The sequence below is a fragment of the Corvus kubaryi genome, unplaced genomic scaffold, assembly GCF_017639235.1.
Source record: "Corvus kubaryi isolate FWS band 111438036 unplaced genomic scaffold, C.kubaryi_AGA036_p1.0 split2-37374, whole genome shotgun sequence".
NCBI lineage: Eukaryota > Metazoa > Chordata > Aves > Passeriformes > Corvidae > Corvus > Corvus kubaryi.
Window position 1 is genome coordinate 1,512,801 of NW_024582082.1, and position 139,076 is coordinate 1,651,876.

A 139,076-nucleotide genomic window follows, 5' to 3' on the forward strand; every position below is an offset into this window, starting at 1 on the left:
CTGGAGCTGCCCTGAAAATCTTAGAGACAAAATGAATTAAAAATCCCATGTGGATCCACACAGAGGGGAAGGTGGGAGGTTGGGATACCAGGACATGGTCCCACCACAGGGAAGCATGGACAGGATGCTGTTCCCTGGCTCTGGTTGCTCCGCAGTGCCAGCACATCACACTGAGCCTGTGACACAGCAGAGCTCTGTTAAAAGCATCCCAACCTATTTCAGTGGTCTGAACCACTGTCAGCAGCCTTTTCCCACCACAAAGCCATTTACCTTCAATGTCACACAGACGCGGTGCGGAACAGGAGCTCACCCACCGAGCCATGTCAGTCTCTGTGCCAACGTGTCTCTGTAGCAATGGGACAGGAGGGAAGCCCCTCTTTCAAGGAATGTGGGATGCTGGTGTAAGCAGGGACCAGGGAAATCCCTCATGCACATGGGGCATCGTGGTACCTGGAGTTGGAAGGAGTGTGAAGAGAAGTCCCCACAGTGGCAGCACCAGGATGAGATGGAGAGCAGGGGGACAGGGAGAAAGACACATCTCATGTCATGACCCACCTCCCTTTCCCCACCAGCACACAGGAGATGACCCAAACCTGCACTCATGTCTGACCAAGGGAAAAGTTGGAAGCAGCGAGTCCACCTCTGCCCATCCAGACCCAGCAGTTCGTCTCCAGCTATGCCCCAAACCAGATGCTTTTGACGAAGACGCCAGGAGCTGCCTTAATAAGCGCTTATGCAATCCTTCTCAGCAGAGGAAATGTCTTTCCCAATCCCCAGCCATTAGCAGTTGGCTGATGCCCTGGAGCAGGACATTTTAGAGCCCTTGTAAATTTGTTTCAGGAGTGGAAAGTGGTTTGAGGAGGGAAAGGCACTGGTTTTTGTCAGGGACCTGAATCATCTGGGAGCTCTTCTCCACAACTTCCCACGAGTGGAGAGCTGCCACCACGTGTCAGCAGCCAAACCCTGCCCTGAGCCAGGTGATCAAGGATGGGAGAATGACAGTGGCAGCTTCTACTCCAGGGTCAGCAGCCAGCCTCAAGGCTTTGGGGAACAGTGTTTGTCTCAGCAGGGAATCTGAGTGGGGAAATAAGAGGTTTTAAGGTAGGAGCATCACTCCTGATCCTGTGCAAAATTTCCTCTAAGAAGAGAGGTCAACCAGGGAGCAACTGGACGGGCTCTCCAAGCACATGGCTCACCTGGGCTGCCAGTCAGAGCTCATGGGCTGGGTTTTTCTGTCATCTCCAATTACGTGCCTATGACAGATAATGTAATATAAAGAGAAATTCCCCTTATGGCAGGTGGAGCCTCCTTCCACTGATTTCCAGAGCAATCAGATGAGGGAACAGCTCTGTTTTAAGTGAGATTCAGAGCACCCATGCCAGCCTAGAGGAATGATTCTGGGGCTGGTTCCAGCAGTTAGGCTGCTGTTACCTTCCCTTTACCTATTGTTTGCATCCAAACTTAATTGCAAATTGACATGAGCCGTCTTTGGGGAGCTGCTGTTCTATCAGCACAATGAGCCATTGTTGAAATGGCCGCAGCAATTTTCCAGGTTAATTTATGGCCGCCACACCCCATTAGCAGCAATAAATGTGGAGCCCAGTTTTGCCGAAATTGTGAGTTACGATTTTTCAAATAAATACATTTTCCTATAAACCAGCTCTCTGTTTAGTTTGAATGTTCCTCACAGACACATCCATCTACATAAAATACACAGGAGAGGAAGCTGAGCTGTGACTTTGCTCTGATGACATAAAAACTTTTGTAAACACAGTGTCACTTACAGTACTAGCAAAGAGAGAGCCCAAAAAATAAACAGCGAGTGCCTGGCCCATCCCTGCAGGAGCACATGGAAAATTTAATACTTTTTTCCGTAAAGCTTTGTTTTCTTCTTGATTTATCCACGCAAGACAGTGGCTGTTTGGCCATAAATAGATGGTATTTCTTGAGGGGCAATGGTTGCAGTCACCCTTTGTGTCGCCATAGGGGCGGCATGGGAGGGGTGTGGACAGAGGAGATGCTGTGGGCTGCTGCTGAGAACAGGAACATCCAGGCACAGCACCGTGCTCACCCCCAGTTCCTCCTGCTCCTTCTGTGGGGCTTTAACAGACTGAACCCCACTTGGAGTCGCTCCTGTGATGCTGATGTAGGATCAAGCAGCCCAGTGAGGTAGTCTGGGGCTCTCAGGCAGTGTGTGGGTGCAAGAGAGCATGGGCACCAGCAAGCATGAGCTCTGCTGCACTCCAGCACCTCCCACCCCTATAAAACCCATCCTGGCACAGCAGGACACGTGGCAAACCCTGCTGGGGTAGAGGGATGCCCTGAGTGGGCTTTTGCAGCCCAGCCTTAGCTGTGACCCCAGGGCTGAGTTCATTGCTGATCAAACTGACTTGATTTCATTCACTTCTGCAGGTTCTCTCGCTCCTCACATTGCCAGGAGGAAAATAATCCCCCAGAGCAGCTCTCTGCAGCTCTACTTGAAGTAGACTCTGCTCATGCCTCAGTTTCCCAAGGGTTTTTGCCACCATCCCCTGAGGCCTCTGAGAGCAGAACTGTTAGGAAGGTGCTGAGTGATTATTATTGCATTATTTCAGGCAAGTGCTATAAATACCCAGGGGCACCTTTAGACACAACCCAGCTGCCCAGGGGAGCTGGCTCAGCCCTGCTCTGCGCCTGCAGTGGTTGAGGAGGGGATCGAAGGCCGTGGCCGAGTGAGGAGGTACCCTGGGCATAACCTGATGGGGGACGTGGTGTGGGGCTGTGGGGTGACAGGGCTGGGACCCTCCTGGCCGCACCCTGGGGCTGCAGTGGAGCTTGGGGTGGGGGGATGTGGGTGCAAGAGGGTGCCGGGATGCTGCAGGGAGATGCTAACAAGGAAGACAAGGGGAATATTTTACGGGGCTGCAATGTAAACAGAGCTGGAGCAGAGCCCCTTTTTATGGAGTCCCTGTCCTGCCAGGGCATCTGCCAAGGCCCTGATTTACGCTCCTATTTAGATAAGGGAGCCAGAGGGGGGGAGCAGAGCTGGCGTCAAAGTCACAGGACACCCGGGGCTGCCGCTCACTGGGCGCTGATAAGGAGGTGGCTGAGGGGCCAGGGCCAAAACCTCAGCTCCCGTCCCAGAAATGGGGATGGATGCAGAGCATGGTGGCTCCCCCTGGGTTTGGGGTGCTGGGGTTTACAGAGACCTGGGATAACCTCACTCCCAACATGCAGCATTGGCCCTCTCACCATTGCCTGGCCATGAGGGCAGAAAATCTTTCTCTGGGAAGGATTTGAAGGAAAACAGGTGGAGAGAAACGTGGTTCCGCCTGCCATGCCAGCCATAAATCGCCTAATCCAAACTGCCCGGCGTTTTCTCCCCCATGTGAGTGGGGAGATGTGAAATTAAAGAAACTCACCAAAAGTTTGAGAAGTGCTAAATTTGGACGCCATGACAAAGGCAGTCTGGTTTGATTTAGAAGGTGTCGGCATGAAAAGGGCTCTGGTTTTATTATTTTATTAAAACATGAAAGATTAGAATGATTTTCCAAAGGAAAATCAACCCTCTGGTCCCACTATTTGCTCAGCTGAGCACTTCCAAACTCTGCAGAGTCCAGGGACCTCCATCAGGGGGTGGATTAAGCAAGAGAATGCCCAGGCTTGGGCTGGACTTACCTGGCTCAGCAGCTGGAGGCTGGAGGTGACTCTGTTGCACAGCTCAAGGTGACAGCTCCCAGCAGGATGTGGCTGTAAGTGGCCTGTGCAATGCATAAAGGGATACAGGGATGAAAAGGGTACTTTTGAGGAGTGTTTCTAGAGATGGGGTTTGGTGGCACAGACTCTAATCTGGAAGTTTGCAGGGTTGGAGAGAAGCTCAGTGAGGAGCCTGGGGTTTCTAAGAAGAGCAGGGCTCCACAGGTGATGCTCTGCCAGCATGGAGGGGGTGAGGCGTGAATTGGGACCCCTGAACTTCTCCCAGATGGGCACTGGCTCCCACCGGCGGTCAGCCGGGCTCGGGGATCCCACCCAACCACGGCTGTTTTGAAGGAAATCGGGGACACGATGCCCTACCCAAGGCCTGGCTCTAACGGGAGAATAATCACTAGCAAATGTTTGCAGGGCGCTTGTTTTAAAGGGGGTGGGGAAGGGGGGTCTTTGCAGCAGCTGAGAACAAAGCAGGGGGGAACAAAGCTGGGCAGATCCGGCACGGCCGCTCCCCCCCAGCCGCCGGGGCCCGGCAGAACCGGAGACCTGCTTGCACCCTGCCCCGGCCCCCCCAGCCTCCTGCCTTTGCAACTCGCCTTGTAACAACTAACGATGGAAAATCCGAGGCATTTAAGTGGCTCCCGAATCCGCCCGGGAACCGTGATTGAGAGAAGTCAAATAAAATTTGTCATCTTTAAAATGCAGGAGGACGTTAATGGTGTGTTAGCCCGGATGATTAATACAAGCGCCTGCAAACAACCCTCCAACGTTTCCACCCTCCGCTGCAAGATGAATCGCTGGAAAGCGCCGTTAATCGCTAACATACCTTGGGCCCAAAGCCCCTTCCTGCCCCGCCGCGCTGTGATCACCACTGCCGTGCCCAGCCTGTCCTCACTGGGAGTCACTGCAGCAAGAGCAGGGGTCGGCCCCAATGCCACCAGGCAGGGCTGGGGGTGAAGCCCGAGCTCTGGGACGCATCCTCCTGGGGATCTGTCTCCCATGGGTGCAGAGAAGAGCAGGACGTGCTGTCCTCTTTAGGGCCCCACCCTGGGCTTGAGTTTGGGGCTGCAGTGAAGTACAAGATCCCGACCTCAGCAGGTCCCCCCAGCCCTTCTGTGGCCAGGCTGGGACAGGGAAACACAGGGCAGGTCCCCACCTCCCTGTTGTAAATCGGTCAGTGTGCATGGACAATATCATTTTTATATATCTATGCATCTATGCAGTGTCTGTGCACGGGTGAGCAGCACACAGACGTGTGTTTATAAGCCACGTGTGTGATAGGTGTGCGTGTGCCATACGTGTGTGTGTGTAACATACTTACGTGTGTGTAGCACATCCGTGCTGCTGGTGTATGTAACACCTATGGGTGCACGTGTGTGATGCGTTTGTGGAGTGTGTGGTGTGTGCAGCATCTTTGTGGTGCATGTGGGCAACGTGTCCAGTGTATTGGTGTGAGCAGCAGTGCGTGGTGTAACCAACACAAGTGCAGCGTGGATTTGTGCAGCGTGCATTGCACAGCGTGGGCGTGTGCTGTACGGGCATGCAGTGCACATCCCTGTGCAGTTGTGCAACGCACGGAGCAGGCATGGGCCAGGAACGCCATGCACAGGGAGGGAGCCCCCCAACCCCAGGGGGGCCCAGCCCGGCCTCACTTCGCCCCCTTGTCTCCCCATCCCCCGGCTCCGGGTGCGGCCCCGAGCACCCCGCGCTGCCCACCCGGCCCCGCCACCTCCCCGCGCTCCGCTCCCGCGAGGTCGGGCCTGTCCCGCGTGGGGACTCGGTGTGTAGGAAGCAGACTGTCCCCGGGCCGCTGCGGCCCCGGAGCACGCACACGGTCCGCTCCGGCCCGGCCCGGCCCGGCCGGGGCTCCCCCGCGCCGCTGCCGCCTCTCGTCCCCGGGCCGGGCGCGGCGGCTCTCGGGGGGCTCGGACACCCCCGCCCCGGCAGCGGGGATCGAAGCGCTCCGGGACAGGGGCTGGGGTGGCCCTCTGGTCTTCCTCACCCCCTTCTCCCTGAAAGCAAGGAGCAGGCGGGACCGAGGGCAAGCGGCGGAGGTGTGAGCCCAAACCCCCGAGCCCGGAGCGCGGCGCACGCCCCCTCCGCCGCCCCGCTCCCCCCGGGGCCCCCGCGCATCCTCCCCTGCCCATTGGCTCCACGGCGGGGGGGCCGCGGCCCTATATAAAGGCCGGGTCGGGAGGCTCCAGAAGGGGTTAAAAAAACCCCAAACAACAAATCCAAAACCCCAAACCCCGACCGCCCCACCCCAAACCCCACAGCCGCCTCCGCCACAGCAGCCCCGCGCCGGAGCCGCGCTCCCCGCAGCCCGCCGCGCCCGCCCGGCGGGGAGCGCCTCCCGCCCGGCCATGGAGCGCTGCTGAGCGGCCCCCGGGGCCAGCGGAGCGGATCATGAACCTGGTGGGGGGCTACCAGCATCACCACCACCACCACCATCACCACCACATGCTGCACGACCCTTTCCTCTTCGGGCCGGCGGCTCGGTGCCACCAGGAGCGCGCCTACTTCCCCGGCTGGGTGCTCAACCCGGCCGAGGGGACCCCCGAGCTCGCCGGGCAGAGCCCTAACTACGGCCCCGCCGAGTACGGCCCGGCCGGCCCGGGGCGGCTGGAGGCTCTCAGCGGCCGCCTGGGACGGCGAAAAGGTGTCGGGGGACCCAAGAAGGAGCGGCGGAGGACGGAGAGCATCAACAGCGCCTTCGCCGAGCTCCGCGAGTGCATCCCCAACGTGCCCGCCGACACCAAGCTCTCCAAGATCAAGACCCTGCGCCTGGCCACCAGCTACATCGCCTACCTGATGGAGGTGCTGGCCAAGGACAGCCAGCCCGGGGACACCGAGGGGTTCAAAGCAGAACTCAAGAAGACGGACGGCAGGGAGAACAAGAGGAAAAGGGAGACGGTAAGAAGCGGATCGGGACCCGCGTCCCTGCTCTCCGTGGGCCAGGAGCGGGAGGGAAAAACCGCCGGGCTTGGGGGAAAAAAACCTCTAAACTCTCCCGGCCTCGCGGGAGCCTTTTCCCCCAGCGTAATAATAATAATAATAATAATAATAATGATAATAAATCGTTGGAGGGTAACTCGTCGGAGAATAGCCCGCCCGACGGGCCGGGTGGGCTTCCGAGCACTTTCCGCGAGGGATCAGCCCCCGGGGCCGGGACTGGCCGCGGCGGAGCCTCCCCCGGTGTGTCCTTCACCTCTCCCGGGAGCTCTCCCAGGACGAGCGGGCGCAGGAGCGATTCGGAGCAAGGGCGGCCGCTTCTCCCCGTGCTGCAGCGGGCGGGTGGCGGGGTGGGGACCCCTAAAGCCCCTCTTTGTCCTCGGGCTGGCAAAGCCGCTCGCTTGCAGCCCTGCGGCAGGCGCAAGGGGCGGGCGGGCGGCCCGGGACCCCGCTCCGTTCCTGACCGCTCCTTTCTCCCTCCTTTCCCCGTCTCCTCTCCCGCAGCAGCCCGAGGTCTATTCGCAGCCTCTGGGTCACGGCGAGAAGAAGCTGAAGGGCCGGACTGGTTGGCCCCAGCAGGTCTGGGCTCTGGAACTGAATCCCTGAGAGCTGCCCCGCCGCCCTGACGGCGCTCCCCGCCCGCCCCTCCATGTGCAATGACGGAGAGAACCCAGCCCGGCCCCGGAGCCCATCCAGGCTCAGGACACGGGGAGCCGGCCCGGCTGCCCCCCGCCCGGACGGATGCTCCGCGGGAGAGAGGCGAGAGCGCTTTGCGGGCTCGGGTCCTGCCCGCTCCGTCGGCAGCGGGGACCAGCCGGGCCCTTTCCCCGTGTCCCCTTCCCGCATTTGCAGTAATCGTTGCTCCTTCCCGCTGCCAGCAGCGATCGGCGGCTCCTGCCGTGCCGGGCCGGACTGGAACGGTTCGATTCGTTTGCTATTGTAAATACGAGCCCCCGATCCCCTCTCCCCGTCCGCTGCCTGACCGACGTGTGGCTGCGGTGAAACTACCTAGAGGTGCATTTGGGAACACTCCTGTGCCGGGTTTTCTACCTCAGATCTGCATGACCACTTCCCGAGGGACCGAGCGCGCCACACCACGTATTTAAAACTGAATAGCTAAAAAAAAACTTTTAATAAAATAAAATTTAAACTTTATGCAAACGGCCTCGGGTCCAAGCCCTCTGCTTTCCCCTGCTCCGGCAATCGCGCTGCTCTGGCCAGGTCCCCTGCGCTGCCCACAGAGATGCTGCGGGATTAAGGACATCCCTGAAGTCAGTACCCTGCTGTGGGGCCGATCCATGTGAGGGAATTCCTACTTGGGGAGCTCGGGATCCTTTGAGACTTGTTTATGCCATGCTTGCTCACCTCAGGAGCTGGTGGAGCTCTGCAAACGTGTACCCGCAGCCTCCCCCAGGGCACGAACTCTGCCCCTGCCCTACATGTAACCCCTTCCCTCCCTACCCAGGAGACCTTCTAGAGGGACTGGACTCGTATTTGGCTTGAGGAAGGATGGCAGGATCAGGCCTTTACAGCGTCTGGATGGTACCGTAGAGCTGTGGAGCCCCGGGTTTTATTGCTGCCACGCAGAGAGCCAGGGCTCGGCTCCCGTGTCCTGCCGGGGCAGCTCGCCCGGCTCTGGCACCGGCAGCACTTTCTCACAGGGATCCTCTGTTAGGCGCTGCCTTGGCCACATTTCGAAGGAGCAGCGTCCCCTCCTCGCCATCTGAACACGATGGATGTCACCAGCCTCAGACACAGCAACGCTCATGCAGCCCAAATTCACCTCTGTCACCACTCAGGCATAAATCCTTAATAATCCTTAATAATTAAAGCCAAATCCTCATTCCTTCACACTGTGCAGACACGGTGCTCTTACCAAAGAGTTCCAAGACGTGCGTGCATGGGCTCAGAGCCTTCCCAGCCTGGCCACGCTGTCGTTCCCAGCGACACCGGGATAAACCCGGACACTCGGGCGGCTGCCTGGGGCAAAGAAAAACAGCACAGGTAAATCTGGACATTATTCTAGGGCTAATCTGAGGGCGCACAGCAGGGACGTTTACATTTTGTGTTTGAAACCAAGCTTTTGATTGCGACTAAAGGAATAGAAATAATGATGCTACATCTGTAAAATACCGACACATCGATCAATCTGTGCTTGTGCGGCCGCACACACCAAGAATATCCCAGCTCAGCCGTGGGGAAGCAGCTTGGGTTTTATAATCACTTTGTGCATGTGTGCAAATACAGACGGAGGGACACACAAACACTGGGGGGTACAGCCAGAGTAATTAACTCCCATGGAGAAGGATCCGGCTGCTTGAATCAGCCTTCCCTCACCCCGGAGCCACTGCACGGCTGCCTTCTCTGCCCCGATCCATTTTCTGATCTCTTTGAGGGAGGCTGAGATGAAAATGGACTGCCTGAGAAGAGCAGTGCCCGCCCGCAGTGGTAAGTTTTTGTTTGAGCTATAACAAGTTTAGCATGCTACCACTTCCATGAGTGGAGTAGGGCACTCCCAAACCCAAACACATTCAAGGGAGAAAAAAACAAAACAAACCAAAAAACCAACAACAACAAAAAAAAACCCGTACAGAAAGTCAGTTCCAAGGATCCAATTTTATGTGCAAGTTTCAGTCTCCTAAAGGGCTGGGTTCTTATGGGAAAGCTCCCAAGCTGTCACTGAAACTATAATCCAGCGCCCCATAAATGTGTCCAGCTCCCGTCCTGTTCAGATGTGCCAGCCGGTATCCCTGTATCCATACAGGACAAATCGGTGCTGCCCTTCGGCAGCAGATGAGGGAAAGGGTTAAACGGGGATTTGGGACTTGCTCTGCTGTGAGGCAAAGGTGACTCTGCACGGGAACCGTGTCCTCGGTGCCGTCACACCAGGCTCTATCTGGTACATCGCTCGCAGCCTGCGGACCTTTCACCGCACCTAAAACCTCCGCTGGTTTTTACCTTACGTGTTTCCAATTTTGCTTCTGGGAAGGGGCACCCTGCACAGCCAGGGCGATGTTCTGCCTGCATCCGCAGGATTTTTGCTTTTCTTACCACAAGTTTCTGGTTGTGGTACCTGCTGGCTGCAAACTTCTGGGGAAGGTGTCCTCTGTGCCAGCCTCCGCTGTTCCTTCGGGATTTTGCAAGTGAAAGCGCTCTCCGTTTCCACGGCTGCAGAGGATTTCCCTGCCCAGCAAGGGGGTTTCCCTTTGAGATAGTGGCTCAGCATTTGGGGGGAGAGTGGGTAAAAAAAGGCACTAAACATTTCCTGTAGTCTCGGGCTTCCCCGCTCCCCACAACGCTTTGGAAGGGCTGCATTTGCAAGCAGCGAGCTCTGTCCCCAGCTCGGCACCGCTCAGGCGGCTCCGCCACTCCGGGGCCGGGGAGTCGAGGGTCCAGCTCAGCGCCTGTGCCAGCCTAGGATGGGGTCGCCCCTTTCACCCCCAAAGGAAGAGGAGCTTCAGGGGAATGGGAGCCCTGCACAGGGACAGTGTCCCTTCCTCCGGCAGCGAACCACGGCTGGGAGCGGCGTCCCGGCAGCCTCCGGCAGGCAGCGGCAGAGCTCCCGGTGCTGCCGGCACCAGAACTGTCTGCAAGAACGGTTTGGCCACCAGCTTTCAGTTTTTGGCTACCGAAGGGCCTAGCTCATCGGTCAGGGGAGAGGGCCCTGCACATACCTTCGGCTCGACCCTGCCGTGAACTTGTTGCGGTTGGGAAGCAGCTGGCTCGGGGCACGCAGGCTGCGGCCGGCAGTTGCCCGGGCAGAGGAACACGCACGCAGGGATCGCTTGGCCCCGGGGCAGCACCTTACGTGCCAGGCTCCCTGCCGCTGGAATCCAGCCACGAGGGACACTGCCGGGGACCCTGCTGCCAGCCCTGCTTGGCCCCTGGCTGCCTGTCTGGCCAAGGGGGCGAGTGCTGTGGGCAAGGAGGCTGTCGGGCGCTTCCCACCCCTCGCTCTGCACCCCCGCTTTAGCGTGCAAAGGAATGGCTCTTTTTTTGCCTTTTTCCCCCCCCTCCTTTCCTGCCAAGCCGAGACTCTGTTTCTTGTTGTTGTAGGTATTTATGGGCCTGTTTATCTGATCTCGGGGGAGCCTATTCTTATCTCAGAAGCAGCAAGGGAAGGGTTACACTGGACAGCTCGGTAGACAGGATGGAGCCAAATAAAATACCAATCTGACAAAAAAAAAGGGGGGGGGCGGGGGGGCGCAAAGAAACACCCAGACCCGATCACCCATGAGCACTGTCCAGGCTGCAGGCTGGATTTGCCAGCTCCCAAAACAGCTGCTGGGTTCAGGCAGAGAGCACAACCCTGGGCAAGGAATGCCCAGGGACAGAGCAGAGAAGAGGGCGGTGTAATGACACGGAAAGATGGGAAGAAAAAGAAATTTTAGAAGTTTCAGGTCGGTTGTTACGGCAGTTCAGCCGTGATGCTGCTGTTCCGTGTTTCTCGGGGTGAACATGGAAATGTCCCAGTTTGGAATGAGAGGCACAGCCAGTCCCCAGCCCTGGCAGGGACTCACTCGAGGTCGTCCCGAAGGTCACGGCCAGGGCCAGGGCTGCTGCCTCCCGTCACGGGGCCCCTCTGGGTTGGCCCCAGCCGGTGACACAGGGCTGGGGGAGGCAGGGGGCAGGGCAGCCCCCAGCCCGGACACCGCGGTGGCAGCGAGCCCCACCTCAGCTTGGCCTCTGCGGAGCCCAAGGGGGCAGCAGGGCTGGGCCAGTGAGTAGGACGGGATGGAATGGGATAGGATGGGAAGGGCTGGATGGGATGTCCCCTCCTGCCATAGCAAACAGGGGAGCAAGGGCAGCCTCATGCCAGGGGTACCCCCAGTCCTTGCCCCCTCCCCATCCCACGCCCCACTAATTACCGCTCTTAAGGAAGCGCCTGGTAGTTGTGGCCATTTAAGGTAGCCCCAGCCCCTCTGAGTAAGGGTAATTGGGCCATAATTTGTTTTCAGTGTCAAGATGGCGTCAAAGATAAGACAAAAATCTCCAGGTTTGGGGGCTAAAGAGACAGGAGAAATCCTGACCCGGGGCCGACCTCGGAGGAATGGCCACAAGCCCCAGTGAGTCACATGGCAGGTAAAAGATTTACTGCCAGGGGAGCTTTTTGATCCTCTCCCAACACTTGGAGCCTCTCTGCCCAGTTGCTGGCTCCTGAGTCAGACCGTCTCCTGGGAGCACTGCTCAGGTGGGAAGGTTTTCTGCCCAACCGAGGCCCCGCCCAGGCGCAAAGTTCATGACATGAGATAGCTCTTCCTCAAATCTCCATGCTCCTGGCGTCACGTGGTTCTGAGACCCATTTAAAGAGAAGATGCATTTCTAATCCATAGCTGTAGAAATGATGTCCAAGCACGGGAAGACTCTGCAGCTACAAGGTAGATGCAGACTGACTTTTTTTACTTTCTTGCTTCTATTTTATTTTCTAAACCAAACCCGAAGTCTCTGGGTTTTCACCCTTATGGCAGTCCCTGCTTAGGTCTGCTGGCACTGAGTTCTACCCAGGGTATATTCTTCCATGCAGCTGCCTGTGTTGGGAATAGACCAAGAACCCTGCACCTTGGGCCAGCCTTCCCAAGACCATCCTTCAAAAAATGGACAAACTCATCATCCATCCCACATCCTTACCTCTCCAAAGCCAACCTGCATTGCTCCTTTATTCCATGAAGGATTTCTGCAGTGCAGAGGATTGGGAGAACCACAGCTTTCTGCAGAATGACCTGTTCTTGTCCTGCTCAGTGGTGGAGCGATGCCCATAGCAAACACCTTCTCTGGCAGTGCTAACACTTTGCTGCTAATTTCCCACTGATCTCCCACAACATCTCAGCATAGCCCTCAGCTGAGGGTGGGTGGTGTGGGGTGGCTTATCAGCCCACTTGTGTCTCATACAGCAGCTGGATTTAAGGCCCAGCATGGAAGGACTGGTGGAGGACCAGTGCTGTACAGCTCAGGGCAGGGGGTGAAGCCAGCTGGGCACTTTGCTCAGCAGCACTAAATGCCATCCCCACAGCTCTGTGATGCTGGATGAGCTCTGTCTCTCCTGGTTACTCCAAACCTGGAGATGTTGCAGCTCCAGGAGCCTGCAGATCAGAGGGGCCAAGGAGCCAGATGTGGGAAGTGCAGGCTAGGAGGAGGGTGTGCACTGGTGAGAGGGGAGTGAGAGGCAGTTACCTAAGACCAGAGGGATTGCAGAGCAGGAGCACACACTTGGAGCCTCACCGTGACAGATCCCCAAGGCAGGGAAGGCCCTTTTTGCTGTTTCCTTTCCCCCAGCTTCTTTTGTGTGAGGAATTCAGGTCCTGACCACCCTGACTGACTTTACAGTAACCAGAGAAGTAGGGGAATTTATGGCATCACCAGCAGCTGAAAGCTGAGGAATTGAGAGGAAAAGGGTTTTTTTTTTCCTCAAACTGCAGCTACCTTGACAAAATTCTCATGGCCTGTGAGTGACCTGCAGGAGCAGCAGAGGGGAAAGCAGGGGCCAGAGCAGGCTGGTTTAATCGCCTTGGCCAGGAGCTCCTGGCGTGGGAAGGAGTTATGAGTTTGAGTTAGTGCACAAAGCTTGCAGGAACCCTGGAACACCCTCCTCTGCTCACCTGGGCTTCCTCTCAGGCCATGGCTGCTGGGCTGGGTGCAGGAGCTGCTGAGAACCCAGACACCAAAGTGAGGTGCAAATGAGCTGGATACAACAGGCTTTGCCCCTGCAGGTGTCAAGGCCAGGGAGGGACACAGGGTTATGGAGTGCCCATCACTGTGCTCTGGTCCCTGGCAGTCCATATCTGCAGTAGGAGAAGCAGCAGAGCCACCTCAGCTACCTGACAGTTCCCTCTTCCCCACAGCACCATAGTGTTCCTGCTGAAGGTGCTGGGCTGACCATGGAGTACTTCCTGCAACATAGAAAGGGAAGAGATCCTGGAGAAAGCTCCAAAAGCCATTAACTAAAAGCACACTGGGGGGTTTTCAGGTTCTTAGGGAAGAACCCAGCACTACCTGCAAGGATAAAAGATGTGAAACAGACTCCAGCTCCTGGCAAAGTGAGACTGAGTGCTGGTGGAACTGTGTAGTTATCCCTTGTTGGATAGAGAAGAAATTTAAAAAAAAAAAAAAGGAAAGGAAAGGAAAGAAAGCAAACCCTGAGTCTCACTCCCACACTCCTCCTGCACAGCCACCTCTCTAAGACACAAAACCATTAAATCCACATTCACATTTTTCCCTGGTCCTCTGTGCTGCCCTTTCTGCTGGGGAGCGGGGAAGCAACGCCTGGTTTCCATCAAGGCTGCAAGGACGGCTCACGCAGAGGATCGGACGTGTTCAATTTCAATGTCCAACCACGAAAAAAAACCCTCAAAACCCAAACAAACCGTTTTTATGATCTCCACATCCCAGCACAGCATAATCCTGCTTCCGGTCTCTGACAAGCACAGGCAGCTCCTGCCAAGGAAGCATCTTCGGGATGGGGACACGGCCCCGGTGCCCCCGGCAGCTGCCCTGGGCTCGGAGGGGCAGCGATCCCCCCCTCCGGGTTCCTGAGCTAACACTGCCCTCGCACGGCAGCCGGGAGTGCAGAGAGGGACGTGCAGTTCTCAGCCCTCAGATCAATCTGCTGTTTCTCAGTGTAAGTTAAAAAGACTGAGCAGATTCCACCTCGGTTTCGAGTTTGAAATCTTCTGTGGGTTTCTTGGCAGGGAGCAAACATGAGATTAAGTAGCGTTATTCATTACTATAGAGTAATGAACAACAGATTAACTGGCAGGGTGTATTCCTATCAGAAGTTTCCATTATACCCTCTCATACTAAAGTTAACACCTGCACAACAGGTTGCTGCTTACAGCTGTCCTCCTTTAGCCCTCCTCTCCTTCTCACTGTGCTGGCAGAAGAGGCCCCCACTCATCAATTTGGGAATGCAAATGACAAGAGTTTTCCCCTTCCACTGGGGTATGCTGCCCTTGTCCTCACCTGAAGACTTTCTCCTGACACCTCCTAAAACCCCTTGGCAGCACACAGGTTGTGAGACATGATCCACCCTTGCTCCTTGTTCCACAGTGCCCACCTGTGTCACTCTGGTCTTGCCTTTCTCAGCTGAAAGCTCCCTGAGGCAGGGACCTCATGTGGCATGGCAGCAGATTCCAAAATTATCCTGGTTCATTAAGGCCTCCAGACACATCCACAAAGGCAGGCACTAGGGACACTGGGCTCTGTTTTGGGTGTAAAGCTTTCAACATCTGATCATCCTCCCCTGTGAGAATCCAAGTGTGTGAAAACCTACACTACAACCTCTTTCCAGGCAAAAAATCAAGGCTAAAAGCATGACTCAGCCAGTGCCAGCAGAGCCTTTGGAAACACTATGACAGAGTTCAGATGAACAAGTACTCAAGTCCCAGCTTTTTTCACTTGCTTCCTCAGTGCTGCAAAAAAGTGAGACACCTTTGCCTGTAAGACTGATGGTCAGGAGGAAGAGGAATATCAGGAAAAAAAAATTGAACTGAATTAAATTTCACTTAATGGGAAAGAATCTTGAATGTTGGGATGCTCCATGTCAGCATTGCTCTGGAGCAGCGCCCACCTTGTCAGCTGGGCATGCAGGTTTGACTCTGGACAACAGGAGCTATAAATCATGCATGAAATGAAGCCAAGGATGTTCTTGAGAAGGGAACAGAAGCACAGGGTTGAACTAGACATAAAGAAGATTCATTAGGAAACATAAATCAAATGAGAAGCTGCACTTGATAGACTGTTCATGATACAGGAGGGGAGGAATTCCCATCACAGACAAGCCCAATACTCCCCAAAATGCAAGGGCACGTAGCTCTTCAACAACTTCCATCCTTCTTGTGAATTGTCTTTTTGTTGCATTCAAAAGACTCCATGAATTGCACCTGTGCAACCCACATGGGTTTGTCACAAAACATCCCATCACCTGAGATTTTACTCCAGGCTTGGCATTCCCACTCGGCAGTGCCATTCTCTGCTCCAGGTCTGCAGTGTTTTCAGCCCTGGGGAGGTGGCCGGGAAAAGACAGCGAATCTCAGAAGCCTGGCACGAAACATTCACACAAAGCAGAACTCCATTGGCTCTGGAACCATCCGTGCCGAGGGCAGGAAGGCAAACAAGGGAATGTGGGCCTAGTTGCTAGATAGATCATTTATTAAAGTGAAATTCAGAATTTATCTTTGTCAGACAGTACAGAGTTAAAGTCTCATACACAGTGGAAGCAGGACATTTCCTACACCTCAGAGAAATGAGTTCTACAGTTTTTGCTATAAGTTACTAAGTTGCTTTAACAATACACAGCTATATTACACAGTTAAAAATACAAGGTGTCCAAAACATTTGGCATAAGATCAGCACAACACATGGAGGCCAGAAACAGAAGAGGGAACACAGTTTTCTCTCCCAGTAAGCCTGCCAAAAGACTCCAAACCATTCTGCAAGTTACCTGCTACCCACCTCCCCTGCAGTAGCTGTGGAGCAGAGGTGTGGGTAGGACAGGAGTAAACCCAGCCCTGGTAAGGCTCAGGTAAGCCAGAGGCTCCTGGAGCCTGCTGATGTAGAGGATGGCCTGCAGAGCTGCTTGCAAGGGAAGTTCAGGTTTAAGGCAGGAGCCTCCCCCTCTCCCCACACTTTCTTCAAGCATTTAGTTCATCCCAAACAGATGTGTTCACAAGCAAGTCCAAAACGCAAGACCAGGGATAGCTGTGAAAAGTGCAAGGAGTATCTTACATCCTAACAGTTCATTTGCACTTCAAAAGTGGAAAATGAGAACTCCCTAACTTAGTAAGCTAGAGGTGGTTAAAGGGCATCAGTGACACGAGGAGTGAGGCATCAAATAACATTCCTTCACCTTTAGGACTCTTCAGTCCTTACTCTGGGCAGCACAAGGACTCCTTTTGGAAGGGAGGCCACCTTGTATTACCCACGTTTCTAAACTGTAGAGACAAAGTGACTCTAGTGCTCCAGGGAAGTTCAGAGATCTGCGAACTTAAACAAACAGTCCCTCAGCAGACCCCTCCTCACCACTCCAACTGCAGTTCCTGCTGAAGATCTCCCATTGGTATTTACATTTGGCTCAACCAAAAGATGTAAAGTGCACAGCTTGCCCTCCTCCCCCTCTCATAAAACATCCATCACAAGAGCTGATGCAGAACAAATCTCCCTCCATGCTGCTGCTGCTGCTGTGGAAGCGAGTTTTGTTCAGTCTCTCTGTGGGCCATGTCCTGCTTCATCCTCCCTGTGCCATCATGACCCACATGAAAACTCCCATTTACTGCAGATTATTTAGGCTCTTGTGTTCAAAGCCTCTCTGAACCCAGCTTGCACTTTAGACTAACTTGAAATGTCAGGCTTGACATGTTCCGGTTAAGCCTTGCACACAGGGGTATATAGTGGTTTACAGCCACATTTCTAAGGAAAACTGGGACACCAGAATACTGGAGGAAAGTGGTACAAACCTCTGCTTTTCTCAGGCTGAGCATCTAAAGTGCCTGGCAAAAGAAACATTACTTTTAAATGCAACTGTTTACTTCAGGTTGAGATATAATAATCTTTCAGATTCAGAAATTTTGAAAACTGCATTCTAACAGAGCCTCCTTGGATGTATTTGCACTTTTCAGCCATCAGGTTGCTACCGACTCGAGTCTTTGCATGCTTCCAACTCCCCTGAGTTGAGCTCAAGCCAGTAACTACCAGCAATGATTTCTTCTTCTTCCCTTGAAGTGAGCAGAGGGTCAGCATACAGGATGAAATTAACCCCAGAAGAGATGTTTCTGCATTATTTGGATTGCATACTAATGGCTTTGGATCTATTCAAAACTCTAATTAAGTTAATGGAAGTCTGCAATGAGAATTGAGCTAGGCTATGGAATTGCATTAGGCTATATAATGGCCGGAGACGTTCAGAGACAATTCCTCTGCCCCAGGGTGAATGTCACCTATGCAGGCTTGTAAGAAATAAGCTTCCACTATTATAAATAGAATATGACATCTGGTCATCCTCCATGCCCCCAAGGCTTGTGCTCCATGGTTCAAAGCTAGACAGAATTTAAGGCCCATCTGTGAAAAGCAAAATGCAAAAAAAAAATCTCTTATCATACCAGCCAAAGCAATTTGGGTCTTACACCTTTCCAACAAGTCCCATCTAAAAGTGCTGAGAAAATGTCCCACCTCATGGCTTTACAAGTGTGAGGTTCAAACACATTTACTTTGACGTTTAAAATAAAAAGTTGGAAAGTCTTCCTTTTGTTTTTTCACTTGGCATGCAGCATAAGGAATCGAACACACAGCACGGTATCGTACACAACGACAATTGCATTGTTGCGTTTTCTGGTTATTAGACACTAAATGCTTTTCAAGAATCACAGGCACCCTGAACATGGATATTGCTACTGAATTGACGTGTGGTTTCAGTTCATAGCACGGGAGCCAGCAAGTGGCTGACCCTCCCAACAAGACCATCAGCTTTCTGTTGCTCAAGGTGTTTTGCTTTAGCTAAGTTGAGAACAAGGTAATAAGGCATTTGCAAGGGGTTTATAAGGCCATGGGGTCTGACAGCCAAAGATTCTTCCGTTTCTTTGGTGTCTTGCCTCCAAGCTTTCCACCTTATAAACAACTGCTAATGGCTGGTAAACATCTCTTCATCATCACATTTCACTAAGAATTTTTTTCAAAAAAGTGTAATTGCTTTAGAAGTGAAACCAACAAGGATCACATTTAACATCAATTGACTATTTCAGGAAAAAAAGAAAAGTTTCCTGGATACCACCTCGGCACAAAAGCATTCCAGTGAATACACCTGAACAGATGGAACCTGCCACCGTATTTCCTTGAAAAGAATAAGTTTGCTGCTGGCTACTAAAACACCCCAACAGATTTATTTACTCTTAAAAATAAAGCAAAATAAAATACAACCACAAAGAAAGTAAATCCCAAACAAACTACGTTTTTACAGTTTTGGTCTAGAATCACAGAATCACAGAATCAATTAGGTTGGAAAAGACCTCTGAGATCATCGAGTCCAACCTATGACCAAACACCACCGTGTCAATTAGACCATGGCACCAAGTGCCACATCCAGTCTTTTCTTGAACACCTCCAGGGACAGTGACTCCACCACCTCCCTGGGAAGCCCATTCCCATCTTCAATCACCCCTTCTGTGAAGAAATTCCTCCAAATGTCCAACCTAAACCTTCCTGGTGCAGCTTGAGGCCATTTCCCCTTGTCCTGTTGCTGGTTGCCTGGGAGAAGAGGCCAACCCCCACCTGGCTCCACCCTCCTCTCAAGGGAGCTACAGAGAGTGAGAAGGTGCCCCTGAACCTCCTCTTCTCTAGCCTGAACAACCCCAGCTCCCTCAGCCATTCCTCCCAGGACCTGTGCTCCAGATCCTTCACCAGCTTTGTTTCCCTTCTCTGGAGCTGCTGGTCCTTCCTGAATTGAGGGGACCAGAACTGAACACAGCACTCGAGGTGTGGCCTCACCACTGCCCAGTACAGGGGAAGAATCACTATGAGGCATAACCTTCTCAACTCAGAAACTCATTTTCCCTTGGTAACATCCTCTGACTACATGAGCACTTTGGAGATTAACATGCAGTCAGAGAACATACCCTTCTAACCATCTGTCCTGAATGAGAGAAGCCAGATCATGTTGACTGATGTGGGAGTTACTCCACCCTTTCAATAAGGAAAGGACCAGCACAATTAGGAAATTTTTAAACATTCGTGAAATACCGACATAAGACATCCTCTCCTCATTCCTTGAACCTCTCTCTGGTCTGATGTTCTGAAAATCCATCAAACAAGGAACAGAACAAGGAATGCTGAAACAATCACACTCCCCAGACGTCACAAATGGGACGTGTACCATAATGGAGTATTTCTGCCTATGACACAGGACTTAAGACATGTTGAAGTTTGTTGAACATGTTTTTGGAGTATTAGCAAACAATTCAGAGTGATGTGAACAACTTGCTTTAAATTGTGACTTGAATTTTAAAGAGACCCTGGGAGAGCTTCAACAAGAGCTTCACTAAGTGAACCCTTCATGCCTTACAAAACACGATGCAGTACTAAGCTGGGACCATGACCAGTGTGTTTAGCTCTTCAACAAAGCTTCATCCAGTTTTGAAATAATAAAACCTGCCATTTACAAAATGCTAGCCAAAGTTTTCTACTGTTCATTTCGTTGCTTAAGGCTTGTTGAGAATATCCTCTCTATGTGGAGTCTTGGCATCTTGTAGCAGAATGGAGACACTGGTCAGGACAGCGAAGAAACAGAGCAGTGCTTTACATCATGAGATCCCCTGAAGAGAATTTGAGGTCACTGGAGAACAGTCAGTCACAACCAACACTTTTATAAGCTCCTTTTGCCAAAAAACCCACTGTATTATCTGTAAGGACACCTTGGCTTTAAATAAAATCAGGGTGATCTCCTCCTACAGTGCCCAAGTAGGGAGCAACCAGTGTGCCACCCTCACTCACACAGCTCTCATGAAAGTACATGTAATGTTCATGAAAGGCAAATGCTTTGATGCTTCTTGCCCATTGCAAAGGGAGATGAAATGTATCATGAAATGCTCCAGTCAGATCACTGCCCTGGTTACGGTGTCTCACCCATAAATCTGCTTTATACTAAACAGAGCCCCTGAATGCACACAGCAGTTTCATGACATCTGCTAAAGCTTCAGCGTAAAATTCACATCACTTGTGACCGATACTGACCTGACACAGAAATTAAGAGACTGATGTCTCAAGCCATTGTTTCACCTGCCATCACTGAAATATACATAAATCTATTAAATAAGCACTTCTACCAACATGATCAGACCCAGCAAATAGGTTGTGTTGGCCTTAATACCACATTCAGAGAAATGCAGAAGTTTTTAAATGCTTACATAAAATTTAATTAGTGAGTTCTTAAATAAAAGAGATTAGAAAAAGAGACTGCAGAGAGTTGGTTGGCATCTGTGTTGGATGGGGTCAGGAGGTAAAAATGGCAAAAAAAATACATCAATTTCATATTGGTCAAGTAGCGTTCACTGGAGTAGATCTGGTGAGCTGGAGCATTTGTAGAAGTTTGGGACTTGAAGCACTGACTCAAGGCAAGACAGAGCATGTGTAGGTGAGCAGCAAGCTTCAGACAAACTTCTGACCCATGCACCTCGATAATGAATTTTATCTCTGCTGCTCTTCCGGTCCTGTACCAAGACAAACTGCATGGTGGTTTGTGATGCAGCCTGAACTCAGTGAAAAAAATTCCATCTGGGATCTGAATTGCACTGAGATGTAGATTTCCAGAAATGGTTTAAAACACCAAGTTGACAAACTCCACAGTTCTACAGGTTTATTTGGTTTCCCCATTATCCTCATTTCTTTATTCCAATATGACTTTGAAATGAGGGGAAGAAGTCTTCGGAAACATGCTGGGCACATGTTTTCAAATACTCCTCATAAGAATGTCTATATTTTTTTATGTCATCCAGACACTGCATTTAAAAAAAAAATTTACAATATACTTTAACAGTTTTTATATACCTAAAATGCACAATACCACATGTTCTTTCAAGATCCCTCTTATTCCAAGCCTTGTTAATCTTCAATCTAGTTGCTTGCTGCCTTCTGATTTCTGGTCCAGCCTGCTCTTGTTGTTCTTCACCATGTAGATGAAATATGCAAGTGTCTCCTTCTCATTCACTGGAATATTCCTGAAATGACGACTGACAGTCTAGAAGAACAAAAAGTAAAGAGACAGAAATGCTGGAATTAAAAACTATAAATGATCAGAACAGGGTTTCTCTTCACTTTCCAAAAGCAATTTTATGGCCACTGAGTGCATTATCCTTTGAGTGAAACATGCACCAATTCCAACTGTCAGTCCTCATTTACCTCCCTCTCTCTTTACAGCTGGAATGTGTGTATGAACATAGCAGAGCCTTGCTATGTCAGCAGGATTTGCAGCCAACCTACAAGAGGAATTTGGAAGCCAGAGTGTCCTCCTGCCAAAGCAGCACAGCTTCTCCTCAGCGACATTTTGTGCTGAGATTATTTGGCAAGCAAGTTTTCCCTGCACCTCTGTGTTTTAAAGGACAGTGTCAGAAACACTGCAGCACTTTGCTGTGTGAACCAGGTGTAGCCAAGTTTTATCCAGAATGATTTCCTTTAGACTCTTAAGTTTTCACTGAGAGGAACGTCAGGTAATTTGAAATGGGAGGGTTAGGGTTTGGATAGGGCTATCCCTCTCTGACAATAGCATAAGGCCTGAAACGTTAGCTACTTTTTCCTCAGAAAGTGAATACAGAAAACATGTTGGAGCTGGACAAGATCTGCTTCTCACATGGAAGAAGCTCTTTTTTGATACCCAACACAGATCCAGAATGGGATTTTGATGCAGGTTGAGCAATAAGTAACTCCAAGGAGATTTATGGATGCTTGAGTTTTCCTTATAGTGGGATAGTATGAGGAGTGTAAGAGCCTCAGCCAGCAGTGATCCAAGCATGGGAGCTGGATGAGGATCCAGCATAGAGTCAAAGCTGCTAAGGCTTCACAGGAAATCTGGGAAGTGTGTGACAACTTTAAATTAGGCTCCCTTTATTTTCCACCTGCACAGTAATTGATCTTTTCTTTCCTCTTGGGTACCTTCATGGTAAATTCCTTAAGCAGGCAGTCCTTCATGGCAGGAGGCAGCTGACAGACTACGAACTGATTAGTTAGAATATGACAAATCACGACTGCTAATGAGGAACAACCCCATCCTGCTTTGTTTAACTTACTCCTACATGCCCTACACTGCACATTCTCTATATTCTGTACATTCATTCCTTGGTTGACTTTGAAAGAAAGACAGACAGTGTCTTGCTGACTTTTTTGGTCTGTCAGGTTTTTGTTCTTCAAAGCAAAAGTAAAAGCAAACCAGGCAGTTCTAGGCAGACAGTTGTAAAAGCCACAACTTAAAAAAATCAACCTCACTACTAATCAGTAACTACTACAGTTTTTTCAAGTTTAGAGAAGATTTTTCCCACAGTATGCCTTTCAGATCAAGTCAGGAAAGAGAGCAGAGCAGAAGCACAGCAAGCACAACTCGCCCAAATAACAGAGAGATACGGAGAGTTCTTTCTGAACAAGGAGCCCATATGGTCAGAAAGCAGCAGAGGCCCTTACGAAAAAATCCTTTTAAAATACAGAATCATCAGGACAAAGGAGGGAAATAAAGAATCTGAATCGATGGACAGTGATGCCGCCTTTAATAATAAGCAATTCCAATGAGTTCAAGTGCCTGTTAGAAAGAAGAACTAACAGGAGCACTTAAAGACACTATTTGTGGGTTAAATCTGAGTTTCAGCTGAGCAGCCACCCCCAGATAACCTCCAGGCCACAGAAAACTGGGTCCTGTTTCTGCTCCCTAAAGGGCACCGATTTTGACTACGAAAAGGGTAGGAAAGGAAGGAGAGACAAACAAGTTACTAAAACAGGCTTTCAAGAGCCAGTGTCCATGCCTTCCAAGCCTGTCCCAGGTGAAAGCAAGCAGGAAGCTTTCTGCTGCCATCATTCCCTGAAACCTTTCAGAGAGTACTTGGTCTGTACCAGTGAGTCACACAGGTGTGAGTGTCCACGAAACGTGCACTTGAACAGGGGAGATAAGAAGTTTTCTCGTAACAGAGGTAACACCCACCGCTGTCGTCACTTACTTCTGCAAGCTGAGCCTTGTTGAGTCCAGGCCTAGTCTGCAACTTATAATGTCTCTTGTAACGTCGCAGGGTGTTCACCTGGAGCTGGAACAAGTCAACCTGGAAGTGAGGAAGAGAAGAGGGCATGAGCACTACCTTTAGCTTCTATGAGTAGTTATTTTATCTAAAAATATCTAAAAATAACTACTTCTTCCTCAACAGGACTTCTCCTTGCTTGCATTCAGAACCACACCGGCTTGTCTTACTGACAAACCTAAGTATATTTTGTATTTGTTAATGCTAAAGGACCAAAATAGCCTCAGGGAAATAGAAAATTTTGTTCTGGTTCACATGCTGTCAACAGAATTGCTGGCCAATTTCTGCTCTCAATTACACCTCTGCAACCGCCAAGCAAAGGGGAACCTTTTGTTCCCACAAGGTTTAAAAAGCTCACACATGAAATAACAATTTAGCAGGCACTGAACAAATGGCTTGTGACATAAAACAGAGTAGAGAGATGAAATGAAATTCAAATACTTAAATAGGAAGTGCACAGTTTAAAAGCAAAGGGGGTGGTGGCAAGGTTACAGCAGGGAAGATGAAGATCACGTGGGAAATGCCAAATTTCAAAGACAAAAGGAATCTCTGCTGAAAAGAGAGAGGGAAGTGACATTAAAACTGACACAGTGCAGAGTTCCCTGTTCAGCTGGGTGACGTGCATCCCTCAGATTTCAGCCACCAAATATTCTGTGTGCTCTACAGCACCAACATTTTTAGATGCCAACTGGGTCTTCAGCAATCACCCTGGCAACTACTGCAAAGCTTGAACAGGAAAGTTTTGAGGAAGAACCTTGCAGAACGGAAACATGAACAGTGATAACAAAAGGTCAGGTTATCTTAAAAAAAACTCAATACCAAAAACTTGCTACTCTTTCAACACCTCCACACAGGAGGTGTGTGCACAAGCTTTGCACCAAGGCACAGCTTTGCTGGCAAATGACTCTTGGTGGTTTTTTTTTTTTCCTTTCAGAAATTAAAGGCTTTTTGCCAATAGGGTTGGCATTTCCAGCAGAGGGCTCTGCTGACGTGGCCATGCTCTGCTTCTCCCAACACCACCTCTGCACAACTTTTGCCATGTCAACACTACCAGAAACATCACTGAAGCAAGTGCAGCCCGCAACGGCACAGAGAAAGGATTATTCTAGAGTTCTCTATCACAGAAAACTTCCCCCAGGCCTATCTCCTGAAAATAAAAATGTGTTACAAACTATTTAAAGGTAGTTTTAAATAGTGCTAAAAAAATACCATATATGCAAATATCTGGAGCAGCTCAATATCCCTGGATATCAAACACCCAATCAAAGAGAGTGACCTATTGAATTCTGTAGTGTATTTGCAAAATGATGCATGTTAGGTAACAAAGAATTATGATGGGGCATCAGACACCACCAAAAATAACTTATTTTTGTCCTTAAAAAAATTAGTATCAAATACAGTTTTAACTGTACATACACAAAGCTGTGCAGTTACCTTATCACACCTCTTTTTATAGAAAACTTTACAGGGGCAAACAACTCATACAGGAATGAGGAAGAGAATCAGGACACCACACGTTAAAAAAACTCTTCCTGGAAAGTGAAAGTAACTCCACAGCAGCTTCGGTGGCCTTGCAATTTAAGATATAAATATTTTCTGATATATGAGAGCATCCAAGTAAAACTTCAACATGCTAAGAACTGGCAAAGCAGCCCACAAACCTCCGGAACATCCGTGTCGTGCTCGGGAGAGTCACCTCCATCATCGCTCGTCTTCCTCTTCCTTTTGTTCCGAACACTTTGAATGAAGTTCTTGTGAAAATCACAAATATACAGATGTCTCACCTAAGAACCAGAAGTGGTGGAAAAAGCAATCAAAAAAAGATACTGTGGAACAGCAACCACTTAGACACCAGTGTCAAGTGCATCCCTCAAGACTGGTGTGACTGACTGACATCGAGGAATTTCTAATCTTAAACCCCAGGTCTGATATCACTCTCTTTATTTAGAAATAACTTATCTTACAAAGACTAAAGGCAAAGAAAACAAAGAACTCAAGCTCCAGCTGAACTTGAACCTCTGCAGATAATATATTTCTTTTTTATGGCTGCAATCATATGTCAGGAAAAAAATGGGTGCTTGTCTGGAGGAAATGCATTTATTTCAGGACTTACTAGCAGGTAACTACCAAAAAAAAAAATTATTCTATTCCACTATTGTGAATTTTCTGGCTTGAATAGCACGGAGGATTACTAATGCAAGTGTTTCAAAACGTTGACCAAATAAAAGTTGGGCTGCTCACCTCAATTAAAACAAATAAACCAAACGCAGAATAGCCTCTTTCCTATTTGCTTGTTCAGCCACGGAACCTCCCTTTTAACAAATATTATCTCACTAGAATTAGCAAAACAAAGGACCTCAAAAGATCAAAATTATTTGGTATCTGTAAGGCAAAAATATCTTCAGAGAACACAGGCACCCTACATCCAAAATCACTCCACGCAGCCGGCTTTACACTTTCCCTTTGTTCTGACTTCATTAGTCTGATCTCCCTTTTTTGTTTCTAAAGCCTGGCATCTGTCAACAAAGACTCATTTCGAAAATGCAAGAAATTACTACGCCACTAGACAAATCTGCTGAGGACTACAACCGGGAGAAATACTCTATTTTTTAAGAATATGTTTCAAATTGAGTCACTCTCTTCCCGTGACACGATGCATTTCGGCTGTGCAAAAGGGACCCAACCAACTGGGGGAGCTGCCAAACAGACTGACTCAAAACTTCACCTTTTTTTTTTTTTTTTTTTGCTTTGTTTTTAGTGATTCTGATCTTTAAAGATCAGGTAAGAAAAGCGTGCAGAGCTGAATTCCGTTAACTGAATCACTTCTGAGAAATTCCTTCTGTGATCTTGACGGTCTACTCTGCTCTGCCTATTTCTCTGCTGGGCAAATAACCCGTCTCTATCTCGAGCTGACAGCTGTCACTTAGTGTCATTAAGCAGCAAACCGGGCTGCTCTGTGTGCGAATAAGCCCCGCTGAAGATGCAGCACATCTCACTACCAGCTCGGCTTTTAACCTGCTTCACTACAACACCAATTCCTACCAATTAAAGAAGTAACGTCAGAGCCGTCTGACTGAAGCAGCAACCACAGCGCTGTTTTCACCTGACAGCACCAGCCTTTCCAACCCGAAACCGCAATGGGAACAGCACTCCTGCCTCGGAAGCACTGACAGCTCGCTCCTTTGCTTCCCTGCACACCTCCTGCCTCCCAAACACAGGGTTTAGTGCTTTAGCTTCGTTATGCCCCAGCACACGGTCAGTGCCATAGGGAAAAGCCGGCTACGCACCCGGGGAACAGCCGCGTCCACCCAGGCACGTCCTTCCCTTGCCGAGAGCTGTAACGCTGGGGATGGGGAAAGGCGGTCCGGAGGCACCGTGTGTGCCGCACACAGCCCCGCAGCCCGCACGGCCAACGCCAACCCCCCCGGCCGCCCGGGAGCTCAACTCGCCGGGCGGATCCGCGTCTCCCCGGAGGCACCGCAGTGCGGTGGCGGCTGGGGCCGGCCCGGCCGCCCCTCCGGAGAGCTCGGCAGCGCCCGGCAGCCCAGGCCGAGGCCGCACTCACACTTTTGTCGATGTCCAGCTTCAGCTTCTTCTGCGAGATGCTCTTCTGGATCCTCTTGCTGAAGGACGCGTTGCCGGCGGGGCGCACGCAGCGGTCCCCGTCGTCGATGAGGCAGCAGCTCTGGCCGTAAAAGGGGGCGGCGGGCGGCCCATCCCGGCTGTCCTCCTCGGTGCTGAACCCATTCATCGCCCACCTGCCCGCCCCTCACCCCGCGCGGGGAGCCGACAACCGGGGGACCAACCGGGGGACGAGCCGCCGTCACTACCGCGCCCTCGGGGGGACCCCGCCGCCCCCGCGGGGGCCCCCCACTACGGCAGGAGAGGGGACCCCCCTCCGCCGCCGCCGTTCAGCGCTGCCCGCGGGGTCGGGCCGGGCCGGGCCCCCCAAGCGCCGCCGCCCGCGGGGAGCCGGGACCGCGCAGCGCTCGCACACACAAAACCGCCTCCCCGGCCGCGGAAGTCCCGCCCCCCGGCCCGAAGACGCGGCTCTGATTGGGCCGCGCGGCTGAAGGGGCGGGGCGCCCCGCGCCGCTCCGAGCGCCGATTGGCCGGAGGAGCTGCCCGTCCGCCGCCGCCGCCCGGCCCCCGCAGCCGGAAGGTCGCCGTGAGGGGCGCGCGGAGGGAGCGGCGGCTCGGCCCCCCCGTCCGCCCGGACCCTGAGGGCACCCGGCCTCTCCCTGCGCTGCTCTGCTGGGGCTGGGCTGGTATCTCCCGGAGGAAGCGGGACGCGTCCCTGCCCCGCCGGCCTTCGGGCTACCTCTGCTCCCGAGACGCGCACGGGACACCCGCATGCAGCCGCGGGACCGCGGGTTCCTCCAGCCGCCCGCAGCCGCACCGGCACCGCTCCTGTGACAGACCTGAACCCGTAACAGACCTGAAGCTGCGGCTCCCACCCGGCCCTCGTACAAAACTCGGCTCGGCACAGCCACAAATGCCTGTTCTTGGGTCGTCACCTAGGCAGGAGTTCTGGCTGAAATGTAATTGTTTTTATGGTATAAGAAATAACAAGATTTCCTTTTGATTATTTTTTTCCTCCCCCTCTAATCACAAGGCACGGATAGTGAAAAGATGGGACCTGGAGAACTGTTTCTCAAAGCAATGAGAGTTTAAGCTTCGCATTTCTTTCATCTCAGGGAAAAAATAAAACTCCAAAGGAACCCCCCAAAACAACAAAAAAACCCCAACCCCAACCCCCAAACCTCCCCAAAAAATAAAAAAAGGGGAGAAAAAAGGAGGAGGCAAAGTAGGGGGTGGGGTAAGAATGAAATTCCTACTGATCTGTGAAGAAAAGATGTAACTTCTGGAAATGCTGTGACTTCTGTACTACCAGATAGCAAATGCTGTTGTGAGAGGTCCCTGAGCAGCTCTAAGAGGAAAAGGATTTCATCTTCCTGAAGAAAAGACTTTCTGCACAGAGGAGAAAGGTTCTATAGACTAAAATGACTTCAAAGCCTGAAATCCTGCACATGGAACAATGTGCGTGAGCAATGGGTGAACTGTGCTGAATCACACGAAATACCTTCGCAAGAAAGAGACTCCGTAAAGCCCTTGGTCATCAGCTCAGGCTGCTCCACAGTAACACTGACAACCAATTCTGCCTGGTCTGCACAAGACGACTGAGAAAAGCAAAAATCTGTATCTTCCAAGCATTCCTTACAATACCAAACAAGCCTCAGAATAAATCTGCAGGGCAGAGACTTAACACTCCTCAACAGTTCTGCCTCTTGCCTTGGCTTTTACCGCGGGTGCCCTCAGGCAATTAGTAATTTCTGTTTGTGCATGTGACCGGCGGAGAACCACAGTGCACTCTCCTGGGGACACGCTCCCTGGAGCCGGCCGTTCTCACGGGAAGCTGGTGGAAACAAACGACTTTAGCCACAGACCAAACAAGCAGTGAGCAAAGAGCAAAGAGATTTAAAAAAAGCAAAACACTACGAGTTATAAAAGCCCCAGGCCAAACTGATTGGGATCTGCCTGCCTGAAGTAATACCCTCCTGGCAAAGCCATACAGATATTCCCTTGTTTTGGGGAAAGGGAAAACACCAAGAGGCTGACAGAGATCTCAAAGCTGCTGATAGCAAGCTTTCTGGCTTTATCTTAACATTACCAATAAAAATCAAATGGCTGGCTGAGGAAATCTTGCAGAAGGATTATCTTGACACTCAGGAAGCCAAAACCACAGACTGTAGGGACAAATGATAATAACAGCAAGCAAGGAGATAAAAGGGAACATGACCCTAACAAGCAGAACTTCTTCCTGTCCCCTTGAGGAGGTGATTGTGCAGGTGCTCCCTGGCTATATTTTGGGAAGAAACAGGCACCGTAAGTGCCAGAACAGGTTGGTACTGACCATCAGATTGTATTTCATCTTGGGCTGCGACCTCTCATCCCTGCAGATAAAAACGTTTTAAGTCCTTCTGCAAAGCTCACTAGAAGGAAAAACCCAGCTTTTGTCACTGTCTATTTGCTAATTCAATGTTAATTACCTCCTGCTCAGGCTAACATGATGACACCTTTTTTTCAGTCTTTCTAAATAAAAAAAAAGTGCATGGAGGTGTTTTTATAATTGCAGTTTATTTCAGCATATTTATCCTCATGGGAACCTCCAGATTTCACAGTCTGCTAGCCGGGAACAAGCTTGCTGCAAAATAAACTGCCTCATAGAGACACTCTTTATTAGGTATCTATCACTAACGTGATCCAATAATTCTTTGTGGGAGCTGCAATGAAGTGAGAAACAATGTTTCATAAACCCATCAGTAGCCAGGCAGCTTTAGTGCCTCTGAAGCAGTAATAGCCTGGCCATCCCAGTCAGCCTCTAATCAAATTAGGGGAACCTGTGCAGGCCTGTAAATCTCACCCACAACAACTACCCTCTAAAGGTAAGTCTGTGGTGTGGCTGTCATCTGGAACTTACTGTTTTAATGGAGCCATTCGGGGGGCTTGGGCCAGAAATACTTCTCTCCCAATGGTCTGTGCTGCTGGAGATGTCCTGGGAAGAAGGTTTTTTTACACTTTTCATAATCAGAAATCAGACCATTTCTTTTCTCAGTACCTTTGGGGGGGCCAATGAAAACACAGCTCTGGCACCTTCCCCCAGACTCCCACTCTCATCAGCACTTTTCTAGGGTGGCACACATTGAACCTGCTAAAATGCTTAAACTGTCACAACTTTTGGCACATACTTACCCTGGGCAATGTTCCTGTGGCCAGGAATCACAGCACAGTCTTCCCTGGGGATCATGCCTTGCTTGTCCCCCAGAAAGGCTTGTTTTCCCACACACAGGTTTTCACACATTTCATTGTTTGTCTCCCATCCATTTTTTTTCCCCACTGCTTTTCATCCAATGGAGCTAAGTAAAAAGGAGTATTGAGAAGGCCACTGAAGAAATGAAGTGGTGACAGCAGGAAGCACTGAGGGTCCTAGTGGGAACATGAGCAATGCTGATACACTTCTGTTGTCTTGGGCTGAGCCTGCTCTCCCCACATGGAGATCAGAACACAAACAAGGCCATGAGCTGTTGAAGGCCTCCCCTGCAAACCAAGGTGTGGGATGCATCTCCCAGCAGCTGCTTCCAAGGCAAGTAGAGAAAGAAGAGTCACATCTGGGTTTTCTCTGTTCCTCTGTGCTTCCCAGTGTGGCCTACCAAGGACAGTCCATGGCTGCTGTCCCCCAGGGATGTCCTACCTGGGCACAAATCGTCCACTACAGCTGTGGTTCTTTCAGGATTGCACCACTGGGCATGGAGTGACAGGAAACCTGTGCTGGGGAAACACTACACCAGGGCAGCTGAGCTTATTCTCATAAGTAGAAGAGAAATCAATCACGGGAGCAAAACAGGTAGGGACAGTCATGTCTGCGTACACAGTTTTCAGAAAACACATTAAAAATTTATTTTAAATATATTATAAAAGGAAGTCCATTCAACTTTAAAAACACTAGGCATTCTATCAATGATTCCCAATTTATGAAAGCTACTACATTAAAGTGCTACAAGTCCTTTACCACCCCCAGATATTAGGCTGTTGGTCCTAATACGCACAAAATAAATACACACTGATTCAAGAGGCACCATCCAGTTTTACAGAGAAAATGCATGCAGTACAAGGTACAGACAAACTTAGACCTAATCACCGAGATCCTAGAGAATGCATTTTGAAACCAATTCCCTTCTCCACCCTAGAGGCTAAAGCTATTTGTTGCTGTTATCATAAGGGCTAAGGTTTCACGCTGTTAGCTCGATCAGTTTTTATCTTGTTTTGTGGTTGAAGTTCACATTTGTTTGCTCACTACCTGGGATTAAGACTTTTTTCCTCGAGTTGAACTAGTATATTTAAGACCACATAGATCCAGTGGCTTTATATAAAGCTCCCAAATCACTCACAACTGCTGGAACCACTGAAGCCTTTTGGGTCATACAGAAGCATCAAGAAAGCTCAAATGCACTCAATTAAGCAGTATACTCAGCTAGCAGAGGCAGAGTCAAAAACGGACACAGGCTTTTTATTAGGGTTTCCATGACCTATCATTGCCTAGTTCCATACAGATTCTCCAAGGTAAAGCATGGCACTCCAAAGTAGCAATCAGAGCAGGAGGTGAGCTTATTTTGGTTACACTTCAAATTTATAATGTGAATAAATCAATCTGACTGGTTAATGAGGAATATGAAATGAATTGACAAGTCTGTGTTGAATGCTGATGGCAATTTCAGATCTCATTTCCCATTCTCCACCCACTGCATCTCTCTCCACTCGAACCAGGTGAGGATTTGCAGCTTGTTTTAAAATCTGGACTCAACACTCACCAGGTCAGAAAATAAAGCACTTAAAGGTAAATCCTACACAAGCTGGGAAATTGCAGCACACAGACTTTCTTTGCTTAAGGTCAAGTAACAGGCCATGGTAGCCTGGGAGCAGGACCCAGAGCTCCTGACTCACAAGCCAGCTGCCCTTTGCTGTGTATCCTGTGAAACCACCCAGTGTATCCATGAGCCCCAGCTGCTGGGAGTGGATGTGGGATGCAAGGTACTCATGCATCACTTGGGCTGTTTCACACATGGCTTTACCAGGGCTCTTTCGACTGCAAGTGTGACAGGCTGACTGCCAGAGGCTGGCTGTTCTCTCCAATCAATTCAACTCCCTGTCTGTATCTTGAAAGACAATTTAAAATAAAAATCTTCTCCCTTTTCACCTGGCAGTTCCATGACTGCCCAATATGACTATTAGGAGATCTCTCCCGTGGGTGACGCGAGGCAGCAGAGCTGCTGTCACAGCCCTGCAGCAGCCCCAGAGCGCTGTGCTCCTGAAATGCTGGTGGTGCCTGTTTGACTCTCAGGTCACTGATCTCAGTGCAGCAGGGAAAAGGAAAGTTTGCTGAGTGGAACACTCCAGTAAAGGAAAGCAAAGCCTTGTGCACAGCCTGCTGTAAAACCAACCACGAGGAAAGTTAGGCTGAGAAATTGCTTTCTTGCTACTTCTGTATTAGAGATATTAACACACTCTTGAAAAGTCCCAGTGATGGAAGGCATCAACTTCTTCTGAAAGACACTTCTGCTAGAGTTTATATGCTTTTGGGACTAATTGTGATTTGCATACTTAGAAAATAAAATGCAGGATCCCGCATGCCAGTGAAATCATGAGCCTTCCCATGAGGTGAAACATCCAGCAGCTAACCAAGACATCCTCCAGCACAGCTTCAGCTGTTACAGTGCACCAGGAGGAAGCTGCCAACCTTTCCAAGTCTTCCTATTAGGAGTGACAAACCTCTGCAGAGTCATTAACGATATCGATTTAACAGAGGTGGAACCCAAGAGCTTCTGAATTACTGTCGTTCACACATATTTTTAAATCAGACATTTAAAAAAAACCCCACACACAAACATTGCAGGAGCCAAGCTTTCTCTTATATCCTTATCCCCCAACCCCAACCCCTTCCCCTCTCCTCTCTTGCCCAGCAAGGCACTAGGAAATGGTTCAAGTTTAAGCATTTGCTGTACATTTACATTTAAAAAGGCACATCTTTATTTTAATGATGCTGTATTCCCCTTTCAGGAAGGCTCATACGTTCTGTTGTGGTTTGAAAAAGGAAGTTAATTTCCTAGGTACGAGAAAAGACACCTTGCACACGAGAGCCCCAAACCTATTTGCTGTCTGTAGGCCTTAGAGATTAGCACCAGTATAGATCAACAACAGCTTCAAGAGCAAATCAAAGTATTGTCAGGCAACATAAAACACACCCTGCTGTCTGGGATTCTGATACTTAAAAGCAGCAAAACTTACGCAGCCATGAAGAGAGGGGTGTTTCAATACTTCTGGGGGAAAAATATGAAAACATGTATTTGGCATTAGATAATCACCGGTATTTAATCTGCAGTCTTGACTTGCATGCAGATGTGAAGATTTGATTATGTATTTATGCTTTAGCAATTTTGCTTACAAATAACCAAAAGTAATTGGAATAATTAACCAGATTGCCCAGCAAAGGCTCAGTTAAAGATGCAGATGATGAAATACAGCTTATATTTCTCAATCAGTGGATGGTTTGCTATATTAAGTCTTTGCCTTAGTCAACAAAGCCTCTATACTGAAAAGTATAACTGATGCAAATAATTAATAGCTCAAAGCCCAGTGAGCTACTTGGAAGTGTGCACAATTTGTGAGGCTCTTAACCACACTCAGATGCCAAACTTTCAGAAAACAGATCAACCACACTGAGATGGACCCGCTACAACCACTTACACTAAAGCTCCAGTTTCTGTGTACTGGTGGTGGGTTGTCAAACAGGAATTGCCTCAACTATTGCCTAATCTTTTGGTGCAAGCTGGTAAGAGCTGACCTTTCTCTCCAAATTAAGATCACCAAGGAGTAAAAGACCTGTTCATTACTGCAGCTCTCTCTGAAGCAAGAATCCAGCCAGCCAAGCAAGGGCTCCCTTCACAAGGTGAGCCCAAGTACAAAGCAAGCCATGCATTTTAGAAACAGAAGCTAATCCTCTCATTAGAAAACTAAGACACACAAAGCTGCAACCTGCAAGCAGAACAACCTACAGTCCATTTATAGAATATGCTGATTGTGTCCCAGTTATAAAAATCTAGCATTGTTCATGAACAAACAGCTTCTTGTTCCACAGGCATTAAAACATTCATAAAGACATCTAGTCAGGCCATCTAGTGGCTCCACAGTCAGCACTACTCGGCTAATGAGAGCATTAATAACTTAAGGAAAGCAGCAGTCACACACAAAGCACTGGAAGGTGACTCTGTCTCCCACAGAAATGAGGAGGGATCCTAATGACAGACTTATTGTAGTAACTGAGAACGTAAGATGTCAACTCTGTTTGATGCTGGTCTCATTCCATTCAATACTGCTGCAGAACTGTCACAAGGGAAGTTTAGGGCTTTTTTTTCTTTCTTCACTCCCAAAATATTAGACACCAACATATTTTGGAAACCTGGTCCCAGCTGCAATGCAGTGTCCATGTTTCCTGTTCTCCATGACTGCATGGACCAGCTAAGTTGGCAGAAAAGGTAAGACATGGACTCAGCTGTGTGGACGAGAGAGGTGAATTCTGAGCCTCCTACTCAATACATCAGACTGGAGAGTTTGAGGGGCAGACAGCTGTGTTCTTGTTTGCTCCCAGCTACCAGGTACAGCTCTGCATGGCCTTGAACACATCTGAAACATGGGACACGACCCTACAACTGGCAACAAAAGGGGTTCTTGCTTCTGGAGATCTGCAGAGGGAGCCATCCTGCTTGTTTTGGGACACCAGGGAAGCATCTCCTTGCCTTCACATGAAAGACATCCCAGAGCAGAGCTTCCCTGCCCCTCTGAGGTGGGGCAGTCTACTAACCATGCTCATCAAGCATCCCAGAGGGGTCCTATCCCCTTCACCCCAGAGCTGGCTGCATGCTACTCTTGCAACACCCCTCCACAGGCAGTCAGACAAACCAAGGAGCTGGGCAATTCCTGGCAAAGGAATCCTGTTTACTAATGTACACAGCATCTGTGCACGAGATTCACTGCATCATCATTCACAGCTTTTACCAGAAAATGCCACTGCTGCCTTCAGTACAAGACTAAGTCAGGGGAACTAGTAAATCTGTTTTTGCAATAACTTCGTTTTAAACCAGATTTTAAAAAAATACTTGCTTCAGATGGACTTGAACCAATGGTCCTCCATTCATTCTTTAGTGTTAGTACATTCCAGCTCCTGGGATGAGACAATCCCGGTTCACTGTCTGGCAGATCTGACTGCCAAACCAGAAGGGTAACACCTTGCACTGCTTACTGACTGCACAAGGGAGAGGGTACCAGTAAAATGGGTCCATCAGTCCCACATCTCTGCTAAAGCAAACAGATTTCCAGTCACAGTAAACTGTACAGTGCTGTGGGTGCTGGGAAATGAGGAGAGATTAACAGCACATTTCCACAAGGCTAGAACACTACTGACCACAGGACTCAAGAAACTACAGACTGATGAACAAATGGATAAAGACCAATCGCTAATCTCAGCCCTGACTTAATTATCCTGAATTAATCTGCTCACACCAACTGTAAATTAACTTAGCCATCAAACCTCTAAAGGAAGAATGGAAATTGTCTTCACGCAGTAGATTTAACAGGAGAAATCCTGGAGGTGTCTGTGCTAAAAAGGTTATAAGAGGCAAATTTGGAAACTGATATCCAAAGGCTCTTAGCATAAAGTCTTCACCAGTAAGAACTGTGATAATTTAAAAACCCTCTGCTAATCTTTCACCTTGAAGATTCAACAGTGAGTGACAAACTGACTGCAAAGTGAACGGACCAGAAACTCAGATTCCTCATGGCTAATAACAACAGCCATATTCCCAACACTTGGCTGCACTTCCACTAGAGCTCATTCCTTCATCAGAGCTATGATTTGGAAAGTAATAATATTCAACCTGTTTGAAATATATTTGGTTCAGGGCAAAAAAAATACGCATTTCATTTTACAATAATAGGTTTTTTTTTTTTTTTTTTTGATTGGAAGCTTAAATCTTGTCTTCAAGATTTTACTTATATGGAGTTTGGAAGATAAAGCACCTATGGGGGAATGCTTCTATGCATGGTATAGCAGCTACAAAAAGTCCTGAAGGGTCCTGGATAACAAAATCATTTAACACCAGACCCCAGTGGGAAATAAAACAAAAAAGGCAGAAAAAAAAGCCATTTGAAACACATTCAGACTCCTCTAAAAACAGAGTTTCTGTTCAGTCTCAGCACAGAAGTGGCTCTGGCAAAGTCTTTAAAATTCCACCATCCCCAGAAGAGAAGGATGCAGCATCTTCACAATAAAGATTGGCCTGCTAGTTAACCTTCTCCTGAGATTCTCCCTTTTACCTTCATTAAGTGTTTAAAAAAAAGTATTAAAAAAATTTTTTTTGTAACCCTCCCCAGTAAAAACTATAATTGTAAAATATATATATATATTTTCTCAGTCTTTTAAAGATCAAGATTTCTGTTAAATTTTTCCAAGATGGTTGAGTTTGTGTGTTCAAATATCCACTGCTGTGTTGAAGATGAAGGATTGCAGCTATTCATAAAGATCTTTCGATCACTCTCACTGCAGTCCATACAGCTGCTGCTGACTGGGTGGTAGAGGGTCTTGTCCTGGAGGAGAGAAATTTGGTGTGAGGTTGTTTAAGTGGAGAAGAAAAGTTGTTTTAAAACCATCAGAAAGAAGCCTTAAAAACCAAGGCAAGCTATTGTGTCACTTGGGTGTATCTGTTCCACACTTAACTGATTGACAGGTGTCTGGGTCTATTCCCACCCCTTTCGACAGAATCCAGCCCAATCCTCACACCTGCACCAGGAAGCTCTGAAGGCACCCAGAAGCCATGGGCTCTCCAGGCTGGAATTCTGCTGCATCCCTCCGGGGCACTGTGCCAGCAGATTGGAAGGACTAGGACAGGGCACTTAGACAAGAATGTACTTACCTGTGGCTCAGAACAGCATTGATTAGTAGGAGGATGAATAAATCCTTATCTACCTTTGGCAGGACATTGCAGTGCTCAGAACAAACCAACTCTCACAATACCTCTTTGCACATCACCTCTCTGCCAGCTGTGGGGACACTGCACAGAGAGCGTCCTGCTCAGGAGCCCTGGGGTCATCACCTTATTCTAACCAGTGGAACAGGGGAGTCACCTCTTTTTAATCAATGGTACAGTAACAAGCAGCTGTCTGCAGATTCTCTTATTGCAGCTACATGAAAAGAAGGAATAAAACACGAGTGGTGACACTTTCAGGAAACGTAAGTGCCTCAGGCAATTTGACACCTTAGATGAGAATACGCCCACACACACAGACTCACTTTTCGGTATCTCCAAAGCTGGTTCCCCTTCATTCCATGACAGTCATAGAGGGTCACAGGGCTGCTGTGGGAAATGGCATCAAAACAAAACTTCTTGGTATGCTGAGGATCGCCGGGACGGATGTCCTCTCTCCAGCTGAAGGTGAATACCTGTCAGGACAAACAGCACCCTCAGGATGGCTGGTACCCAGGCATGATACTTTCACCCACAGAATGCTGTTCCCTGTGCCCACAGGGTAGGGATAGCTTCAGGGAAAGGAGAGTATCTTCTAGAGGAAAAACTCCTCCCACCCCTAAGGACAGGGACTGCTGACCAGGGGACTCTGTACCAGCTGTCACACAGCATGTGAAATGAGACTGTGCTGCTGCAGCCAGCCATGCTGGTCAGCCTGGGTACTAGAACAGCCCTGGATGTCTCTGCAATGCAGACATACATCAAGGATTAAGTGAACAGCTGACCAATTACAGCCCTTCCCAGCCAGCAAAAAAGCCAGAGAGCTCCAGGAGCTCTGAGTTAACGCTGGCAGTGGACACCCGAGTCTGCACAGGCAGCCTGCAGTCACCTTGAGAAATTGTCCCACACTTCTGGGACAAGAGACCAGGAGCCACAGCTTCCTACCCTGGCCACAGGAGTGCTGGGAGTGCAAACACTTGGGCATTGCTTCGTGATGCTCCCTTCTACTGATCCTGCAATGAACTCAGCACTCTCAGGTGAAATGAAGGAGGGACTCTACAGAGCAGAGGAAGAGTTTTAACTTCAGTAACTGGGCACAGCCCATGCCTGGCAACGCAGTGCCTCAACGAAAGTGTCCTCCGTGGCCAGCACTAGCCCATGTGGTTCTGCAGGACTGCCAGCCAGCACACCTCCCTTTCAGTCCCTGAGGAAAAGGCTGTTCTGGAGGCTCCTTTGGAGTCAGCTGGAGGAATGGTTCTCCTCAGAGATCTCTCATGGGGCAGTGAGAAAGGCAAGTAATGATCACGGTGCTGCTCTTTGAAGCAGTGTGGCCAAAAACTTTTGCACAAAGAAACTACTTTGTTCTTGGCTGTCTTTTAAATCCCTCTTGAGAGAGAAATTACCACAATAATTTAGGCTCAACGCTACTCAGAAGTTCAAACCGCATTCTCTTCCTAAACATAAGCCAAAACTAATTTTCAAGATCCTCCTGACACAACAGAGGCTTAGTTTTGGACTGTGCCCGAGTAAATTGGTTTTGTTTCTATTTTTCACGCATCAAATTGATATGCAACAACCCTCTGTCTCCTACTACTGAAGCCATTCCCTGAAGAGTTATGCATGGCTCTGTAATAGAGGCATTGTTTTCTTGATCCTTTCTCAGCTCAGCTGCTACAGTTTAGACAAACTAATATTTTCCTCCCTTCTGTTACAATAAAGCTGTCGTTTCTGGCACCTCATATGTTGAGAGGGTGAATCTATAACCTGGCTGGTTTCATCACTCCAGCAATGGTTGGGTGTTTATAATGCATTTGCCTCCTGTCAGGAGGATGATAGTGAACAGTTATTGAATGCTCCTGCAGGTTCATTAATATGCATGATGCTCTTCTATCACTTCTTTCAGCACAACCTTTGAAGTTAATATTCACTTTGTTACATATTACAGCTGCCTTGTTACTGGTTTATTGTTTTGGCACACTGTTTTCTTGTCATTTCTTTTGTTCTCTCTGAGAACTTCAAAGCAGAGGTAAAAGCTCCGCACAGTCTGCCAGGCTCCAGACCCCCCTGTGGCACAAGCACAAGCCACATCCTGTACCTAAGTACAATGAGCACGTGAGCCTTGGGGTGGACATGACAGCTCTAAATGGCCTTCCTTAAACATTGGTCCTTGGAACCTCTCCCTCCCCAGATTTAGGGGCCGATGATTTATCAGACTGTTACCTGCACGTTGTTCCATGCTGCCTCTCCTCTGTCCTTCACGCAGTTTTCCAGCCTCAGTGGGGATCCCAGGGCTCCATGCTTAGTATCCACACACAGGCCAGTTCCCACATTGCGTATCTGAAATAGTAAATTAGTCACTGAATCTCCTGCTCCTAGCAGAAAGAAGGCTCAAATTGTCTCAAATTGCAGCAGTGTTTGTATGAAGTTAGTTTTAAGATTCCTCACTTAACTGTGAGTCTGAGCTGGCTGGTTAGAGCTGGAAGAAAGTACAGAACTCAAAATGGGGCCCACTGCCAGCTGTACCTCCAGCACATAGCAAAACCCACCAGTGACAGGATTGCAGAGCCCACTGTGGGCTGGGTTGTCTGATGGTGCCATTTTTCACAGGTCTATACCTTGTTCATCCTCCCATAGGTCTGTGCCAGTGTGAATATGCTACAGCAAATGTACAATGAATGTTAGTCTCCTTGATTCTTAAGTACTTTAGATTTCTGAGTTACTGTTGTGCTATAGTAAATCCTACATGAATCTTTTGCTAAATTGTTAAGTTATCCATTAAGTGCTGTTAAGTTTAAGCGCTGTTAAACCATTAGGCTTAAACTATTTGAGTTCAGAGCTAAGTTTAGTAAGGAGGTCCACTCTGAACCTTGTAACTCCATGAGAGGTTCTCCCTTATTCTCTTTTGTCCTTACCCTTTTCCATCCCGTCTTCACACAGGTAATTTTTGGTTGGTTTCAATTTTAGATTGATTGATTTTAGATTTTAGCTTGCTTTTTCTCCGTGTGCTTTAACTCTCTAGAAAGTAGTAGAGTGAACCTTACCAATAAACTTTGTCATGCTTTCACTTTTATATTACACCTGCTTTTGCTGACGCCTTTGCCAGTGATTCTTTAAGTGACCCAAAACACTCAGCCACGAGAGACGTGTGTAACAATTCACAGCCTCACTCCTGGGGTGATTCTATTCCCAGAACACAGCTGACTTTCAAAAATACGGATGGTTTTCCTGCCTTTCACATGGGAAAGATAAGGACAAGAGTAGCTCAACACAGTTGTGAAGCCCTTTGGAAATACAAGATTTCACTATTGCTCAGCTGCTGCCTCTCCCTAGTCCTCCCTCTGGCACATTCTGCTTTCTGCTAAATACACAACATGCAGAACAAGCCAAGTCTCTATTCTTGTTGGAGCTGTGCACTAATAGAAGCAGCTGCCTGCCCAACTGCCTGCTTTGATCAGGCCAGTGCAATGGTAGAGGAGTTCTGGGTTTTGAAACATCAACAGATCTTTAAACACTTGCTCGCACCTTACCCACAGCAACTGAGGCACGTGGGCAACCTTAAAAAACCAAACTGCAGCCTGCCTGCCCACTGCAGATGTCAGAGCACAAACTTGCCTCTCCCCAGGCAGCTGCTGGAGGCTCCACTGGTGGGTAGAACTTTGGCAAGTCCCAGGCAACCTCATTCATGAACCACTTGAAGCTTTTGCAGTTGAGGTTGTTGCGAAGCTCCTTCTGAGCGGCGACGTCGCCCGCGGAGAGGTGCCGGTACTCGGGTCTGCGCTGGTAAATGTACTCTGCATATTCATCCATCCACACCTCAGCCACCCGCTTCAGGTTCTGGGGGGAGAACGAGAGGGGAAACCACCTAAGAGTGCTGCACAAACCACCATTAGCATTCAGAGCAGCTCGCATGTTTTTGCTCAGAAAGGATTTTCATTCACATCCACTCTTTCTCTCCAGCTTCAGGACACAGATTATTTTTATTACTCTCTAGTTCCAAGGGACTTTTAGAAAGATATTTTCAGTTGAGGTCAAAACAGAATCCTGGCACTTGGCCATTATATCTAGTTCCTTGTGGCTAAGAAAAACAATATTAATCAAAAGTTGTTTTTCTTCCCTTTTTTTCTGTAAGGAAACTAGTCAGAACATGATGCTGGTAAATACCACTGGACATTCAAAGGTCTCTGACAAAAAGCTGCTTTCTTAAATCCTTCTTATTGCATCTTTTATATCCATCTAGAAATGGGATTTGCAGTACTCCCTTCTGAAAAGCTTCAGTTCACAATACTCTTTCTTAGCACTTTTTTTCCATTTTCTTGGGTAAAACTCTGAGATACCTCAGGAATAGGGAGCTTTCAGATGATGACCCTTTGGAACAGAAGCAAAGGGTTTTACCTCGTGGCAGCAGCACATTTCATGTATTACTGTAGAACTTAATCCCCTGTGCAACTCCAAGACAGCAACAAACACCACCCTCCCAAGACGACCTGCTTGTCACAGCACCCTTGAGAGTGCTGAACCTTGGGTTATTCTCTGGCAACATCAGGCACATTCTTGGTGACCGTCAGTAATGTGCCATGTGCAGCTGTGACTCCTTGCATGAAGCTGCTCAGTCCAGCAGTGATCATTTACTACCAAAAAAATGAGGAAGCTAAGAGTAAGCAGTTGGCTGATCCTGCCCCAAATGCAGCCTCCACACAACAGGAGCAGGTGTTTACCTCAAAGTGTCGGTTAGATGCCAAGAAACAGCCTTTCCTACCTCTCTGCTGTTTCCTTCCAGCACTGGGGAGTACACAAGAGCCAAATACTGAATCAAAGGAAATACAGCTCCCTCCTGAGGAGATGGCACAGACAGGAGAGTGCTCTGTCGCTCTGACAGGTCATTGCTGGGCTGAGGAATAAATCCAAATCTATAACTGGGGCGATGCTATTAAACTGGGAAGCACTGTAACACTGAGCAAGCTGTAAGACTTCAGAAAAGCAGGGCATCTCTCTGAGGTTTTTACTTTTGCAGCCTTCCTGCTACTATGATTTTTTTCTCCCACCAGAGGGCAATGCAATCCCTCCTCAATTTGAAAATTAGCTGGAGAAACCCAGCGCAGGACAGGTGAAAGCTCTTTCTTTTTTGGGCTACACTAGATTAAGAAATAAGATGGCACCGAACATTCCATTGTGGAAAATTACAGCTTGCCCATTCAGTGGTCTGTAATGCTTGAAGTTGAGAGGTCTTTCAATCACCAAAACCAATCACCACGCTGAAGCCTGCTGCTCTTGGAGAGCACAGCTATAAAATGACTGAAGTATTATACAAATAAAGCCATATCTTGTTTTTATAGCCAGCGCCTGATCACAAAGTCTGTGTCCAGCACCCAGCAGTGGCTGATATCGGGAGCATGGCAGCTGTTCACACACTCATCTGCAGCTCCCCGGGCTCTCTTCCCTTTGTGCTACACATCCACCACTGTAACACTGTGCAAGTGCAAATTACAGACAAAACCCCCTACATCTGCCTCTCATTGTGGGGTGAGAGTAGACAACAGCATGGTCACGTTGCAGTCAGACTACTGTTGTGGGGAATGCCACTGCCACTTACTCTTGCCAGGCTGACTCCTGTGGGAACCTTGTATGGAACGTATTTCCTGTAGATATGACCAACTCTAGAGCAAGGGATGTCCTCCATGCGACCTCCACACATCCATACCTGTGGAACAGCAGAGAAACACATTCAGTCTTGGCTTTATGAAGGAAAATGAAAAGGAAAAGACTTTCAAGTAATAAAAAAACTTAACCCAGATTTTGACATTAAAGTACACTCTTCCCAAATCCCCTCCCCTCCTTGCCTTAGTCCCAAATCCTATAACTACCTGCTTAGAGCCATGCAGCAAGCCTTGATTTAGCACAAGTGCTCTGAAGCCTTCTATACAGAAAAGAACAGGGAAAAAAATCTCAGCACTGAGAAAACAGCACACTCCTCGCTTTAAACTGATACATGTTATTACAGCAGTAGTAACCACAATAGTTAAACTGGGCTGCCATAAAAAACCCGGGGTGTAGGTTGTGTAACGAGGCTGTAAAAGGGAGGCCATCTCCCTAGTACAGGTGGTCATGTGTTATGCACAAGGCTCCAGGGAATTCATGAGCCTGTTCAAGTGCCAGAAATCAGAAGAAACTGCTACTTTTCCCTGTGGTTATCACTGCTCTTTTATGGTTTCATTGCTGACATTCATTCATTGCGTTTGCAGCCTTACAATTAAGTGGAAATCTCTGCCTGGTGAACACATAAATAGCTTTAAAAAGCCCTCAGGAAGTCACTAGAACACACTCCTAGTTGGAGAGGACTACCTTGATGCTTGGTTAATGTCTAGATTGGGCCCAAAAGCTTCCTTCCCCATCTGGGAAGATTTCACTTTGTGCCAGCGCTCTGCAACAATTTTCTTTTATTCTTTATTTATAGCATGGATGTAGTAATTTTGTCGAAGTGAAACAAAAGGAGACATTTTCTAAACCAGCCAATCTACTTCATTAAGTTTAAGAAATATTTGTGTGCTTCACAGAAATATTCAATCAATACTTAAAAGAAAAAGCACCCTTTAGAATGCCAAACAAATGACTTTCTGAATTCCTGAAGCGAGGCACTGCCTTTGCCTTTCCATTTGTCCCCAGATCCCACGGGAGTGCCCTGAAGGCCATGGATTTCGGGCAGGCTGGTGCAGAGCTCTTGATCTCCCCGTTCACTGGGGCTAATTTGAGCCACCACAGTTCACTGTACAATGAGCTTAGTCAACAGCTTCACACATAGCAGGCAATTCCATTAATATTCTACAGCGACAATATTAAATACTTAGCTTGGAAGAGAAATATTTGGCCAAGGCTGCTGCATAATTATTAGCCCTGACACTAAAGTCCTCTGGAGTTTCAGCTGTCTGCTGGCCCTAATAATTACAGGCATTTGCTGACTGCGTATAACTTAATGGAGGTTGGTTGCTCTCAGTTAGAGAAATATTTTTCGCAGGCAACTTCTAAAGTTCAAGGTACTTAATTACATGTCGTTATGATGAGAGAGACAAGAAGAAAGCTGACAAACTCTCCTTCTACAGAATTTCAATCCTTTTGTCCCTGCTGTGTCCTGAGAGGCTGGTGCAGAAGAGATGAAAAAGAAACTAGCACTCAGCTTCTATGAAGTTTCTTATGGAATTAGAAATGCTTCTTGTTCTGCAGCGATTGTGCTTTTGGCTGCAGAGGGCCAGAGCATGATTTCACTGCTAGGAAATTAACAGATACGCTGAGAAAACAAGGATCTGGCCATGGTTTGTGTTTCTACGACAGAAAAGGTTTGTGTAAGGCTCCAAGAGCCGCAACAGTTCTGGGAACCATAAAAACCTGCAGGAGCAGCAGCAGAAGCCCAGAGCCCCGTTGCACAGACACACACTCCTCAACAACCTGCACAACCCTGCACTGCACCCTGCAGCAAGAAGCCTGAGGGGTTCACACCAGCTGCATTTTAGTGTAACACAAGCCTGGCTGCAAACACCAGCCTGTTTTCTTTGCTGCCTGCCCTGAGGATGCCTCACCTGCCCCATCTCTAAGGAAAGGCTTTCAGGCAGACCACCATGAATACACTTCTCTGGAACAGGATGTCCCTGTGTAAGCTGAGCAGCAGAGCCCTGCAGTCAGTACAGCTGGAGAGGAGAGAGCTGTCCTTGTGCTGCAGAGCTGGTGAAGTGGTACCAGACAGCAATGATCCATAGAGCCCTACGCTGGAGAGGCAGCAGGAGGGGGAGGCTGGACCCAACTGATGGGCCAGGAGCTCCAGCCTGGTACAAGACTCCAGGCATAAAAGACAACATTACATGAACACATGCAATGATGTGATCAGAAAAGCTACTTAACTCAGTTGCTTAATGAGTAAAACCTAACATCAGTTTGACTTGCTCTTTTCCTGATTGTGCTTTAAAATATTTATTTCCAAAAGATGCTGCAATGGAGGCAATGGAAAGCTTCCTAATCCCTACTAGCAGAACTCAGTGACCCTTTCAAGGTACTTTGCCACCTCTGTGCCTTTTTAATGTTGCCTCACGCTGCAAGTGACAGTGTGGCACCCACAGTACAAATCTAATTTTAAAGGCATGCTTTCCATTCATTCGTTGCTGCTTTGATTTATTTTATTAGTGAGCTGCTTTGTGTGGTGACAGAACTCATTACCACCTCCATAAAGACAATTACCAGTCCTTATCTATACAACTGGAAGAAGGGGGAGAGGGAAAGAGCGTGATATGCATTGGTAAAACACAGCTAACAAAAGCATTCGAAAGCCAGAGCTAAAGGTCAGGGAATTGCATCCAAGGGTCTGTCAAGGAGTAACTGCAAGGGAAGCAAACCCAAAATAGCTGTGTGCTAGCTGAGGGAACACTTCCACTCAGTTACTGATATTTGGTTGTTTTTAAAGCAGAGTACAGTTCCCAGGCATGACACACCAGAACGTACACTGCTAAAAATACCGCGCTGTCAGACAGCTGAAACGGCCACAACCTTGTGCCTTCCCCACAACAATGACTGCCACTTACTGCCTTCTCCTTAGGCCACAGGAGCCAGTTTCTTCTGGGTGTTTTACAGATCATGCCTCACTCCCTGGCTGACATGACAGAAAACGTCAGAGCCTGAACTTGCACCTGATTTCAAACAGCCATTTATGCCGTAAGAACAAGAATTAAAGCTCGTCAGGAAGACAGTGCTTCTTACAATAATCTAATCAGATCTCATCAAGAGAGAACAGGAAATTTCTCTTCCTCCTCAGGCACAATTTCGCCAATCTTCATTTTGGGCTTGGAATCCAGCAGCTGACAGATCTGCTAGAATTAAGAGAAAACCTGGCTATGCTGAGGTCAACGGGCACACTGAGCAGATTTAGCTAAGGCCACAATCTCACCCTAATAATAAAAACTACACAAGGGAAATAAAATAACACTGGTGATATTGCTTCCCTCTTCCCAGAGGCCTGGAGAGCTGTAACTCCATATTCATAAAGCAACTCCAGAGCCTTCGATTCAGTCAGTATGCTATGAAAGCAGCAGATAATATGCCACCTATTCTCTACATGGGAATGTTATGCTGATCCAATTCCCTTTCTGCAATTTCAGAAAACAATGTCAGGTAAGACAGCTGAACCTCTCCTCTCAAACACACAATACAATGCTGCAGTTGGTGTGTGAACACAAATTACCTGAGTATACAAGGTTTATGGTTTCCAATGACTGCACCATAGTGAGCCAATGCTTCCCAAGAGAGGGAAAAAACACAAAGGATAGTTAAGCCTTGAAAATAAAGCTGCTTCTGCAAGACACAACAGAATTGAAGACCATGGGATGGACCAACAGAGAGCAGCTGGCTGGTTGTGTGAGCACACACTGAAAGGTGGGAAGAAAAGGACGCAGAGGATAAGTCAAGGGGGTTCTCTGCATAACAAAGTAGCTGAGAGGATGAAAGCAAGGGCAATAATTCAGGAAAATTGTAATCCTCTATAGTGGAAGTATCAGCTGCTTCTACTGCTGGGACTTGGAGCTCTCTGAGAGATTAAGGTAGCTCGTGAGGCACTGGGATCCGTGTGTTTGCACAGCACATCTCACACACCACACACCAGTACAGCCCCTCCTCGCCGTCTGGAGCATTTGAGAGTAATGACAGCACTTTCTAATAATCACATTTCAGGGACTGGAGGGGAGCACTTCCCTGCTGCTGCTTGGTGGGAGGCTGCTCAGGAACCTGAACCAAGCAGAGGGTGAACAAAGGCAAAAAATTCAAGTCAATGGCCTGAAACTGATCTGTGCATCACCAGATAGGGAGAGAGAAGCCACCCTGTACTGCAGCTGAGAGCCTTAGAATTAAGCAGCATGTGCTGGCTAAAAAAAAAAGCCCACAAAAAAAGCAGCAGAATGCCCGGCCTGTTCCAGTGTGGGCAAACGTGAGCTGCTGGAAAGTGGCGTGAGTATGTGCCCGGAATAAGCAGTGCAGGCTCACAATCAGCACTAACTTCAGCAACACAAGTAGAAATGCTGTCAGAGGGGATCCCTTGGCAGCTGCACCCGAACTATGCACCTGCCAGAGCCCAGTGGCAAAATGGGAATCAGAAACGTGCTGCTGGCGTGGGGCAAAGGAGATGCAGCCATTAGACATGTGAAGAGGAGCTATGCAGCACTTGGATTTGTTGGAAAACATGTAACATGTTTTGTGCTGTGGAAATCAGAAGCAATCCATGCTGATGGTTTGGGAAAAGGATCCGGAAAAATGCAATGACCTACAATCACCAGAGTAAGTGCAATGGCTCTTTTCCTATTGCTGAAGCAAGAAGTGAAGATCACAAGTACTGACCAGCTCTTTTGTCTCCCCTTTAAGTGCTCTTTCCAGGGCAACTGCCAATCTGGCTTGTTTGCACCGAGTCCTTCGCATTTTATGAAGGCTTTCCAACCTTCAAATTACAAGACAAATGTTTCTAAAACTGAAATGATTTATCACCTAGCGAGGGACATTCTGGATTCTCATTCTTTGCTCTTCAAGTACAGTGTGGACTGGGAACCACACCACTCAGATCTGAGATACAAAGTACATCTATAATTATGCCCATACAAGTCAAGAGACATCCCTTTTTACTCTTCTGTTTCCCCATAACCAAAAAAATCAGAGACTATGTATTTATGGAAGAGAGGTGTGAAGCAGTTTAGTGACGATTACGTAAGCCAAACAGAATAGAAACCACAAAAATACTGGAAAAGAGGCAACAGCATCTCAAATAAAACTGAGCGTAGATAAGTGCTGTACAAAGTAGCACTTGCAGGAAGGAACAGTTTAAATGCTTCACACATACTGCTCGAAATTAAATGCATTTATGTAAAAAAAAAAAGAAGTGGTTACGTAGGCAGCTATTAAATTGTTTTTAGAAGAGGAAAGGCCCACTGTAACTTTGGGTAAAGCATTTAGTTTTGTTCACACAATCAGAAAGATAAGGAAGACCAGGAAAAACTTTAAGAGAGGAGAGATAAGGAAGTAACTCCAAAAGAGCAAAAAACCCCACCTCAATGAAGTCTGCTGAGCAGAGGAACCACGAGGCACCAGAAAGGAAAGGTGACAAACGCCCCACAGAGACAGCTACGAATGCTTGTTCACTCTTTTCCCAAAATACAAGAACACACTCCAAGGTCAGCAGCTGGGAATTCACCTGCAACTACCACTGGAGATTGTGATCGGCCTGCTGTGTCTGGAGTGACCTGAAACAGGCAGACCCTGACCTGCAGCAGTGCTGCCTTAGAGGCACTGAGCTGCTCTGGATATACACAGGTCAAGAGAAGGAAGCAGCGCCTGTTTTCTGCTTGAATACGGAATGGATAGATCAACTCCTTCATTTCTGAACTAGAAATTTCTGTTTTAAGGGATTGGTAAGACCCAGAAAACTACAAACCAGCAGTTAAGCTTAGAAAGTTCACCTAAATTTTTTTGTTCCTCCTACATGCAATGTTTCCTAGTGATGTTTGATGTACACGTTTCATACAAGGTGCAAGGCTTCTAGAGTTTGATCCACCCTCTAGTTAAATCTTTTTCTGAGGTGTTAAACACTGATGCTTTCTCTGTTGGCTTGCTTGAAAATTTGTGCTCAGAAGGAAGCAGAGACAGCTGATAACAGAAATATGTATGATTTCCAAATAGAAAGGGAAGAGGCTCCTAAATAAACTTGTTTATTTCCAGTCTCTCAGCAACAGAGCCCTGGATTTTAAAATAAAGGCAAAACCAGCAAAGTACAGTCCATGAATGGCCAAAAAAAGAATATGCTCAAGGAAAAAAAAAAACCCCAAACACAAAATAACCCTCCAAAAATCCCTGTACTCCTGGTAAGTCTCAAGAAGGCAAGATCCAATGCAATGGATCACAGACCAGCAGTACAGAAGAGCACCTGCACCCACAACACCCAGGGACAGGAACGGATTCTTTGTTAAAGCTGGGCTGTAAATCTGGCATGCTTAGAATCTGAATTCCCATGAGATAATAAATAATATGAAAGCGGGTACCCCATGCCTAAAGCCAGAGCTTTAAATTATTTGACAGTGCACCTTTAACTACAAAATCTCAGTCTGCTTCTAAAGGTAAAAACGTAGCTCTAAGCTCGCCAGGAAATGTCATAGCTTCATAAATTCTATGAACAAACCTTCTATTCTTGCAATTCCAGCAGAATTATTAAATCTATCAGCCACAGATGAATGTATCAATTTATCTTAATTTCTGAAAATACACTGAGTCTCTTTCAGTGAAAACTTCATTTTTCTGTTGCACAATGAAAGGAAAAAGGTGGTCTTTGCAGAGATTAATTAAAGCAAATTTATCCCTCCATAAATTACCATCTCTGGACTGAAATAAAACACAGCGTGTTTCAGAGGGGATAAGCAAACAGATGAATGAGGCAGTCTTATTTCCTGCAGATCAAGCAGTGTGACTGTCTGCTGTGGCACTGGAGACAAAGGGCTTGCCCAGCCACTGTCATCACTCTTGGAAATCAGCATTTTCAGAGAGGAAGAGGCTGAATGCTGCCCCTGCCCTTCCCACAGAGAATGAGCGCCTTACACAATTTCATTACATGCAACACCAAGATGAAATGGCTCTAACCACACTGACACCCCCAAAGAGGGTGCCCTCACCCCTCCCTTCCTGCCACCATTACAGAGGACAAGGGACATCCAAGGTGACTTAGAGGTTCTTGTGAGAAAATGATGGAAGAAAAGAAAAAAGTCTTTTCTCCCTCTGTTTGCTGCCCAGTAGCACACGGGGTGTGTGTATGGCAACAGGGCTTGCTGAGGATTGATATCCTTTGAATTGCACAGAGGCGTGGAGATTCAGGAATCTGTTTTGTAAGAGATCAGCCATGACTTGTCAGGGGAGATGTGCAGAGTTTTAGCTGCTGAAACCAAACTGTGCACTACAGTAGCACCCCTGCCATCTTTTAGCCCCGTGCTGAGGTCAGTGGCATCCAGACACCTGTAAAATTAAATATTCAACCTCTGAAAGAAACCTCAAACAGAGTTTAACATAGAAATCTTCACTCAGTTTGGTCCAGGCTATGGGAAGGATTCCCCCTACTGAAGAGAAGGCCACTTGCCTTCAGGGGTTTGGGACATTCTGCTGGGTTTCCCAAGTTGGATTTCAGAGTGCCATATTCCAACAGAACACAGGTACCAGCAGTCTTGGTGGGTTACAGTGGCTTGTTACTCTTAGTATGCATTTTTGGTCAGCTGGCTAACTCTTAAAGCCCTCACTGACCAGCTCAGCCAATCAGTCAGTAGCAGAACTGTTCCCAAGCCAGGCAGATAATGATCCAAAGTCATTGCCAGCAACAGTTATGACTCCAGTTGTTGAAGACTTCTTCCCAGGTAAGTATTAGCCTGGGTTCCTCACAGCCAGGAGTCAGCTGGATTGATTACAGACAAAGTTGTTCTCCTCTCTGGGCACTCAAACTGAGCTCCTGGAACTGGAATCCTTCCCTCAAGGAGAAGAGTATTTCACCATCTTTCCAGGGTGAGCCTAAGAGTCAAAGAGCTCCACACAAGCTGACTTACCCTTGCTGCCAAGGGTGCATGCATCAGGAGCTGTGGCCACAGAACAGGGACACCCCAGCTAACCCTGCTCCAAAACTGACCCTCAGAGCTGACTGCTCACATCAGCACTGTTTCTTCTGTGCACTACCTTACTACTCCCAGCTCTTTCACCTTTAGTCACACGCAAAAGCAAGGACAAGATAGATCATTCACATTCTGTGCCTCAGAACAAATTCTTACTTTTCAAAACAAAAGTAATTTCCAGAGAACATGGCTCACCTTAAAGGATATTTCATACTGCTCTCCTCCCCATATCTCCAGACCTGCATCATACCCTCCCAGCTCCCAGAACCACTTTCTATCGACTGCAAACAGTCCTCCAGCCATTACAGGAGACCTTAAGGAAAAACCAGACTCCATATTACAAAACATTCAAAGACACAGATCTCTAGCTAAACATTTAAAAAACAAAGCAAGATTTGACAAATATTCTTTTCACCACCCAGTATTCCTGGTGCCTTTACAGCCCTGTCAAAGTTCGTTTTGGTTGTTTTGGTGTTATCTACTGATTTCCCACTTGCAAACGAGGAGGACCAGACCTGGCTCCCTTCAGAACCAGCCAATGCCTCTCCTCCAAACAGGCAGGAGTTGACCATTAAGTGACAGGACACAGGACACCACCTCTCCCCACGGGACCTGTATGCTGCACACATGATGCTCTGCCTCAGTTGTAGGATTAAGTCTTTGAGTTTGACCTCAAAAAGGGGTTTGTTTGGGTTATTTTTGTTTTGTTGGTTTTTTTAAAACACTGCAGAAGTATAAAAGCAGAACTGTCTCAGTGTTGACAAGCACAGCAACAGCAGAGGACAACTTGATCACAGATTTACTTCTGCAGTGCACTGTAATCATCAAAATTGCTGTAATTATTCTACTAGGTTTTCTTCTTCCCCCACCTGGAAATGACACATAACCCACCTTTGGTTTGTTGTTTTTGGCAGAGCATTAGGGATACTAAGTTATGTTTGAAAGATCTCAGTAATAAATGACCACGTTAATTGTTACACATTAGAGTTTTCAATGAAATGAAATGTTAACTTCTGCGGGATTAACGTGGCAAAAAACAGCAATGAGAGTGTTCACAGCTACTATACAATGCATTTCTTTTAAACCAACAAAGCAAACAGCTGCCAAAAAAAGCAAGTAGCTTAACACCAGCTTCTGGCTTTTGCTATGCTGAGGTGTAAACCAAGTCTGCAGCGGGTGTTATTTCATTAGCTGGCTCTTAGCACGCTGTGTTTCAGTAACTTACTCAAAGGGATCACTGGGATCAGGTTTCTGCAACTCAGGAGGAATAGGGATCCTCTTGTAATACATCTCCCAGTCAAATGCCCCTCGCATTGCGTCTCCAGCCTGAGTCTCATATCCAAAGTGGTCATGATCAATAACATCAATCATAGGACAAACGATAGTCTTGCGGTTTCGGGCAATGCGATCTGAAGATTGGAGAAACATGTTAGAAAATCTGCACCAGTTGGTTCTCTTGACCATGAAATTACAAAAAAAGAGCATCAAAATGTGAAGTTGTCCAAGAACGACACAGCTTTCTTCCTCGTTGCTTCTCTCCTGAGCAGATGCTCCAATTTATATCAATTTATCTGCTACTTCTGCAATCATTGAGAGAAAAACATCAGGCACCCATCACCCAGAAGCAGAATGGGAAGACACAGCCACACTACCACAGAGAGCTGACTGCCAGGCTGAAACCAGACTTCTTGTACTCAGTCAGCAATCGCCATTCCGCAACTGACTAGGATGTGAACCCTTCTGTGCAGATCCAAATCCAGGGAATAACCCACGGCACCACCCAGCCCTAACTGTCATGCCAGAATCTGGCAGGAAACGTTTCAGACTAATGGCATAAGTACTCTCAGCAGGCTGAAGAAATGCAAGTGCTACCTCCTCCCCTCCAACCTTTTCTTCCAAATAATACAACACAGGATTAATTCCTGCATAAACATCTGGAATTTAAAAAATATTTTATTACTGAGACGGTCTCTTGTTGGAAGTTAGCTCTCAGAGCAAAGGCGATAAAATGATGTTTCAGCTTCCAAAACACATCTCACAGAAATCCTTTCTGTGCTTTAAAAATCAAAGCATCCTCTTTGTGTTCTCATTTAAATGGTGTTGGAGCTAGTTCTGTCCTCCCTCCCTGGGGCTCATAAAGCTGCAAATGTTTCAAACTATTGCCAGATATAAACTGTAGTGAAAGCAACAGGATAACAATCCATCAATCCTGAGGGAAAATCTGACTCTTTCTTAAATGTCCACTTGATGATTGTTGCCACAGCCTATTTGAGGAAGTCACACCTCAGAGAGCTCTGACAGGTCACTCACAGTAGGGCTGTGAAGGAGTTTGGTACCAGCCAGAGGCAGACAAGGTACCAGAAACAGACGGCACTGTCCCTTCTATTAGGCATCCTTAAAAAGAACTGACACCTCCTCAAAGATGAAGTGCTGCCTTGGAAAAGAGTGCTCATGTTCTGCAAATACACACCAGCAGCTCTCATTCACAAGAAGTATTTTTCACAGGCTCACAGGCTATGAAGTTAAATATAGTTATAAAGCTACTCAAAAACTGTATGCAAAGATCTTTTCTGTATCATAAAGCCATTCCTCTCTGCAAGCTGTTGAATGACCATGTGATAGTTTACTCTTCTACCAAGCTGTAAATTATTTAAGATTTCATTTAACGAGGAAACAGAAGAATATGATTTCTGCTCTTTAATTAACAAAAGCATATGGCAGGGTTACTGCACAGTGCAGGACTCCAGAACAGAAAAAATCTTCTGTTAAACACTACAAGTTGCCAACAATTCACTTGAGTCTTGTGGTTGGTTTGTTCTCCCTTTTATGACATCCCATGTCTCTTTTATCCACTTACAGCATGAGGGGAAAACAACAGGTGGGAATAATTTCAACAACTCCCCACTCACCTAAGAGAGGTGGCAGCCAGTTGACGTTGGCCTCGCAGTGGGAATCCAGGAAGGTGATGACGTCCCCGATGGCCACGGAGGCCCCCAGCATGCGAGTCCTGATCAGCCCTTCCCTCTTCTTGGTCCGCAGGATCCGCACGTTCGGGAACTGGGCCATGTAATCTTCCAGGCGTTTCTTCAGGTGTTCTGTATGAAAAGGAGAGATTGGGACACTGTAACAACCCATTTCTTAAAAATGCAGTTCTGTCTTTACCAGAAGGAGATGTCTTTAGAAGTATGGCCTCAACAGGTAACAGATGCAGTAACAGGAAAAAAGAAGTAAAAATTACTTCTTTTAAAGGTCTAAAAATAACTGCCTAAGCAAGACTTTTTGAAGATGTTCCAAAATCTCAGAAGCAATTAAACAGAGGAGAAAAAAAAAAGGAACAAAGACTATAGGATGAGAAAGAAAGCAGCAGAGGAAGAGGAAAAGAAATAACAAGACAGCTAGCAGACCCTGAGCCAGGATTCTTGGACATTTGTGGAAAACCACTGTAACTTAGAAGAGACACAGGGGAATTTATTTTCAGAAGTAAACCACACTCAGGGCATTTAAGTTATGTTTGGTTTCTTCAAAACACACAACATAACCATCCACTCATGCATAAATAAAAACCAGGAAAAAGCCTAGTCAGACACCCCTCCAAGCTGCAAGACAGGCACAGCCACAATGTGTAGGGGGATGGCTTCGTTAAATGCTTATCAGAGGAGATTAGCATTTAAATACGGAAATATTTACACTACTGAACATGGACTGGAGCCACATCTGAATTAACACAGACACTGGCAGTCACCATGATTAACAAGAATTCAAACAAGAGAGCTGCAGAGAAAGATCACTGAGTGATCAAAACAATGGACAGCTTGTTCCAAAGTGGAGATAGAAAGTTTGGTCTGCATCAAGAGAGAGGGGAACACAGCTGTCTTTACATCAAAGAGTGAAGCAGCAAAAAAACCCTAAAAATAGGCTGAGCTGATGCTGGCCTCATCACTAATGGGTTGATCTTTTAGGCATCTGAAGTTTTGACAGCAAACCCCATTCAGAGGGTGCCAGGAATTGTTCATTAATGCCCCACACCACCCAATGCCATCAGCAACCGATGCAGGAAAGAAGCCTCACTAGCCAAAACTTAGTATGTTACATCCAAGCAAGTAACTTCTTAAAATCTCACACAACAAAACTTGACTAGAGGCAATCACTGAAATACAAATAACCTCACAGGGTTATTTGCCTTCTGTAGCGTACACATCCTCTCCACTCTGTACAGCACATCTTCCTCAGCTTCCAAAGGAGGCATGAAAGGCAGGGGCTGGAAAGGCCAACAGCAGGAAAGTGTCCCTGAACAGGGCACCAGGGAGGCTGGGCATTGGAACAGCTCACTGAAAAGAGCAAAGGAGCAAATAAACTTAAGCTAGTTATGAGCTCTCCCCCTTGTGCTGACCTGGCAACTGTGAAAATGGTCAGAAGCCCTGTCATAACACATTCTGTGCCTGCTCTTTGAAGCAGCCATCGTGTGCTTTCCTTCAGATATCAGCCAAATACACCTCCTTGCTTTTGAGGTATTCCCAGCAAGCTCTTTGCCCTGTTCAAAGCTTTGTTTAACATTCCCCAGGAATTTTTTTTCACAGATCCTTTTTCGTGTTTTGCCTGACAAGTGTAATTGTCCCACAATATCTACATAGGTTTCCCTGCTCAATAGAGCCCTTAGGACTTCTTGATGTCTAGTGTGCTTTTCCGTCATCCTTTTCAGGTCTCCTCTGAATAGATTCTCTCAAGCAACCAGAAATTTTGTCCACTCAATTACAGATTTTTCAAATAAGGGCCTTCCACAGAGACTAGGCATATTATTAGTGCAGCTGCCTTCCTCCTGAGGCAGTGGGTAGACTTAAAACGAGAAGAGAAGGAAAAAAAAAAAGAAAGGAAAGAAAAGCTACCACTGTTTAACATCAGAGCTCATCCCTTGCCATTGTTAGTCTGTCACAAAAGATTGTTTCATTGCAGAGAACAAACAATCCTCACTTCAAGCATAAATCAGCTAAACCCAAACCAGGATGCAGACCTCACTTAGTGTGCCCAAGACAAGATAAACACGGGAGTGGTTGCTGGTGCTCGTTATAATAAAGGAGGGAACCATCACACAGACACTCTCAGTCTGATTTTCCTAACAATAGCCAGAGATTGGTAATAGCAGAAGACACTTTGAAGATCAGACCCCACAATACTTACATTATCCAAGCCAAACCTAAAAAGCAGTGGGAAGTCTTAAAAAATCCAAAGCTCCAAACCGATGGAAAATATAGTGAGACTTTCTTCAGCTCTTTGATTAAAATGAGAAAATGAGACTCTGAAAGATCCCAGAGGTTTGTCTTCCACGTGTGCGCTCATTATTTCCATTTTAGCATCACCTGCCTTTCTGAACCGTTCTGGTCTGTGGTGCCATTTCATTTGTTGTGAGACCTGAAGGCAGCTGAAGTGACTCCTCCAGGGGTAAGAGCATGGCACACTCAGCCTGCTACCAAACACGAGATTGTCCTGGGATCTGCTCTCACACACACCCCAGAAGGTGAAGACAGAGTCACTGAACTTGACCATATCAGTTGTGATGATGATGGCTGCTCTGCTACACTGACTGAGGACAGGGTGATTTGGATGTATGGATGAACAAGCAGCTAAAACCTGAGATTTCCCCATTTTTATTGTGCAACAGGGGAAAGGATGGTATTGGAGCCATGAAGTTTTCTCAGGCAAGTACTCTGCAAAGAGACAGCAGAGAGCCCAATCCACTGACTTCTCACTGCATTCCCTAAAGCTGGGTTTGGTTCTTCAGCACTTCTTTACTACACTTCCATAGTAGGAAAATACCAAAGCATTCCATGCTTGCAGTGAGGAGCCTGCTGCTCACTGCACTGGTAAGAAGTGCCTCACACATCAGGAATCATGTCCCTCATGGCTGGGAGAACAAGGAAAAGCTGCAAGTGCTCCCTCAGCACTGCTGCAGGGGACACACCTGCTGAGGGCTGTCCTGCAGCCAGAGGGATGATGCTCAGGTAAGCTGCTCCTCCCAACTGCTGCAGAAAAATCCATGTTTGATCTCTGCATTTTGTAAGATTAAGACTTCCCTATTGTGAACTGTAAGTGGGCAGAGTTTATTGCATCTGCTTTCCCTAACTGAAGAATCTCAGATTTCTGAGCAACCTCACAAGACACAAAAGTCAGTAAAATGTGCTTTTCAAGGAGATTTCTTATTTCCTTATCCTTGTGCTATTCCTGCCACACAGCCTGGCTTCTATGCACCCAGACAGAAAATAGTTATTTAATTCTATTTCAAATATTGTCCCAATTAAGCCAAATTTTTTTCTTTTAAAAGAAAATTAAAAAAACCCCAAACAAGTGGCATTAACCGCTACAAAATTTTATGAAGCTTTAAAAAAATACATTATAGAATCTTGTCACACTGAGTAATTTTTATTACAAGGGCTATTTTCTTTAATGAAAGTTGTTAGGTGAACTGGATGGATTCCAATGGCAGTGCCTATGCTGGGCAAAGAAAGTAACACAGCCCAAAAATATAAATGAGAGTAAGATTATCTGCAGATTAAGAACTAGGCTGGTAGTTTGCTAACACACTTTGCAATAAACGTGATGTACAGTGTATACATTAACAGTCCCAGTCAAGAACTGCCACTTCCTTTACTTTGAGCTGTAAATAAAGCTGTGTGAAGAGCAGAAAAGCTTCAACAGGCAGCCTGCTTTACAGAAACAGCCCAAAACTTTCCAAAATAAGGCATTTTTTTCCCCTAGGTTAAATTTCCGTGGTGGTCTTACTGTATTTCTTCCTACTGGCCTCATCCAAGCAGAGCTGCCCTCAGATGCCACTAGTCTGGTGGCAGCGTGGCAAGGACTTTCCAAGACTGCAATTCCTCATATCCAGCTGACTTTTCATTCCAACATTGCACTCTGCCACCTGAACAGGCATATAAGAAATTCAAAACCAAGCATATACAGAACCCAGAGGAAGACAGAAGAGTCCAAGGACCTCTTTTTTTTTTTTCTTTTAGTGGCTTATAATCCCTGTAACAGCTCTGCAGTATTTGGCAGGGAAGAAAGTACCAATATTTGCCATATAAAAAAAAAAAACCAACTAATTTTAAGTACCAGCCATGACTTGAAACTATTATTATAGAGATTTATGTCCTGAGAAAGAACTATGAGTGAAATACTTCCCCTGTCCCGCCAGTGCAACATTTCATGGTTCATATGATACCATCAGCTTTGGTTTCCGAATTTTACCCTGTACAGCACATCTGCAGCTCCAGTGCCCCTGCCATATGTGTATCATCAACCCAATCCAGAAGGAACAGCGCAGCAGAAATCAGAAACATTCCCAGACACCTTCCAAAGGTCCCTCTGCCCTACAGGATTGTGGCACTTGCTGAGGTGCTTTGCTTTAGTTTACACTCAGAAGCTTAGAGATATGAAGATGGGAGAGCCACTGCACTCTGAAAATCCAGGGAACTTCCCCCTCCCACTGAAGGGCATGGGAGGACAGGACTGGAGGATCTGCAGAATTCCATTTTAGGCAGAAAAGGACCATTTCCCTTCTCTGCAGGTTATTTTGGCTACTTTCCAACACCAAAGCCTGAAGTGCTACTGTGTATCTGGCATTTGTTTACAGGTTACCCCAGCCTGCCATCCCTACCCTCCCACACGCAGACACGCTTGTTTAAGACACGCTTGTTTAGGATTACAAATGAATCCATTCATTTTTACTTGGATACTTGGCCCTAACGTGCTGTTTAACAATTTAAGAACGAATTATACTTCTTCCTGAATCCATCACAATGTGCAAGCCAGGCCTCCCTGAAATAGAAGATTCTAAATCATTGAAATTAACTTTGGTGCAGATGAGTAATCCTTTGAAACAGCAAAATGTGCTGTTATCCAAACAGGCAGCACTTCCACTAGTTTTAATTTTCTTTCAATGTTTTCACGCTCTGATCACTGAAGTTGGTTGGGAGGATAATAAATTGATTTAACAAATGGTACTATGAGCACCAGTCTCAGTAATAGAAAATTGATTAGGCTGATCATAGCTTTCCAAGCTGAATCTATCTTACAAAGAGGAAAAGGTCTGGGAAGGGAGAGAATTAATATTTGTTGCTTCACTGATTACAGTTCTGGGGTGGACTCCAAAAGGGAAGGGGGCCCAGTTTCCACTGCCCATTCTGCATCAGTGCTGGGTCTCAGCACAACTTTACAAACAAAATCTCAGGGGGGAAAGGGTTTCTGTGCATGGGACAATAGCTGAATCAACCCAACTTGATAATACAGCATTGTTTGGACTTCAACAAAGATTAAAAGGGTTTGCTGAAAACCTTACTGGTTTTGTCCTCTTTCTAAATGGTTTAAACCCAAGCTTCTGTTTGAGGTACAATAAAGTGCACAGAAGTGGAAGTGTGGAGCCCAAGAAATAAGCCAGATTGTGAGTCAGTGGGGCAAAGACCACTGGTGTGAGCCTGTGCTGTGATAAACACAGGTGCATGAACTGCTGTCCTGCTTGTACCATCCTACTTCTTCAGCTTGCAAAGGGAACTTTCTCATCCCAACCCTGCTCAGGTATCCTTCAGGAGATACTAGTACTGAATGCAGAGACAAAGGTCTGATTTTAAAATGGAAGAATTCACACTTATTGGCATTAGCATCTAAATACACCCAGACCCCAAGGAAAGTTTAGTAGGTTGCATTTCCAAGCAGGGAAATACACTGGGAGTAATCATCTTAGTTACAGCACAACCTCTCAATCTCTCAGGAAGGTTTGATTTGTAAAGGAGTCTATTCCAACTGCTTCTTTCTGAGGGAATCCAGAAAAATCCATTTACTTATCTTTCCTTCATGCTGTAAAGGTTTAAACACTTTTTGTTCCTCAGGAGCAGTGCAGCCAACCTGTGGAGTACAGATCATCCCGCACACTGATCTCCTGGCCAACCCACAAGATCAGTTTTTCCCCCTCTGCCAGAACCCATCTCTCCCAGGGGAAACAGTCAAGTCATTCTCATTAGCTTACTCTTCTCCCTTTCCATTTCATTAAATATGTATCAAGATTAAAGCACCCACTTAGGTTTTTCCCTCTTCTGTTGACTACATCTCATCTAAAGAGGGTATTTTGTGACTCTCAGTCATTTCCTGTTGATTGCTTTTAACCTCAGAGCTGCTGTGCTGGCACGCACACACTGGAGAGCTGCAGGTTTTGGCCTACGCAGCCTTTGTAGCTGCAAAACAGGGGTGAATTCCTTGCAGTACACTTAATATTCAGCTCAAGTTTGATGTAGCCATGGTGACTGGCAAGGAAGGGCATTACTGTCCCAAATACTGCCTTCAGCCCAAGGAATCTCTGCGCTCATCTTAAGGCCACACCAGTAGCTTTGACTATCCAGCTATTTAACCAAGGGAATGCCCACACTCCAAAAATCTTTAATTGCCTTGAACCTACACCATCAACTGCTTTCTGGGAACTGGAGAGACAAGCAGGGGTGCACAAGCATCTCAGAAGTTTGTTCCAAAGCCTACTCGGTGCCCAGGGATCTCTGTGTCAGGATACAGCCACTGCTGCCAGCGACGCTCTGCACGGTGTATCGTGACATGAACCTAAAGCCTACGACCAACAGCAAGGCAGAACTTGCCATCATTTGAAGAGATGTGGGAAAATGAAGTGTTAAGGCAGTTCTTACTGAAACATTTTGGATCATATCAAAGCTGCAAGATTAAAGCCTTAAAAGTCACTGAGTTTTGCTGGGGAAAAAAAGAAAAGAAGATGCCAAAACAAACCAGTCCTCAGAGAGTTATCTTTGTACATGAATAGTGCTGATAGAGGCAAAGAACTTCCTGGCCTAAAAGTATTTGCTCTGTGCAAACCATCAAAAAACGAAATACTCCAGAAAGAGCACAAGGATTGACAGAGAAATCTGCTCCAGACTTTTGTCTTGTTAGAGAACAGTCTGTTAGGCCCAAGATGTAACCCACTTGAAAATGGCTTTGATTTGGTAGGAATGCACCCCTTCAGATCCCACAGGCTCTGATCTCAAGTGTCTAAGTGTGGAAGAACAACTATGAAGCCTAAAATTAATAACAGGGAACTACAAAGTTTTTGCTTTGGCATTGCAGCCAAATTGGAATATTGGAAAATTAACTGATAATCCTTCAATCCTACAATGATGCTCAAACATTAATATCCATGAATGACAAAGCAGAAGGAGTTTTGTCTTGTAGTCTGTGTCAGAGAACAGAAAACAATGTATCTGGCAAATGAAAAAGTTACCAATACATCTGCAGGGAGAACACACACGATTGCCTTGCAGTAACAAAATCTGCTACGCCAGAAGTAGATTTTATAAGCTCACACTTTACTCTTCTTCTAGACCTCTTCACCATCAGTTCCCAACACTGGTTTACTTTTCTCATGAGAAATGCAGCTATCACAGTAAGTCAGTGACATCTGCTAGAAAGGTCAAAAGAATCTATTAAATCCTGAAGCACAAATCCAGGCCTGTTCACAGCTGTACTGATACCAAAACTAAGCCATCTTGTGGGCAATACCATTCTCAAGTAACACATTCAATTTATCTGGATGACAGGGCAGGACTGACAGCTGAAGGTACCTGCATTTAAATCTGGAGCTTTGGCTTCCCCATGCTCAGCACAGTTAATCTACTGTGTTCACGAGTGCATCCCTGTTGTGGGTAACAGGCAACAGAGGTCCTCAGGAACTGATGCTACACTGAGAGAATGGTGTGCATCTCTCTACTAAGAAAATATCACTACAATTAAAACTAGAAAAGGAATGTGGTTTGGTTTATCCACTTTTATTTTTCAGTTGAAGCAGCATTTAGCTTCCAATTTTCTCAAAATGAAGAAGTTTCCACCTTTATCAAAGTCCCTGTGTGGAACAGCTCCTTTGTTAACACCACCCCAAATGCAGGTTTAAATAGCAGAAACTATGATTACCAGTAATAGGTATCATATATGGGCAGAGGGTGCTTGAATCACATTTCAAATTAACTTCTACAGAGAAGCAGCTGAAAGCATTAAAATGCTGATTTGCACTGCAGCTGGCAGATATCTAGATTTTTGACTCCTAGCAGATGAGGACATGTATTTCAAGGTGAGTAGAATAAAATTAAAACTGTTTTCCCGCAAAGTTCCTCTAACAGAAGCTGCATGTGTAGGGTTTCTTAGTAGCAAGCAATGCACTGAGATTTACTTAATGAGCTGTAATGGAAACTCTGCTTCTGAATTATTTATTTATTTTTAAACTTTAGACTGCCAGACATCCTTCACTACACAATAATTAGCTGAGAAAGAGGTCACAGTAAACTCGACCTTTTAAAGCCACCTCCTCTCCCTTCTAGAATAATCTTTCACCCGCAGCAACCAATCTTAGACAAAAAAATACAAGATGATGAAAAGTAAACTGGTTAGTTAATTTAGGCTGTCACAAACAAACCTGTAGTAAACAACTACAACAGGCGCTCATGCCTCTTAAAACACCAGAGAATAAGCTTTTAATGCTCCCCAGCCATTGCCTAATGAACAGTGCAGGTTTTAGACATCCTTTTAGGAAGGCAATACATGAGTACAGACATTAAAGACACATTAAAAATGAATACTCAAAAAAGGGAAAACATAAAACTGAATCTCATCCACATCTCACTCTGATCCAAAGCAGACTCTGTCACTGTTATCTAAAGTATCCCACACCCACAAGACACTGCCAGAAAGGGAGAATAACAAATTATTCTCTTCTCATAAACTAAAATGGGACATCTGCACCAGCTTTTATTTTATTGCTCCCCTTGGTGCCCACTATGGAAAAGACTGTTGGTGAGTTCACAAATTCACTCCTACACCCACATCCCTGCTCTGCTGGGCTACCTGGGAGTCACGCTGCAGTCTGGAGAAGAAACTTCACATCTCTCCACCTAGAAGAACCAACCTTCTCCCACTTACCCAAAGGGAGATCTGTCTCACTGACTATTACTTCAAAGAAATTATTCATGAGTCTCAACAGACCTGAGATGGCCTCCAATGAATTCTGAAGACAAGGAAATACCCTCTTTATTCTGACTTAATTTACAAAAATAATCTTTTTATTAGTTGTTTGGGACAACAGTTACCACAACTTCTACAAGAGAGCTTGAAAGCAACACTTACAAAAAGGTTGTGGAAAAGCAGTTGGCCCAAAAGCAGCTTTTTCTTCTTTTCTCCATACTTTACTGTAAAAAGGTTTAAGATAAATGTATTGATAATTCAGCAAGAAAGGCTGTCATCACTTTGTCCTAAGCACAGTCACTCCATATTCTGAGATGTACTAACCAGATGCACTTTAGTGCATTTAAGAGGAAAAAAAAATTACTTTTACAGTGCATGTGCCTAAAGATGAAAAGATAATCTCTTTAGCTGCATAAATCCGTTACTGTTCCATTTAAAGATCCAAAAGAATTCCAGTAGTAAACCTTTTTCTATTTCACATACTAAGAACATGATTTCTTTCAATTAAGGCCTGGCAGATGTGGTTAATGGAACAGAGCTGATTTTGTTGTATACGTGCTGCTGCACCAAATGACCATGAATCACCCCTTGCCTTCTCCCTCACTACACTACTTAGTGACTTCTGCCCTCCAGACCAAATCATGCTGCTCAGGGTTCAGCCAAGTTGCCTCACTCACATTTGGTTTTCCATTCAGATTATCCTGTACCTCCAGAATCACTTGTACTTGTACTGCAATATAAAGAGAGGTTTAAAATGTCACAGGGATTTATCTGTCAAGGGAAAAAACGGGATTTGATTGTCTCCTCTCGGATTTGGGAAAGGATGGGCTCCAAGAATGTGTAAATATCCAGGGCAACTCCAGGGCAGTGCGATGGCACAACGGCGCGTGAGGGGAGAGGGCAAACGATGCTGGTCAAAACCCAGGGCTGAGATGACACTGCCTGGGGAAAACACTCCTTGGACTCCTCTATTGCAAGGCCTGAAAGCCCCTTGCTGCCTTTCAAAGATGAGCAGTGGCCACACACCACACTCCAGGCTCACGGTGCTTCGCTGCCTCCCAAACACCAAAGAGCAGCTCCAAGTCTGAGTGCACAAATCCTGCTGAGCACACACAGCTACGGAAAAAGGGAGTGAAAATGGGGAAGGAGTAAGAAAAAATTTTAAATGGTTGAACAAATAAATAGAACAGAATCCTAAAAAAAGTTTTCACAAATTAAGATGAGGTTCAAGGCAACTGGGTAGTCTTGGAAGATGAAACTGAAATCCATAACCTCCCTAACAACCACCCATGGGAAAATGAGTTCCCATACACATTCCTCGGAACAAAATTGTCTCCTTGAAATGCACAGCAGCCAAGGATGCATTTACACAGCCTTCTGGATAACCACTCCCTAAACCAGACCGTGCTGAATGTAAAAGCCAGAAGGTTCACTTTGCAAATGTTATTGTCATATTGGGTTAAATATATTCAAATACCTGGGCTGAAAGCTGTTGTTGCCTCCCAGTGACAGGTGCAGATTTTGACTGGTTACTCTGACAAGGATGCTCAGTTTTTGCATCTTGCCACCATACAAACATGCAACACTGTAAGGCAGAGGGCCAAGGTGGGTTAAGACTTCCAGAACAACCCTGATGTTTGGAGACTGCAGCATTTTCAGTGCTGCCACATCCAGCTTTATTATTGTACCAACACAGTGCTTTGCATGTAACTCATGCTTTGGAGATGACTGATGCTGCAGTTCTCTTCTTCAACAAGGGACAACATTTGTTCTAAAACACTGTCATTTATACCAAAGTAATCTTAAAAACAAGTAAGAACAGGCTGTCACTCAATATGCAAATAATTGAATGCTGAAACGTGAGTTTTATGTGAAATCTAAGCACTTAGCCACAATCACTGATTTCTGTCAAGCTCAGACATAAAATAAGATAAACCCCTTGTGGTGTGTACCCTTTCCTGTGTGCATACAGCCAGCCCCAAGTACACCACAAGATGTTTCTTTTAAATGACATTCAGCAGTTTCAAATGTCTTGAAGAATTTTTAAATTTCCATTGCTGCAAAGGGTGAAAAGGTAAAAATCCTACCATGTCTGACATTAAGGGAAAGGCTGAAAAATCCATGATATCAGTTTGCTCCAGAAGCACATAAATGCAAACAATTAGTTTGTTTTAGAGGTATTCTTTTACAGGTGTTTCCTAGATAAGTTATAGGAGCTCTGCAGAAAAGGACCTGGGAGTCCTTGAGCATAAACTGAAGCACGGGAAATGCTGTTTAAGCGTAAGGTAATTTTTTAATTACTTTTTTTTTAAACTAGGTCACTGACAGTGTGACTGAACAGCAGAACAGGTTCCCCAGAGACATTATGGAGTCTCCATCCTTGGAGATTTTCCAATTTTGAGTGAATAAATAAGATCTGGAGAAAGCTGCTGTAGCTGAGCAGAGGGGCTGAGTTAGATGATCTCCAGATGTACTTTCCAAACTCAACTATTTGTAATTCTGCACCTGTAAGAGACCTCTCCTCCAAAACGAAGAGTTAGCCTTCTGCTTTTCACCAGGAGTATTTGATGTTACACTGCTGGGCTACCAAGTATGTGCCAGGTGAAAAGCAAAGAACATTCTGACAAGCATCCTGCAAAGGGATGTGCCATCCTTTGTTCCTCCAGCTTAAGGCTGATCATTTATTAGGGAGAGACAGAGGACAGCTTTACATCTGTTCATGTGGACACAGAGACAGCTTTTACAGCAGAGGTGCCCACAAGCTACAAGAATTAGGTGGAGACCAACAATTCATTTCGTACAAGACAGACACTAGAGCTGAACAGCTCCATTTCTCATCACAGCAATTCAGGCTGCAGGCCCAGGGACTGAAGCAGACCCTGAAGAACCATGAACTGCCTGCCTGTTACTCGTTGCCTGCTATCAATAATAAAATGCCATCAGAGCTGACAGAAAAACCTGCAGTGTTACAAACTGGCCTGCAATTCCACTTGTCTTCTCCTCCTCCCATTTCTGTGATAGAGTAGAACCAAACTCCCACTCAGCAGCATGGTAATTAGATATTCAAAAAGCAAACAAATTTCACATGACAGTACCCAGGAGAAAACTGATAAACATGAAAAAACATTTTAGTTTACTTGGGGCCATTCTGGTAACACAAGCTCAGAGGGATGTAATTAGTACCCTGCAAGCCAGCATATGAAAAGGCTTAATTTAACTGAGATCAGACCTAAAGAATAGCTATAGAAATTAAAAGTGAAGCCACTAATCCACACAGGACTGCCACAGCTAGGAGTTTTTATGGTCAGGAATTCTAGAGTGGTAATTCACATGGGTTGCATTCCAATTTCTGCTTATCCAGAAGCGCAGGCATTATTTTGGAGCACCCTGCAATAGCTGAGGTTCATCAAACCCATGGAGGTCAGTCTGTGGCTCTCTAGCAGCTCTCTGTACCATGCAGGAAGAAGCAGCCAGGGCTAGGCAGGTTAATTCTTATTCTCCAACAACAGTTTGCTGAATTGGTGTCTCCCTCTCCAATATAACCTATATTCTTCTGTACAGAAAATCTCTGCAAGTGTTTTGAACTGGGAAGAAAGTTCTTACATCAGATATCTCAAGCAAGTTTGTGGGGAAAAAAGCATTACAGCAGTCTTAATGCAATGCTACACTGATAACAGAGACTATTGATAGAGAAAGTAAAAAACAGCCCTGCAGTATTTACTCCTGTGACTAATGGCACGTGATGGAAAGGAGCTCCTTTTAAGCCAACCCAACCTACCAAGGGAATCCCCACAGAGGAAGATTCAGGAAGGTGACAACATGGTCTGCACCTCAAGGCAAAGGGGATGGAACCACCACACCGACTGACCCCTCTGACAGGCAGCCTTTCCCACAGCAATCTGGCTGACATGGCATCCAGCACACAATCTGGGTGAGGTAAGGCTCTAGCCTTTTTTTAGATTTGGACCATTTGCATTATACTGCAGGCATACAAAAAAACCCCCCAAATCCAGACAGCAAGTTGTTCCAGCACATTTTGACTTTCCAAGTACGAAGCAAAGGAAACATTTAAAAAACATGACTCGTAAAGCTTTTGCTGCTCCCTGTTAAGATTTGCTGTCATCAGGACAGCATTTTTTGGATGAAAAATGTTTATTGCTAAAGGTCACAGAGTTGTCTCTTTCAAACAAATTAAGCAATAAATGGCTGCTGACACTTCCAGATGATGATTCATCTGTCCAGGAGCTCCAGTAACACACAGCCACAGCTGCCCCTCAGGTTTGCTGCAGACCACAGCAGCCACCAGCTAACCCAGAAATCTGTCTTCACTCTCCTGTCACTCTGTTAGCCAACTTCTCAGCCCTCTTCGTAGACACACCAAAAATTCCTTACTCTCAAGCTTGAAACCAGATGAAAAACATATGAAAATAACATCTGTCAGGAAAAACACTGTTTGCAGTAGCCAGGTTTCCACACTTACTATTTCTATTATTACCAAAGTCCTCTTTACTTCATGAGCAGCAAAGATTCTCCATGTGTGAGACACAGGGATGAAAGAGACTGATGGATCAGCACCAATATCCCCATTGTCAGAAACCAGTGAAACAGCAGAACAAGAAAGAAACCCTAGCAGCACCTCAAGGGCAGCTGGCAAACCGCAGCACATTTAACCCCAGCACAGGTCAGCACACAAGAAATACTGGCAAGAGAGACAGTCTCCTTGCCAGGGAAGGTCAAGGTACTGAAGATTATGCTTTAAAGAGTTATTAAAATTCTACAGGTCTGTTTAGACAACCCTCGAGTGAAAAGCCAGCATGAGGTACAGCAGAGATATCCTATGTTTTATCCTGTCACAGTAACCTCTCGATAAAAAAAATGAATAATAGATTTTTTATTGAGTGATTATCCTTTCCATCTTTGGCTTTTCACTGGAAAAGGTTTATGGCAACTATTTACTGATCTCTTCAGGGAAGGAGATGACATTTACTGTTCATACAATGCCCCTCTGATCTCAAACGTGGCCTCTACTGTCACTATATCCAATAGTGATTCTATAACTTTAAAAGAAAGATGCTGCTACAAATTTGGGGAACTATTATTTCAAACAGAAGCACAGAATTCTTGCAGACAATACAGAATACTTTGCAGACAATGCAGAGGACCAATCATTTATGATTTGCAGAAAAAAATCAAGACATTTCTTCTCATTCTTTTTACTGCTCTCCAGTTCTGTGGCACAGCTGTGATGATCATCAGCTTGGACACAGAGTTCTTATTACCTGCCCAATTTAATCATAAGAAACAGAAAATAATGCAGCAGTTGCCCTAACAGTCCAAACCCAAGAATGTGCCCTTTTCAAACATACAACACGTCAAGTAGAAGTTTTCCTGGAACTTCCACTCCTTCCTGCATTTCAATTTGATGCATTAAACTATCAATTCTCAGTTACTGGGTTGAAGTGTTTGTTGTTTAGGTTTTAGGCTTTTTGGTTTGTTTATTTTTGTTTTTTTAAGCAATGGATAAGTTACAACCAGAAATTTGTAACCATCAGCTTTTCAAATCAAGATCATGTGATCAGCACTTAAGAGCCTCCTAAGAGTAAGGATCTATTTAAGCCCATTGAGGGATGTGGAAGCCAACCCCAGTGTGGTTAAGGAAGAAAAGTGCAGATACAGAACTGACAGCACTGAAGGAAAGATGTTTCATCCTAACCAGTAATTGTCCCAGTGTGCAGAAATCAGCTGTGCTGGCAGGAAAATTCTGGTTTAAAAAAAACCCAACCAAGAAAAATCCCCCCCCCCAAACAAAGAGAACCCCCACACCAGTTTTTATTAACACACTCTCTTTGCATGAGTGCTATTCTCTTCCCTTGACAATTCAGCTCACTGTCCAGCATCTGGAGTCTTTTATATCTATTTATAAATAGATGCTGCACACAAATGAATCTCAGCTACATCTTGCAACCTTTTTATGGAAGATGGATGACCAAGGGAGAAGAGTTTGTGTCTTATCAGAGGCAGGTGGAACAGAGAAGAGCAAGCTGGACAAACAGCACAGGTACAGACTGAGGAGCAGGGGAGGAGCCAGGAGGGCTCTCTTTCACTTGGTCAGGGCACATCTAAAGAACAAGGAAAACAGATCCACAGGAAACCAGAATTCATGACTTTACTTCTCTGAAAAGGAACCCATTTGCACAATTCACTTGTGCTTGCAGCATGAGCTTGTCTAATTTGCTTCTAGACTTCTAGAGTAGCAATAAAAAGACCTTGTCAGGAGGGTGGGTTTTCCTTCTCCTCGCCTTAGCCTGAAAATCCTCTAAAGAAATACTTATTTCATGTAACATTGATTTCTCCAAAGTAGCATGCCTTGCTTGCAAACTAATGAGAGAAGAACTTTAGAGCAAGTACTACAGCTGTTGGTAGTGCCTATTTGGAAGCCAGTATAGGTCAGAACACTAAATATTCACAAGCTTGTTTCCAAGCTCATTTAGGGGCTTCCTATATGTCAGGTTTCTGGAGATGTATCCTTTAGTATCTGTATAGAAACTCTTTTGCCTCACTTGAGTAGTATCAGTGGCTTGAACTCCACAGCTCATAAAGCTAAATAGTCTTAATAACTTTAAAGGAGAAAATACAGCTGCTACATCTGACCATAACCCCTCAAAGTCACTGTGCCCTCTTCAACCCCAGTCAGAGGATTTTCCATGGGATCTCTCCAGCTATGCAACGTCCACACGATGGGGCATTCATTCCTCCTTCACTTGCCTTTTCTACCACAGCAAGGGTGCAAAACACAAGACAAAGCCCAGCTAAATTTGCATCAGGCACCATTTAAATGGTTCAGAGAAAAAGATCTCAGCAACTACGTGCACACATTGCTGCTGCAACGACAAGTGGTTGTTCCATTAGTGGTGATGGGAGGTGCCAGTGACTCCACACCTCTGCATAGAGCACTTCAACCCAGCCCAAAGGGACTACTCTGGGCAGTGCAGAACAAAATAAGGAGGGAAGTTCCCCGCAAGAGAGAGCAAGGGTTTGTATGCTGCACATTTACTTTCCAGGAGCAAAAAAATTCATGAGAAAGGCAAGCCAAATCATAGACAGACCCATGTGGAAACCTTTTATCAAGGATTCTTTTATATGTCCTGTGTCCAGGGGGGGAAAAAAAAAAAAGCAAGCAGAATGTAAGGAGTGAGCTATTCCTCTCTCTTGGCTTTTTTTGGTTATTTCAAGAGTCAACATTTAACATTTTATGTTAAGGGCTACTCAGCCCCTTATCTGAATATTAAAACCAGCTTCCCTGGCTTTTCACATTGCCCAGAAGGCAGGACAGTCCATGTCAGCAGCAGCTAAACCAGCACACCCTGAATATGGAACACGAGGTTTTTTGCTTTCCGATGTACTAAAACAAGATTCCCCTGAGCTCTGCTGCTGGCAAGCAAAAAACCTCATGCAAATACATGTATTTGCAAGTGTATTGATCCCTTAGGTAGGGAGATACGGTGGGGATGTCACACACAAACCATCCTACCTCTGTCACTGAAGTCATCCACCAGCACGATCTCTGCCACCAGCTCGGGAGGGGAGCGGTTCAGGACGCTGTGCACTGTCCGGAGCAGGGAGGACCATCCTTCGTTGTGGAAGGGAATTATCACACTGGTGTTTGGGAGCTTCTCCAGGTACAGCTTGTTCTTGCAGCTGGACACAGACAGAGCAAGTCAAAAGGTGCTGCCAGAACACACCAGCGCTTCAATATTAATTACCAGCAAGCAACTTAGTTCATTCTTTACTCCTCAAAATGATGCAAAGTGCATTAATTTTCTTAATTTTGAAATAGGGGTAACGACTTCTTGCCTTGTAGGGTTGGTTTCAAAGTAGTTTAAAAAAGAAAATTCTGTAGTATGAAGTGCAGTGTTTACTTTCCTGCAGGTGTGGCCATAAGTGGATTTCAAAGCTTGTTAAACAGGTAACCTCTAAGACCACACAGTGACCCAATGCAGTTAAAAAACACCCAGTAGCTCTTCAGAAGGGATCAAAAATCTCTTCGATTCCTGGAGGCCCCTGTGTCCAGAGCAAACCAGTGGTGGCTGTGTGAATGGAGGTGTGTGGAGGGTACAACGACAGTGCCAGCGGGACAAGCTGCCCTGTGCCCAGGAGCAGGGGAGGGAGGTCCCACGCTGCTCCCTGCCCCTTGCACAGCCCCCAGGCTGCTGTGCAGGCTGCGCTCTGCCAGGCCCCCAGGAGGCAGTCACTCCGTGCACAGTTCCATGCACACAGGCAGTAATTCCTTCCCCTGGCTCCTGAAAGGGCAGACGGGAATGAAAGCGGCTCCGGCAGCGGCAGCTTTGTTCTGGACCTTTCCCAGGGCATGGAGAAGGACACACCTATGTTATACAAGCTCAATACATCTGTGCCTACAGGAAGTTACTCTGGTGCCTGTGTGAGAGGACAGTAACTTATTCTGGGTGTAATGAATTGTCCTGGGGTGCTGCCAAGAGCCTGCAGGCTGTGGCTGCAATGCACAGATGCAAGATGCAAACTGAAGCTGCAGGGACTGCTTTCATCCGGCCCTTGGCATTGCCATCCTAACCTTCTTCCAACAGCTACTAGCTACAGTCCTGTTCCAGTATGAACCAAGAGCTCTTGAATCTTTTCTAACTCTTCTTAAACTGGAATTCTCATTTTCTGACTAACTTTAACAAGTGGGAAACTTTAGCTATTAAGTTTAACCATTAAGTGTGGAGAGAAATTGCTTCCCTCCAGCTACTGTATCTACAATTGCTTTACAAGACCTGCAAAATTAGTGTTTAATATTAAAAGCCCTAGAGGCACTTAAAGAAAAATGTTACCAGGGGAAGACATGACTGTTGAAACAAACAATTGTATGTGTGCACCAGGCAGATCCAGTACATGCTGTGCCCCAGCTCCTCGAGTCCCACAATTAACAGAAAGCAGAGGTGACACACTATTTGTATATTAAAGTCCACACATCAGCTCACACATCAGCTGCTTCTTTGTCCTTCTCCACCCAGGGCAGCTGTTGGGGAGAAGCCCAGCTGTGGCTCCAAAGCTTAGGGCAAGGCAGATGATGCATTTTTGCCCAGTACACCTTCTCCTCACGCTCCCTGCTGTCTGCGGGCACTTCTCCAAAGCCTCTATTACCTCACTGGATGTAAGAGGCTCTAAACCACAGCTCCCTTCCTTCTGGAATACTCTTTATGGACTTGTGACTTTATGACTAGGTCTCAGCCTAACGTTGTTATAAACTGCCCTCATCAACCTCTCAAGTAACACAAACCATACCATTTCATGTATAGCTTTTTTACTGGGCCCAGCGAATGCACAGCAGACCTTTCCAGTGGTGAATTCCTTTAGTGCACACCCCCACTATGGGTAACCCTGCTCCCTGCCCAGCTAATCCCAGCACCCATGAGGCACATGGTGTTTATCCTCTCCTCGAGGCCCCCACAATTACAGCTTGCTATGCTGGGGGAAAGGATGTGTCAAGCAACAAGCAAACCACTGCAGCAGCACCATTAATCACAGCTTAAGTTGTTGGTGTCCCAGACACTTCACTTACTAGTTTTAACTGGGGCTGGAGTTAGAAGTTTCACTTTTTAAAGAAGTTTAAATAGCAGAATTAACACTGAGTTGGCAATTTCAGGAAATACTGAGGCATGTGAGGTAACACATTAAATCCTCAGATAACGAAATACTGACATTGTCTGATGTTTAAGTTCTCAGAGCCCAAGACAGCCCCTGTAAATGGAGGACAGGTGGAATTTAGATTAGTAAACTCAAACTGTATTTCCTAGAACTTGAGCATGGGCTGATCCACAAACATCTTCAGTTACCTGATTTATCTCTATGTTTAAACATTTCAGCTGCATGCCTAAAATATTTATGGAGCTACACTCACTACTTTGTTTTATGTGTATATATTGAGAAAGGGTGTCAAGCCAGTGTATTTGATTAGTTTGCTGTGACAGCTGAAGAGGTAATATCTCAATTGTGCAGTTAACAAATTATAAAACCTGACTTCTGGAACTTGTATCTCATGAATAAAGCAGATGTTGAATTCAGATTTACTAAATTGTAATAAACACAGCTTTACACAAAAGAAGCTTGGATTCAAATGTCTAGCAATGCTTTCAGATTAAGAACCACACAAACAGTATTTAAAAACCTCCCAGTTTTGTATAAACAAGGGTTAAGTCCTAACTGAAGCACTTTTGCTAGTGAAAAACTTCTGGCTTTACCAAAATCCAGTTCAATGCCATCCTACATCATAATGTCCAAAACCAGATGAACTCTAAAATCAGCATTCAGTTGGAACTCATTTCTACTTGTAAGCCCTGTTGAGGCTGTTTTTATGAGGAAGATGTCCACAAAAATAATCCATAAACCTGATAAAGCTCTTCATACATAGCTGAGTGAAACTACTCGCATCTTCTGCTCCTGAGCATTCCATTGTCATTTCCAGCTAGTGGCCAACATAAGAACTGGAACCTCTGGGTTACTTTCAAGGTCTTTTCTAAGCAGGGTTGCAAGTCTGTGGTAATTTTAAGTCTTTTGAAATCAAAAAATGATTTTTTTCCCCAGATTCGATCTCTTCTATTTCCCACTGAATTTACTAGACACCATCCTTTATTAAGGAAATACCAGGACCCAGCAGTGCAAGGATTGTATCTGATGAGCAAAGGTACAAGAGTCCAGAATAAAAAAGAACACATTCCTGTTGATGTGGTAATTTAGGGCTTGCAAACCTTCACTCGTAGAAATGCAACTGTATACTCACTTTGGATGCCTGATGTCTGGAAGGGAACGATTCAGAGAAATTTTATCACTCACAAAGATATTAAAGCCATTTTCCCTGTATGCCTGGTCCACTCGCTCTGCATCAGTCATTGGGTAAGGTTTTCCCTGTTCTCCATTTCCTGTGCATAGACAGAAAGTAAATACAGATCATTACTGCTAATTAGTGCTTAACGGCCAGAAACTAATCCATATAGCAAAAAAAGAGCATCTTATAGTCCTTTGAACATTACTTTATTAGTTTTGTGCTCTGTGTCATATTTAGCACCGAGTCAACCACGCCAATATAACAATTTTATCTGATAAGCAGTTTTGCTACAAACCACTCAGCTGTGCAAATCAAAGGTAAAAGTCTTCCTTCTAACATCAGAAACAGATGAAGGGGTTTTGGCAATGCTATGGAGGACCTACAGAATGCCTTTTGTTTCACAGTGGGAAGAATCCATACGGTTTGAATATCTGAGCACTGTTGGAATTCTCAGCACAGATGGATTTGTGCATTTACAACCTCAGCTCTCGCACTGAAGGGCAGAGCCCTTGCAAACATGCCAGCGTAAAGCTGTGATATTCAAAATGGGCCCTTATTTGCAATGCAAGACAAACCCCAGAACTACAGAATGGACTTTCATGAATGTTATAGTCCAGAATGGTTTTCTCATTCTTCCTTTCTGGATCTCCCATTTTTGGGAGAGGTACACATGCACTTTCTGGGGGGGATTTTTTTAAAAAAATCAATTTTCCACCTGTCATGAAAGCACCGAGATTTAACTGATACATTTTCACCTCAAAATGGTTATTGTGCAGTTGGGGAAAAAGGAATTAAATTGGGATTAACACAGGTAAAAGATTAACAGATAAATTGGCATTAATGCTGCATCATGCCAAGAACATCACCTTGACTCTGAAGTTAAACACGCTGTTCTACACTCAGCCTACCAAATAAAATCAAACTAAGTTACAATCTGTATTAAAACATTTTTATAGCAATCTCACATACCCACACGCTCAGAGTCCCTCCTTATGGCTTCTTTGTTATGCCAGTCCTTTTTCCTTTGTCCATCAGCAAAGTAATGGTCTTTCTTTTGCCTCACGTATGATGCCTTTTAAACAAAAAATTGGATATATAATAAATACACAACAAATGAAACCTTTCCTAAGCAGCCTCCCCTTCCTGTAAGAGGAAATTAAACATCTCCCTTAAGGCAAAATCATCACAAGCAAGTCGCTTTTAGCCTGAAAGCGGTGAGGGAGGAAGTGAGTTTTGCTTGTCTCAGAACAGTACTTTAGCTATAGCTGTTAAGTGATATTTTTCCAGGGCACCATCATGTATGCAGAACAGTATTTCTTGATCAGGGAATCTATTAAAAACTCCCATTTTCATCTTGAAAACATCCAATACATCTTAGAGCCTTTTTGTTAATTAAATAGGATGTAATGGGAGACCTATTGCAGGATCATTATTAATGAGACGCTACCACACCTGAATAAAATCAAAACAAGATTTAAGTCATTTATTAAGACTCTTGCTGCTGAACCCAATTAGAGCTTCTATTTCATTATGTTGTTCCTGAAATTCAAAAGCCAGGGGTGCTTTGAAAACAAGTCAGCAAATGAAGATCCCCAGTAATCCAACTTCTCCAGCTCACCTCTGACTGCACAGGCTGGAGACTCAGACTTGCTGAAGGGAAGAGGATTAATGAGAGGCACTGCAAAAGCCTTATTGATTCACATCATGCAGGAGAAGGCAAGTGCAGCCCCAGAGCAGCAGAGCTGGTGAAAAACCACACACTCCTGTCATGGAAGGGCTCACCTGAACTCACCAAACACAGATATCAAATTAATTTGCTTAACCTGCCCTGTGGTTTTCCAGCTGTCCCATTAAACACCACTCTTCTCCTGTGAATTCCTAGCTGCTGATAATGCCATCCTTCTAATCATTCCCACTAAATAACCCACGCTAGAGCACACTACCGTCCTGTGAAATTGTTGCCTCTGTTTTGCAAGAAGAATTCTTTGCCAGGCCAGCTCACTGACCAGTCTCCTCTGCAGGGTACTCCTCTGCCAAGAAAAGTCCTGGAAAGCTCTCGCAGACCAGAGCACATCCTTGCCAGGAGAGTTTTGCCAACTTTCTGAGCACTAGGCTTGTGCACAAGTATCATACTGGGCACAGGAACAACTGGCAAGTCTGAAATCTCAATATTTTAGGTCTCTTTTGTCTCTTTGTTTATAGCACTCTGGACGGAATGCACACACCAGGAGAATCGCTGGCAATGCCACTGTCCCTCCTGCCACTTGCTGTGAGTCAGCACGTGAAAATCCCTTAAAAGCAGCTGCTCTGGAAACCCCACCCACCACTGCAGACGAGAGCATGGCCAGAGTGTCCAGGGACTAGATCCAAAAGGGGGAATACACAGCACAACTCTGAACCTCACAACACCAACTGCGCACGTGGGAACCAGCACCCCGTGTCAAACCTGTGCAAAGTGAGCAGGGAATTCAGGCACCCTGAAGAAAAGAGGAAAACTGACACCAACCAGCAAAAAGACATCCAAGTCTGTGTAACAGGGCATTGTTAAGAGTGCTTTAAATCCCACCTCTTTTTGGGACTCGGGCAACCTAAACTAGAATTGCAGAGGCACCTCCCTTCCCTCTGAACTCTGAAAACATCCCTTGGAAATTTTCCACTGCTGCAGGTACCCATGGGGATTGCCCTCTGTGCAGGTTTTGGCTGGGGTAGAGTTAATTCTCTTCACAGGAGGTGGTGTGGGGCTGTGTCTTGGGGTGACTTTATGATGTGTATCCCATATCGCTGTTCTATGCCTTTAAAATGAGAGGGGGGAGAAAAAAAACCCAACAAAACTCTTTAAAACATTTTGTTTTCAAGGACACAAAGATAGAGATGCTCTCTGTGTTCAGCAGACGCGGGAGCAGGAGGAAGCACCCGGCTTGCTTTCTTTCCAGCCAGCTTTCGGCCAGGTTTTTCAGCTCCTTTTCCTCTAGAGAGTTGAACTTTGTTTTCCTGGGACTCCGATTTTTCCCTTCTTCTCTGCTGGACGATTTCAACATCAGAATACATTGGGAGGACTTTCCACCAAGGCCTTGGCCCTGGAGGGGGGCCCACCACCCCAACCCAGCTCCAAGGAAGGGGAGAGAGAGATCTACGGCAGGACTCTGAAATTTTCCCAGGTTTCTCTCAGCAGAGCAAGAGGTTTTATTATTATTTAGCATTATTATCCTTTTCCTGTGTATTTGTTAAATAAATAAATAGTTTTTATCTCTTTCACTTTGAGGAAAATTCAATTTTTCCCGAACCTGGTGGGGGAGGGAAGGGTTGTAACCTGCCTTCTCTCAGAGGATGTATTTCCAAATTTGCCCAAACTGGCACAGGCTGTTATTTGGTTTTGTACTGGAAAGTGTTGGTAAAACAGGGATGTTTTCATTACTGCTGAACAGGGCTTACCCAGAGCCCAGGCCTTTTTGCTTTGCCCTAGAGAGGAAGCTGGCAGTGCTTGGGAAGTTGGGAGGGGACACAGCCAGGACAGCTGACCCCAAGGACATCCCAGACCATGTGGTGTCACGCTCAGTACATGAAGCTGGGGGAAGGAGGAGAAAAGCAGGGGTTGCTTGGAGTGATGGCATTTATCTTCCCTGCATTCCTGGAGAAGGCTGAACACCTGTCTGCCCGTGGTAAGCAGGGAGTGGATTCCCTGGTTTGTTTTGCTTTGCGTGGTTTTTGCTTTACTTTTTAAACTCTTTATCTCAACCCGTGAGTTTTCTCACTTCTACTCTTCCAGTTCTCACCCCCACCCCACGGTGGGGGCGAGCGAGCGGCTGCGTGGGGCTGAGCTAGCAGCTGGGATACAACCACGACTCACTCCTTCTGAAATACACTAATGGGATGGATCTCAAGCTGTCCTCCACAACAGCTCCCAGGAGACGGGAGAGAAGTTTGAAATACACCTCAAAGGATTCACACCAACATCTCCAGAACCCTCTGATGGAAGCCACACTGGGCTGGCTCGGGAGGTGCATCTCTCACCATTACACAGCTGTCGCACCCAAGCAGCAGCCTAAAAGCCATTAAAAAGCAGGTGCAGCCATCCCTGCTCAGCATGAGCACCCCCAGGCTCTGGGCTGAAGGGATCCTTGTGTTTGTGCACTCAGTGTAGGATAATGTGTACAGGGAAGTAAATTTTGTGCACAGCTTCAAGCCATTCTTCAGAGGGGTCAGCAATGTGCATGTAAACATCCTCAGAGCAAGCAACAACCTAATGCAAGCAATTTAAACCCTGAGATAGAGCAGAAGCAGGCAGCAGCACACCATCCTCCAGGGCTATTAAAATAAAGAAAAACAAAAAAGAAAAAAAAAATCACAGACTGCCTCTGTGTTACACACAGTACCAATCAGGCAGATGGACAGTAGAAAGTCAAGCACATAGATCTATTAGTTCTCTCAGTCTCAGATAAATTTACACACAAAAGCATCTGTGAGCTGGGTCAAGCTAACCCTGTCAAGGCCACACATGTCAGTAATTTATAAACTTTAAATTTAAGCAAGAGGGAAAACTATCAAGCACGTGCATCAGTTATTCAGGCCTCTCTGCAGTGTGGGAGTTCAGAGGTGCAGAGAATAAGTTATTGATCCTGAAGTCCTGGGGAACAGACTCTGTACAGCGCTCAGTCTTGGAGACTCACAAGGATCAACACTTCTTCATGTTGGCATCAACAAAATGAAATGAGGACGGTGCAGGGTGAGTCATTATCAGCTCCTCTGCCTGCAGTGCTCATGGTGTTTCTTCCCTGTACAACTAACACCAAAAGAGATTCACACAGGACAAGCAAAACATGAACCTCTGTTGGATCAACATAAACCTCCAAGTGGCTTTTAGAATCCTGAAGGGTAGACTCAGTTCCAGATCATGGCAGACATGCTGCATTCTTGAGCTTTCCTTGGTCTTGGGCAGAGAAGTTACCGTAGTTCATTCAACACTGGAGTCCTCCATCACATTTAATTCAGCTTGGGTAAATGTTAAGAGGTTAGAATATTTCTTACTGTATGTACCCCTTGCAAGCAAACATACAGGGCTCTGGTTTTGCAGGTCGCTATTAAAACACCATAACTGAAAAGTCTGCTGTGAGTCACTGACAAGTTCTGTCAACAGTGTCTAAACATTAATTTTGAAGTGACTTTCAGTGCTAGAAAAGGAATATCAGTGTCTTTGCCTCGGAGACCTTGCCAGCCCTCACCATCCACACAGCCCTGCAGGGAAGGTGTAGCTGCAGCAGCCTGATCAGCGTCATATTTCTGGTTAAGAACCACACTTTCGAGACCGACCTCATTTCAGCAGACTACCAAAAAAAGGCAGTGTGAACCATAAAACATTTGCCTTCCCCATCCTCGACTGCAGCTTTTATCTCATGCCATCACTACCAGCAGAGCTGTGTGTAAGGTTGTGGGCATGATGCCACCACGGGCAGAGGGAGGATGTGCACATATGTCCTCAAGTCCCTCTCACTGGGAAAATGGGCAGGTTGCTGACATCGATGTGATTCTGGAAGCTCTTCTCCTTCTTTCTTGCTTTTTTTTTCCTCCCCTCCCTCTTTGTAGAAGATGTCTGAGCTCTAGAAATCCAGACACAGCATACAGGGACCAGAATGTTGCTTTTTTTAGTGGTTTCCTTCAGGGATGCTGCATGGGATTTGACTCAATTATGCAAATTACATAACTTGATGATACTCCTTCAACAAATGCTCTAGACTGTGCTATCAGAGCAATCTGCAAAACACAGCAAGCTTCCTAGGACTTTAACTCTTAAAGAAGCATCTCATTTATGGGGAGCTATGTCATATGTGTAATGCTGTATTTCACCTCAATTTTCACTCTTATCCTAATTTCTCATTAATTATAACTGCATAGCAGGAGGTAGAATATTTTTGTCCAAACCATCCCCCCCTTATGTGCATTTTATCTGTGAAATGCAGTGACCGTTGTTTGAACACTGCAACTGTCAATTCTGCATGGTTAGGGTAAATTGACATTATGGATCTGGATTTCTATCCCTATAAAAAATTAGGTCAGTAATTTTCACTTTTGTTCTGTGTTAGCTTCCCATTTTGTAAAAATATCGCTGGTTTTTTAAATGGTCAATTGTAAACAACATGCAAAAAGCACATTTTAAAGCGTGAAGGCTTCGTTATGATCATCTATGATCATAGACTTACTAGTCAGGCTATGTAAGTGCACCAGCCATTGAATTCCATCCATTAACTCCTACAACAAGCCCATAAGTTCTATTTCAGCTCAAGCACATTTTCTTTTCCTTAAGAACTGGAAGTTGTTTACCACTAAGGAGTGATTACTTCTCCAGCAATATCTTAAACTGTTCTCCTGCCTGTTTCCAGCCTTCATTTTTTAAAAACTGAAAATGAACTAAAGTAGAAAGGCATATTAAGCAATACATTGAGAATGGATTTAGACAGATTGCTGTAAATAAGCCCCTTCTGTTGTCTACCACGCTGTTACTTAATGCGCCGCCAAAGCAATTGATCAGCGTTCAAACACCAAATGCACAAAAATGGAATTTTAATTTTTTGTTTAATCACTATTTAGTGTGCCTGGCTGCAGCCAAAAAAAAAAAGTGTGACTAGAGACATAAGCCAAGAGTTTTCTGCACATGAGGAAAAAAGATTTGCTGAAGCATGTATGTTAACCATAATGCTGTACAGATCTCAAACCCTCTTCAAACACTTGTTTTACTGATTTATTATTTTCTTTCAAACCAAGGAGCTATGATCAGACCCATGATCTTTGCAGACAGTGTCAAACGGGGCATCTGTTCCACCCCAGACCTCTTCATTTATCCCAGCACCTCAGCAAGTCTATCCTGCACTCATGTCCTACAACAAGATGTTGAAGATGCCAAAACAATTAAAAAAAAAAACCAACAGGCAAAGGGAAAGCAGCAAATAGGAACCATTCCTCTATTTATTAAAGGAGCTTGCAACCTGAGGTGAACTCAGTGGAATACTCGAGAGTACACACTTGGGTACAACCCAGTTGTCACATTCTGTGACATGATAAAGCAGAAATAGAAAACATCTATAGGCGGATTCTTTCCAGTCTTCCAAAACCTACAGTACCTGAGGTGTTTCAGGAAGCAAAATGTGAGGGAAGCCAGGTCTAGCAGAAACCAGGAGCAATCCTCCCTCTCACTGCAGCAAGCTCAGGTTTTAAGGATTGTGAGACCATCCATGCTAAATGTAAGTAACCCTTTCATAAATAAACAGATAGAAAGTGTTATTGCACCATGAAGAAATGCAGTTCTTTTTTTGGTTTGTCAGAGCTCTATTAGCATGCGTTGAGCAACAAACTGGTACAGCACTCACACAGCACAAACAGCCTCCATCCTTTTCACTGGCAGGAAAACAGCTGAGACTTTCAGATGAGCTAATGAAAAATAAAAATATCACCAATATCAGCTGGAGGCTGCTCCTGGGTCAGGAAGCTGAGCATAACCTCAGTTAATCAAAGCTCCTCGTTTACTGGAACAGGAGGCAGCATACTACTGGAAGAAAAAGCTGCTAAAAGCCTGTTGTGTGATCTACCCAAGTGTTTTCAAAAGGTTAATTTTTGAAGCTATTTCAGTCCATAAAAAATTTAAAAGGTACATTAACATAATCCATACCTTCAACATTTCAGGAACTATTAAAAGGCAACGCAGGACTAAATGGCACCACATCATGCAGAATTTTTAAGTGCTTTCAAAGACAAAAAAGCCAAGTTCATCTTCACAGCTTGTTGAGACTCACACCCAAGCAACAGGTTTGAACCAGACCTGAACTTTTCCTGCAGAATGCTATCCCCTGGCCATCATTTTCTTTCCCACCTGTAACACCAGTAATACTGAATTCAGATTTCTTCTTTGTTTTTGAGGAGGCCAGGCTTCGGAGTATGGAAATATCCTGCCCGATTCCTTCAGAAACAGAGCCCCAGATAACTGTGGGCACTCCTGGATCAGTCCTTACCCTGTGTCAGAGAATGAAACCACAGCTGGACCAGAACCAGCTGAATGGATCAGTGCAGACAGGCACAAAGCAGAGCCTTTTGTGCAGGGTGCCCAGGGAAATTTGGGAGCTGTAGTGCTATTATAGAAGTATGTTCCTTGCAGAATGCAAGCTCCTTGGTGGATGGGGCAGCCTGCTGCTTTTAGCTGACTGCTTTTTTTAATGCAGAAAGCTTTTCATATCAAGTGCTAGAACAGTACCTGCTTGAACTGAAACTCCCCCCATCCCTTTAAATTCTTTCAGTTAACAAGTTTTATTCAACATCAATTGCTGAAAACCCCTTAGCACAAAGAAAAATTTCATCTTGCAAGAAGTCCTGGATCATCGGTGGATTAAAGTCTGCAGATGTCAGCTGAGGACAGTGATATGACATCCAGCTTAGTCATCTATCTCTACCAAATACCTCACACTTTGTTCTTGTCTTACCTTTAGATATAATATTACGGTTTTGTGATGTCTGCTGCTCTGAACTCACTGTTTGACTAATTCAGCCCAGGCCTGCAGAGGCACAGCACCTTCCAAGGTCGTCAGCACAGAGCACCAAGCAGCAAGTTCCTCCCTGAATTCAAGCACATCTTGTGACAGCACAGCAGTTTCAGTCTCAGACTTTCCTTTCAGCTGTTAAAACCCCAGCTGGCCTAGTTTTAGAATGCATTTGCCCACAACAGCTTTCTCATCTTTTCTGTTCACTAAAACGTTTACAGCCCTTTCCATCTACAGAACTGCTCCTCCTCCCACACTGAGCCTGTCACAGGCATCTGCTGAACACCCTGGAATCAGCTCCTGCAGGCATTTAGCTGGGGTGAACCACCTTGCTTTCCCCTCAAGCAACAAGAACATTTCTTTGACCTTGCTCTAAGACACAGCAACACTATAAAATTTCCAAGGAACACATCACACTGTGGGCTAGCCTCTGGTTGAGATGGAGACAACCTGCTACTCACCTTGCCTGAGGGACAACAGCCAGGAGGGCTCAGACAACAAACACACAGAATGAAGATGTAGACAAAAGGAATCTCTGAACCGCCACTCCAAATAAGATTACAGACTTCCCATCCCTCCCACCTTCCCTTTCTGCTTTACAGCTTGCTGGAAACTTAAAACTAGATGAGCTCTCCCAAGGAACCGGGGTACATTTAGTGTTTTATCACATCCTTGAGCTGGTTTTGGACTGCAACTCCTGGCAGAAGCTACGAGCATGAAATCCAGAGAGATGCACTTTGTTTTCCACAGAATCTAGTGCTAGCTGAAGCTGTCTTAAATACGGCCTTACAGTCACAGGAGGGAGCAAGCTGGTTTGGAGATCAGTTTGAGAAGTGACCATTTGAGGCAGAACCTGGCACGTGTCTGCAGATACCCACACTCCATTTAACACAACTGAACAGCCCACAAGATGTAGTGGCTTCCTCTAAGGACACACTTTGAAATCTGACTTTCCAGTAAGATTTACAGATTATGTTGCATATGCAGAAGTAGTTGAATAATCTGCATTAAGATTTAATAAAAATGCAGGATACAAAGCCTATTAATTCCATCACTTTGGTGAATTCCCTGTACTCGAGCCATAAACTCCAGATCAGATTATAGGAATGTTAAGCCAATCAAGGACTGCTCAGATGAACACAACTTCCAAATATTTTATACACAAGCAGAGAAGCAAAGCCTGTATCATATTAGCAGAAATCTCATTAAATACATCACAATGAGCATCCTGAATATCCTCAACACAGAAATACTACAGAGGTGAAATTCCCAGCACCCAACTAATACAAGATGACAACTCAGGTGGTGCTGCATGTAGGTGGACCTGGCAAACGTGTGACTGCAAATATGATTTTGTTCAGTTTACAGGAAAAATACACAACATTTACAACTACTTGAATGATGAAATGATGGCAATTTGTGCCTTTCATACAATGGAATCCACCTGACTGGGTACCAGGTCCTTGGGAAACCCTGGCACAAATCCTGGTATAAACTGGCATAACTGGAAAATCAAATAAACAAAAACATAAGGCTGCTAATGTTCCAATAATCTTTGAAGCAAGGACAGGACAAAATCTACCTGCTAGACATGCAAAGGAAGAATTCTAAGTACTTTCCTTAGAGACAGACATTTCAAGAGAAAAACACTTAATTTTGGGACTTACCAATGTGCAAAGTATACTACCAGGATGCCCTGCACTTTGTGATAAAGGCACAAGCACGACTGCACTAGAACAAGTTTTCTGAGGTAAGATGAGCGAGGCAGTTTGAAAGCTTGCCAACAGTTATAGTTCATAATAGTAAACAGAAATGCTCAGGATTTTGCCCAAAAAAGCAGGCAGAGCACCATAAGGCATCCATAAGCCTGACAGAGCTGCTGCAGTCTGCAACAGCTGACAGTGTAGATCAGATATTTACCTTTCCTCATGGAAATTGGGCTGCTGCCAAACTTACACAAACAAAATTCAAGGGCACATTATGGAAGGTTTGATGCCTGGTGAGGGGCAAAGATTTGTCAGCATGCAGAGTACCCTGGCTTCAGAAAGGTTAATACTGCTCTTCTGAAATCTCCAAAAAGGTAAAAAAAGACCCAACATTTAATGCTATGGAAAAATATATTCAATCCATACAAAACCTACGTGACAGATATGACTCAAAAACTGGAATAAGAACTGTAGCTGCCACTTTGTTGTGTGCCAGGTACTGAGAATGTGTTTTATGTCAGCACAGTGCTACCCGCAGCAAGTTGCATATCATGCTTAGAAACTGTTTCCTCCCTGATGAATTTTGAAAGCTACTAGGAAAAAAACAAAAAAATCTGCACTTTAGGGGTTTTTTTTCCTTGAGCCTTCACCCATCATTAGGAGCTACACATAAAATTAATGAAGTATCTCCAACCAGATTATTTGAGAGGAGGCACAATCTGACTGTCATCTGTGAAAAAGTCAGACCCAAAACCAGAGGATGTCACAGCACCTATGAGCAGCACCCACCTGTGCAGGGAACGATCCCCAGACAGGCTGTGCCAGCTCACCTTGCTCAGTAGACCCTGACCGCAGCTTAACCCTAAACTGTCCGTGGAAATGCAGACAGGTGACAATAAATACCTGGCCAAAAGGATTTTAGGGAGAACCTAAGCCATCAAGAGGCCTACAGATGTTTTCAGAGTGTATCTCTGCTACCAGGAGCAATTATCCTGCCTACATAACACTTACACACATCTTGAACCAAATAGTTCCCGCTAACTCCGATAAAGCAAAAAGAATCACAAGCATTTTTCTACTTTATTTTCCACACTCTTCAGGCAGTACCTTCAGTGCTGACACTGCTCACTTACCTTGCAGACACTGGAAAAATCAACAACCACGCTGGCAGCTTTACTTTAGGGAAAAAAAAAAAGAAAATCATTGTTTTCAATAAACTTTTACTATTACTTCAGGTGGTGCTCCAAAACAGGTTTGCTGCCTGATTCCCACCAACAGCATCAATCTCAGCACAACTTTTCCTTAACAGCAATGCAGCAAAACAACAATTTTCTGGTTTTCACCAACAGACTATCCCTATTTCCCTTTTAGCTGTTTAAAGATTTTAAAGTGAATTTCCTACCAACTTCCTGACAAGCTTGATGCTTCTTGACGGTGTTATGTTAAACTGAAAACATCAGGATTAAAAAGCAACATTTAACAGGGCTCTTCTTCCCAAGGAGTTAGTTAACTGTTGCTCAGACTAAGTATGTTGCACAAAAATCCCAAAATCTCAAAAATCAGTTACTGCACAAAAATCCCAAATTCAGTCACCAACCTCTTCTAGGACACCACGTTACCACTGATGGGTGGCAAAAGCGACTCGGAGAACACACACATCCCACAATTATGGATTAAAAACCCACCAGGAACCACGAAGGGAAGGTGATCCCATGGACAAGTTCTGGGCACCTTAAAAATAACTTTCATTTACAGTGATGTTTAGAGGCTTCCCAGCAGTAAAAAGCTGAGGTGCCAAGTACATGTACCCAGCGCAAGGGAGAGCGTCTGCCACCCTTTCCCCACTCCTCCCTCCACAGGGAAAGCACTGGCAGAGCTCCCTGCAGCACTCCCGTTCCTGGGCACCGTATGTGCATCATCTCATCACACTTCCCAAGTTTAATACTCCTCTCCCAAGCAAGCTGCTCATGAGGCTTCACTCTACTCCTTTCAAACGCAGCATGAAATTGGGAATATCACACATCTTGATGCCACCAAGACTTAACTGTCCACGCCTCCACTCTGGGGTGAGGTGGGGCTGACCCAAGGCCAGGAAAGGATCAAGTAATCCACACTGGAATGCTGAATCTAGAGGTTAGACCCTGTGTGGGTACACTGGTCCCTTCTAGAGATGCCCTCTACTAGTGACCATTGAGCCTGGTTTGGGTGCAATAGGGGAAGATAGAGGCTGGAAAAATGAATTGGTTGGGTCTGAGAACAAGCTGGTTGACAGTGTTGGGCTGCCTGTGGAAGGCAGATAATATTTCCAATAACTGGAAGATGCTGAACACTTCTGGGGAATTGAGGAAGAGCAGGGCTGGGGATGCAGATACCAAAACATTGTATATGTCTAAAAGGTGACAAATCACTTTTGGATGTCATCTTAAAAGTGACAAACAGCTGCTAACTATAGCAGTGTCAGGATTAAAAAGGAAGAAACAAGAAGCTTCTTTGTGGGACAGGTAACAACCAAGCAGACAGGAGAGAAAAGAGAAGTGTCACTCAGTGATGTAAAACTAAGCATACTGAATCTTGTTATTGTTAATATCCAAATTGGATTCACTCAAATCTAATCAAAACTTACACACTCTGATGCAAAAATTCAGGTCATGTGTCAAAACAATCTTTGCCAGAATCTTTCTAGACTCTGTAAAATTATCTATTGATTTCAATACTGGAATGGAAAACAGGCTTGTTAAATCTGCTGATGTTGCTAACGGGAGAATGGGATTAAAATTCAAAAGCAGTCCCAACCACAGAAAAAAGCATCAAAAATTTAGGATACAATTCAAAGGGTAAAGAAGGCATTAACTGTACAGATGTGAGACTTCAATGATTTTTTATGCAGCTGTTCAGCAGCTGTTCTATCATCATGACTGCATGGAACTCTGTCCTGCTGTTTGAAAAAGCTAATTTCATCCTGAGATATTTACAAAAACATCACACACAGAAAAATGCAATATAATGGATGCTGATGAGGGCAGAGATGACTGTGCAGAAAATAAAGGACATGCATTACAAATAGCCCTCACACTTTTCCACACTGCTGCAAAGAAGAAAAGGCCAAGACACGAAATTAAAAGTACCACACATGAAATTATGGAAGAGGCTTTGTAACTATGTGAGAAATTAATATATTCCATCTTGGGCCAAGAGGCAATTAGACTTTGAGGAGTCCCATTTCACCACAAGGATCTTAAGGGAGGTCTTTCCCTCGAGAATACACTGAAAACACTGAATCCCTGAAATTTTCAGTGTCCACTCTCTGGATAGAGTTATGGCAGCCAAACATCCTCATGAGCATCCCTCAGGCATCACATTAAAATATACCACAATATTTTCTATTTTCCTAGATCTATTCTAGCTCCTATAGCACAGTGGAACTAAATTCCAAAGAAGCTGAATTATTTAGAGCATTTACTGTCCTTCAGGGTCATTACAAGAGCATAGAAGTTAGCCCTATGATAAAATATAAATTCTCTTCTCTACGGCATAGTCTGACCTCGCTATAATGAAGCTCCATGGGACTGAGAAAAATTGCTGTACAGCAGGACATTCTCTGAAATACAGTTTTTGTAGCGTCTCATACCAGAATACACAAGTACCCAATTTGACTCGAATATGTTATATCTGGTATTTTTATGAGTCTTGCTTCATATTGAAAGAATACTGCTTAAGCATCGACAAAGAAAGAAAAAAAAAATCAATAAAGAAATAAAACGCATGGTTATACATGAGATGCGGCAGAGAACGACAGCTACAAACTCCTCCGATTTGCTTAGGTGTTTGCTCTACCAAGTCTCATTAAACAGGAAAAAAAGAATTAAGCTCCCACTGCTGGGACTGTTTCGGAGAGGGCAGGCTATTAGCAGGTCATGTTAGAGAGCGCCTGACTAATTCATTGTGTGTTCATCTCTCTCGAGTCCTCTGAAAATTTATGGTGTAACACCTCATGGCAAAAACAGTGCTGGCAAAACAGTGCTGCTCAGCTCGCACAGGGAGCTCCATTTCACCTCTTTGGAGGAACTCTGAAGGTGAAACTCTGCTCAGCCTTGTACAGAGTAGCATAAACTATTTTAAAGCTGCCTTTTCATGGGAACAGGGAGTGAGACACAACTTGTATCCTAGAGTTTGTGTGTTCCCTGAACTCAAGGACAGTTGTTCTGGGAGTATTCAGGCAGTGCTCTAATGTTCCAGTTAAGAGCTATGTTCACTGGCTTTCAGCACAGACAAGGATAACTCTGCTGAAAGGGGTTATGGTTAAGGCTGTTCTGCACAATGTGAATGAAGGAAGAAGGGCCACAGCCTCTGGAGAGAGTGATGTCCTACAGAAAAGCAATGGGAAGATCATGAGTGTAACACACAGCATTTTAAAGAGCTTTTCAGAACAGCCTTTATGACATTGGCAATTTTTTCCCTCCCTGAAGCAGCACAGATGTTTCGAAAATGGAGCACTCCGAGCCTCAAGCAGCATTTCCAACTGTGGTGTGCAGAGAGGAGAGGCTCCCTCTGCTCTGACGTTTGTCTGCACTCACAATTAACATCAGTCAGACTTCCTGAGTTCTGTAACGTGGTTAATTGCAACCAAACAAAACTGCTTTAACAAAACCTTCATCTACTTCAAGCCCTGTGCTTTTAAACGCTCTGTCAGACTTGCACATCTGTTGAGTGAGGAAGTGACCTTGGAGGAGAGTAAGGAGGCTGAAGAAACTGCCGGGAACAAAGAGATGCAATTAGTGATGATGAACTGGTCTTATTACCATGGAAGACTGAAGTTCAAGTCTTGATCTGTGTCATAAGTGAAGAATCAATCTGATTAATTTTGCCAATAGCAATTCTTCGGAAACCATTTTTCATTACTGCCCAAGAAAGAGCTCTGACCTGAGGAGTGAGAGCATTAACCAGAGCATTTTGGGGCAGCCAACATTCCCTGAGAGCTGTTGCCCTTCAGACCCATCTCCTGACCACAGAAAGCTTTCACAGAGATCCCTTTTGCTCATGACAACAGCCTGTTCCCCACACACTACATGCTCTCTGCATCTTAAAAGCCCTGCCAACGCTGGAGTACTACTAGATAATAATTCAAGACTCGGATAATGGGCATGGGGGCTCCTTCCTCTCTTCCTTCAAGTCAAAAAATAGTTTGCCATTTAAGAACGATTTTGAAAGAACTATACCACATATACAGATGTAGCAACACAGCCTATCACAAACTTTTATCAAAAGTGACAAGCTCAAGGCGTGAACATTACAACATCTTAAAACCTTTCAGCACAAAAGAACAGCTAAAAAGTCCTGAATGACTTTGCTCAGGAGATGGACATCGTGTATGCTCCAGCTGACCTTACTAATGATCATTCAAGCTTCAAATCTGCTACTAAAGTCTCCATTGTAAGCAATTATTTGCCTCTGTGCAAAAATGTTCATTTCATGCTCTGTAAACACATCTTGTGAAAGACCAGCCTGCCCATAAAGATTGCTTCTGACAGCCTGCTGACCATCTCCTGCAGCAAGTGCCTGGAGCATCTTTTGGAGGCAGATACATCTGTTCTCCCCTCCCAGAGAAGGGAACGTGTTTACAGGTGAGCCATGTACAACGACCTCGACAAAAGGCAGCTGGAGAGTGTTGGCACTTAAGTAAGACAGAGTAACTTGACACTGTAAAATTAAAGACAGCAGCAACTGCTTTCAAGTAGCTATAATAATTTGTCATAGCATTTAATCAACTAACCTCTTGTGGAAAACATCCCCTCTGCAGTGCTGCTCTCAGGGTAAGGATTCATGGATGAGACAGGCTGTGGTAAGAAAGATGGCTTTTTAAGGAGAGGTGAAACTGAAACAGGAATGATGATTGTGAAGCTTCAGGGAAAAAAAGCACCACACAGTAATAAGTAGGCAGATTATTTAGCCCAAACCACAGTCAGCCACACCTCATCCTGTGAGCAGTCTCTCCCCATGAGATCATGAAACACGATGCTACATGGCAAGTGTTTCTTGCCCAAGAACATTAGCCTGAATCCCAAAGCCTTTACATACAGTGCTAGTTTTGGGTGTCAGCACATGAAAGACCACGAGGAGATACGCTACATATCTTAAGGTAATATGAAAAAAAAAAAAAAAAAAAAAAAGCAACTGCCTTCCCAAAATGCAATCAAAATGTTAGATGTGGAAGTTACCACCTTTGCTAGAAAGGCAAGAGAATCATAAATATGCCAGACATTTAATGCATGGAAACAAGTCAACTTTGAATAATTTTATGCTATTAAGAGATGCACACTGAATATGGACCCAGATCACTTCATAATTCATATCTAACACATACTAAAAGTCAGCCTTGGTATTTCACAGCAAGTTGCCAACCAGAGTGGTCTTTCAGATGCATCTAAATTCACTTCAGCATGCAGACAGAGCAAGGAAACACTTTCACCCTTCCTCAGTATCTACCTCAGAGAGAAGTGCCACTTCTCTCTCAGTACCTCTTCACAGATGACTTCAACCAGATCTATTTTCCCATGCCTCATGTTACAAAACACTCTAGAGGCCACACATAAAGTGAATTAGTCTTTTTTACTTCTACGAACATCTCTTGAAACTTGAAGTAAGCAAAGAGACTTCAAGATTTAAGTGTCCACATGATGCTACCAGATTAGGAAATATTTATGTATTTCCATAAATTTACCACTGTGCAAAGAGGCAAGACAACTTCACCGTCCCAAAAAGCATAAGCCAGAGCACTTGGCTATTATGAATTATAAAAGAAAAAGCTCAAATAAATGTCAATGTTTCAGTAATCCTATTTAAGACAGCTGCTCAGAAGAGCCTACATAGGACTGGATTTTCACAAATTACATTAAGAGGAGGAAGGACCATGACACTTACTGTAATGACGAGAAGTCAATCTTACCAAAAAGTAAAAAGTAAGATTCTTAATGCATGCAATTTAGTGGAATTAGTTTCCAATTCACATAACAAAACAAAAACCAAGGCTGCTCTGTACTTTCAAGTAAAGCTAATCTTAAGATTGATAAATCCTGACACTTTTGTCCATGGTCTGAAGTAAATCCTTGCAAATTCTTTGAAGAGGTGAGACCGACAGTCTTTTTGCTCTACACAGCTGAGCAAAAACAGTTGGCCAAATTACAGTGCTGTTCCACACTCATCATCTTCGGAAGCAGAGCTCAGTTTAAAGGCTTTTTTCTTGTCTCAAATCCAGCTTCTCTCATCGATCTGGTTGCAGTTAAGTCCCCCATCCGGGGCTGTACAAGCGCAATAGAGAGGAAAGTAAGCTGGAAAATGGGGGCAAGATCATCAAATTGCCTCTATTATTGAGACAACCCCTGTCAAAGCCCTCCTTAACACGCCCTGGTTACTGGATCGTTACTTTTCAGGCAGCAGAGCACACTCAGGCAATCAATTTACTATTCTTCCTGCATCTCTACCATTCTGAAAGTCAAATTCACACTTTCATACTTCCTCATACAAGAGCATGTATCTATCTCCACCTCCCCTGACTTTCAGGCATATCAAGCCAAAGAGGTTTAAAAACCTTTTAAAGCAGGAAGTTGCTTCTGTAAAAACAGAAGAGAAACCTTAGTGCCAGCATTAAAGGAATCAATAAATAATTATTAGTAGGTGAGAAATTCCACACATTTTTGTCCGCTTAGTCCACCTATTTTAACATCTCCAAACAGTTGAATCTAATTAGTTGCTGCAATTTAAGGCATCTTCCCTATATAAAACTTTAAACAGGCTCTTGCTTTAGTCTCCAGAACTGCATCAAGCCTGTGCTAGCATTTTAATCTCAGTGACAGCCAAAGAAGAGCCCGATTAAACAACTCCACAGTAGCACTGTTCTATTTAATCTTCTTTGCAAGCTTCAGAAAGATCATTGCATGGAAAAAAACCCAAAACCCCAAAAAACAAAAATAACCCAATGCTCATGTAGTTATAAAAGCCCTCATCACTTAATCCTCTGTCCTCTGTAAGAACTCTCCTGACCCTCTGGAACACTTTCTGCAGCAAGCTCAACATTTCCACCAAGAAGGGGAAAATATGAAGAAACTACAGTACATGATGGGTGACACAGGAAAATCAAATACTTTAACCTCTGAAATTCCTTTAAATGCATTTTAATAAAGAAGCACTTGTTTTGAACAAGCCAAGATATTCCACTTAGACCACAGAGATGAGAAACCATCCCAAACTCCGAGTTAAATAGAAGCCAACTTTCTGCTAGCTTCCATCAAAGGTAGGATCATTTTCTTTTCCTTAAGAAGATGCAAGCCAAAGTTCAGAGCTTCTATAGATTTCAGAGTATTCAGATCAATCTTCTGAGAGCTGCATAAAAATACTGTGTGTTTTTGATTGATGTTTCAGAAAATGAACTGTGGCTTGTCTTTTATTCAGAAATATGAGGGCTCCATACACAGTAGAGAAAAAGGACCTCTGAGCATAAGTACATTCAGACAGCTGCAGCTGAGGGGCACATACTATCTTTCAGATTTTTTTCTGATGAAGTTACGGCAAGAAACCACAGCAAGCTCTAGAGATAGTGGAAATATCCTGGGTGACTGGGGAAAAAAAACTTTGTGGCTCAGGTGAGCAACCACTAAGAAAAGATTCACATTAAGAACATCAACCTTCAATGTATAAACTTTCCTAGTAATAATTGTAAGCCAAGAAAACATGTCCAACTCAACACATTCAACCAGTAGCTCTGGACTCTGAACTCAGCAGAAGTTCTTCTCCTTGCCAAGGATTTTATACATACATTCTATGATTTTCCAGAGTCACCACACAACTGGCAAGCATCAAACCAAACCTCTGCCTGAATGTTTCATTTGTTACAGCACGTCGATACAAAGACCCATTTTATGCTCCTGTACAAACAGAATCAGACATGAAAACTTCTCCTCTTTGCCAGGCACCAGTGAGAGCCTTTGTTCAGCTGCACAAGAATTCAGTGTAACCAGTTCATACTTAAAAATGAGTGTGCAGCAGCGAATGTTCACCATCCCTGAGCATGGAGAGATTTGCTGGGGGGATTATATCTAAGCAGTTTTAAACACTAATGTGAAATAGCAAAATCCAAATCATTAGACCTGCATTTGCTGGGCTCGGCTCCCGCCCAGGGCACTGTGCCACGTCCCTCCCAGCAAAGCATGCAGGACCCTGCTCAAGCACTTACCCATTGATGCTTCCAGCCCTAATCTGCTCTTGGAATTGCTCCCCAGTGCCAGGCAGACTCCAGGGATTCCAATGAGCACAAGATGGCTTATATTTAAACCAGACCAAAGCTGGAGCAAGGTTCTTTAGGGGTAACACAGACAGGCAAGGAGACTCCTTTTGGTCACCCTGTGTGGTGCAAACTGGATGCATCATTAACCTTTTATATACATAATAAGTGCATACCACATTCTGAAGTATCTCTTTACCAAAACAGCTCTCTCACACACACAAAAAGTTATTGATAACACTTCAGCAATCCCCATTTCCCTTTAAAACTCTATAAAGATTTTTGGCAAGACTCCCAACAAAATTTCAAGCGATCAGGACCACCGTTACTTGGTGAACTGCTAACATATGAACAAGCCCTATCATATATAGTGCCTGTTTGGCACATCCCTGCCTGAAGAGGTATTCCTACTAGCCAGTTTTCAGCCTGCAGCCTTTAGTCACTCAGCCTGTCCCCTCAGGACACCTCCTTCCTCTCCTGTGTTGACCTGAGAACCCACAGAGCTGCATACGGAATCACATGTTAATGAGGTGTCTACAGCAAAGCACAGATCTTTTCCCACTCTCAGGGTATGGAAAAATGAATGTGAATGGTTTATGCAGTGATGAATCAATCTGTCTGAATTTTGCAAATCAAGGACATCAGATGCAATTCCCATGTCAATATTCATATGGTCCCTCTCCCCCCACAAAGCCACACATCTGATATGCAAGCAACATTTTACAGCCTATATATATGTGAAAATGTCCTTCTGGGTAATTCAAAGGATTCAAAGGTATGCAGAAAAGACAAGAAGCACAAAAAAAAAACCCCAACAAAACAAAAAACCAACCTTAAAACTATTTACTTTAATCTTGAACAGAGTAACTGAAATATCACAAGTTTCTGTAGCAGAGGGCCGTGCCCTGCTCACTGATGCACAAAACACAACGTTTCCATATGTTTTAATAAATACTTCAAATTTTTTTTTGCCTTAATGCTGAATAGTTGTGCACCTGTTACAAATTCCAGGTCAGCATTTAGTTGTATGTCAAAGTACCTTTTTGAGTGTCCACGTTCCAGTATTAGCAATAGAGGGCCAGTAAATAACACCATGCAAGACCATCTGTGGCAATATTTCAGTCTCCACGTGTGTCTTGACTAACATCTGTGCCTGTCTCACAAAAGAATGTTTTCAGCTAGCAAATCCCCCTGAGAAAGGCAGAAAGTAAATTTTCTTCATTCAGACACTGAACATTTAATTCCTAAAACTTTATTTTCAACATTTCCTCGGAATACAGTGCATGTAATATTTAGAGCTGCTGGCTTCCAGGAGACATTTGTCAGAGCCCATTTAGAAGCGATAACATCTAAAACATCTGCAGCTGGTTATAATGCATCAGGAAAATAAAGTTGTCTGGCCTTAGTACCGTGCCAGTGTTTAAAGGAAAAAAAAAAAAAGAAATCAAAACCATATGTCTGCTCTTAGTTTAGTCTCAAGTGATCTATATTTCATAAGTAAGTTACCATTAATTTTTAAACTCCTATGAATTGAATTCTACTAATTGGACTTCTTGGGTTTTTATAAAAATGCTTTAAAAAACAACCCCTTAAAATTCCCCAAATCCAGCTGGTTTTGATTGTACCAGTCAAACATCCATAATCTTTCTTGTAAGAGGAGTGAGCTCCAGAAGTTATCATAAAAGTGCCATGGCTAAAATACCTCCCTTGGCTTCTCCCCCAGAAATAAAAGTTTCCTGCAATTGTTTATTAAGCTTATCACCATTATGGGTGCATGAAAAGACATCCCTTCCCAAGTAATTTACCTTGCAGGTTTTAAATTTAAACTTCATCTCAAATAAATAGTGGCTTACTGCTTCAAATGAAGTACATGAAAGCCGGGATTTTAAATCAGTCAGGAACTCCATTTTGATCCAGGTCTTCCATTCCCTCTGAATGAAAGCCATTCAAACAAGGTGAGAGGATTTTCCTGCTGCAAAGGTTCTTGAGCTGCTGTTCCTATGGCCCAAACAGGCATTCCTGAATGGAAAGGCTGAAGCCAGCTCAAACAACTTGTGCTACAGGCAGGCAAAAATGTTCAATTTAAATAGCAAATGTTCAGCACAACTTTGTGACCAGAGTTTCTCATCCCTAAGGACACTCCACCAGCCAGATCCAGAGCAAGAGCACTGGGAGAGTGATGAACTGCAAATGGAAATCCTCTAAACAAACACACAACTTGTGCTTCAGACTGCAGTGAAGTGGTCCAAAAACTATGTAAACCTTCCCCCAAAACTGCATCTTCCCAATAACTGTTGCTTTGTGGGTCAGAGAGCAGCAACTGTTCACACAGCCGTGATGCTGCTTTGTCTTTTAAATGCAAGCAGCTCTAAACTCCATTTTACCTCTGCTGCCCTGGAGAGAGCAGCTCTCACAAACCAGGCACATCTGCAAAACACTCTCAAAAACAGAGCAGGAACAGAGGAGCAAGGCTTGTGCTAAAAACCTGACCTCTCTGGGTAAGATGTTTTACAAAGAAATTATCTAGCACAGTGATAGAAGAGGCTGAGCACAACATATTTTGCGTTCATACCTCCTGGGAAACTTAAGGGAGATAAACAGCCCTGTCAAAGTTTGTTATCTTAGGAAAAGAAACATTTTTCTCAGCCTCATGGATTAATGCACTCACTGCCTTCACTGCTTAGACTATGATCTCAGTGCAAAGTTTGTAAGAGCTGCCTCCCATCCTTCTTTCAGAACACAAAGGACACTTAAATATTTCTCTTCTGCTTCCAAGTGCTCCATAGCTGCGTAGTTTCCCAGTAATGCTTTTGCTGACTGACCCCTCAGCAGGCTTTCCCATTACTTAACAGTAATTGCACAGCAAATATGGACACAGTCATCCATTCCCACTGCTGAACCTTTAATAAGGAAAGATAATTACACAGCTTTTGATACACCAGAAGATTGCAGAGCAAACGGAAAACAATTAACATTTCGCTCACTGTAAAAGATTTTGGGATGATGTACGTGACAACAGGGCTCTCTATACCCACACATTTGTTTTCAGGCCAAGTTCTAACGTGACATGCTCTTCCAAATTCCAGTCAGAATTGGAACATCAACTTTATCAGCTCTTTCACAGCTGCTCATGGGCCACAGCAGAAGCAACATAAACTGACAAGGTACTGATTCAATTTTTTTTAAAAAACCTTTTGCAACTTCATAGAGCTGAGCAGCAAAATGCCAAAGCCAACTGCAAGCTCAGAAAGACACCTGTGCACTGACTTTATCTTGGAACCAGCAGTCAAGCTTTCCTAACACTGGCTGAGTGAAGGGGACAGTGATTATCATCATCTTGCAGAAGTTAACTGCACTCAACAGGAAAAGGTGACAACTCCACTGAAGCTCCTCTAAATTACCAGCAAAATGCAAGGAAGAACATAATCTAAGCAGAACTTGGATATGCAAAGGAAGCAGAACAAGAGCTCTCTTACAAACAGGTATTTTAAGCTAAGAACTCCACTTTACTGCTACAGAAATCCACTTCCCTCCAACAAACAGCCTTTTCAATTTGATACACAGAATACTTCTAGTCGCAGTGCGCCTTTAAAACACTAAAAGCCTAATTAAAACCCAGAACAGCAGCACTCAATCCATGTCAGTACATGCATCTGAAGTCAGGACAGGGTTTGGCTTTGAGGCTCTAACCACTATTCTGATGGCAGAGAACCACCCCTTCTCACAGAGCTTGGCAGGGACAGAGCCAGGACAGCACAACTTCTCTTTCTTTGGCACTTGTCACCTTCAGATCACCTCAGCAGCACACTGAATACTTGCAGCACCACAGCTGGGTGAGCAAACTTGCCACACAGTGCAATTTTTCTATATAATACAAAATCTATCATCTGTGATCATCGAGTCTTTTAGAACGGGGTTCTGCAAAACAAAACGAAAGCATTTTAGATGGATATTAGTTTATTGTCTTATCCAGCACTACCTGCTCTGACATACCCAGGGATTTTGGAAGTGCCCTCCCAGAAACATGAAGCTAAAGAACCACAACTACACAATTGCAAAACCCTGAAGAGTGACTCAATAGCAGTGTCAGTTCACAAAAAGGCAAACTGCTGCAAAAAACCCTAATCATCTGTTTATTTGACCTTATCTGTAACCCACAAGCAGCACAATATTACTTTGTAACTCAAAACAGGCAGTATATCAACTTTGAAAGGAATGTACAGCCAGCTTTCAAAAGACTTCTAGAAAATGCCTGGAACATTTTAATACCTTAATTCTGACTTAGAGAAAGTTTAATTAAGAGAGCATTTAGAAAGCATTTTCAGAACAATCTGGAATCCTGTGGAATGTGTTAAGGCCTCCAAGGAAGCCTGTTCTGGCTGAGCTGAGATCAGTCATGACTTAGAAAGGGAAAGCAGCAGTCAAAAGTAGCCAGCATCATCCAAACCTGAACACACAACTTGCCTGCTGTGTCAGTATTCGCCTCCAGGATCACCCCTGCCATTCTTTTACCATTTCATCTGAGGAGTTTGCCCTGTTTTTCCCACAAAGATGGCATCACCCAAATCAGTCATACAGGACTTGACTTACAAGAATTAACTGCTGCTTACTTTTGCACCAGCAAGCCACTGCTAATCCACGCTCCAGCAAAAAAGCAAGTGAATTAGGTCAAGGGAGCTTAAGGTGCATAGCACCTTATATGCCCAGCTCAGACAGCACTTCCTCACCCATGAGCAAGAGCAGATGACAGAAGTCAAGTCCAGATGGCCAAAGGGTCTTTGTCTGGGTACCAATGAACTTTCCTTTACTCTTTAGAGAAGGCTTATGTCTTGAAATGCCTTATCAAGTACGTACGTTCCCAAGAGATTACTTGGAGGAGGTTATACCCTGCTGGGGTGCTGTTTTGTAACTTCTTTCAACTATAACCTTTCCAAAGTACAGCCAGTCCCCTTCTAGCAATAGAAATGACCACAGAAATGGATGGAGCAGCAAAAGCTACAGCAGAGACACCTTTCTCTTTCTGAAAGCTGCCCATCCAACCAGTGCCACTGTTTATAGATGGTGCCTTACACTGTACGACACCGAAACACCTCAGTGTTTACAGTTTGTTACATACACACAAAAATGTTTACGTGACAGACATTTCCTTTCAAGCTGTAGACCAGGAGAGAAACCAGAGCTATTCTGATGCATGAAAGCAAGAGAGGACACACAATCATCACCTCAGAGTGCTGCTTTAGTGCAACCACCTCCTGCATCAGCTGCACATTAAGCTGCTGAGCTAGAACACCGTCCCACCCTGGAGCTGGGTGGGAGCCTTGGGAACAAATATTCAACGCCACAGACTTGAAACATCCATCTTGCTGACTCCACAATGAAACAACTAAGGCCGCTCAGGCAATTCCATTAACACACATTAAGAGTTATGTCAAGCACTGTGTCAGATCCAGGATGCCAGCTTCTAGTACTAGTGCCCATAAGCTTTTCTAGGGTTAGTGCCAAGTGTTTGCCCATTGCAGCCCACTCTGCCCGCTGCATTTGGGATTAGGATGCTGCCTGAGGAGAAGATGGAGGAATGGACACGTCTAAACCCCTCTGGAAAGCTGTTCTGCAGTATGTTTGCTAAAGAGCCTGTTTGATGCTTCCACTGTTCTGGCTGCAGATCACAGAAATCTCTTACACACTCGCCATAGATTGCCTAAGCCATTCTGCAGACCAGGAAGGAGGAAATTTTCATAACAAACTAAAGCCAAGATTACTTTGAACCACAAAGGACGCTCAAAACTTAAGGAGCTTCAAGAAACCAGGTGGTATCTTTGCAACGGCTGCCTCTCCCTCCCTGCTTTCTCAAGTGTTTCTTAATCTTAAGATCTTTTGGAGGAGGTTCACTGTTACACAAAGAGTTCAGCCCCATTAGATACTAAGCAGAATTGCTAAGGTCAACATTAAATGCATAAGCCCAGACATGCAATTAAAACCTCAGATTACATTTCATTAAATTTTAAGAGTACTCTATAACCAATCCGATTTCAGGCTCTCGTCTGCCAACCAGTTTCCTCTTGAGGAGCCACCGAGAGGTTTTAGAGGCTTTAGGAGCTTTTCACCCTGTGATTTCAAACAAGATCCAGGTGCACAAACTGATCTCGTTATTTAAATCCTGACCCTTCTTGCTGACTGCAGACAGCACAGAACCAGGGCAGGTTGCACACGCACTGAATGGTGATGTGTTACACGCTGCTCTTGTTTAGGAAGCCAGAGCAGAATCCTAACTGCAGAATCCAGCAGCACTGAGCACCAAACTCATTCACGTTAAGCTGACAAAGTTCCTGAGTAGGATGGAAGGAAACTTCCTTTGGTATTATCTTCCACCTCCTGAGCAGAGATCACTGCAGTTGGTGAAGAAGTTCACAGTAACATCACAACACTTCACCAAGAGCCACAGCTTTCAACAGCCCTCCAGCAGAAGAGAAAAAACCCCAGAGTGCATCTGCAGACAGAGACCACGTGAATCCATTACAAATGGATCCAACTTCCAGGAGCTTGAAAACATTTTGCAGGAGACATCCTGTCACTGTGAAGCTCTGACACACAAATGAGGTAAGCTGGTGCTCCTCTAAAATGTTTAGATCTTTAACAGTTGTAAGGAAACAAAAAGATTAACTACGATCAAGGTTTCAAAGTCAGTTCCTTTCACAGCTCTGACAAACTAACAGAGAGGAAACTGGATTCATAAATCTCATGCCTGAGCCAGCAGATTCAAGTATGAAGCAATTAAAGAACTGAGAGATACCACACATCAGACTGAAAACACCAAGACCTTTAAACACTGGGTTCAGTCACCAGTGAAAACCCAGATGTCCCTTTCAGAAATCCGTGCAGTACTGGTGACACAGTACAAAATCTAATTATTGCACTGCTGAGAAGCTCCCTTTTTTGGTACAAGTACCACCAACAATCTGTTTTTTAAGACATTTTCTACAGAGCAACTTTAGGAAAGAAAAATAAATATATAGTTCCAGTTTGGGTTACTTTATGGGAAGCAGTCTGCCTTTGGGTGTTTTACTTTCTCCTTGAAGACTTCTGACTAGGCCTCCTGTGTGCTATAGAAATACAAATCAAACCTCATGAAGCTTTCACTTTTTCCTAAAGGGCCCAAATAATTTAATTCTGTTTTTCCAATTATCTCAAAAGTTACTCAAAAGCAAGAACTTTACAGGGTAGCAAAAACCAGACCTAAAATAGCTTTAAAAACTCTTTAATATGAGGGAAAACTCTGCAAAAAAAAAGTCAAAGTCAGGTAAGTCACAGGTGTAGTGAGCTCAGAACAGTTATTTTATAACCTGCATTTAACTGAATATTGCTTGGCTTCTTGCATTATTTCTTTAATTATTAATAGCCAAATGTCTACTTTGCAGTAGCAGTCTAATTTTGATACCAGCTGGGTAATTCTATGTAGGAGTCTAATCTATCCATTTTCTAGTTTTCAGAGATTCTCTTCTGACTTCCCCTAATCCAAGTTGTATTGAGCTGCTCTGACAAAAACATTTCAGAGGGGAAAACAAGCAGTTTTCATAAACAATACTGGCAAAGTTCAAGTACAGGCATCAATTGTGATAAAGGGAACAGGGCATTTTAATTTCTCTCCTATTTATGTTGAATAGCAAAAATTTTGGAGCACTCCAACGTAAGTGACAAGATACGAAAAACGGGGTGAGGCAGCAGAACATTTTTACAGCACTTGACTGATGACTAACCTGTGATGTCAAGGGCTAAATATACAAGAAATTTAAAAACCACAAGGCTGTGCATCTTGCAGCTCAACTTCCAGCTTTGTGCTTCCCACAGAGGAGTCTGTGTCCTTGAGTGAGGTCTGTGGGCACTTTCAGGATCGCATTTAGAACAACCAGGTATGACAGGTTTTTGACCTGATTTCTCCAGGTCCTTGTACATGGCTTAAGTACAATGGTGCTCCGTACTGCACATGAATCACTCGTACCTGTTTGCAGCTTTGGTGCCTGCAGACAGCACAGGTATCTGTTATTTTGGATGGTCAAAGCAGGGAGGCAAAGTCAACTGAGGGCTGTAGCTGCTGCACTGCAGCTCTCGAGTAAAAGCTGTCAGTGATCCTTGAGGAGGGTAGCAGGGCTCCATCCTCCTCCTCCTCTTCCCTCCACTCCAGGACTTTGAACACAAGTACCCCGAGTCCCACATGGCCTGTGCAGAACTTGGGGCCAAGAGCTGTGCTCTGACCTCAGCATCCTTCACAAGGTGGCTGATGCCAAGGATGGCTCTGGGGGGAGAAGGAAATGGCAAATGCTACCCGGAACAAAAACGTGAGCACACACCTCCTGGGCTTGACTGGTAAGAATTCTGGACCCAGGAAGTCAGGTCTGGAGAGACTTAGCTGGTTTCTGAGGAAGATTCTCTGCCTCAGCCCTTAAACTCACAAATTCATAAAAAGAGTTGGGTACCAAAGTCTCTCACTTCCTGAGGTCTTCAGGTGACCCTGAGCATACAAATACCTGCATTAGGTAACACCTGCATTAGGTAACACCTGCATAATACAAACAGCGATCGGTTCAAAGGGAAAACAGTTTTCTACATGAAGAAGAAATTAAGGGGAACACACAGAGAAAGGCACCAGTCATCCTCGCAGTTAAACCCCAATGATTTGGAAGACAGCATGTCAGCTACATACAGATATCCCTAAAAATAACTATTTTCCATTCCTACCCTAAACCCAACCCATAAACCGCTACATTTCTCACGTTCTGTCCATTCAGCTTTTTTCTTCACACAACCATATTTCTTCCACTTCATCCTGCAGCACTGGTCCACTAATCACTGACATACGCTGCAGCACAGAGTATTTCCTCTGGCATGCTCTAAAAAGAAGCACTGTCACCAAAGCAATATAAGTGCTGGCAAATATGGTCTGTCAGGTTTTGTTTTCAAGGACTGTAAAAATAGACTTCACTGCATTAGGCTTGAAAACTCATACCCTCTAGAAATAATTTCTAACACGAGTTTTCACATGACTTGTTATTGTTTTCAAGTATCCAGAGAGAAAATCTGTTCTTTTCTATTTAATTTCACATTTTCAGGTTAAGCCAATATTTGAGTTCTTTTACACAACTGACAATTCCCAGCTAATTTATCAGCAATGCCAGTGCTCTCTGCTCACATATGTCAATTCACAGCTTCTCAGATGCATTTCTATCAGGAGCAGCCTCTTTCTATAAAAATATCAGCACTTGAAAAGCCACAAACCATCAGTTGTTTCCACAGCTTAGGCTTTTCACCCATGGTGACCAGTATTAGTTTATGCTGGTAACAGCTTTGGCCAAGATACACAGAAAGGGCTGTTGGCACAGACTGAGGCTCAAGACACTTTCTTGTTAGTTTGTAATTGCCTTGCCAAGGACTCTCTTCCTGTAATCAGGAGGCCCAAGTTCCTATTTGCAGAAAATATGACAGTACAATGAATGAACACTTGTTATCTTTTATACACAGATTCTCTGAAGCAATCAAAATCAAGGACAACACAAGTAGGACCTTCACGCGTCACAGATAAGGCTTTTCCAATCTTCCACATCCCCATTAGCGGAGCACACAATTCACATCTGAAGATCAGAAACAACCTGGGGCACAATTGGTCAAGAATCACATTTCCAAAAATCAGCTGCAACAGCAACAATGATAACCTAGATAGTTCTCTGATCTCCATTCACATAGCCAGATATACATCTGCCAGTTTCTACATCAAAATCCCAGGTCTTCCAGTACTTTGCAGAAATTTTTGCAGTTTACATCCATGCCCTCAGTACCAAGCAAGCAAAGTTATTTTGAGAAATCTCACTCTAAACACATTAACTGTACCAATATAACTTCTTCACTGCTGCAAATAAGACCTGTGAGCAGATGCTGGTTTTCTAAAGGGAGATTTTTTTTTCTTCCAGGCTAAATTAGTACCTTGGATCAGTTTCCAAAACAGCCACACACATACAAAAAAAAAAAAAAATAGGCAACATGCAGCAGCAAGATATCCATAGGAGTTTTAAATATTTCTGACACAGTAAGGCACAGCCTGAGAATCAAAGGGAAGTGGCAGCTCAGAGTGTATTTGGTGGATCAGCAAAATCAACACACACAGGAGTGGAAAACAAAGAGTTATTCCTTCTTGGCTATCACACACAAAACACTGGCAACAGGCCACCTGGGAGATAAATGAGAAGACAGAAGATAATCACAGGGTTCACTTCTTTTTGAGATCCTGAATAAGCCCATTACATAGTGGCTAACGTGGACCGACAGGCTAAATTTAAGTGACCTTCTGTAATGTTACAGAAAATTACTTGCCCAATGAAAGCCTTTTACAACATCATTATGTCTGTATTTATCTAGGTTCTGATTTTCTTCAGTGATGGAATATATTTTGCTTGTATTTATACGAGTTGAAAGTACAGTCTCTTTATCTGAGTTGAAAGTACAGTCTCTAAAGAGAGCCACTTCCAAGCAAGCATAGTTAAGATTAAAGTCAGTCTGAGCAGAAGTGAAGGAGCTGCTTACTCTTTTAAAAATGTTATAAAAAGCCCCAGAAAACAAACAAAAAAAATTCTTATGGGTTACCAGTCCTGGTTGTGGTTATTTTTATATCATACCCTAGATCAAAGTCACCAAGATTCCTGTTTTTCAAAGGAATATCATACCCTAAGACATCTTTGAAAACTTTAGTCTAAGTGTTAAGAACACTCAAACTCTGCTTCACCTGTTTTATTTATTTATTAAGAAACAGCTCATGCTTACTAGTCCCTGTGAACATTTCTTCTTTGGACCTCATGTGAAGACTGAAAAGTGTTAGGGAAGCTCAATAAAGAAAAAAACAAACTACCTCTTTGCCATCATTGAGAAAAATTGTTTCCTTGCTAGTGTGATCAACTAGGTAAAAGTAACCTCCCAAATGAATCTGAACACAATAAAGGTAACTTACAGAAAAACAAGCCTATGTGATCTTCCACTGACAAAACAGGACTGGCTACGAGGGGTTTTAAATACTAGATCTTCCGAATAATCATAAGCAGACAGAGAACAAAATGACTTTCCTTTGAAAAGTCACCTTAGCTTGCACACATAGCTGCAAGCAAAGGATTTCAGGATTTAGGGATCAAGCAGAGCAGAACTTTTCATAGTAACTTAAGCTTGTAAAAAAAAAACCAAACAAACAGTTGTTCAGGAGGGCTGAAGCAAGGCAGCTCTTCGTGGAGGAGGGACAGCTGACAAGTGTTTCCAGATAAGATCTGGTAAAGCCCCAAAACATCACAAGACCTTGACTAACAAAGACAAAACGCAATCTAATCAGATTTTTTGAAAGGGACAGTATTCAAACAAGAACATTTCATGCATCCAAAAAATTAAAATTCTTGCAGGAGACAGACTGATCTACTGTTATTCTGTGAATTCGTTATTTTTATGACCAAATAGCTCTACAGCAAGAAGACAGGCTTCATTTACAGGCATCCAAGTTAAAGACGTGAGTTCTTTTTGTTTGAAATTTAACCCCTTTGCTGGTCATTAAAACAGCTGCATTTTCTGTGTATTTTAAAAAATAGTCTGACATGACTTTTGGAAGTTTCACTTCAGCAGTCACCTTGTGATCTGCAACCACGAAGAACAGGACAAGTTCTCTCTTTGAAAGCTACATCAGGGACAGGTGTCAGGTCACTGCTAAATCAGCTACACATGGCATACACACGAGAAATACACATTAGTGGTGAGGGGAGATGCTTTGATCAGAAATTAGTTACCTCTGGGCAGAAGCAATTCTCAGCCTAACAGGGAAGGATGTCAGCATTCACTGTTTTGAAAGACAGCTTTTAGAAGTTGCTTTCTGCTACTTGCGCTAATTGTGAAGGAAAAAAGTATTCAAGCTGAAAAATTAATATGAAGTTGAGACTGGAAGACACAGTCACCTTACTTGGTGACATTAAGAGTGAACTTCACCACCAAGCTGGGCAGCACAACACAGTCAAGCCTTCGTAGACTCCATCCTCCTTCCCTTCCTTTGCTTTCTATTTCTGGCCAAGGAAAGAATCAAAATATCCACATGAGTTACACGAGTTTGCTCAAAACAGGGTTTCCATTTTAAATCCTCAAGTTCTCTGAACGTACTCGTGAGGGACATGATTTGCAGTAGCTGGCAGCCTGTGTTTCCACAAAATGACAGGCGGACTAAATAAAACCTTTTTATTCTTGTGAGCTACAGAAGACGTGCCATTAATGGTCATCAGCCTTAGAAAGGTAACTTAGCAAAGTGGGAAGGCATGAAGCAACATCAGAGGAAACTCTGTGAGTGGGATAGGAGAGACTTTGGTTGTAATAACATCAACAGCTTTCCTACTGAAGCAAGTTTCTCCCTTGGGTATTGGCCACACCAGAGCACTGCTGACGCTCCACTGTAACTGTGGTTAAAAAGCCTTAATTATAGATCTATGCTCTAGGGAGCTCCCTTATTACCTAGAGCTAAGATTAGAGAAAATGGAGGAACTGCAAAAGGGCAGAGAAGAGAGGTCATTATTTAGAAAGAAAAGCAAGTTTAAGGACCAAAAACTGGTAGACCTCCCTTCTTTGAAGCTGCAAGTGAAAGCTTTATCAAGTTTATACAAGGAACAATAAGGAGACATGTCAAACAACCCATTTCTTGTATTTTAGGGGGTGCAGAGCTGCCAGCAGATCTCAGACACAGTAGAAGTTACTCTTCTACCCAGGCATTTGAAAAGGAGGGCTGCCTGGCAACTCTTTGTGCTTGTATTGATTTACTGATCTGTAGCTTTCCCCAATCGTTTGCCAGACCCTGTAAATCTAACAAAAGAGGCAGAGTCTGACAAGTCAGCCATAATTTGATATCCACTACTACTTATATTCTTAACAAAGCTGTGTACATAAACACTCCATTCCTTGTTGCCTATCCATCACCCATCCAGGATAACAGAAATGCAGGAAATACCACCACGGGTGTTGGTTACACTGATAGAAAAGATACCATTGCCACTGAGAGGCCAGGCTTCATGTTGAATAAAGCAAGACCAGTAGCACTTACTGGATCCCTGAGCTGTAAGAAGTCATGATCTGAAGGGAAAACCACAAGCAGGCTCTTCAAGAGATAACAGAGAATATGAAAGTTTTTTCACCACCACCAAGACAAAAGGCAGTCTGAAAGCAGAACATGAAGTTTTAAAATTAGAAAGTGGGGGCTATTATCCCTGGATTTGGAAATTAAGCATCACACTGCTACACTCTTGAAAGTGACTCAGGCACCAGAATTTGTTCAGGAGTCTGTGAAACATGATAAACAGATTCACACTATCCCTGAACTGCTAAAAATCCCCACCGACAGCTTTTGGTTCTGCAAACAATCTGGGCCCTGAAGGCAAGACAGAATGTCTTTTATACAACTCTCAAGAAGCAGAAGAATCCCAGGCCAAGCTGTATCTAGAAGGAATATGCAAGTGGCCAAACTGAACTAGGACTGACCAAAACCCTTCTGTCCAGAGACAGGAGATCAGGTTAAGACAAAGTGCAAATGTCAGGCAGAAAGGCTATTCCTGATTTGATTCCAGAACAGGAACAGAGAGCAAACTAAATTAACAGAAGGTAACTATTCCCAATCTAGCTCAGTCTGATTGAAGCAACATTTAAATAATATTTAAATGAATGACTATTAAAATAATCATTAATGTCTGCTTGCCATCACAGTGTATCCTATCACAGCAGACAGTTCTTACTCCGTTCAGCCTTTCCAGCTTTCTAGATTAGGTGATCCAGAAAAAAAAAAAAAAAAAATCTACAAATACACTCAGGTCACTTGACCTGGGGGACCTATTACTATTAAAAAATTTCATATGCACAAAGTCACCGCAGCCACCTCTCTCTCTGGGTGTACACAGAATTGTGCATTATTCATGCTACTGTTGAATAAAAGCACTGTTAACTCAGGTTACTCCACAGTTAACAGGATGGAGGCATGAAGCATGATGGACACTAGAGAAAGAGAGTGTCCTCTGATGGCAAATACCACAGCAGCTTTGTTTACACGAGCATTTACTCCATGCTGAAGTGCCAGGGCACTCCGCACACTGCACTCCGGTTGAGGTGCACTCCATAAAAACCTACCACCAACAGCTCCACTAAAACCCACAGGAAAACAAGCTCACAGGTTGAAATGGCTGCTTTCATAGGGAATCAAAACAAATTCCTGCAGCACAATTTTTCTTCTACTGATATTTGCAGCACGCAGCAGAATCCCTCCTACCAACTCCGAATGCACCCCAGCAGCTCTGTACTTCCCAGAAGGAAGCTGAAGGCTGCCTGCCTGTGTCACCTGGCACAGGAAAAGGCTGCAAAGAAACAGGAGCAGCATGCAGATTTGTTTTAACACCTGGATACAATTTCCTCAAAGTTAGACAGGGTCTGTTCCTACACAGTGTACGCCAGGTTACAGCTGGCTCCACAAGGAAGCAAATACAGAGTGACAGCAAGGTAAACTGCAGTTCTTTATCTTTCTCTAGTGACGCCTGTACTGTATTCAAACAGGGAGTGGAAAGTGACACTATATAACAAAGTCTGGTTGATAACATTTTTCTGCCTAATTTTACCAACCCTCCTCACTGGTAATAAGTAACTTCCTGTTAGTTTTTCAGTCCTCTTAAAGTCAAATACCTGGCAGTTATCTGCCAGGAAATTTGTAACTGTGGTTGCTCTTAAATCAGTTTGATTCATACTCTTACAGGAAAAAAACAGTTCTGGAGATCACCACATGATTATGGTTTTCACCAGTAACCTAAAGTGTAGTCCAGATGCCAGGAGCCAAAAAGCTTTGCAATAGAAGTCTTCCTTCCATGAAGAAAGGTCACCATTGCAGCATTTGGAGCATATTTGAACAGTGAAACAGAACAACTCTTCCAGTAACAGAAGCACCTGCTCTACGATGAAGAACAGAAAATATAATAAACCTTTTATTTTCACACAGCACAGGAGACCTACAATACAGCCCATTTGTTCATTCAGCTCTGTGTTGCCATTACAGTGAAGACAACCACAATGAGACCTTGAGTAAAGGCCACTGAAAACTCCAGTTTCTTTATAAACATATTTTCAAATTTTACTTTGCACTTTACAGCTGTGAGATGGTTTAGACATTTCACCTTCACTTCAACTCACTTTGCCAATCAAGAGTGCAGGACACGCTTACCTAGCTCTGGAAACCCTGCTTGTTTCACAAGTGCACTGAAGTGATAAACTTCAGAGCAGCCCACATTGGGAATCAGTCACTCTTAAATTAAAACAGGCTTGTTCAGCTGTAGCACTTGCACGTCAGTACTTAGATGCCAATTGTTTTACACTACACTTACAAAAATAAGCTTTTCAAAGTTTCCCTTTACATCAGCTGATGAGTGCCTGGCAAACACAGCTGCCAACACAGCAGTGTCCAAGAGGTCCACGAGGAGCCAGGCCCCAGACAGGAACAGCGGCAAGGTCTAGGACACAACCAGTCTACCTGCCAGAGGAATCTGCCTGTCAAGTACAGCAAGCTGGTTGTCCTACTTCCCTCTGGCTGGCAGAGAGCAGAAAAGCTTTTCCTCTAACTTTTCCCAAGCCCTTCTCCTCCGTCCCCAGCCCTGGCAGCAGCGAGTCTGTCACCTGACAAACACCCTCTTCCTTACTAGCTTCTGCCAACCACATCATGACACTGACAAACCTTGACAATGTCCCAGCTTCCTCCAGGTCAGACCAGCAAAGCCCATCCCCTTCCTGAGCTAAGAAGGACACCACCAGCAGCAGCCTGGAAGGCAGAGCAGCATCGCTCCCCACTCAGATCATCACCAGGGCTGCATTTTCAGCAATGCTGGCTGCATTTTCAGCAATGCTGGCTGGACGCCTTAGGCTCAATTGCACCAAAGCTAAAGTTTATCATCCCAAACTTTCCAACAGCAGCATCCTCCCAAGCCATTTTTCAATCCCAAGTTTGCAGTTGGTCTCTCATTGCCAAGAAAGCAGCAGGAGGGTGTACCCCACATCACTCCAGCCGGCCGGCAGCAGAGGGCACCACACAATCACCAATGTGATTTATACACTTCCATCATGCTCCCGAGTTAATTTATAGAGCACAAATTACTGCTACAACAAGCTACAGGGCGACTCCATAAAGCATTCATCATATCAGATAAAAACGCACTGCCACAAAAGGCAGCTAATTTGCTACAGTGCTTTTAGCCAGCAATTCAAAGAAAAACCTTCAAGCTTAGTATCTCTCCGAGCTCAAATGACACATTCCCAGAACAGCAGGTTTCACACAGAGTGCGGATCTCCAGCCTGACCACAGAGGTGCAGAGCAGCAGCTCTGCAGAGCACTGGAAGCCACGTAAATACTTGCATTAGCCCAAGCATAAATACTTAGCCCAAGCATAAACCACCAGCCTAAGCCATCCTCGGTTTACACACTGCACAGCTACATCCACATCAATTAAACATTTTGGCTGAGGATGCTCGGCAGCCTCTGAGGCAGACAGCAGAGATCCAAGAGACAAAAGGAATAGCATTCCTTTTGCTTCTTCCTACCCCCACACCCACAGATTGTATGTTTTTACCTATTGAATAGTTGTTAAAAAAAGAAAAAGATGAATCTACAGAAAAGTCAATCTGCATTCCGTGAGCACACCGAGATTCACGTAGTGGTGAGCAAACAGAACAGTCATGAAGTCAAAGCAGCTTCTAAGCCGTCAGCAGAAACACTTCAGTACCACGATGTCACCATCCCCATTTAAAGCCAGACCTGTTACACACCCCACAAGAAAAGGACTTCCCAGACCATCTCGTCTGCTGAGCCACTGTACACAGTGACAGAGGCCACTTCTGAGCACAGAGCAGTTAAGTGAGGACTAACTCAAAGCTTCAGCTTTTCTAAGGAGATCTGCCGCACGACCTTGAGGCCAAGACCTTGATGACTTCTCTCCCTCTCTCCTCTGTGAAGCAAGAAGCACCCACAGAGCTGCAAAAGAACAAACCTAAAGGCAGAAGGAAAGAGCAGAGACCTCACCCTTCTTATTAAAGCAATACACTATTTTCAGCCACCATGATGTTTCCCCTGAACATGTAAATACAGAAGCAATTAGCTGCCTAGGCACTTCCGCAGAAACCGTTTAGAATAATCTTTCCTAGAATATATTTACATGGTTTCTGATTGCTTAATTTTCTGACACATTTGTTTCAGGCACTAGAAAGATTAAATAAAGCCAAATCACCTATACTGCCATGTTACTGAAGGTAATATGCAGCACAGATAGACAACAAAAACTCCTAGGTGGTTTCAAATGTCAAAATTTTAGCATCACAACTCAGTGTTCTAGGAATTGCTTTATAGCTTTAATTCAGCTGTGTCTTAAAACCTTTTTCCCCCTTTTGCTGTTCTCTGAGGGATAAAACTACTGACTGAAACAGCAGACACCATTTAAAGAGAAAGAATGAGCCTGGACAGAGATTTCATTGAAAAGCTCAATTCTGTAGGACATAGGAAACGTCCTCAATTCAAAGATTAGCCTGCACAAAAAGGCAAATTAAAGCCAGAAACAGAAGAAAATCTTTTCTGACTGCTCTGAATGTATTTTTTCATTATATTCTTTCCTATCATCTGGAGTTTTTGTATTAAGAAGTCAGCTCTTTCAAATGGCTTCAGGAACAAGCAGACAAACAGCATATTCATTTACAAGCTGGAAGTTGATTATTAAGTACAAAACCCATGAATGCTTGTTGGGACCAAGGAAGGAAGGCTGGAACCATTGATTGTGAGGATGCCCAAAAAACTCTGCAGTCAGCTGGCAGATACCTCTATGACAACAGTAAAACAAACCCACACAACTAAACAGAAAAACAAAATCACATTTGAGTTGTTTTTATTCTACTTCATCTGAAATTATTTTTACCAAGACAGCCTGTTGTCCTTTAGGCTATGTTTTCCCTTGCTCAATGTAACTAGAGCTATCATTGCAGGGCCAAATCTTTCAAAAAATAAGCACATGACACAAATATATCTTCCCTCACAGACCCCCTGCAGCCCATAACTCCACATTAATTAGACTGGAAGATGAAGCCTTCAACCTAAAACCCAGCAACTCTGATTTACACAAATGCAGAGAGGTTTTATTGCAAATTTTTCTGCGAGCTGCACAGGCGTTTCCTGCCCAGCTCCACACACCATCAAAACAAAAGCAGATCTCAATTCACTGACAGCTGCCGTACTTTACAGAGACATAAAGAAAAATGGAGTAGGCATTGTGTACAACACGGGCAGCTCGGGATATCTGGACACCGAGAACACTGCAAGGACACAGAAACCAGCAGAGAGGTACTGCCTGGCTTACACCTACCCAAACGCCACAGTACAAGGACAGTTTTTGAAGACCAAAACCATAAAAGTCAACTTGTCACTTTGAAGCTTCCTCAGAATAATTACCAACTTTCTCCTCTTTACCTCTGGAGCATACATGATTTTACAAAGGTCTTCATTTTGCCCTAACGCCACATCACATGAAGCTATGGAGCAGGGCTTGATTTTTACCAGTCATGCAAAACAGATTCCCTGCATCCCACAGAAATACAACCATAAGGCAGTAACATCAGGAACTCCAGGCATGTAATGATCACTGTGTGATCACGTCAAAAGGACTTCTGTGCAGATTTGAGGATGTGCTACAAATGTATGTTTTATGACAGGCAACAGCTGATCCCTTTCCCCAAAAGCATGGGACACGAGCATGGTTATATCCAGACTTACACTAAAAAGCTTGAATTCGAAAAAGCATTTCTTGGGGGAAAGAAGAGCTCAGTCCCAGTTTGACTATAGCTCTTTGAGAGCCTTCTCTCCCTCAGAGCAGAAATTGTCACAGCAGGTTTCTCCACCTTTACGGTGCAGTTACAGCAGGAAGTCTCCAAGGAGGGAAAGATTTAGGCAATTAAGAGTTTTAAGTGGTTTTGAACAAGCAGAGCCTTTTAGAGTGGCAGCTGAACTGATAGTTTCACAATGACATTTCAAGCTTTCAAGTCCCCATCATTCTTAATGGTACAAAGCTAAACCCAGAAGGGGACAAAGCAATTACAGAGCCAAAAGTAAGTGCAGCTAAACTGTGCTTCCAAACGACTGATTTGGGTGATCCTGCCTTCCTGACTCACACGCTATACAGACAGGTTTGGCTGTTAAATTTACTACTGTACCAGTGGGACAAGAAAGGAACGCAGTCATGTGTTGCAACATCCTCAGGCCACGTATCCAGCGGGCATCCTCTGCCTCTCAGTAAGAGTTATCCGCTTCTCTTTTCCCAAAGGAGCATCACTCCACTGTCATAATCCTCCAGCTCCACCTGGTACTCTCTCGCCCTCAGCTCTGCGGGGACGCAGAGTAACAGGTGATGCTTGCTTCCCGCACCCTTCCAAGACAGGTAAAGGGAAATGGCACGGAAGCACGCCCTTGGGAAACGGAATTGCCGTTCTTTTCTGTGCACAGATGGGACAAGCTCCCCTTCCTCACTCCTTGGCGAAAGAAGCAAAGACCTCGCTTTATACCCTTACCAAGCTCAGCCAAAAAAAGGCAAGCAGACCCTCCCGTCCCCGCACCCGTGAATTGCCAAGAAAGTACTCACGCTCCCCCTCCAACGCAGGCACAGGACACACAAAACAGCTCCTTCCTGGAGACCACAGGAGCCCTCCCAGGCTTCCCTCCCTTGCCCCCTCTTCTTATGGGGGCGACCGCCGCTTCTCGCCCCCCTCCCGTGCCGAGCTCCCCTCTGTGATGGGGAGGGGTCGCGCCCAGCCCCGCACACGCCCCGTGCGACAGCGGCTCCCACGGGAGCGCCCCCGACACTCACCCAGCGGCTCCCACCGCCCCCAACCCACCGCACACCCGGGGCCGCTCAGCGCCCCCAGCCCCGCCACTCACCGGGGCCTCTCCGGCCGCTGCCCCCACGGCGGCCGCCCCGTCCCCGCCGGCCGCGCCGCCGCCCTCCAGCTGCCGCTCGCGGTACAGGGACCAGAGCCCCACGTTGGGCAAGAAGACGAGGGCGGCCAGCGCCAGCCCCACCGCCTGCAGCAGCCGCTTCTGCTTCCGCCGCATCGGAGCGGCTGCCGGGAGCGGGATGAGGAGCGGGATGGGGATGAGGAGCCGGGGGTGAGGGTCCGGCCGCCCCCGCCGCGCTCCCGGAGCGCAACTTTCGCCCGCGCTCGGCGGCGGCGGCGCCGGGCGGCAACTCCGGCACTTCCGCTCCGCTCCTCGGGGGCGCGGCCTCGGCGGCCCCGCCCACCGCCCGGGGAGGCCCCGAGCCCGGCCCCGCCCCCGCTCCCGCTAATGACCCTCTGCTAATGACCCTCCGCTAATGACTCCCTGAGAACAGCGCTCCGGGGAGGCCGCGGCACGGCGGGGTGTCTGGGCGGGCGCCGCGGGAGCGGGATTCGAACCGGCCGTCGGTGGGGGGGGAGTCAAAGTGGTTAATTGGCTTCAAACGCCTTAAAAGGGAGGGGGCCCTCAGATGGCACCTGGGCCTTGGGTTGGGGGGAGCAGAGCAGCCTGGAGGGCTGTGAGTGCTCCTCAAAGGGTCCAGGTGCTTCCCCAAAGGGCTGCAACTCGCCTGACGGACACACGGTAACCGGGGGACGAGGCAGTCGCCAGCAGCGCTCCGTGGATGGAGGAGCCATCGGCGGCCGCGCCAACGCTCAGGATTGCTCCAAATCCATCCCAGTCCGTGGTTCGCATTAAAAAACAATGCTGTTTAGTCCGATACCAATTAAGTGGTTTCAACTATACTGTAAACTACATAATTTAGAGGCACAGGATAGTGTTTGAGGGGTCTTTTTAGGAAAAAATACAATGGCGGCGCAGCTTTCCCCAAAATGGGGAGCGGATCCGTTTCCTCAGTGAAGAGCGCGCAGCCCCGGCGCTCAGGAAGATGCTCTGCCAGCACAACAGCCGTGAGGCTCGGCTGTGTCAACAGCAAAGCTGTGACAATCCGGTGCCCTGCTGGGCACTGGTAAAATAAACATTAGTTCTCTTCCAATGCAGCCCCCCCGCAGGGAAATATCTAATTTCCTAGAGCGACAACAAAAAGTCTGCGGAAACCATTATGCACCCCAGCATTTGCAGCTCTTGCCACCCTCGCCCCACACCAGCAAGTGTGGATTTAAACTTAAATAAACTTCCATAACCCACTAGATGGCATCTTCCAGCAGATTTCAGTGCCTGCTGCGAGAGCCAAATTATCAAGGAAAGCATTTAATTTAGAGAGCAGGTTAGAGTTCCTAAGTCTAACTACACGTTAAGGCAGCTTGTACTTTCATTTTAATTATCGATGAGAATTTGTCGCCAGCTGATTTCTTTACCAGAAGTGTTAATGCTTCCATTGTTTCTCCGTGGGTGGAGAAGATACCGACCCGTGAAATCCCTTCACTCCTGCCTTTAAAGCAAAGCGTATTCCCTTTATCATCACTGAATCACCTCCGGCAGTGCTGAGACTTAGGCTGCTCTTGAATAATGCATAGCCACTAAAATTGTACAACAATAAAGCTACATATACATTACCTGGTACTGTGAGAATCCAGGCTGGAAAGCTACAATACCTCTGATTTAATACTGCAGTGCCAGTGTACTGCCATATGGACCCTTATAATAACATCCACAACCCCTTGCCTCTGCAAGAGCTCTTTGAAAAGTGGCTGTGAAATAGCAGGAGGTTTCGTAGGGATGCACACAGGCTTACAGGCTGCCCTTGGCAGAACATCCTCATTTGTATAAAGAAATGACAGCCACAAAGTTTGAGAGTTAATTAAAACAAAGCCACTAGCTGGCTTGACATATGTTTAAATTTAGGATTGTGAGCCTGCTCGCTAAATTAAATGTTTGCTTCATAAATTGTTTTCAGCAGTGTTGCACAAGTTTTAACTGGGACCAGATTATGGCTGGTGCTGCAGGTAGATTAGCATTTTGTATATGTGAGAGCATCCTGAATGATCAAACCCTCTGAAGAGCCTCATAGGAGCTGAAGTCTGGCTGCTCCTTAGTGATCACTCTGGATGTTCCAGGTCTTTCCTTTCTGCTTCAAGAGGGAGTGAGTCCTGTTGGGCTTACCAATTAAAGTAATTTATACTCCACGCAGCTGCCTCGATCCCAAATAAATAGATGTTTCTTCTAGTAAAGGTAGAGCATGTCTCCCTCTCCTCTTTCTCCTGAAGTGTTTTGGTGGAGACAGAGCTCTGATTTTGGCCTCTTGGATGCAATGCCTTGGGGATTAATCGGGTACATGCAAAATAAACATGGATTTACATTTCTGAGAAAGGAGAAAGCCTGTGGCTGTTAAGCCTCTAACTGGAAAGGGAAATGGTGTACCTTCCCCCGGCATCTTTTCAAAATAAATATAGGATAAATTAATAGCAGCTCAATCCCCATCTGGAAACTCTCTTTGCTGGTGAGCTGGGTTGCCTGGTTTGCAGCTCATGTGCTGAGCTGCTGCAGGGCAGAGCACAGCAAAACTGGGTAACGGCATCATGAAAAATAAAAGCCTTGATGAAGGATGAGGAGCAGGGTTGACCAGAGGGACTTGGTCAGCAGATGCTGGGAAAGGGCAGGAGAGCATTGAAAAATGCTAATGGGAGTGGATGTGACAGGAGTTCCTGGGATAAAGCCCACAGATGGCATGACAGCACGGAGACGAGATGGCACAGACTTAGGGAATCAGTGTTCTCCTGCCTTCTGGTCAGCTCCGACTGCAGCTCCTCAGGGCAGGGACTGACTCATGTGAAGGGCTGCATTTCGACCTTGGAACTTCTGCAGGGGTGGCTGATGGAAAGCAGGGAGTCCTTTGGATCCCTGCAAGTGAGCTGAACGGTTATGGTATCCCCCTCTCCTGCTAAATGGTCATAAGTGAGACAAGAGCTGTCTTTCCATGCTCCTGGTGGCTGTGCCAGCCTCACAGCATGGGTTAGGGGGAGAAAACACTGCCAGAGAGATGGCATATCTGCAAGGGGGGAATTGGGAAAAATATCACCCGAGAGCCTGTTAGGTTCTTTCCTTGGGTTCCCAGATGCTGCAGATACACATTACCACTATGGGGGATGGAGTTAGGGAGCTCCCATCCAGGTCTCTGTGTCCACACTGTCCTGTGTCAGATGGCTGCACCCACAGGGAAAGTCAGCTCCTTTTTTGGTTTGTGTTTGTATGCTGATGATGCTTCCTCTTTTCTGAAAATCTCATTTTTAGCCAGGAGGAAAAAGGGAAAAACAATCTCTAAAAAATGAATGAACCTCAGCCGTGGCTGTTGTCACAACAGGACTTCTGTTGCCGTGGCATTTCTTTATCCTTCAGTGTTTATTAGTTGAAGTTCAGCTCAAATTTCATGTGAACAGAATTGATTTGTTGGAGTTTTTTTCCCCTTTTTTCTTTCCTGATAAAGGACGATGCCCAGGAACCTGCTCACCTGTGGGCAGGAGCACAGCCCTCCTCTGCTCAGTATGGGGGTGCCTGTCAGCACAGCCCCCCACAGCGAGCCTGCTGCACTCCCCCAAACCCTGGAGCTGCTTCCAGCCAGCACTCAAGATGCTGCAAAACAATGTAAATGCCTGAATAGCTCATAGAAGTGAGATGATTACAGGCTTTTAAAAAGAAATTGCAAACCTTGTCGCTGCGGGGGAGCATCTTCCCATCCCTCCCAAGAAATGAACAGACAGCACCAACATCCATGAATCCTTGTGCCCTGGCTGGGAGTTATCTGTGGCATGACTGACCTGGGGTTTTATCTGCATGGAACAGACTTTTAGCAGAAAAATAAATAAAATAAAAATGGTGATCCACCTGAGCAAGCAAAATCCCCACGGTCAACAGGGAAATCTGCCTGCATTTACTTTGGACAAACAGAGCCCAGCAGTGCAGGGCAGGAGAGGGTGGCTGAAGCTGGATGCTGGTGGAGGATGCTCAGGGTCCTGCTCAGAAAGCAGTGCCATTGCCAGTGGTCGCTCCTCCAGCCTGGTGCAAAATGGAAGAAGTGACTGGGTCCATCTGCAGCTTGCAGATGTGCAAAAGCAATGAAGCTGTGGAAAGAGTTTTCCAAAGTGTAACATTTTTGACTCCTCTGGCCTTAAATCAGGTAATTTCACTGATTGCCTGTGGCAGGGGAATTTGCTGATGTCTAAGTTGAAGCACAGTCCTGGAAGATGAGGCAGTGATGGCTTGCTGGGAGGATAAATACTGGAGCAGAGCATGAAGCAAGGAGGGAACCTCATGCATTCCACGATGCAAACAGATGCACCAACATATGCAGAGATTTCCTTTGCACAGGAATATATTTTTCCTCAGGAGTAACATGAATCCATGCCCCTCTTGGCCAGGCTGCCCAACGTTCAGGAACATTAGTGGCTGAGAGAAAAAGTTCTTGGTGCACTGTGCAGGGTCTGAATGGTCCCAGCTCTCCCCCGTGGACTTTGGCGGTCATCGAGGACACCACTTCTCCAGGCAAAGCATTGTACAAAGCCATGTCAGGCTGCTTTAGTTCCAGAACTGCTTTTCCAAAGCAGCCCTGACAGTTTGTGCATAACTATCAGTGGGGCTCAGTTTAGAGATGAGGAGACAGAGGGTCTATTCCTGGCTGTCTACCCAAGTAACCTTATTTTAAAGAAAAAATGAAAACCACAAATGTTGTTGCAGTCTCTCTGGCTGGAATAAGCAGTGAGCCTTGTCTGCTCCCTCTGCTCTGAATTCAGAGCTGCTGCAATGCATCGGACTCATTCCAAGTCCGGTGGAGCCAGGCAGACAGACTGCAGTCAAGATGTCCCCAAAACTCCCTGGCTCCCTGGCTTCTCTGAGCACGCTGTGAATTTTGAGGCCAACACACTCTGTGCTTCTCAAGGGATTTGGAAGCTCACGCTCTAATAATTAAGGCAGCTTTGAACATTGTAGCCTTCAGCCTCATTTTTCTGTTCCCCGTAGCAGCCCTGTAGTGGCTTGGAACAGGTACCAGCTCTTAAAATGGGCTTGCCATGGGCTTGCATGGTTTTGACAAGGAGGAATTTAAAGAGACTGTCCAATGCATATGTGAGAGCAACAAAGATTTCAATGGAGGTTTGCAGCTTTCTTGTGAACAGGATTCGTTTCTGCATCACTGAGCTGAACCTGGAGGATAGATCTGCTCTTCTTCCAGCTTGCTGGATGCATTCTAGGATGAGAGGAACATCACTTGGGTCCAAAGTCTTCTTTAGGGTGGATCTGCAGTGGATCAGAACACTTATATGCTCAAACTCTCTTTCAACAGATTATTTGCTATGTGTGATAAACTCTGTTTACACCCCTAAAAAATAAGCATGTGGAAAGGGGAAATCAGGATAAAGATGCTTAACCCAGCACTAAAAAAAATATAGGAAGGGGAAAATAAAGCTGGTTATAAGAAAATTTAGGTGAAGTGATTAAAAGCTTAAGCGATATGGATAATATCATCAGAATTACCAAGGGGAGAGGAACAAGGGCTATAAAACCCAAATAGAGGAGATTCAAATTCAGAACAGATGTCAAGAAGCACCTTCCCAAGTGGAGAATCAAAAAAGCAGGGAATGACCTGCTGGGCAAGGCTGGAGTGGACACACTGGGGCTTTCCAAGATGAGATGTGACCCTGGAGCCCAAGCCTGGGGCTGCTTTAGTGGTGGATTAACAGTTGGACTCCATCATCCTAAAGGTCTTCTCCAACCTAAATGATTCTACAATTCTAAGCACAGAACAAAATGTGCCAAGTGGCCTCTGTGGGATCTTGCCCTGCCTTCTGCATCTGACATGAACTCAGCTTCAGGATTTTTCATACTGGGCAAAAAATGATTGCCATCAGTGAGGGGAGCCTGGGCAGCTCTTCCCATGGGAGCCTTCTGCTTCTTCAGCCCTCTGGATTGAGAGCATGACATGTTCAGCCTTGGAGAGGGCCCGAACCACCCAGCAGGTGCTTTTGCCCACTCCAGGGAAAAGGTGGCATTGCTGCCACCCATGCCATGAGTCAGTGCAGAAGGCCTGCAGTGGGGGCTTCACCTTCCCCGCTCTTCCCCATGGATGCTGCCAGAGCTTGGCTTGCAGGCACTGATTTCTGCCACTGCTGGAGGAGCATTTGGCAGCCTGAGTGGCTGTTAGCAGGTGTCCCAAGTGCCCGACTGGAGGGCACGGCACTGAGCCTGCCCTTGCTGAGCTGCTTTTCCAGCAGTGGGAAGGCTCTCCACTCTTAAAATAGGCCCTCTCCAAGAGCTGTTGTGTTCAAGAGCTAGAAGGAAATCAGGACCTCTGTCCTTTATATTCTGTCTCTAAAAAGAGAGGCAGAAAAAGCTGTGTTTGAGAAGCAGAGAAGGAAGACAGACGTGGTGTGGGATAGGATGAGAGGATGAGGCTGGGAGGGCTGGTGCTTGCTGGAGTTGTGGTGCTGATCCATGGCGATGAACAGGGAGAGCCAAGAGCTCTGTGGCACCAGGAGCTCTCTGCTCAGGCCTATGGGATCAGGTCTGCTGGGTCAGGTCAGACCTTCAGCTGTCTCAAAGTCATTGCCCTCCACATCTTCAAGGAGCCTCACTCCTCCAGGCTGCCCTGTGGCTGCAGGTAGCCATCAGCCAGGGATGGAGCTGCTCAGCTGCTCAGTGTATTTTACCAATTTTTTATCTTTTAGAGATGAATTCATGTGTTAACATCAGAGGTTTGGATACCTCATGGTTTCTTTTTCACATCCCCAGGGTTGCTCTTGTTCTTTCTATTTCTTCAGAGCCTGATAAAGCTTCTGGCCTCTGAGACACACAAAGACATGGTGGAAGGAATTGTACAGCTCCCATCAGCTGAATCTTGTAATTCAACCGAAATTCCATTATGTTTTAACTCTGTTGTACAGAAGTACACAGAGACTATCTGGAGGTCAATGAAGAGGCAGTTGTCTCCCTGGAAGGCCCAACAGGCATTTCAAACAGGCAGCCTCTCCTCTGGAGGAATTTTTCCCTTCTTTGACAGAGAAGATGCTACAGTAACTTGGTTGGACCGGATGTTTGCACTTGGAGAGGTGAAGTTCAGTGCTGCCTTCATCCTGAAGATCCCAAATGTCCTTTCTTCTCCTCCCCCTGTAGTCTGCTGTTCATCCCTCCCATCCTCCTCCTTCCTCTCCTCCTGCCCTCTGAGGCAGCCAGTAATGAGTCTCCTGGGGCAGCAAACAGCAGCCTTAAGTGGCTGTGTGCGTGAGAGGCAGTCATTAACCTGGGACCATCAGGAAAACTCACTGTGACAGGCTCTCAGTGCTCCCTGGGCTCCTTCTGCAGGGATGATGACATGAGAGGACCAGTGTTGGGCTGGGGTGGGAGTAGGAACAGAGGAGGGATGATGCTGCCTTTGGAGGAAGCCTGGGAAGCAAAATCCTGCATGTCCCATATCCATGTTGCTTAGAAGGTGAGTCTGCAGGGCTGACATGAGGCACCAGAGACATCCCAGGCTGTGGCTGTCACATCCCATTGCTGTTACTGTTGCTGACGACTGTTGATTCAGCAGCCCTGTGTTAAGGACTTGAGCCTACTGAGCAAAGCCCTGTGCAGAGCTTTCTGCCTTGTTCCCAGAGGATACAGCAGGATGAAAGATAACTGACAGCTGCTTTGAGTGTGCTAATAACCATCATCTTGCAGTACACAGCACTGTAAGACAAAGCACTTCCCGTGGGATTCCCCCAGACTTGCCCTCCTGGGAAACATCAAAAAGTTTCAGAGGAGACAGGAGAATTCATCCACCCAGGAAGACCTCAGGCTGAACCCTGTCCATATCACAGGGAGGCTACAGAGGGGAAATAGCAGGCAGAGAAGTGCCTTGGCCTGAGCTGTGTGGTCACTGTCACGGTCAGGGTCGGAGGGGTGGTATCAGAGGTCCCCCTATTACCAGGACAGAGACAAAGGGAAGGGGTTCAAGTTCTTCTGTGCCCCAGAACACTCCTATGCAGTTCTGGTGTTGCTTGCTTAATTTGTTGGAAACTGAGCAAGAAAGTCAGTTCTGGGACTCTTGGATTTCCTCCTAAAGCTGACACATAGGTTTGCCCAGGAGAGCAAGCAAGGGAGGAACCGGGTGAACCAGAGTTGAGAGAGCAACATCTTGCTTTGCTGCTGGGCTGTCTGAGAAGGGAGAAGGGAAGGAAAACACAGTAAATGTGTCCAGTGCTGGAGAAGAAATGCTCTCATCTGGAAAATCACATTTCCCTGCTCCTTGCACAGGGACTGCAATAGTGTGGACTCTCCTCTGGGAATAGTTCCACATGGACTGTTTCTCCAGCCACCATCATGCCTAGCTCCCCGTTTCCTCCCTAAAATAAATACAGACAGACCAAGAAAGAGCACTGTGACTGCAAATCTTCTAGAGAGCTGTGTCAGAGCCACAGAGAGTCTCATAACTGTGTAATGGGGTATGCAATAAGCCTAATGAATCTCCATCACCAACCCACAGGCGTGCCCTGGCTGTGTGCATTTTCCTCTGGCACCCCGAAGGCAGCCAACAAATAATCAAATTAGGACAATCCCAGATTGGCTGGCGATGGCTCTGCCAGCTCCTGGCACAGTGGCTGTCAGGGCAAGCAAGCCCTCCTCCCCACACCATCCTGCTTCCCACAGGAACCCACCCCTCCCTGGGCTTGGACAGGACCAGTGCCTGCCATGGGCATCAGGGACTGCATGGGAAAGGCTGTGCACTTGCACGTTCCTGGAAATGCTGAGTGGCAGAGTAAGTAACAGTGGTGATGGACAGCAGTGGGGAATTGTGCTGGAAGTGAGCTGGAGATGCAAGGCAGGGAGAGGCCACCCTGAGGGACTGCGCATGGGTTGTGCATCTCTGCCAGCACATCAGTTCTTGAAAGGAAAATACAGTGACCACAGAGCTGGTTGGAAATGCTTCAACAGAACAGGTTTTTTTCTCCTTGGAGATTGCCAATTTGTTAAATCCCAGTTGTTTTGCACAAGCAGACTTCAAGGACGCTGTGACAAACCTCAGGCAGGTCTTGGTCCCCAGCTCTCCAGCTAACAGATGTAAGACCTCACATAAGGGCTCAGTCCTGATGCTGTTCCTATGGGAAGGAGGGGACAGCACAGAAAATGTGACACACTGAAGCTGCAAACCCCCCCACTGCTGTTGAGAGCTGAGCACAGAGGCAGGGAGGCATTCCTGGTGTCTGTCACCCTGCTGACCTGCTCAAGATGTACTGACACCCTGGTGCACCCCAGACCCACAACCACCTCTGCCTTCCAAGCTGTTTTGCTGGAAGCACTCAGTTACTTCACTGTTGCCATTCCGTGGTGACTTTCCAGAACTATCTGTGAGCTCTGCTGAGATGCAGACTGGGCAGGGTGCAGGGGACATCGGCTGTCTGGTTCCAACAGGCTGTGCCTGACATCTAGCTGGGGACCACAGGTACTCTCAGCACAGAAAGCCGCTCCTGCCTGTGGTGTTTTCCCTGGCCAGCACGTATTTCAGGTTGGGCCAACATGGTAAAGGTGGATTTTGAGCTTGCTAAAAACAGGCACCTTCCCATCCCTCCTGTTTGCTGGAGAAATCACCCACCCTGACACGAAGTTCCATGCTGGGGAGAACAGAACACTCCAATCTGCAGACAGGCAGCATGGAGCACAGCTCTTCTGCTGATGCAGAGCCTCTGGGAACATTTCTAGAAGCATTTCTGTCATTCCAGGCACAGGGATGCAAATGATCGCTGGAGGGTTTCTCAGCTCCGGGCTGACATGTGCCACAGCTGGGGCAACCAGTGAACTTAGTACCCTGCTGAGACAGCCTGGCTATGGGCTGGGAGGGCTGGGGAGTTGTTTCCCCAAATCAAATTCCCTGCAGCAGTTTAGCTTTGCTAGAGGTGGCATTTCCCACCTTATCATAGGACTGATACCTTACTTCCCAAATTTGTGCCTCTTAATGCCTGGCTTTAAGTAAGCACAGACACACTTGACTGAGCTGGGCCCATTTCCTCAGAGGGAAAAGCAGCCAGAGGAGAAAAGAACACAGGGGAGAACCTGAGGGGGAACCCAAAGGACTCTGCTGGGCTTGGAGAGTGTGGGTGGTACCATATCTGGGTGAGATGTGAGACTGGAGACCCTCTGAGTTTTTACAAGCTAAAGAGAGCTCAGGCTACCTCTGAGAAGAAATTAATACATTTACAGAGCTCCACTGGGAAGACACAGCTTGTGGGACTCTCAAGAGCTTTCTCAGGAGCGAGCAAGGGGGCCTGGACTTGGCCAGGTATAAATAGTCCCAACCATTCAAAGCAAATAGTCCTGAGATATAAGAGGCAGGTGCCATTGTCTATGGTTTGTGAAAAAATGTTCAAAAGAGCAGATTCCTCTTTTAGGCTCCAGACAACCCTTCCACTCAGCATTTAGGTAGAGTCTCGTTGCTGTGGGGTCAGCCAAAAGAAATCTGTGTGCTGGTGGATGGGTGGTGTGGCCCTCCAGCCACTTAGAGTCAGGCTGCAGGGACATCTGCTGCTTTATGTTTAACACATGCATCCTAAATGGGCTTGTTTTCCCACAGACCTGAGATGTGTGCTAACAGCTTTCTCCTGTCCTGTGGGGACTCTCAAGGCACTTTATGGAAGGGAAATTCCAGTGTTTCCTTTTCAATGTGGTGCCAGAGGACTCACTAATCCCTGTGGAGCTGTTCAGTGGCACACAGGCTGAGAAGGAGCCTCAATGCCCATTCCCTGGGCTCCTGCACCCAGAACCCGAGGGGAATGGCCCCAGCTGCATCTTCTGGCAGGTGCTGTGCTCTGGCTCAGGGCTGCCAGGCTGCCACTGCCTCCCTGTGAGCTTTGGGGACTCTCAAAGTCCCTGAAATGCAGGGCAGTGACTTAAGGGGGGGTGCTGTGAGGAGGTAGATAATGCTGGACAAGAGGAAAGAAATTAAAACAATAAAAATTCAGCTGACATCATTCCTTTGAGCTGCCACAGGCATAAACCCTCTGCTCTACAGGCACTTGGGTGTATCTCATCAGCTTGAATTGGTTTGTTCCTCCACATATTTTAGTTGTGTGGATGAAGACAAAAGAAATGTTGTGGTAGAGAAAGACTGGAGAAGACTACAAAAAGATGTGAGCTGCCAGTGTGTTTTGAGTTGCTTTATTCTGAATCAATATTGAACTGAAGAGGAATTATAAATCTAACAGATTACAGCTGAAGCAATGCCAGGGCATCTGTTTCCAGATATTCTTCTTTTTTTTTCTTTTACTGGCTGGAGCAGCTGTTTTTACAAGAATCCACAGTAAAAGAGTTATTAAAACAAAGGGGGGAAAGAAATAACAATAAACGGAAGATATATAGCAGACAAGGAGCAGCAGAGATGAGGGGCTGGGAAATAAATGGAAGAGGAAGAATTTGACAACCAACAGTTTGTAACCAGCATCAGGTGCTACAAAATCTGGAAGATGTTTGTTTTACAAGACAGTGATCCCCAGCTCCAGGACTGTGCTGGGTGATTTATGGCTCCTGGCAGCTGTTGCAGAGGTTGAACTAAGAGCAACAGAGAGAGAAAAGTGTAAACCACCTTTGGTGCTTGCCTGTTGTTTCCTAATGGAAGGGGATTTATTAGTAGGAAGCCTGTGGGGGTGGCTGGGGGCACCTGTGGGCATGTTCCCAGCTCCATTTCTCCCCGTGTCTAGGATCAAACTGACTTTTGTTGAAATTCAGGTTGTAATTAAGGCAAGGGGCACAGAACTGAGGGCATTCCTGTGGCTTAAAGCCTTACTGTGCTTCAGCCAAGATGATGCAGTCAGCAAAAGCACGCTGGTAGCCTGGCTGAGGATGGAATAACATGTCAGAATGAAGCCCTGTGAGGTCATGGAGCCCCTTGTCACAGTCCTGGCTGGCCACCACAGCTTGCTGGGAAGGTGTGAACCCGCTCAGCCTGGGGTACACTGGCCTCCAGTGAGTTACACAGTCTTTACTTCCCCAAATCTTTATGTAATGTAGCAGATTTCTCCAGAAACTAATCTAAAACAGGTTAAATTAACCAAAATCTGGTGTCCCTCCTGTAGTTTGACCTTTCCTTGCACACCACCTTTTCACAGTCTCCAGCTCTCCAAAGGGTGGCTCACAACCCTTGAAAAGCCTTTTACAGTGGCATTTTGCAGGATTTACTGTTACATGGTCCCCAATTTTTGGGAGCTCTGCCATATTGAGGTGCTGTATCACAGCATCTCCTTGATATGTGCTTGAAATCCCCAAATCAAGCAAAGACCCCTTTTCCAAGCACAGCTTATCTCCACAAGCAAGGGTTCATATTCATCTCATTCCTTTACCAGCACCAATCACTGTGGCTGCCAAAACTAAAAAGAGGATTTTGGCTTGTATCTGAAATTGCTCAGAAGCCAGAAAGAAAAATCATCTGTCAATAGCCCATGTGCTTAACTTTCTGTCCCAGGAATGACCCCTGTGCTTGCAAACAGCACTCACCTGAGAGGCCCAGGGGGGATGTGGGAGGCAGCCCCTGCTGCAGCTGACACAAAACCATTCAGGTTGTCGAGGATTTGGCCTTGTGCTTGCTTCAGGTTTATCGATTCATTTTGCAACAATGCACCTTAAATAGATTGATTCTCGCAGTTATAATTGAGCCGATGAGAGCTTGGGAAGTGGGGACTGAAAGTAAGCAGAGCAGAAATCAAGCCTGAGAGAAGACACTGGTGGAATGAGCACATCTCCCAGATGATGGAAAGTGGAATTAATGTTTCTCTCTCTGGACACTGGGCTGGAATGGCCCTGCATGCCCAGATCCAGCACTGTTCTTCTTTGGGGCCAGCTCCACTTGCCCATGGGGGACACTTGTGCCCACAGCCTGTGCTATGCTGCCACCAAGAACCCACACCCGGTGCTCTGCTGTGTCCTTGGAGGGTTCCATAAGCCCCATCCCTCCCTCCCTCCCTCCTTCTGGCAGTGCTCTGTCTGCAAACCTAATTTTTAATGCTTTTCTAACCTCAGCCCTCTCCATTAAATGAGGAGAAGCAGAATTCTCTTCTTTCCCTTTCTTTTCCTGGCTTGTGTTTTTAATTGCTGAATCTTTCATCTCCTCTAAAGCGTCTGAGGAGCACAGAGAGCAGTGGCCCTCCAGCCACTGCTGTAGCTCCAGGATGTGACCCAAAGAGAAATTATTCAAATAAATTTGCAGTCACCTCACAAACGGCTGCTGAGCAGGAAGGCAGGAATCTTCCCCTAGTCCACAGTGTGATGCAGATTATTCACATGGTGCTGCTGAGGAGTTAATATACTTGGCTGGGACAGGACAGAAATGATGCCTGCTTAATATGACAGAAAATAAATAGAATCTGCTTTTGAAGGATGCATTGACCGAGCTGTCGTGCCTGATGCTGGGGAGACAAGTGTCTACAAGCTTCAGCTTAATGTGGCATGGAAATGTATTGGGTTGTATTTATGGCCATATACAATACTTAACTGGCTATTGTGCTGATTAAATATTTAATTGACTGTCTGTGAGGAGAAATGCACCATTAGTCTATAGGGAATTACACTGTTCCTTGTGCCTGCTCTTAAATGAAATGTGTAATTCGTTGTCACTTAAGCATAATGTTAACTGCCTGTTAAGGACATATTTTCAAGGGAAATAAATACAAAACTTGCCTGCTGGCATTGCCCCAGGTGAACTCTCACGTGCCTCAGTGTGGGCACAGCCCTCAGGGGCATCCCAGGGCTTGGGAGACCATGGGGAGGGACAGCCAGGGACACTGCCAAGTGGTTTTTGGAGATGCTGGTTGAGGCTGATTTCAACCCCTTTTCCACTGGTCTTTTGTGCTATGGCTGTCTGGGTCCTGTAAGGGGAGAGACAAAGCCCAGCAGGATGCTCCTAAAATACCTCTCCTTGCTGCAGCGAGCTCAGTCAGAGACCACCAGGGGAGTTTCTTTGCCTAGTTTTGTTTGGGAGTCCAAAGACAATGGGGAAAATAGAAGGAGGACAGAGGCAGGGAGGAAGGCTTGTGAAAGCAATTGTTTCTTCCCTTCTTCAGGACTACCCCGGGGTACAGCAAAAGCAAAGTACATGGAGCAGAGGTCTCTTGCCTTGCAGACTGCACTGTGCTGAGCACCTGCGAGAGAAAAACTGGGAATGTGCTGAGTTTTATGCCTCATCATTACCATGATCATTTAATGTAAACCCTGCAGCTCGTGATGCAAAAACTGGTGGTATTTTATTGGAAATCCACCCTGCTCTTGGCGCTCAGCATCGTGCTGAGAGCTTCCAGCAGCACGGACCCCAACGGCTGCACAGCTTCTGCTGGGCAGAGTTCCCCCACCAGGACTGCCACAGCTCTGATTCATCCCAGCAATGAAACTGCCATCTCTGTTGAATAACTGATCCTTCAGCAGTGTAACTCTTTTTCCATTGACAGTTTGGCAGGCTTCGACAACTGGCTCCTTCTCTTCAGCAGATTTTCGTGTCCCTGCCCGCGTGCCGGCTGCAGAAGCAGCTCCAGGGCAGCATCCTGACTTGCAGCGAGATGCTTGCTGTGTTTGATGCTTAAAAGCACTGGCCAGCTATTGACAATCAATAGCTAAACCTCACATTCTGAATACTGCAGCTTTATCTGCATCCTTAGAGCCAGCATTGATTGGGCTGAACTGTCTGAGAAGTGCAGCTCTGTGCCTCTCTCCCACGCTCCCTGAGCTCAGGGGGGTTTAACTTCATGGTGAATGGTCCTGAGCTTCTCTTAACAGGATTGACCTGAAGACACCTGAACTATCCTAGGGCACATAACAAGGAAAGCCCAGCCAGGACCGGTACAGTGAAAGCACAGTGTTAATTTTAGCCAGGATCCATATCCTCGTTAGATGCAGGCAAAGTGTGGCATTCCCCTGGCTGGCATGGACAGCTCAGCTGGCCTGGCACCAAGGCTTCATGCCCATGATATGCTGCAATGTCCCCAGGCAGGATCATCTCCTACAAGAACCCCAATTCAACTCTACCACTGTGTCTGTTCATCTGTCTCCCCTCAGCCTGCGCCGGAGCTGGGAGCTCTTCAGGGCATCCAGCCTTGAAAGGAGCTGGCTCAGAACTGGGGAATTCCCTGGGGATGACAAGGTGGTGGCACCAGTCATGCAGGACCAAGAGCAGAGCTGCATGCAGCAACATCCATCCTCCCAGTGCTGGCTGGGAAAGCTGCTTTGCCTCGAGGGAAGTGGAATATATGAGTGTCAGCAGCCAGGGCTGCCTCCCTCCTCTCCTCTGCTCTGCTCTGATGGTAGGGGACACACATGTGGCTGGGACAAGCTCTGCTTGTGCTGCCCCAGGGACATTGTGGTGATGGTCTGTAGGGAGCTTCATTCAGCACCAGTCAGCAAAATCCAGAAAATCCAACCTGGGTTCACTGTGAACAGCTCTGGGACAAAGGACACTGCTGGGAATGAAGGATGCACCTCCTGGTGGTTTTGAATGTCTGAGTCCCTGATAGCTGTGCTGGGAAGTGAAGAGCAGAGAGAGGGTTCTGTCCTCCAACACCAGTGGTGTCACCTGCTGCCAGCACCCCCACACCCCTCTCCCGGATCCCTCGCTCTGTGCTGTGAGGTGTGACAAGTCAGAGCTGCTACCATCCCCAAGGGGACCAGTGCTGCCACACCTGGGAGCACCAGGGAGATGTCACTGTGGCTCCCTGGAGGTATCTCAGCTCTGAAATACCCCAAGTGCCAGGCCCCCACCTCCCAGCTCCTGGACCTTCAGGGAGGGGAATGCAGATTGTCTTGGGTTGATTGGCTTTTCTTCATTTTTCTCCCGTTTTCCTTTTTTTCCCATGGCTTTCACACCTCCCCTCACTCTCTATTTTTAATCAACTGAGTCAACCCTGGTTTCAGTGCTTGAGGAGTGGAAAGGTGATCCCACTCCATCAGCAGGGCACAGCCCACACATCTCCCCTCTGTGCTGCTCCCCAGCCCACACAGTTCTGCACTGTCACGTGTGTATCCCTGCCAAGATACCACTCTAATACATTTTTGCCTCTATGGAGGTGGGCTTAAGGGGCTGAGGACCTGAAAGCCCTGGTTTGGAGCTGCATCAGCCCTTGGGAGATGCAGGAGAGCACCCTACCAGCTCTGCAGACCACAGCCTTAAACCAGGACACCAGTGGGACATCAGCTGCCCTGAGTGGGGGACAAGGTCTAATGAAAGTGAGAGGCTGGTGGAGAGTTTGAGGAAAGCTGATATGGGGTCAAAAGCCCCTTCCCAGTCCAGGGACACATCTGGGTGAGCAGCTCCTGGGAACTGCATGCCTGTGTCAGCCCTTCCCCATGCCAGAAGCACATCTGGCTGTCCTGTCCTTGCTCCAAGCCTGGTGGTTTGAGCCATGCAGGATGTGTTTAGGTCCAGTTCAGGACTTTACTTGGCCACCAGCAGAGATTTTGGTAGGACCCCATTGTCCCCGTCATGGGATGAGCCCATCCCCTGCTCAGCCTGGGGAGAGGGGGCAAGATGAGGCATGGGGTTTTAGCTTTTCTTTAGAACATTAATCACACTTTAATTATATTGAAACCTGGAGACATGGCAAAGGATTAAGTGGATTATCTTCAAAGTAATTTGTTATCAAATATTTATTCTTCTGGGAAGGGAGATGCAGCCTGAGAAATTCTGCATTATCCGTGCTGCCAGCCAACGACGTGTCATGTCCTTCATGCCTCCCCCTGTCCTTACCCCACCTTGACCCCTTGGTGCAGGCTTGAAACGCAGAGCACGATCCCTTGTCCCCCGCAGCCCCTTGTCCCCCGAGGCTGGTGGCTTTGAAGCCAGCGCTGTGTCAGGGATTTGCCGCTGCGGGAGGGGGGATTCCAGTGCCTCACTGGTGGTCTCTGCTCCGCGCCGTGACCCAGCGGGAGCAGCCAGCACCACTCACCAGCTCTGGCAGCGGGATGGATGCTCCCGGCCCCGCTCCCTGCCGGCTCCTGCCTGCTGCCTGCACCCAGAGTGGGAAGGGGCCGGGGGCTGCAGCAGGCGGCAGCTCCATCGCTGCCAGAGGAGCCAGCGAGATGCGTGGTAAATCGGATTCAGCCTGAGCTCTTTATCCGTCCGGCAGACTGTGGGTTTAGTGCTTGGATGCTTCATTAACTTATAATAATGAGTCATTGTATTTGCCTCCTGGGCATTGTAAATGATCCAGTGTCAGGAGACGCCGCGAGGACACGGAATCGCAATGAGGCTGAAACGGGCTGAGCCCCGGAGCGCAGATAGAGCTGCTGCAGACGGACCTCGGTGCTCCCCACCGGGGACACAGTGCCCGGGGAGGGGACAGCGGCCTCGCTGCGGCTCACGGCCAGCCCGGCTCACGGCACCAGAGTGCACCAGGATACCGGGATGTCCGCGGTGTTTCCTTCTTCCCTCTGCTCAAGTGCCTGGCACAGAAGCTGTTCTCTCCCTTTCCTTCCCATTGATGAAGAGATTTCTCGAGCTTACGCCACCCTGCACGCGGCTCTCGCAGTCCCCCTCTGGTGCTGCACCTCAAGGTGACGTGGCAGGTGCTTGGGGACCAGCCTTAGTAGAGTATCTCTGTTTTTCTTGTAAGGACAATTCCTCCTCAGGAGTGAAAGCAGAGTGATGTGCAGAATGAGAGAAATATGAATGAGAAACCCCCTGCCCCTGGCACGTGAGGGATGCTTGCCCAGTGCCTGTCAGAGCCCCACGTGCCCTCGCACTGTGCTGGGGGTGAAGGCCAATTACCGGATGTGCAGGGCACTACTGGGCAGGACACAGAAGCCTGTTCCCTTCCCTTTGCCTTGTTTGTGGGTCTAATTTGGGTGTGTGTGTGCTGGCAGGCAGGGAGAGCAGGGGGATTGACTGCTCCTCATGGACAGACCTCCCCTGCCTCCTCTATCAGAGCCTTCATCCCTGCAGACAGCATCCATTTTCACTTCAGCCCCAAATCCAGAGAAGGGGAGCACCCCTCCAGCACCCAAAATCCTCCTATGCACCCCACAAGTGCAGGGAAGCATCCTCCTGGCCTTGATAAACACATTCCCCTTCCCTTGGGACAGGCAACTGCAATATGTAGCTTGCCTCCAAATCTTATCCCTGATTAAAACAAAGGGGGAAAAAGTAATCAAGGTGAAAGCAACAGGGGAATAATGGGGGAAAAAAAATAAAAAGAGAGAAACCATCTGGTGGCTGACTGTCCAATGAGCAGGAGTTGAGGTGAGGTCGTTTCACCTCACACATCAAGTGGGACAGCCAGAGTACCTCCTGCAGGAGAGGAAGCCACCAAGGGTCTTCTTCCTCCTCAGTTAACATGGGAAACTCCAACCATGAGGAGCTGAGTGGGGGGCAGCAGGGTCCCTGTGCGTGTCACCACAGCCCCAGGAGCTGGGGTGAGCCTGTGCAGGAGAACCTGCAATGCTGCGAGCTGCTCGTACCCCACATTTCACCCCAGCTGCACACCCTTTGCTGACAGTCTGCTAAGCTCAGTTTTGGGGACCAGGCACCCTCCAGTTGAGAGCCAGACCCCAGGAGTTGTGGGTTGGTGCAGCGTTGCAGTCACCTCCGTTCACCCAACGTCACCCCCCCACGGAACGAGCCAGCTTTGTTTGACAAGACATTGTTTTCCATAAACCATGTGGAATGGCATTAATTAGATTTCTATCCTTTAATTCTTTATTAATTGAATCTTGCATCAGCTTGTCTTTTACTTTGCGTAGGATTAAAGCCAGGCTGAGCAGGCAGCACCGATTTGGGTCATCCCCTGTTTCCTCTCCAGGAGCCAACTCCCCTTTACCTCCTGCAGCATCCCTGGCTCTGGGCTTCACTCCAGGATCTGGCTCAGGCAGGGCATGGAGCTGAGGCACCCTGGCTTACCAGTTCTCCAGTGTTTATTCCTGACAGATGATATTTAATAAGGCCACATAATTAATGAACTAGAAAGCGCTTCAGCAGCTTGATGTGACACAAATATAGCTGCCTGCTCATTTCCAAATACCAAACAGAAATATTTGCTGCCTGTTTCTGCCTGTTCTGTATCATTAGCAATTTTGCCATCTCTATTAAGCATTTGTCTGTAATAGTACAGATAGAGTTTAAAAAACTCCATTCTTATTGCCCTTAGCCCTTCTGGGTATGCTTTTCCCCCAGTACTTTCATTGGTTTTTTTGAATTCTTAACATCTCATTTCTTCCACAACATAAGAACCACTCTTAGGTTCTCCTTGGCCATATATACATATGTACATTTTCCCATTGTGATCGCTGCTTTCATTTCACCATTGACCCACAAGCTTCCTTCTCTGACTCTGTAACCAGTCTTTTTGTCCCTTTGTTGGCTCTAAAAGATCCCTCCTAATTCCCAGCCGTGTATTTTTCCATCAGATTTTTTTCCCTCGCAGCCAGCCAGAGCACAGAAGCCTTCCCAGGGTTGTGATGGCTGTTTACAGATCCTCCTGTCTCGCCCTGGGCAGGTTTATTCCCCGGCATGGCAACAACTTCTACTGCAGGGAGGCTCCTGCTGTGCCTGAGCCCCCATTCCAGGCGGGCTCCTCTGGCCACGGAGCCCCAGATGAGCTGGACTCACTCACTGCCCTCCCTTGTTCCCCTCCAAGTGACCCCAACCCTCCCTGCTGTGACTCAGTTTCCCTTCCCGAGGACTCCTGTTACACAATATCCCACCTTCGCTTGGCTGTGGGAGGCGAAGCCGCAAGAAAACTCCCACTACTGGAGGTGGGAAGATGGGGAAGAGGGAAAATGTGTCAGCACGGTTTCTCCAGGCAGCAGCATGAAGACACTCGTGTGACTCTGGCTGTGTTCCCTCCTGTGTGAGGTGCATCACAGCCCATAACCCAGGGCAGGGAGGGATGCTGCCAGTGCTGCTGGGAGTCAAAGGCAGGCAGAGAGCTGGAGGAAGCACCCTGTGGGACTCTGTGTCTGCTCCAGTTGCACTTGGGAGGTGTCATCTGGGAAAGGGGATGGTGCTGCTCTGCTGGGGCTGGGGCAGACGTGTCAGGGTGTGGGACAGTAATGGATATGCTGATGTCCCACCTGGTCCCCATGGTGGCAGCCATGATTCTGTGGGACTCACCCAGACAGCTGGAAGCAGCTCCTGGCATTGCTCTGGGACCAGTTTTGGGGTTCACTGCTGGACTCTACATCTTTGAAACAGTTGTTTCCACCCATCTGCCAAGCAGGGGCTTGTGTCTGCCTTCCCCTGCTGATGGGAGGCGAAGAAAATTCAGGAACAGGTCCCAGCTAAGCTGGTCCTGCCTCCAGGACATTTCTTTGTGTATGGATTAAAAGAGAAACAAAGTGGATTAAGGTCTCTGCAGCACAGTTCTTCCCTGAACCTCCAGGCATTTCCACCCATGCAGATGCTTGTACTGGCGCTCAAGCAGCCCTTTGGCTGGAGGCAGAAGAGGGAAAAACCATGTGGGATGAAGTTTTGGGAACAGAGGAGCCGATGAGGCTGGGCTCTCAGAAAGCAGCTTCCACAATCCTCAGGGCGGAGATGGCTCAGCACTGCCCTGACAAAGCAAGGCAGAGATCTGTTCTCCTCTCTCAAACTGAACACACCATGGCTTTCTACATTTTATTCACATTTTCTGTGGTCTCAGTATTCTCCTTTGGGTTTCTGAGCTTTTGTGCCTGTTCGCATCATTATTTCCAGGCCTCCTCCTGGAGTATGAAATCTCCAAAGGTGCTCCCGGTACAAAGGAAAGCCGCAAGGCAGGGAATAACCAGCGCTGGGGAACAAGGCAGCAGACACCACGAGGCTGGTTGGAATTAGCAATTTCACAAACTAGGACTTGTGAGCAAATTCCCTGCTGGAAGCTGGCTGCAGCTCTCCCCAAGCCAGCTCCCTGCCCAGCCTGGGCAAGCACACACACAAATGTATGAGCTCGCTTGGGCCAGACTTGGCTCTGGAGCCCCATCTGGGCACTGCAGGAGCTGGCTGCCGAAATGCTGCCCTGAGCCCAGTGAGAAACCCCTCCCCAGCACTGCCTTCCTTGATGCTGTGGGGTTTTTTACCAGCAAAGCCCCATCATTACGCTCCTGCCTCGTCCAGAGTGCAGCAGGTTTGGGTTGATGGTCCCATGGCAATCAGGAGGAGCCCTGGAAGCACACAGTCTGTCCCGAGGGACCATGTTACTTTGCTTGCTCACAGCCAAACAGGTGGATCAAAAGGAAAATATCAAGTTGTGAGGGCTGGGAGCTGAAGTTGTGTCACTGCACCTGATTGCAGTGTGCAAGACTTCCTGAACTGGGGAAAAGCTACAGCAGGATGGGATATTCCAGAACAGGGGGGACCCCACTTTGTGCCTGGGGTGAAGGTGGGAGAGCTGTGCCCTGGGGACACAGATACTGTTGCTGTGCTGGGAATAGGGTCCATATCTCCGTGCAGGACAGACCACACTTCCTTGGGTGGCAAAATATCATCCAGGCTCCAAACAGGCAGCCCCAGGTCACTCATGGGGCAGGCAGGTGCACGGGGCTCAGCAGCTTGGGGCAGGCCAGGGGAAAGGGCAGGAGAGGGAATCAAGACCCTAAAGTGAAGCAGAAACACAAAGGAAATTTTCTCTTCTGTCATTCAGCTGGCAGAAGGTGACACTGGGCTTGTCACCCGCTTTCATTACGTCTCCAGGGCTTTTCATGCAAATTCAGGCAAACAATTTCTCGGTTCCCTTTTAGCACTCTGGGAGGGCCAATTTCATTTCAGGAGCAGTGGGGAACAATAATCATCTTGAAGTGTCTTCCATCCTGAGAGACGCAGATAAGAGCTGCACAGTGGACTAACAGCACTAATTTGACGTTTTCGGCTGATAGCTTTGCAGATGACAAAAATCAGACACCATAAAAAGCTGGTGAACTCCATAGCAGCAGGGTTACCCCCTCCTGCACACCCCTCCCTCTCCCCTCCTCTACCCTGAGAGTGAGATGAAGCCCTGTCCCTGGGGTCATTGCTGCTCACTGCCATGGGGAGGGGGCTTGGCTGTGGCTGGGGCAGGTTTGGCTGGTGGCTGAGCCCTGGGAAAGGAGCAGGACATGGCTGTGGCAGGCAGGGAGATCCAGGTCAGTCTGGTAGATGCAGTCTCGCCCATTTGTGCTACACTTCTTCTTGGGAAAAAGAATATTACCTCTCTTCTACCTTTTTGGAAAAGTCTCTGATCATCTGTCCAAAAGGAAAGAGATCACTTTAGTGCCCTGAGACACCAGTTGGGATTCCTGATCTGGTTCATGTGGAGCCAAGCAAGAAAAATCCCACTTCAGCAAACCTTTCCAAAGTATTTTCCCAATCCCCTCTGCTGTCTGAGCCCATGAAAAAATATTTTAGGCAGTTGTCCTTGTCCCCCTGCCGTGCACACTTCCCTTGGCTCACCCAGGGATGCACAGGTTTGTCTTGCAGCTCAGTAAATCCAGCTCCTTTCATGGGATCCCAGCTGGGTGCCCAAGCCGTGGGTGGGTGCTGCTGCTATTTGGGAAATCGAGTGGCAAAATGACAAAAGGTGGCTGCAAATGTATCCCCCAGGGAGTCAGGCAGGGGCTGGCCCTGGGCTGGCCCAGTGGAGAATGGAGCCATTGAAACCTCAGCAATTTGTCTGGCCCAGAGCCGTGCTCCAGCCAGGATCAGCTCCCTGTGCTGTGCCCAGAGACAGAGAGTGCAGCTGGGCTGTTCCCCGCAGTGACAGTGTCTGCCTTCTCCCCAGCCAACCTGCCCCAGGTTTGATGGCTGTCCTGGAAGGGTTTCCCTGATGTCCAGCCCCAAATGTTCTTGCTGCTGCTTCATTCCATCCCGCTGTGTCCCAACCAGCAGAGGATGAAGAACGGGCACCTCCCTTTCTTGACGTCACTTTTCCCATTATCTCCTTGTTACAACCTGCTCTTTTTGAGCCTGAAGCCCAGTTTTACCAGCCAGTCTTCATGGTTTTTGCCCCATGTGGCCCTCCTGGTCCCTCTCTGTCCCCTCCTGCATCTGGTGAGGGTGCTCTTCCCTCCATGAGTCCCTGTGGTGGGTATTAATCCCACTCCCAGGCAGACACCAGCAGCCTGGAAAGCTGCACATCAAGGCTCAGTGGAGGATGCATTTCCCTCAGGTCCCTTTTCTTTCTATTTTCCTCCTTAGATAAAACACAAGATTGAATGACCAAGGCATATATGAATCCAACTGGGCCCAGTTTCCGAGTTTTAATTTCTGCCAGACATGAGGTCTAGGGAAAAAAACAGAGACAAAGGCGCTGATTTCTCCCTGGTGCCAGCAGGAGTCCAGCTTGTGGAGCACAGCAGGGTCTGTTCACATGAAGTTAAGCTGAGCCACAGGCACTGGGAACAGCAGCTAATTAAACTGGTGACACTGGGGCAGGCTGGGCAGGGCATGCTGCAGAGAGCAGAGGTCTTGCTGACAGAAGGCATCTGCTGCCAGCTGGGAAATGAAACCCCAGCCCATGCTCGAGAATGTGATTTCAAAGCCATTTTTGTACCTGAATTGGGGTGAAATGCAGTATCAGATTTTTTTTTCCATGTGAGGAGATATTCAGCACAACTTTAGGAGAGCTCAGCGGGGTTTTTCAGCTCAACATGTGACTGCTCAACCACCGCCCATTAATTTTGTTTTCTCCCTGAAGGCAGAAATGGGACTAGGCGAATGTCTCTGGCTCTCACACCCTTTTTCCCATAGGAAACTCATATTTTTTCATCAGTCTTGAAATATTCCCAAGGAAAAAAAGTTCATTTTTATGAGAATGGCATTAGAGCCAGCAAACTGTAACCATGGGAAATTCCTACCTGATATGAAATTCACCTCACTCACCTGAGCTTCGATTGCTTTCCGCCTCCTTTTTTAATTATTATTTTGATGACAAGCTGCTGAGGACAGGCACTGTTCCTCCTGGAGCTGCTAGGACTCTCCTGTGGGATGAAGGACAGAGATGCCCAGCCCAAACTGAGTCCTCCAGCAGCTTGGGAAAGATGAATACCAAGTGGAAGTTTCTTTTACCAGCACCTGCATCTCTGCTACTATCCGACATCCTTGCCCCCTTTTTTTTGATTGCTGATAGCAAGCACCCCTTTGAGATTTCCCTTCAAGTCTCTGCTAAAGCTGGAAGTGTCATTTTCCTTATATAATTTTTGAGTTGCACTGCACCAGCCCGGCTTGGCTTTGGTCCTGCAGCAGCTGTGCCCTGCAGACACCTGGCATGGAGAGGAGATGGCCTCAGCCATGGTCCATCAGCATCCCTTGCTCCCACCTCACACTGCCCAGTGCCTGCAAAGGCTGGCTCCCTCCTCCTCTGGCATTTATTGTGGCTCTGTCAGGAAAAAACCCAGCCCTACTTGCTTTGTCCCTTGCAGGGAAACCATACAAGATTTCTCATCTTGCTCCCAAATGTAATGGAATAATGTCTTGCTGGCCTGGCTGGTCGCAGTGCCGGGAGGGAGGCTTTGTAATGTGGTGGTAATGCCTTGCTGGTGTAGGTTATGTGTTGCCCATGAATCTCAGGTGGGTATCACTATTTTTGTTTTCCACAGGCAGATTTCACAGGAAGGGACTTCTAGAGATCACCCCTCTCAGCTCCGGCGCAGGACCAGCTCTCAGTGCCATTGCTGATCAATATTTCCTGCCCGGTTCTTGACCCCTCCCATTTAGCCTGCTCTTGGAGCTGGGATTAACATCCCAGCATCTCCCCTCAACCTTCTGTGCTCCAAACTGAGCCTTTTTACATTTTCCTGTCTTAGGGGCTCTGGAAATGTGTGTCCAGCCCACTGAGACTGTGTGTGTCCCTGCAGTGGCTTCTAGCAGCCTGCTTCTGCGCAGGACCCCTGGGAATTAGCCGGGAATGCCCAGGGCACTTAGACACGGGAGATAACACTGCTGAGATATTTACACTGCCCACTGAACAATTTCTCATCTTGCCAGAGGGCAGACTCCGCCCTGCCATGCCCTGGCTGCAGTGAGGGGGAGAGCTCTTGCTATGGGAAAGGCTTTCCATGCCTCTGTAACTGGATCGTCTAAAAAATTCCGCCTTTCTTTATGTTTGGGTTTTTTCTTCTTGTGGTAAGGAGGGGCGTGTTGGTGAGAGAAGTGGCACTGGAGGCAGCAGAGCTTGGGGAAGCCCAGGAGGAGGTTGAGCAAGGCTGCCCCATACCATACAGGGTCAGTCCTGCCTGCAGGCTACCTGCCAAGTGGTTGTGCCACTCCTGTAAAACCCCCAGGCACTCTTCCCTGGTCTTTTCCAGGGAGGGACTTTCGAAACAACGATCTTGTATTTGCTAAGCTAAAAAATAGCTCTAGGAAATGTAAGGGACACCCCCAGACTCTGTACCTGCCTTAGCACCGTCACAGACCGCATTGCGACTGGGACTTTTCCCTTGAGGGGAAAAAATCCAGTATTTGGCCAAACATGTGGAGAAATATTTGCAAAGTGTAAGCAAAAGCATCGAAATGTCCTCATCTCTGCAAGCTGTCAGAGCTGAGGGTGTGAAAAGGAAGCTGTGGCCCTTGTCCTTCCTTGAGAGATGCTGAAGAAGCAAGGCTGCAGTACCAGCCTCCCTTTGTCCTTTGGTGCCCAGTCTGGGACTCAAGCTAAGTAAAACCACAAAGCTCAAGTGTTAACTCCACAAAATCAAGGGGGTAAAGATTTTTGATGGGTCTTGTTCCTCACGCTGTGGCTGGGTGGGTGGGCTGGTGGGTGAATCTCATTAGCCCAATTACAGTCAAATGCAGACGAGGCTGTGTTTTGAGACTCCTGCTCCTGAGGTGGGACTGGATCCAGACTCAGCCTGCCGAGGCTGCTGGCTGTCTGGTAGGGACCTCCCAAATTCTCACCATGATCACAGCTGAAGGATGCTCTTTGCTGCCCTTCGTAAGAAAACTGCAGGAAGGTTCATCCCCTATGGCTTCTGGGGATCCCTCAGCCTTCGTGGCTGCTGTCCCCAAAATCACAGATCCAAATTCACATCTGGGTGGAGCCTTTGCTTCCTCTGCCATGAGGCAGCTCCTCCTGGAGCAGCTCGGGCACACAGTGGTGCTGGCTCACACCTTCCCCGCCTGAATCCTGGGTTTGGCATCATTAAGAAATAATACCCTGGTTCTTCTTATTCCACACTCCCCTCCTGC

General features: G+C 46.3%; 3 protein-coding genes and 1 long non-coding RNA gene across 9 annotated transcripts in view; 1 reads left to right on the plus strand and 3 right to left on the minus strand.

The window, feature by feature from the left end:
• LOC121658185 overlaps nt 1-6,579 on the minus strand; it is an 8,232-nt gene extending 1,653 nt beyond the window's left edge. Inside the window, exons 1-3 of one of the 4 annotated variants that reach the window (XR_006013866.1) lie at nt 6,496-6,579; nt 3,658-3,740; nt 1-450 (exon numbers count right to left, since the gene is read on the minus strand). The exon at nt 1-450 is cut by the window's left edge and continues 57 nt beyond it. This is a non-coding gene — a long non-coding RNA (uncharacterized LOC121658185). Of the gene's footprint in view, nt 5,354-6,495 lie in introns of those variants that run through there. The other 3 variants (XR_006013865.1, XR_006013863.1, XR_006013864.1) reach the window with 3 other exon arrangements.
• Nucleotides 5,998-7,794, plus strand: LOC121658184 (heart- and neural crest derivatives-expressed protein 1). Of its 2 annotated transcripts, none has more exons than XM_042014768.1 (2): nt 5,998-6,600; nt 7,144-7,794. In XM_042014768.1, exons 1-2 carry the CDS (start codon nt 6,094-6,096, stop codon nt 7,243-7,245), a joined length of 609 nt encoding a protein of 202 aa, XP_041870702.1. In that variant the 5' UTR covers nt 5,998-6,093; the 3' UTR covers nt 7,246-7,794. The 2 variants fall into 2 exon arrangements, with proteins under 2 accessions (XP_041870702.1, XP_041870703.1); XM_042014769.1 differs by having other exon boundaries at nt 7,147-7,794.
• A 7,971-nt stretch (nt 7,795-15,765) lies between these two features.
• LOC121658202 (histone deacetylase complex subunit SAP30L) lies at nt 15,766-27,361 on the minus strand. Of its 2 annotated transcripts, XM_042014786.1 has the most exons (4): nt 26,956-27,358; nt 25,052-25,174; nt 23,316-23,414; nt 15,766-21,355 (listed from the first exon to the last, which is right to left on the minus strand). In XM_042014786.1, exons 1-4 carry the CDS (start codon nt 27,139-27,141, stop codon nt 21,227-21,229), a joined length of 537 nt encoding a protein of 178 aa, XP_041870720.1. In that variant the 5' UTR covers nt 27,142-27,358; the 3' UTR covers nt 15,766-21,226. The 2 variants fall into 2 exon arrangements, with proteins under 2 accessions (XP_041870720.1, XP_041870721.1); XM_042014787.1 differs by lacking the exon at nt 23,316-23,414 and having other exon boundaries at nt 26,956-27,361.
• A 3,462-nt stretch (nt 27,362-30,823) lies between these two features.
• Nucleotides 30,824-113,258, minus strand: LOC121658201 (polypeptide N-acetylgalactosaminyltransferase 10). Its single transcript, XM_042014785.1, has 12 exons — nt 112,937-113,258; nt 74,423-74,525; nt 73,409-73,547; nt 70,142-70,308; nt 53,526-53,711; nt 51,842-52,025; nt 50,812-50,929; nt 42,555-42,662; nt 40,577-40,798; nt 39,185-39,301; nt 37,291-37,440; nt 30,824-36,587 (listed from the first exon to the last, which is right to left on the minus strand). Exons 1-12 carry the CDS (start codon nt 113,108-113,110, stop codon nt 36,420-36,422), a joined length of 1,836 nt encoding a protein of 611 aa, XP_041870719.1. The 5' UTR covers nt 113,111-113,258; the 3' UTR covers nt 30,824-36,419.
• Between the last annotated feature and the right edge of the window lie 25,818 nt (nt 113,259-139,076).

Excerpts from the sequence above, each read along its gene's own strand:
- LOC121658184 (XM_042014768.1), top strand. The coding sequence starts at position 6,094 with ATGAACCTGGTGGGGGGCTACCAGCATCACCACCACCACCACCATCAC. Across the intron at positions 6,601-7,143 it reads ACAAGAGGAAAAGGGAGACG|CAGCCCGAGGTCTATTCGCA; the intron begins GTAAGAAGCGGA and ends CCTCTCCCGCAG.
- LOC121658202 (XM_042014786.1), bottom strand. The coding sequence starts at position 27,141 with ATGAATGGGTTCAGCACCGAGGAGGACAGCCGGGATGGGCCGCCCGCC. Across the intron at positions 25,175-26,955 it reads AGCTGGACATCGACAAAAGT|GTGAGACATCTGTATATTTG; the intron begins GTGAGTGCGGCC and ends TCTGGTTCTTAG. Across the intron at positions 21,356-23,315 it reads ACAAGGCTCAGCTTGCAGAA|ACTGTCAGTCGTCATTTCAG; the intron begins GTAAGTGACGAC and ends TTGTTCTTCTAG.
- LOC121658201 (XM_042014785.1), bottom strand. The coding sequence starts at position 113,110 with ATGCGGCGGAAGCAGAAGCGGCTGCTGCAGGCGGTGGGGCTGGCGCTG. Across the intron at positions 70,309-73,408 it reads CCAGACATCAGGCATCCAAA|CTGCAAGAACAAGCTGTACC; the intron begins GTGAGTATACAG and ends GTCTGTGTCCAG. Across the intron at positions 40,799-42,554 it reads CAGGAGTCAGCCTGGCAAGA|AACCTGAAGCGGGTGGCTGA; the intron begins GTAAGTGGCAGT and ends TTCTCCCCCCAG.